We start from the raw sequence: 128044 nt of genomic DNA on the forward strand, positions 1-128044 counted from the left end.
TAAAATAATAATGGGGCCGGGAGGTGTTGGTACACACCTTTAATCTCAGCACTCAGGAGGCAGAAGCAGGCAGATGTCAGAGTTCAAGACACAGTGAAGCACTGTCTCAAAACACCAAACAATAAGAATAAGAATAAATTACCACTGTTTCCTTTTATTCCTGATCTCGGGAACATTATTTTTATTGTTACATATTTACCATTTATCGGACAGATAAAATGGCCATCCTTTGATAGTATGCACAAGTATGCTTCAGTGCAGCTCATGGGAAAGAAGCAAAAATCTCCTGCTTCAAGTAATCAAGTTAGCAAAGTGGGTTTTGTTTGTTTGTTTGTTTGTTGTTTTATGCCTTAAAGAGACTGACACATAAAAATTCCAGGGTGGCAGAAGTGTCTCAGTGAGTAGAGGGTGCTTGCTCACACAAACTAGTGACCTGAGTTTGATCCCTAGAGCTTGCACAAAGGTGGAAGGAGAGAACCAGTCCCACAAAGCTGTCCTCTGATCTTCATGCTGTGATACACCACGCACATATCACACACACATAACACAAAACAATAATAAACTTAAAACGTCTCCAGCCTACTGTCCTATGCAAATCTCTTAGTCTGTACAAAGAATGTTAGACTTCTGGGGTAGATTTTTCTGGTAATAAAGTTATTAGCAACTTCTTGTAGACAACTTTGAGTTTACTGAAGTGCTGGGAGACAAGTGAGCAGCGTGTCTTCCCAGCATTTCGGAAGCAGGGGTAGGAGGATCAGGTTCAAGGTTGAGGGCTAGCCTGGGCTTCATTAGACCCATAAATGTAAATCTTTCACACGAGGGCAACTACCTTTGCTCTTGTATACATTTCCAATCAACCCTTTTTCTGGACTTATGGATGTGTGCTATGTTTTACTTTGTTTTTAACTTCAAGCAGAGCCAATAAAAATTTTGGAAGAGCCGGGCAGTGATGGCCCACTCATTTAATCCCAGTACTTGGGAGACAGAGGCAAGCGGATCTCTGTGAGTTTGAGGACAGATTGATTTACAGAGCAAGTTTCAGGATAGCCAAAACTACACAGAGAAACTCTGCTCGAAAAAACAAAAGAAAATAAAAATAAAAGAATTTTGAAAGATAGAAAGTAAACACATCCCCCCGCCCCCGCAAAAAAAAAAAAAAAGACCGAAAGAAAGAAATTAAATTTGAGTATGGAGTCCAACTCAGTGCACAGTGTTTGTCAGTAAACTGGACATCAGTATCTTTCCATCTCCCTAGTAATGTGTGCAGTGACTTTGCACACATTGGACAAGCACTGTACCTCTTGAGCTCTACCAAGACCCTGGGCTATGTACCTCAGGCTGGCCTTGGACCAACTGTCATCCTGGGTCAGCCTCTCCAGGGCTAGGATTTCAGGCATGTGCACCCACACCCAGCCAGAAACTAACAATCATCTCCTGAAACTTAGAGAGCATTTTTTTCATTTTCATTGATAAATTTACTGCTGCTTAATTGAAAGTGTGTGGATAAATTGGAAAGCAAAAGCTTTCAGGGTCTATTTTAATAAATATTTCTAAATAAAATGAGTAAGATTTGGAATGAAGCCATCACCAAAATGTGGTTACCATGGTTACCTGGTGTTTTGCTTGTGTGTGTGTGTGTGTCTGTCTGTCTGTCTATTTTTATAACAAAACAAAAACCAAGAGATAAGACAAAATACTCCTCCTCCAGGGTAAGCCTTGGTCCTATTAATAAGATAATTTAAAAAATGAGTTCAGAAGGAAATTTAAGATAATTTACTGGAGTTCAAGAGAGAAAATAAGGGTAGGCAAGCTAGAGCTCTCATTAGTGTGTAGATAGGGTGGAAGGTAGAGGGGGTAAGAAAGTCACACTTTCACGGAGCTTTATGGATGAAAAGATACAGTGGAAAGCCAAGAAGGCACACTGGGAGAGGGGGTGGCAGGAGATGCTCTGGCCTTTGTTCCTGATAGCTTCTATTGGAAAGGCACCAAAACAGCCCTAGTGCACCATGGCTTTGGACAGGAAAGAAATTCTCTGGCCTTCTGAGCCCAAGCAATGAGAAAATGTTTTACCTTCATTTTCCTTGGTTTAACCTTGTGGCCACCTAAGAATTGTTCTGGGTGCCCTAGAATTCAGCACAGGCCTAACATAGGGAGTCTTGACCAACAGTGTCAGCAGGGCCTCTTTAGAGCTGGCGGCTAGTTACAAGTAGCTGGCTCTTTATCACTCCCTCGAAGGCTGGTGCTGTGTTTGGTTTTAACATTTTATGTGTATGGGTGTTTGGCCTACATGCCTGGTGCTGGAGGAGGCCAGAGGAGGGTACTGGATTCCCTAGAACTGGAGTTACAGAGGGTTGTATGGCTGTGCGTAGCCAACGCTCTTAACGGATGACCCATCTCTCCGGTGCTTCTGCTTTATTTTTAATTGAGCCACAGATGTTTTCTGTTGTTGTTTTGGTTTGGTTTTTCAAGACAGGGTTTCTCTGTAGCTTTGGAGCCTGTCCTGGAACTAGCTCTTGTAGACCAGGCTGGCCTCGAACTCACAGAGATCCGCCTGCCTCGGCCTCCTGAGTGCTGGGATTAAAGGCCTGTACCACTGGCTGCCATAGACGTACTTAAATTACAAGCAGCGTGGAGAATTTTTCATTGCAGTGCTTAAAATCTGCCTTAAATTAAAAAAAAAATCTACTATTGCTGCCACCGATCACACTAACTCTGTTAGGGGAAACTGACATATTGATATTCGTACGTGTAAAGTGTCTCAGCAGCAGCTGGCTGAGGAGGGCCCTTTTCTCCTTCCTCATCCTGCCTCGCATCCTCTGTCACGGTCTGAGACCGACAGCAGTCCCACTTATTCCCAACAGTGACACTGAGACTGAGATGGTGGGCGGAGGGGATACAGCTCGGCGACAGAGAAACTGCCCAGTATTTGTGAGCCTCTGGGTTCAATTCCAAGGACTGAAAAAAACAAACAAACAAACAAAAAAAACCTCAATTTAATTCTAAAGGAGCTTTAGTGATCTCTTAGCACCCAGATAACTAGTAGACAGAGTCAGAAGGTGACCCCAGAGCCTCTGACCACCATCATTTTTCAATTCCAGGATTCTTCCCCCTCCAGACCACAGGGATGGTGTGTTCACAGCACGCAAACTGTCCTTGGGCGTGCACCACTTCTCCACAGCTCACTCTGCTCCAGCTGTGTGGTCAGGTCTTTCAGCTGTAAACTGAAATAAGCTCACTTTTCTCAGGCTCTTAACATCTTATTCCACCCAAACTGCTATAAGGAGCTAGCATAGACAGAGGCAGGAGACAGCAAGCATTGCTTGCCCATCCGTATTCTGAAATCTGACATGAGGGCTCCAGGAAGGTTAGGCTCTGGTAAGGAGGCCTCTTCTGGGATGCAGACTGTGAGCTTGCTATATGTTTTCCTGAGGTAGAAAGATAACACGAGACCTTGATAGCTTCCACAAAGCCAACAAATGCCTGGGTCAGTGGTGAACACCCAGAATGAAGAAGGTTGAAGCAAAAAGAAGGCTACAAGTTCAAGACTAGCCTAGGCAGCATAGCGAGTTCCAGGCTCTCAAATAAATAAAGACACTAAACCCATTCATGAAGGTCTCTCATAATCTAATCACCTCCCATCGGTGCCACTCTCAAATTCCTTCACCCTGTAACAGGCCCCCAGACCTCAGCACAACTGACTCCATGATGGAAGTACCATTTAGGCCACAAAGCTCAGCACATAGACAGCCCCTGCCAAAACAAAAACAAAGACCTAATCCATCAAAGTCCGTAGTCCCTAAATTTGCTAACCCTGCTTTTGTCTTCTGTAGTTCCACTTCTGGCTCACTGTTCTTGTTAACGAAGTGTGTCAACCCAGGACGTAGTTTTATGCTGAAAAACTCACCCTGACAAAGGCCAGGGGTGACAAAGGCCTGGAGCTGCAGTGGGATCCTGAACACTTGTTTAGTTACAGCTATGTGTCACATAGTCAGACTCCAATGCTGGGGCTGTTGTGGGGTATTCACCAGAGAAGATCGCACGGACACGGGTGAAGAAAGTGACCACGAGGGACCACAGCTGATGGACTTCAGCTGATGGCTGAAGACTGTGCTCAGTGGTGGGAGGAGACACAGGCCTCCACAGATCGGGGAATGAATGCAACTCTCTCCTGTGAACCCATAGAAACGCTAACGTAAATTATAGCGTTGGGGAAAATAACTAGGTAAAAGTATTAATAGGAAGCAAATGTGGTATCAGAAGGAATACTTAGTCATTAGTATTAAAAGTGTACTAAGAAGTATTAACAATACTTGGAGTAACTGATCCACATTCATTATCTCTCTGCCGGCAGACGCTAGCCTGTGCTACAGACACCCACACGACATCCACAAGCAGTTTTGCTTTTGCAAGGCTTGTCACTCTTACATGGAATTATGAAGTGTGGATCAGTTTCGGCCTCATTGTCCCTCATCATGACCATGACCTAGGAAAATACAGTTGAAAACAAACTGCATTCTAGTGAAGGACCCTTGGCCCCCCAGAGAGACCCGGTCACCGTCAAACTTTCCATCCTGCCCTTAGCAGTGTTTGTGTATGCTTTCAGCTGACAGCCATGAGTCATCCTGAGTTTAAGCAATCCTAAAAAGTATAATGTCTAATGTACTGCGAATCTATAGATTTTAAAACAAAGCATTGCCTTTTAAAGTGATTCCATTAGAGAATAAATACATTATACGACACCTCCATAGCCCACTTAAAATAGATATAAACTTTAATATTGTGTGTGCATGATGTATCTGTATGTGCATGTACACGCGTGTGTATGTACATGTGTGTGTGTTGCTGTGGTGCCAGTGTCATAGCACGCCTGTGGAGGTCAGAGACAACACTGTGCAGTCTGTTACTTTTAGGTGAGCTCCAGGGATTGGAACCAGGTCACCAAACCTTTTAATCACTGAGCCATCTTTCCAGGCCCAACTCTGCTTTAAATTGGAAACATTGCAATGTTTCATTTCTTTTCTTTTTGAACATATGCTTTCATCTTCCTTCCTCCAACTTTATTGGACTGTGGTATGTTTTATGGCTGAAAAATCTACTACTTCACTTCCTATGACCTTAAGATCCGACGTATAGAAAAAGAAAACAACTATTTTGAACTAGCATTATTTGTGGCATATACCTGATTAAAACAACATGATACAGCCTGCAAGATGCCTCAGCTGGTAAGGCATCTGCTGCCAAGTCTGAGGAGCCGAGTTCAATCCCCAGTGCCCACAAAGTAGAAGCCAAGGACTCCTGCACATTGTTCTGATCTCTATGTGTGCATGTGTACAGACACACACACGGGGCATACAGATACACACAATAAATAAGTACAAATTTTGTTAAAAGGCAAGGTTTGACAAATTCAAAGCAAAATGTTAGGTACTGGTGCTAGGGCCTGTGAGTCTGGAGAATGGAAGAGGAAACAGTATTGAAATTTCATGGAGAAAAGTATGGCGGTGCTAACACCAGAATCCGAGCTTGACCATACCAGTGTTAGGGTTAGAACGGCTTGCTGCTATGCTCAGGGTTATAGGCTAGGTTAGGGTTAACTTTATTTCTAGGGTTAGGACTAGAGTTAGGGTTAGGGCTAGGTCAAAGGTTGCTCGATCTAGAACTCCAGTTGGGGTGAGGTCTAGGGTTAGGGATATGGCTAACACAGGAATCCGAGTTAAGGTTAGAGCTAGGGCTAGGCGTGGGGGAGGGGGAGGGTTAATGTTAAGTCCTAGATAACGTTTGGTGTTAGGGCTGAGGTCATGGAGGCGTTAGTGTTATCATTAAATCTTCAGGCTGGAGTTACATAATATTATTTACGTACGCATCCTCATAATTTACGATTTTCCTTTTATGTGTGTGTTTTGCCAGCATGCAAGGCAGTGTACCACATTGAGTTTTTTGGTGTCCTTGGAGGGCAGAAGGCCTGGGATGTCTGGGACTGGAGTTATAGATGGTTGTGAACCACCATGTTGGTGCCAGGAAATGAACTTTAGTCTCCTGCAGCAGCGGTTAGATGAGTCACCTATCTCCCAGCCTCATTTATTATCTTTAAAACAATCTCACACCGCTAGATTTTATGGGCCACTGAAAGGCAATCCAACAGCACTTTCTAATACGCTTTAGGCACCGAGAGGAAGGCAAAACTAGCAGAGTTTCCTGCAGACTTGCTCTTAGCGACTCAAGAACAATTAGCAAAGAACCTGCAATTGTTTTTTATTCTCTTAATAAGAGTTGCTAGGACACAGAGCACAGTCCAGCAGGTGGCCCTGGGGAGCATTGGTAGCAACCTGCCCTGGAGGCGCCAATCCTCGCCTAAGCAAGCACTCAAGTGCTGACTCCATCAAGGTTAGACAACCCTCAGTTGGATAGAGCGACAGTTGGCCTTTGATTTGAAGGGCTCTTCTAGGGATGTGGCTAGGTGGAGGCAGAAGCAGAAATGAGGCCAGGATACGCATGGTGGCATTCGTCTTTAATCCCAGCACTTGGAAGGCAAAGATAAATCTCTGAGCTCCAAGTCTGCCATGGGGTAAGGAAGAAAAAATAAGGCGTAAACATCCAGTAAGAAATAAATAGGAAATGAATGTAGGGTATGGGGTATAGTTGGGTTGTGGGTATGTGCTTGGCACACCCAAAGATAGGTTCAATCCCCAATATCAAAAACAACAACAAAAAACAGTTCAACGCCCCAACACACACACACACACACACACACACACACACACACACACACACACACACACACACACCCCTCATCCACTCTGCAGGCCGAGGTGGGGTTGTGGAGAGGTCTGAGTCAGCACAGTTCCCAAGGCCAGCTCTGTAAGACTTTTTAGTTACGTGAAACGTGAATCCTTTTCTCTCTGACAGGCAGAAACCAGTTCAGAATAGAGTTCTCCTGCTATCCGGAGTTATCACAAGGCTAATTACTCAAATAAAAGGAAATACGTGCATTTTTCTGCAGTCAGTACTGTAAGAATTTAAAGATTTTTTTAATATGAAGATCAAGATCGTTACATCACTACTGTAATGTAGGCCTACTTGTCTGGGAAAACCTAGCAATTCAAGCCAGTTAAATTATGCTTAGTGACCATTTCCTCTTTATTAGGTCCACAGGAAACTCCAATTCCCCAAAGGGCAACCAAATATCCAGAAATGAGCTCACCTGGACTACAGGAGGATTTCGGGCGGTTAGATAAAAGCCAGCCTTCCTCAGGAACTTGGGAGGCCAGTTCCCCTCTACCAAACGGAGCCATTTCCCTTACCTTTGGCCCCCAGGATTCCTCGGTACCACACTTCAAAGTCCACACCAGCAAGCCAGCCCTTCCCACCTTCTTCCCTGCCCTAAACTCCCTCAGATACAGGGCTCCCCTCCCAGCTACTCAGTCTCCTAACCTGCTCTTCTTGCCAGGCTATTCTCTGTACCCTGCGGGTCTCCCTCTGGCAGATATCCCTGGCTACAATTCAGTCTGCTTCTTTCCCTCTCTGCTCTGGCCTCTTCCAGATACCGCTGGCGGTTTTCCTATATCTACAGTAAAAACCTTCCCCTCAGTGATCCCATGGAGCAGTCATGGTGCCAGGTTAGACACTTTGAAAATGATCCATCCAAAAACATTTGTCAGATTTATCCAGAAAACTTAAAAATATTAACCCACAGGAAAAGATATGCGGCAGCCAAAAAAAATAACTGCGTTTTTTCTGAAGAAACAACTGTAACTTGAGGGGCCTGCTTGTTGGGGTTTCTGTCCCGCCCAGTACCCCAACAAGCCAGCAAGTCCCAAGGAAAATCACATGCAAGACTCCATAAGGTTATAAACTGATTGGCCCACCAGGTCAGGCTACTTATTAGTTCTTACAACTTTTGTTACCCCATTATCCTTATCTACGTTAGCCCATGACTCCGTACCTTTCTCAGCTGGGCAAGTTACATGCTGTCTCTTCGGTGGTCTGCACAGGAGTGGCTGAGGGAGCTTTCTCCTTCCTAGCCTTATCCTATTCTCATTGCCCCGCCTCTACTTCCTGTCTGGTTGACCCGCCTATACTTCCTGCCTGGCCAATCAGCGTTTTATTAAAATACATGATTGACAAAATACAGATAATTCTCCCGCACCAAACAACCTTTTCTTGTCATTCTGCTTATCTAGATTACCATTTTACCAAACTACTTATTAGGTGCTTCTGCAAAAGCACGCGTTTTTCCGTTTTTCTTCTGGGCCAAACCATGCGCTTGGATTACAACGCTGCTTAGTGTGTAGCTCAAAGACCAATTTGAACATTATCTTGAAGTTTATTAAGAGATGCAAATTAGCTGGGCAGTGGTGGCGCAGCCTTTAATCTCAGAATTTGGGAGGCAGAGGCAGTTGGATCTCTGAGATTGAAGTCAGCCTGGTCTACAAGTTCCAGGACAGCCAAGTTTACACAGAGAAACCCTGTCTTGAAAAACCAAAACCAAACCAAACAAAAAAGGGATTAGACATAAACATTATGGCCTTTTCCCCTGTGAGGTCTGTGGACCCTGGAACATAGCTCGCTCCAATACTGAGGGGACCTAAACGGTGAGTCAGCAGCCACGGGGCTGGAAAGCCTGACACCCCACTATCTGGGACCTCCCCAGTGAGACAAAACCCAGGGGCCCTCCCCAACTCCCTGGGCTTTTCTAGTCAGCCAGCAGGAAGTTTTCCTGCCCCTGGGCTATCCCCCCAACCCAACCTGCCCCCAAACCCACCTGTTGGCCTGCCAGCTCCATGGAACCCTACAACACAGCTTACTCCAATACTGGGGGACCTAACCAAGGGGAGACCAAGAAAAACTCCCAAGTACTCAAACAATCACATCAAGGATTGAACCAAGATGCCAAGACACTACAGGCCTCATCTGAAGAAAGAGATGGGTAGGCGCCTATGCAAGAATTCCTCCAACAGCCTAAAAAGTCAACATAGTAACACCGGAACCCAGCAGAACACAACGGGAAGACTTGACCATGCTAACTCAAGAGAATTAGAAGAAAATGACTTTAAATGTAACTTTATGAAAATGATGGAGACCTTTAAAGAGGAAGTAAAAAATTCCCTTAAAGAAATGGAAGAGAAGACAAACAAAAAGTTGGAAGAAATTAATAAATCCCTCAAAAATACTCAAGAAAACTAAGAAAAGGTAATCAAACAGGTGAAGGAAACAGTTCAAGACTTGAAGACTGAAATAGAAGCAATAAAGAAAACACAAACTGAGGGAACTCTGGATATGGAAAATCTGGGTAAATGAACAGGAACTATAGAGACAAGTATATAACCAACAGAATACAAGAGATAGAAGAAAGAATCTCAGGTACTGAAGATACTATAGAGGAAACAGACTCATTGGTCAAAGAAAAGATTAAATCCAACAAATTCTTAACACAAAACATTCGGGAAATCTGGGACACCATGAAAAGACCAAACCTGAGAATAACAGGGGTAGGAGAACTCAAGCTCAAAGCCACAGAAAATACATTCAACAAAATTAAACAAGAAAACTTTCCCAACCTAAAGAAAGATATCCCTATGAAGGTAAAAGAAGCTTACAGAACACCAAATAGACTGGATCCAAAAAAAAAAAAATCCCCTCACCATATAATAATCAAAACACAAAACACACAGAATAAACAAAGAATATTAAGAGCTGCAAAGGAAAAGGGTCAAGCAACATATAAAGAGAAATCTATCAAAATTATATCCTACTCCTCCACGGAAACCAAAAAAGCCAGAAAGTCCTGGATAGATGTGCTGCAGACACTAGAAGACCATGGATGCAAGTCCAGACTACTATACTCAGCAAAGCTTTCATTCACCATCGATGGAGAAAACAAAATATTCCATGACAAAAACAGATTAAAACAATACATATCCACAAATCCAGCCTTACAGAAAGTACTAGAAGGAAAACCTCAATCCAAGGAAGCTAACTACACCCATAATAACACAGACATCTGATAACCCCCCACCAGGATAACCCAAAGATGGGAAACACACAAACACTGCTACTGAAAAATAACTGGAGATAACAACCACTGGTCATTAATATTGCTTAATATCAATGGACTGCATTCACTTACACAGGCTAAGAGAATGGATACAAAATTCAGCCTTCTGCTGTTTATAAGAAACACACCTCAATCTCAACACAGAACATCAGAGTAAAGGGTTGAAAAAAGGTTTTCCAATCAAATGGACCTAAGAAACAAGCGGGTGTGGCTATCCTAATATCTAACAAAATTGATTTCAAACTAAAATCAATCAGAAGAGATGGGAAAGGACACCTTATACTCACAACAGAAACAATTCATCAAGATGAAGTCTCAATCCTGAATATCTATGACCCTAATACAAGAGCACCCACATATGTAAAAGAAACATTACTAAATCGCACGTCAAACCCCACACACTAATAATAGATTTCAACACTCCTCTCTCACCAATGGACAGGTCATACAGACAGAAACCTAACAGAGAAATTAAGAGAACAGATGTAATGAATCAAATGGACTTAACAGACATCTACAGAACATTTCCACCTGAACAGAAAAGAATACACCTTCTCAGCACCTCATGGAAAATTCTCTAAAATTGATCACATACTCATTAACAAAGCAAATCCCCACAGATACAAAAAAAATTGGAGTAACCCCCTGTGCCTTGTCGGATCACCACGGAGTAAAGTTAGAATTTAACAATACTACTCCCAGAAAGTCTACAAACTCATGGAAACTGAACAGTCAACTACTGAGCCACCCCGAGTCAAGGAAGAAATAAAGAAATTAAACACTTCCTAGAATTTAGTGAAATTGAAGGCACAACGTATCCAAACCTATGGGACACTATGAAAGCAGTGCTAAGAGGAAAGTTCATAGCACTACGTGCCAACATAAAGAAAATGGAGAAAGCTCACATCAGTGACTTAACAGCACACCTGAAAGCTCTAGAAAAAAAAAGAGCAGACTCACCCAAAAGAAGTAGAAGACAGGAAATAATCAACCCGAGAGCTGAAATCAACAAAATAAAAACACAGAAAGCAATACAAAGAATCAGTGAAACAAAGAGCTGGTTCTTTGAGAAAATCAACAAGATTGACAACCCCTTACCAAACTAATCAAAAGGCGAGGCAAGAACTCCAAACCAATAAAATTAGATATGAAAAGGCGGACATAACAACAGGCACAGAGGAAATTCAGAGAATCATTAGGTCTTACTACAAAAACCTATACTCCACAAAATTGGAAAATGTAGAAGAAATGGACAATTTTCTAGATAGATACCATATACCAAAATTAAATCAAGACCAGGTAAGCAATTTAAATAGACCTACAAGCTATGAGGAAATAGAAGTTGTCATCAAAAACTTCCCAATCAAAAAAAAAAAAAAAAACCACAGCTGGATGGTTTTAGTGCAGAATTCTACAAGAACTTTCAAGAAGAGCATAATGGAAACAGAAGGGTCATTGTCAAACTCTTTTTATAAACCACACAGACTCAACCAAGAAAGAGAATTACAAACCAATCTCACTCATAAACATCAATGTAAAAATTATCAACAAAATACTAGCAAACCGAATCCAAGAACGCATCCAAAAAAAAACCATTCATCGTGATCAAGTATGCCCTTGATCAGAGATGCAGGGCTGGTTCAACATACAAAAATCTATCAATGCAATCCACCATATAAATAAACTGAAAGAAAAAAAACCATATGATTATTTCATTAGATGCTGAAAAAGTATTTGACAAAATTCAACACCGCTTCATGATAAAGGTCTGGGAGAGATTAGGGACACAAGGATTATATCTAAATATAATAAAAGCAATATACAGCAAGTCGACAGCTAACATAAAATTAAACAGAAACTCAAAGCAATTCCACTAAAATCAGAATCAAGACAAGGCTGTCCACTCTCTCCATATCTCTTCAACACAGTTCTTTAAGTTTTAGCAATAGCAATAAGACAACATAAGGAGATCAAGGGGATTCAGACTGGAAAAGAAGTCAAACTTTCGTTATTTATAGATTATATGATACTGTACATAAATGACCCCAAAATCTCTACCAGAGAACTCTTACAGCTGATAAATACTGTCAGGGATGTGACAGGATACAAGATCAACTCAAAAAAATTAGTAGCCTTCCTATATACAAAGGATAAAGAAGTTGAGAGGGAAATCAGAGAATCATCACCACCAAAGTGAAAGATCTATTTGACAAGAACTTTAAGTCTTTGAAGAAATAAAATGAAGAAGATACTAGAAAATGAGAAGATCTCCCATGGTCTTGGACAGGAAGGATCAACATAGTAAAAATGGCAATTCTACCAAAAGCAATCTATAGATTCAATGCAATCCCTATCAAAATCCCAACACAATTTTTCACAGACCTTGAAAGAACAATAATCAACTTCATATGAAAAAACAGAAAACTCAGGATAGCCAAAACAATCCTATACAATAAAGGAACTTCCGGAGGCATTACCATCCCTGACATCAAACTTTATTACAAAGCTATAGTAATGAAAACAGTTTGGTATTGGCATAAAAACAGAGATATTGAAAATGGAATTGAAGACCCAGATATTAATTCACATACATTATAACACCTGATTTTTGATAAAGAAGCTAAAATTATACAATGGAAAAAAGAAAGCATCTTCAACAAATCGTGCTGGCATAACTGGATGTCAACCTGTAGAAGAATGAGAATAGATCCTTATCTATTGCCATGCACAAAAAATTCAAGTCCAAATGTATTAAAGACCTCAATATAAACCTGACCACACTGACCCTGACAGAAGAGAAAGTGGGAAGTAGTCTTCAATGCATGGGCACAGGAGACCACTTCATAAATATAACCCCAGTAGCACAAACAATAAGAGCAACAATAAATAAATGGGACCTCCTGAAACTGACAAGCTTCTATAAAGCCAATGACACAGTCAATAAGACCAAAAGGCAGCCTAATGAATGGGAAAGTATCTTCACCAACCCCACATCAGACAATGGACTGATCTCCAAAATATATAAAGAACTCAAGAAATTAGACATTAGAATTCTAAATAACCCAATGAAAAAAAAATGGTGTACTGAACTAAACAGAGAATTCTCAACAGAAGAATTTCAAATGGCCAAAAGATACTAAAGGAAATGTTCAACTTCCTTAGCTATCAGGGAAATGCAAATCAAAACAACTCTAAGATACCATCTTACACCTGTCAGAATGGCTAAGATCAAAAACACTAATGATAGTTTATGCTGGGGAGGATGTGGAGTAAGGGGAACACTCATCCATTGTTGGTGGGAATGCAAACTTGTGCAGTCACTTTGGAAATCAGCGGGGTGGTTTCTCAGAAAATTGGGAATCAACCTACCTCAGGATCCAGCAATACCATTTTTGGGAATATGTCCAAAAGATGCCCAATCATACTATAAATGCATTTATTTAACTATGTTCATAGCAGCATTATTTGTAATAGCCAGAACCTAGAAACAACCGAGATGCCCCTCAATGGAAGAATGGATAAAATGTGGCACATCTACACAGAATACACATTACTACTCAGTGGTAAAAAACAATGACATCTTGAATTTTTGCATGCAAATAGGTGGAGTTAGAAAACACTATCCTGAGTGATGTAACCTAGACCCAAAAAAATGAATATATGTTCTCACTCATAAGTGGATATTAGCCATAAACAAAGGACATTGAGCCTATAATTCATGATCCTAGAGAAGCTAAGTAATAAGGTGAACCCAAAGGAAAATATATATAGACCTGCCTGGAAATTGGAAAAAGACAAGATCGCCTGAAAAAATTTGGGAGCATGGGGGCGGGGAGTAGAAGGAGGGGGAGAAGGGGAGAGTTGAGAACTTGAGGGAATGGGATAGTTGAGATGGAGGAAGGACAGATATGAGAACAAGGAAAGAGATAAATTGATTGAGGGAGCCATTATGGGGTTGGCAAGAAACATGGCTCTGGAAAAATTCCCAGGAATCCACGAGGATGACCCCAGCTAAGACCCTAAGCAATAGAGGAGAGGGTGCCTGAACTGGCCTTGCCCTGTAGTCAGACTGATGATTATCTTAAATATCACCATAGAACCTTCATCCAACAATAGATAGAAACAGAGGCAGAGACCCACATTGGAACAAGCACTGGACTGAGCTCCCAAGGTCCAGTTGAAGAGTGGAAGGAGGAAGAGTATGAGCAAGGAAGTCAACACCATGAGGGGTTCATCCACTGAGACAGTTTGCCTGAGCTAATGGGAGCTCACCAACTCCAACAGGACTGGGAGTGAATGAGCATAGGATCAACCTAGTCTCTCTGAATGTGGTTGACAGTTGGGGCCGACTGAGGGGCCACTGATAGTGGCACTGGGATTTGTCTCACAGCATGTACTGGCTTTTTGGGATCCTATTCTTTTTGGATGTGTACCTTGCTCAACCTAGATGTAGCAGGGAGGGCCTTGGACTTTCAAAAGGGCAGGGTGCCTTGCCCTCTCTTACGATTGGAAGGAAGTAGGGTGGGAGGGTACATGGAGGGAGTGGGAATTTGGAATGGTATTTTTTTTTAATAACATAAAATAATAAAAAAGAAAAGAAATAAACATTAGATGACAACTTTTACAATGCATAATTCCCTAAATACGTTTACTATGTAAAATATGTTAGTGCAAAATTACTGACACAAAGCAGGGTTCCTTTCACATTGGCTTATTTATTTTCACAATGCCACAAAGAAGTTCCAAATCTTTACAATTCTTTACCTGCTTCTCATTTTTTTTAAAAAAAGAAAAGCCCTAGAATATCAAATCATGTTTAAAAAAACTTTAACTGAATTATTTTTTAAGTTATGACAATGATAGAATATGCCAGTCAATCAAAATTCCAAACTAATAGACCTCTAAAGTAAGACTGGGCATCACTGATCTCACCACTTTCCCAGCTGTGCAGGCTGAGCACCTGTCACTAATGCCAGCGCCATCACCAATGCCACTCACGCTCACAAGCGTGTGTTCCTGTACATCTTACACGCTGAGGTTCAAGTTTAAAACCAGGTTTCACCAGCTTTGTAGCAAACGCATAAACCATTCACAATGGCAAGTGTGCTGAAAACTCCAGTGCAACCCGCCAGCCCGGTGCCACGTCCACAGTCTTCCAGCTCTAGAGCACAGACATTCTGTATCACACGGCTGCACCAATTTTTAAGCAACTAATACATTTTGAATTGTTAGTAATATTATAATGTTATAAATAGTTTTCTTTCTCCTTTTCCTTATAATTTTTATATTCATGCATCTCATTTATTTGTTTAGTCGACTACTAAATTCTGGATGTAAGCATAAAATAAAACAGAGATGAGTGTGGATAAAACAGCTGAATTTTACTAGATGTCCAAGACAGTTAAAGCCATTACTAGGAGACAAATTCAATCTAAGGCAAACATGGAGAAAGTTGGATCTGACTTTAGGTTCTTCATAGTTTGACCTGTCAAGTACATGTGAACACCCATGGCCCAAATTCTGAATGTCTATGTGCCATAAAGCTAACTGTCATAAATGGAATGTCCATTACTTAAAGAAAGGCCCCTCTTATGCTAAACTTTACAAGATGTGTAGTCTGGAGTGATAGGCAATCATACTAACAAGGTTAAGACCTAGTCAAAAATATATATATTTACACATAAATAATAACCTCTAAGGAACTTGAGTTTAAATGACAACATCTATCACCAGAGGAACCTGGGCTAGCAGTGCTGCAACCCTAATCAAAGGGTAACACTGCATCAGTTTTCTTCAGTTCATCACTAGACTACCTGCCTGTTAGCTGAAGATCGCAGGAGATTCCACTCAGGCGTCACACAGAGGCCCTGCCCGAGCGCCCTCCAGGATGTCCAGTGGTCAAGCTGCTCGTCACACCCAGGAGTTAGGTGGCACCAACCCCCCCCCAAAATTAAGCTCTTTAATTTCCACTCACAAATCCAGGGCTCTTCCACTTCATCCCTGTCTGTTACCATGGCCGCAATGTAACTGCTATTCAGTTTCTATTTCTGCTAAATCATTCTTATTATCAACCCTAAGTTTCTTTTAAAACTCTGGAACAATATGAAAACATTAAAAATATTTTTAATTTTGTCTTTCAAATACAATAAAATTTTGATATATGATGTTAAGGTGATTCAATTACTAGACAAATGATCTCTGTTTACATAATACATACTTTGTAAAGAGGTTTCACTGAATTTTTCTTTAGTGAGGTGAGTTTCAACTGTCCTAAACAGTAAATTAGCTCATTACTTGTGTGTGAATCTGAAGTATGTCCTTTATGAGAATGTATGTAAGCCAAACACAAAACATTAGGCAGATGGTATTAAAAATAATGCTAACAGGTATACTGAGTAACAAACTTTTGTTTAATTTACATCTGCTCAGATTTTTAGTTTAGTATAAAGGCCCATTAATCAATTCATTAGATTGATCAAGGCAAGACATCTGAACTACACAATGGGATTTTAAAAGCAGTTGGTTTTGTTGTTCCTGATAATTATTCTCTCATACACACACACCACATCCCACACACAAACACTAGAGTGCACATGTGCGCATGCACACACACAGGTACACATACGGCAGAGCACTCTGGATATTGGATTTCCTCCCATCATCCTGTACAATTTACTGCTCACAATCTGCAGTGTTTTGAAAACTATATATTAAGCATGACCAAATTAGAGCTATCTGATAAACTTTTATAAATTAGTTGGGAACTTCAGATGTTTCCAAGAAAACTGACGTTAAAACTATAAAAAAAAGAAAATTCATATAAAAACACAACAAGTTTAACACACATCTTGAAAAAAACTCAAGTTGTAACTCAACTGTGTATTTTCTCAAACATGACCAAGAAAAGAGTTACAAGTAGTAATGCCACGTAAGAAGAACAAACAGTTAACGGTGGGCTCGGGAAAGCTACACAGCGTCATTGCACTCCACGGTGTGCACAATTCAACATGTGCCAGCAATGGAAAAACTGTCTTGCACTGAGGTTTTCCAAGAGGTACAACGAGCCTGCCAAGAAACATCTGGTCTGTACTAACAGCTTGCTGTCTTCAGTACAGGCCTTCATAATGTCAGTCACGCTGCTCTTGCAAATCCCTTAGTGTCTGAAACAAAGAGAAAAGAAGAAGATCACTGTATTTTATTGTCACTGTTGTACCAACTCCTGGGAAGCTAACCCGCCGAGGGGACAGAAAATGACACTACTTAGCAAGGGCTAACCAAGCCTCTTCACATTTACACATCTGCTCATAAATTTTCTATCTCAAGTATGTTAAAAATAATCTGCGTTTAGGAACTAATTATTTGAAAGTAAGAAGCTATGCATCTATAAACTATAATAAAACATCAATTCTGGCTACAAGGAGTTCAGAGTTTGAAAGACATGTACCTGTCTCACCGTCAGTGGGAAACTGAAGAGATAGTGTATGTGGCATCTACTAGCATTTGTGGTCAGAGTTAAAGGAAAGCTACAAATAGCTACTATATTTTAAAACTACTTACAAAATAGTTTTCAGTGCTGATAGGTAGGGCTATGATCGATGATGTGGTATTGAATCCATGTGCACATTGAGTTTCATTTCATTGTCAAGAATTTGGACAAGTTGTTGCATGGATGGAAGATGACCAGATTCCAGCTTAGACCATACCGGCACATCTACAAAACAAACAGCCAGCACCCCACCCCACAAACACATTAATGTAATCCCATGATAGACATCGACCCCACAAATACTTATTGACTTTCGTTCACAATTAGGGGCTACAAAAGCGCAATGCTTCTTCCCTTTCGGCGGCTTTCACGGCAGCAAAGGAACCACTGGGCATCCCAGACATCACCACAGAATCATACGCACGCTGGCTGACTGAAACCAGACGCTGCACTGCCATGAGGAGCGCAATCACCACCCTTTCCTGACTGCCAGGGAAGCACAGCAGGCAAAGTAGGCCTAAAAAGGTAACGCTAAGCCACTAAGGTAGAGTAAAGGCTCATGGCAGTAGAAGACTGCAGAGGTAAGAAGCAGTATGAAGGCTAAAAAGGAGAGCGGGCCCGCACAGGCCGCTGTCATAAGGAAGTATTGCAAGGGAAACGGAGAGGCAGAGAAATTTACATTGGGGAACAAACTGCAGTAAACTAGAGTTAAACATTTTGTCTAGGGAAGAGTATCTTATCTGTCACAGTCATTCAGCTCACACAGCAACTTGAAGCAAGAATGGGAACACACTTTAAAACTGGGCATAGCTGTGTTCAAAGGAAATCATCGGACAGGCAATAGGATATGAGACACAGGACCATAGTCGGCTGACCCCTAAATTAGATTTTATAGGACTTCTGCTCATACTGAATATACTGGCATTTATCTTGAAAAAGAACTTAAGGAGTTTTAGACACTTGGGGGACACAAGGAAATCTTCATTAAGAAAGTCACTGGAAAAAAAAAGCAAACAAAAGAACCCAAGCTGGACAGTGGTAGTATATGCCTTTAAACCAGCACTCAAGAGACTGAGGCAGGCAGATCTCTGTTGAGTTCGAGGTCAGCCTAAGCTAGAGAGCAAGTTCAGGACAGTCAGGACTGTTACATAGTTTGTATCTTAAAAAACAAAACAAAAAAAGAAAAGAAAAAATCATCGTTAAAGGTATATTCACCAACAGGGGAGTCTTGTAACAGACTAGGATGCTAGCAGGGAGAATTAGCAGATGTGGATTTGTAAGAAATGTGGGAGACAGAATTGAGAGGTCCTGGTGGAGGGAGTAATGGGAAGTTACCCTAGGTTTCCAGGCAAATTAGCAGAAAAAATGACGGAACAATTAAATGAACAAAAAATCCCAGAGGAGAACAGAAGCACACATAGGATCCAGAGGGGCAGCTAAGAGCTTATTTTGAAGCAGTTTATGTTAACGATTCCCAAGTAAAGCACTCAAAACAGATCGGCAGTGCCCTAAAACTATGCACTCAGGAACCACACCCATTTTATTTTAAAGCCTGGAGTAAACACATGGGAGTCAAATCATCTAGAATTTCTAGAACCTCAGGTAGCAACTAAGATTCTTCTAAAAAAAAAAAGTCTTCTGAATTTTCAGTCTCTATCATATAAACTCACTTATATGAACATTAAAAGCCTGTTTGTTATTAAGCACGTGCTCATCACAAATGCACACCACTCAGAACCTACCATTTAACGTGATCTCAAATGCACCTGTCGACATACACTGGTTCTCAATCATGTTGCTCAAGAAGAAAACCATCATACATGCATAAACCTAGAAGCCAAACAGCACAAAATGTAAGACACCTTCATTTGATAGAAAGTTTCAGTCTTAATTTGATAGCACTTTCTTTTAATATAACTTAAAAGTGTCCACACAAAATGTCATCTCACAAATCATCTACATACCAGGAAAAACTCACAACTCTTTACATGTTAAAGACCATACAGACAGCATTCATATTACAGAATTTCTAAAATGTCTCAATAACTGAATTTAAATAAAAAATACCAAATTTAGAATGGTTCATTTTACCAATTTTATGATGTAAAATGCCTCACAAGAGAATAGTGATGCAACCACCAGCAACTTTACATATATTACATACAACCTACTTAAATTTAAAAAAAAAAAAAACTTAAAATCATCTGTAGGCTTAGAATGCCCTAGCACACAGAATAAAATGTAATATGTCTCACTTCGTAAGAAAATAGTGATGCAATCATCAACAATTTTATATTACATACAACCTACTTAAGCTTAAAAAAAATTATTTTAAAACCATCTGTAGGTTTAGACTGCCTTAGCACATAGCAGTCCATGCATTCACCCTTCAAAGGCAAATCTGCCCTTTTCAAAAAGAGAGTAGAAGCGCTTTAACTTAGTAAAATTACTGGACGAAAAGCTGGGTATGGTGAAGACATAAACTCATAACACACTGTTTCAGAAAGTCAATGCCCATAAGGGCAAGAAAGTTTGCCTGCCTACTCTCTTTGAGCCAGGTGGTGTTTGACAGGTTTTATAGGAACACAGTAAGCGTTGTCACAAAATCTGTATCTTTATCTCTTGGCTTTTCCATGATCAACCATGAATAGCAACTATACCTTTGTGCTATCCATATGTGAACACAGCACAGAACACGTAAGACTGAACTGCAAACCCATGTCTAGTGAACAAGGGGACAGAGATGTATCTCTCCTAGAGACAGCTAAGGATGTTTATGTTAACAAATGCCTGTTCTAGAAGAACCAGCAAACAGGAGTCTGCTAAAGGTGCTGAGGCTAGAACTAAAGGGCAAAGCTAGATCACTCCCCAGAGAACTTCGCTTCATAAGGGAAGCAGCTAAAACAATCCCGTTAGAGAGAAATAGAATGAAATCCATTTCCAATGATGGTGGGTAACTCAGGAAAAAAAAAAGATTTTAAGTAAAAAGATTTAAAAATATGAGTAATTGGCAGAAAGTCACAGGGCGCAGCCATGCAGCAATAGCTTGCCCACTTGGCTGAATAACTAAGAAAAGCCCAACATTGAGAAAGACCAACTTCTCCTTTCTCTATCCTAAGCATGCTTCCCTAAACACTCTGGACTTCCCCCTGTGTCTGGGCTTCCTAGCTCTTTCTCTACAGTGACCCTCTGTACCATAAAGCTGCCCACCAACCATGGCTCTGACGCCACACCAGCTTAAATGTCATGGCTTTTCCTTCTCTCCTCCAGGCAGCTGCTAAGGTTTCACAGTGTCTTTCTCTTTTGAATGCTAATAAAATTGCCTCTGTTCTTTAAACACACACACACACACACACACACACACACACACACACACACGCACACACGCACGCACGCACACGCACACACTCACACACAGGGTCACCACAACCCAAAGGCCCAGCCACCAAAGCCACATACCTTATTTTCTTGGCCCCACTGCCAGATGCTAGGAGCTTGCATGCCGAAAAAAGCAAAAGGATCTTTGCCAACAATTATTAAGCCTATTAATACTAGTTTGAAGACTGACAGGAAAGATGCTATATGTCTATCAAAAGAAAAGAAAAAAGTTAATCAGAAACTACAATTTCTTTTATCTATTCTGGAATTTAATAATCAAACTTTATGTGAAGATATTTTCTGGATATAAAATCCAAGTTATTAATTGCATTAAATTTAGTATCATTGGTTTTCTAGGAAATCTGGGGGACCTGAGGTAGCTCAGAGGTAAAAAGCATACTCAGAAGGTGCTACAGCCTGAACTCAATCTCAGCCTAACTTTCCAATATGAACTATGCAAGGAGACACCTCTTTAAACGCCCTTATCCCATTGCTATTCACAAAACAGAGCTTTCTGTTTATTACTATAAGAAACGAAGAAGTTACACGACCCAGCGAGGCGAATGAGACATTTACAAACTGTGTAAGCTGAAGGGCTGTACTCAAGCCACTGAAATTCACTCACCTATAAATTGGTTGAGGGAGGTAATTCTCTCCTTCGATGCGGATGTCTGGGTACCGCTGGCTAATAACCCGCATGTATTCCTCAAACACCCGCCTGTACCCTCAGGATACACTGCCAAAAAAGAAATGTTTCCATTTAGTATTTTGAGTGCATCTAAAGTCAAAGAAAGTGTAAATATTATCAAATTAAATTTTTTTTAGAATCCATCACAATTAATGACTGACCCTGGACAATAAACACAGGGAAGTTTTTTCCATCTTATAAATCTTGTGTATTTCTGTTCCCAGCAGATTAACCAGCCAGTCATCACACTACAATAGTTTTGGGTTAGACAACAGCAAACACCAATCCACACATGTCTGCACATCACTCTCCCATCAACTGACCCTTTGTAGAGTATAAAATGTGTTGACGGAAATGCAAGTCGCGGAAACCCTTCCCACTGCTCACTGCCTGTGCAGAGCCCTGGAAGTGAGCACGTTTGAAAAGCTCTGAAACCAGGTCTGGGCCCAAGGACTACAGCAGGCCTGTAGGAGACCAAACAGGGAAACCGAGGACCCGAGAAGGCTTCCTTCACAGTTTTTCTGACTTACATCTGTATATCCCCCAATAAAATGTGCATATTTCTCTTCTCAGTCCTACTGAAAAATTTTAACTGTACTTCCCTCAAAGATTCTTGTATTAAAGGTTATTTAATAGAGAATAACTTTAAAAAACGTACATTTATTTCTAGACAAATTCCAAGCTATCTTATAGTAGGCGTTCATTTCTGGAACATGAGCAATGGTAGCCAGGGGTTGTGTCCTGTAAATAGAATCTGAACCCTCTGCCATTTGAACTATGAAAACAGGAATGGAGGGAGTAGAAGAAAAAAGGGTGGGGAGAAGTCAGTTTGGTTTTGTTTGTTTTTTGGGTTTTGTTTTTTTTTTTCCTTTTTGGCTTTTCTTGTAACTGCGAAGGCCTGAGACTTTGGTCATCCCCCTTCCCTTCCTTCTTTTTTATCCTCCCTGGGTGCTAGGATCAATCCTTGCTTCTGATAGGAAAGCACCCAAACTGAGCCATATCCTGTAGCCTGCCCAAGTTTTAATCTTAATTCAGAGGCAGTGAGAGGTTAAGCTACTTGAAAAGGTGTGACCTTACTGCAAATAGATATCTGGTTACAATTAGCAGATATAGCAGAGAAAAGAAAAGTGAAACCCAGTTGGGCAACTATGATAGTTTGCATGTAATTGGCTTCCATAAGCTCATAGGAAGAGGCACTATTAGGCTTTGTATTAAATAGGTATGGTCTTGTTGGAGAAAGTGTGTTACTTGGAGGCGGGCTTTGAGGTTTCCTATGCTCAAGATCCTGCCCAGTGTCTGAGACCAGTTCCAGTTGCCTTCTGATCAACATGTAGCCAGCACCATCACCATGTCTGCCTGCATGTCATCATGTTCCCTGCCAGGATGATAATGGACTGAACCTCTGAAACTAAGCAAGCCACCCCTATTAAATGTTTTCCTTATAATAGTTGCTGTGGTCATGATGTCTTCACAGCAACAGAAACCTGAACTAAGGCAGCAACTAAACTGGTAGAGTTGAAAAAGCGCTAAGCCTTTTTGACATAGCATGGGAAAGACTTTTCTAGAATTCCTAAGTTTCCAGTTCCATGGTGTGCATGAATTCTCCCCAAATATACTGTCACTGAAGACTAGAGCCATCCCTCACTGTTCTTTGCAGTGCCCGGAGCCTGGTGCACAATGAAGTAACATTTCATGAGTGTTAATATAGGTCTGACTTATCTAAAGAACCATGAAAGTGAGAATCAGTTTTAACATGCTTGTAGATAGAAGTATTTAGTCTATATATAACGAAAATGTTAGCGAAACCTTTCAAGTCTGCTTATTCTCCAACTGGATCCTTCTTAATCCTAAATTCTAGTCTGTCCTAAAGCGCTCTACAAACGCACGTTTGTCATTTCCGCCTGTTTTCAGGTAAGAAACCTTTAATTCGCTCAGCTGTGTTCCCCAGCCATCACCTACCACACACACAACCCTCTTCTCATACAAATCCGTGCTAGTCCAACCATCCCCAGCCAACTGTGAACTCTTCTGCTTACTCCATCTGGCTCGGGCTAAGTTCCCACAGGTGGCTGAACTGTGAAGACTGCGGTCTAATCTGAGCCTTCCGAGCACTGCCAGCGGGAGGCACAGCTCACCCGTGCTCCTTCTCACGCCTTCTCCTCCCATCCCACACACACGGCTCCTAGGAGTCTCCAGCACACAGACAGCTGACTCCAGTCATGTGTGCTTTGTACTGTTAGCAGTCTACTTTATACGGAGTATATAACAGTTCCCGTCAGCTCACTGTTTTCTACATAAATGAGTTTTCTGAATTGGATATTCCAAAGGGAAGTACAGGGCCTGTGGTGAATCAAGAAACAAAACGATCTGGTCAGGATGACTCAGCAAGCAAAGGTGCCCATGTGAGAGTGAACATGTGAACACACATACAATTTTTTAAAAATGTTTTAAGCTAAAACCACACTAGGGCAAATGCAGAATTGATCAAAAATAGCTTTTTAACCACAAGCAAGACAAGAAGATGGGCAAATACAGTTACCACTCTCAATCCTTATGCTCCTTGACTTCCCATGAAAACTGATTTAAGCAGGTCCACAGCCTGTTAAGTTTTTCCTCCCATTTTAGACCCGAGCCGACTCAGAAAAGGTGGGTTGACTTGCTCACAGTCCTAAGACTAATAGAGGACAGAACCAGATAGGAAACCAAATTATGTGGGCCATCAACAAACATATCTGACTCCACAGTCAATTTTATCGTCCTCAAAGGACAATAAAGTAAGGATTTTCAGATTAGAAAGACTGACAGACACAAAAAAATGTCCTAAGCTAGTGAGATGGCTCGGCAGGTACAAGTGGTTGCCACACAAGCCTGATGACCACGTTCAATCTCTGAACCCACACTGAAGATGAGCAACTCTAAGGTGGTCCTCATGACCGCCACATAAACGTGCATGCACACCAACTCTATAATAAATAAAAATCTTAAGAAGCACCGAGGGAAGGCTGCTAAATGCAGACCAGTGCATAGTTTTAGGAAATACGCTCTCCAACCACCAACAGTGCAGGTCCATTAACGTTCTCTGTCAGCATCCGCTCTGGTCTAATGAGAGCACCCGCACTAACTAGCCCACTACCCCTGTACGCAAAAAACCACCATGCAAAAGGGACACAGGATATGTAGAAAAATGATTATCACCATTACTACAAAAAAACAACAGTATTTTAGATGATTACATTCTTAGTCTCCTGAATCTTACAATCTCATTTGAGAGAGACAAATGCACAGCAGACACCGGGGAACAACTGCAGGAAACACAAGAGAGCCCACAGTGCAGTGCACAGATCAAACACGTGTATTAAAGTGAGAATGTAGCTGGAATTTCACTGCTATATATAATTTTCTACCCCCCTTTTCTCAGGCCATAACCTATCTGGATACAACCTTTATGAGAAAATAATCTCTACTCTCTCCTTATTAGCAAAATTGGCAATAATAAACATGGGCCCAGGTACTACCTCAACTGGACATTACGGCTGAACTGAGTGGTAGAGTCATAACAGGACTACACAACCACCTTCCAAATGAACTAGTCAAGGTGAGAGACTGTATGACACACACGGAAGAGAGCACCTGCCTGTGTGGCACAGGTGATAAGTTTAACAAAAGAAGTTCTGTGCCCTCTGAAAGAAAACACTGTGATTTCAGGACACAGAACAATGACAAAACAGTTTTCTCAAAATTCTACATCCACAACTTCAAAACTGGTAGCTAAGATGATCCAGCCTCACAGACTATCCAGCCAAGACTTCAGATAAACTTTACACTTTCCAATCACACAGAGACTAAACAAAAAATACAGCTACTTCTCCCAGGACTTGATAGTTATCCCAAGTTATCCCATTTTTCTCAGAGTCCCCCAAAGATTCTGTTGCCCATAAACAACATGGTGCCCACATTCCTAAGAGGTGTGTTTGGGGGGGTGACTTTTGGTCACTCAGTGGGTTATGGATATTTGCCATCACGGGGGGTGGCGGTTACAAGTTGTTATTGGAAGGAAAAAGGCTGAACAAAGGAAATTAGATTCAAGAATCTCTTCCTAAAAGAAAAGGGGAAAATATAGTATAGAAATGATGAGAGAGAAGGGTGGATGGTTGAGTCTACTTTTGAAAAACCACTAGTCTCAAATACTTTACATTACATTGGTATGGACTTTTGTACACTGACACAAATGTAAGGTTACTCAGTTACAATATGTATGTTTCGGCTCTTGTTTAAGGCATTGGACCTATGCAGCTCACTGAATACATTTCATACCTCACAGAAGTCTCTTAGACATACGCAGAGACCCTGCGTTTTTGTGCAAACTGCATGTTATTTAAATCACCACAATTAGAGATAATGCACTTTAGATGTTGTTTTTTTCAGTGATTATAACATTTCTATTCACAAAAGTAATTAAACAATTAAAGTTCCTAGTACTTTTGAACATACAGTATTGCATAAAACATTCTCCTCTATGAAGAGAGACTAAACAAAACTTTCATCTTTCTTCACAGCCAGGCTCACTCCCGCACACCATCCAAACAAGGAAATCACATTTTGTCAATCTTGCTCAGTTGCACATGTGAAATTTTAAACTTCCTCTTCATGGAATCATTCTCTTATCCAAAGACAACTGTTGCTTTGGTTTGTATATTGTTCAAAATTTATACAGGAAATGATCCAGCATAGGTTGAATCTTGAAAAGTCTTCCTGAGTGACTGTCCATTTGGGCGTTATCATTGACATGTCAGAATACATGTTCAAATCTGTGGTAGCTGCGGAAATATGGGGGTACATATCAAAGGATCTGCTGACCAATAGTCTCTATCAGCTTAACTAGGTTAGGGAATTCTTGATGTCCTTCGTGTAATCAGAGACCACTTTAGTGTTGTAGGTGGTGTTTTTCATTTCACTGAGGTTTGATCATGAGAGGTGGACAGCTTTTGGCACAACATCTTAATTCATCACTGAAAAAGAGACTGATCACAGAGAGTAGAGTCACACAGAAACAGAATGTAGTGACCCCAGCATAACCTTCAAACAAGTGTAAGATGGTGGTATCAACTTCAGACCAACAATCATCAGCAGTGTCAGAATCACTTGGAAGCACCGCCACTTTGAGTTTCCTTCCTTACAAGTCTTTATAATTCACTGTCAGTAGAACTGGTAGAATTGTCTCTGGAATCACCAAAATGGTCATCTGCATCTTTGATCTCACTAGGAGTATCTGATAAATTATTGTCAAATACTTCCAGAAGTGTATCGGTATAATTGGTTTCCCTCCTTTTTCTGAGTGAGGACATTTTTAAAAGCATCAGGAACTTGAAGACGAAGACTATTCAAATGACCAAAACACAATGTAACTGCAATGCTTTGTGAATTCGCACAATTATATAGTTTTTTGTAGATTAACCTGCACAGTTCCAGCAATGAAATTGCTTCATTCAATGGGGGCAAGACAGTGTGCAGACATCTGAGGTCCACAACAGATGGCACATGAAACATGAGGAAGCTTGTGAGCAATATGAAATGTGTTTAAAATGTAAAGTTATAGTCCCTAAAAGCTATTATTATAAACCATTTAGGATAATTAAGAAGTAACAAACTTGGGGACTGGAGAGATGGCTTGGTGGTCAAGAGCACTGGCTGCTCTTCCAGAGAACCCGAGTTCAATTCCCAGTACCCACATGGCAGCTCACAACTGTCTGTAATCCCAGTTTCAAGGGATCTGACACCTTTACACTAATGCACATAAAATAAGGTTATTTAAAAAAAATTCACACACAAAAAAAGTAACAAACTTGTAGACATGTTAGGTATGTTTCCAAGGTCATAAAGAAATTTATTTAAAGGCTTTTCATGACAGTAGGACACATCTGTTCCTAGCAGCATCAATTTATTTCAGATATTCTAGGCCTGTAAATTGAAGATGAATGGCCCCAACGTTAGAGAGAAAACTTGGGGTGACTCTTCAGGCAGCCAGATGTCACTCTGTTGTTTCTATAGTTTTGGAAGTTATTTGCTCTACACTTTTGTTACTCAGGCAGTATTAAATCCTTCTTGAGTTTCTGATGTAGCTGAAGATGTCATGTGGGATTCCCTTCTGTATGAATATGGTTAGTTACCATTAGTTAATAAAGAAGCTGGATTGATCAACAACCATGCAGAATAGAGTCTGGCAGAAAATCCAAGCAGCGCCACAGGGAGAAAGAAGGCAGAGTCTGGGAGACACCAGCTGCCACCAGAGGCATAAGATGCCAAAGCATTACCAGTAAACCATGGTGATAATACAGATTATGAGAAATGGGTTAATTTACATGTAGAGTTAGCCACTAAGAAGCCTGAGTCTTTGGCCAAACAGTCTGTACTTAATATTAAGCCTCAAAGTGGTTATTCGGGATCCCGCAGGCAAGAGAGAAACCTCTAGTTACAAAGATAAGATAGTTACAGTTTCCCTTGTTACCAAATTAAAAAAATAAACTCACAAAAGAAAGAGAAAGTATATAAGGTTGAAAAACAAAGACTTAAGTTGTTTAAGAAAAATGTTTTAAGGCTTAAAGATAGTTTTAGGATCATAATACAGGTTATGATAGAAAATGGTTTGGTATAAACCTTTAAATTCATCAAGGTAAGATAGATAATAGAGTATTTTCTCTTCATATGCTAAGTATAAATGGACTAGACACTGTGAATGTAAGTCTTACCTGATAATCGCTGTTATTGTATATTTTACTATATTAAAGTTAAAACCTGTTCTTTTTAATTAGCCAAAAAAGGTGGAAATGCTGTGGAATATTTGTTTACATTGTAAAGATGTGTCTTTGTCAAGGTGTCTCCTGATTGGTTTAATAAAGGACTGAATGGCCAGTAGCTAGGCAGCAGATACAAGTAGGACTTCTGGGCAGAGAAAGAGAAATCAAGGTGTGTAAGAGACACTGGGAAACTCAGAACAAGTTGGAGGTACAGAAAGAAAAAAAGGGAACAAGCCACGTGGTAGAATGTAGATTAAAGAATATGGGGTAATTTAAGACAAAAAAGCTAGTCAGGAACAAGCCTAAGCTATAGGCTGAGCTTCATAAATAATATGTCTCAGTATCATTATCTGGGAGCTGACTGGCAGGACCGAGAAAATCTTGCTACACTCAGAACCTCTGAAAGAGCAAGCCAGAGCTCTTAGCCACTGAACCATCTCTCCAGCCCCAGATGTCTAAAAAGAGAAACCCTGTGAGATTTAGGCAGTACAGGTTCATCAGGGTCTGAGGGTAGTAAGAATAATGGTAGTGGTAGAATGAAATCTGGAAGCTTGGTTCAGGGGCATGGAGGCCAAGAACATAGCATCCTCAAATACAGCCTCTGAGCTAAGCACAGACCAGCTGGATGACAACCTACCAGACTGGAGCCAGCATCTACATCCCAACAAAACGCTGGGAGGACAGGTGTCACAGGACCAGTTAAAGCAGAACAGAACAAGGTCTACCCATTTTAGTTTTTTAACGGACTAAAGCCTACCATTCACACACTAATGTTCTCTAATGAACAGGTCTTCATAGACAAGCCAGTCTCTCTTTAAAAACAAACAAACAATAAGACACAAAACAAAATAAAACTGGGTCTGTGCTTTGATTCCAGCACTCCAGAAACTGAGACAAGTGTGAGTTCAAGGCCAGCCTGGTCAACTTTTTGTTTTGTTTTGTTTTTTGTTTTTCGAGACAGGGTTTCTCTGTGACTTTTGGAGCCTATCCTGGAACTATCCTGGAACTAGCTCTTGTAGACTAGGCTGGCCTCGAACTCACAGAGATCCACTTGTCTCTGCCTCCCAAGTGCTGGGATTAAAGGCGTGCACCACCACCGCCCAACATCAGCCTGGTCAACTTAAAGAGTTCCCAGAAAACTAGTGATAGACTGGAAACCACTGTTTCAAACACACACAGACACACACAAGACAAAAAGAAAGAAAAGACCTCAGAAACTATGGGGGGGGGGGGTCAAAATAAAACAGCAGAAACAGTAACCAAAAGACTCAAAATAAGAGTCTACACTCTAGTGTGGGGCTGGAAAGACAGGCCAGAGAGCACACACGACTCATTCCGCAGCTCAGCATCTTGACAGCTCTCTCCACTCTATCCGTGGAGTCCACGGGGAGCTCAGTGGCAGGTGCTCATTTAGACCTAACAAAATGGCACAGCATTTGCATAGGCCCTGCAAACATCTTCCTGTATGCATGAATGCATCTAAATCTAAAGTAAAGTAGATTACTTTAGTGGTCAACGCAGTGGAATAGTTGTGTACTCTGTTGGAGAAGCCAGTACAGTGCAATCACCCTGCAGATACTTTCAATCTGAGACTGGCAAAAATCCATGGATGTGGATCTCACAGATACAGAGGGCCAAATAAAATCCACCACCTCAGCCTGCTAAATTACCTACCTTTAGAAAACCTCTCTAACCTCTTTGTATTTCCGAGTTCTATTACCTCTCAGCTGAACAACTATAAAAAGCCCTTTCCCTCATATATTCCCTTCCATTCTTGTACCCTGAAAAAAATTTCCACACTAAAACTAGTTGGCCTTTCTTAAGCTAGCTGGAACCTCAAGGATCTATGCTACACATTCATTGAAGTCAATAAAGGCCTTGGGCTTCTCGGGAAAGTGTATTTTCCTTCAATAAGGCCATGGCTTACTAAGCCCTACAGAAAAGATCTATCATTATATCTCTGTTCACGAGTGAGCAGATGACTAAATTTTGAAAGTACTTGCCAAGCAAGCATAGGGACCCGAGTTCAATCCTTAGCACTAAGAACAACAAAAAAAGGGGGCAGGAGAGATAGCTCGGTGGTTAAGAGCATTGCCTGCTCTTCCAAAGGTCCTGAGTTCAATTCCTGGAAACCATATGGTGGCTCACAACCATCTGTAATGAGGTCTGGTGCCCTCTTCTGGCCTGCAGACATACACACAGACAGAATATTGTATACATAATAAATAAATTTAAAAAAAAGAACAGCAAAAAAAAAAAGAAAGAAAAAGAAAAGAAAAAGGAAAAAAAAAGCAAGAAATGACAGTGTGTGCCAGGTCCCAAGACCTTGTCTCAAAAAACAAGATGGGGCTCCTGAGGGTCTGAGGAGGAATGACACAACCACCAAGTTCATTTCTTCAAAGATCTTCCTGATCCCAGACTGGCAGTCTCCTATCAACAAGACTTTCCCTGACAGCACTTAGCAGAATTGCAATTTTATGTGCTAGTTTGTTCTTGCCTGTGAAAATTACAAGAGAACGGAATTAAGTTCTGTGCACAACATAAAACACCTGCAGAGTAGGTAAAACAGTAGTTTGTTAAGTGTGCAAATATCGAGAGTCAATTAACCAATATGATCCACAATGTCTTCAATTCTGTATTTTACTAATCTTGATCAGTATCAACATATAAATCAGTTTTGGTCTTTTTCTGTGGAAAAGGCGAGTATGTAGCATGAATTTTAATTGGCATTAGTAACAAAAATTCATAGTCAGATATAGGGGTTAATGCTGAATATCAGAGAAGCAGAGCAGCCAGCTGCTAGAGGGTTCTTTTAACTCTACCAATGCTCAGACAGGAGCAATTCTGTCCTCAGACTGCATCTCCAGACTACTTCTGTCTCCACCAAACCTCAGACTGCACTTATATTCCTCTCTCTGCCCAGCCATATCACCCTGTCTCCACCTCCCTACTGCTGGGATCACCTTTGTGTTGAGTTGTTTCTCTTTTGAACAGATTCAATCTTGTGTAGCCCAGAGCGGTTCTGAACTAACAGAGAGATCCCTCTGCCTCTTTAATCCCGAGTCCTGGTGCCACCACTCTGTGGCCTCTAGTGGCTTAGCTCTGCGCTTTGATCTTCAGGCAAGCTTTATTTGTTAAAACACAAACACATCACCACAGTCTCAGGAAGGCAGAGGCATCAGACACCCCGGAGGTGGAGTGACTGGAAGTTGTAAAGTTACTGTCTTACACGGGAGCTGGGAACTTGGGGCTGCAAGCTCTTAACTGAGCTGAGCATCTCTCCAGCTCCCTCGATATCCGGCTGATATCTTTCTACTGTACTATGAAAGCAAGGCTGAGACAGCACACATTTAAATAAAAATCTAGTTTCATAACACCTGCCTCACTTACCTCATGAAATTGTAGGCAGGAGCTGGCTATCCTGGAATTATAGCAGTGAATAATTGAATGCTAATTTGAAAAATGTTCTGAAACCTTAATTTCATCTAATCTACTATTATCAGTAATTCAATTATCTAATGCTCAAAGAAAATAAAGACCCATCATGCCTATGGGCAGCTCCCAAAATACACTGACCCATTGAAGTCAGAGGAAAGACAGTGACAAGGTCTGACATTCGGTATTTAAACATCTAACAGTATGAAATCACTGACACCAAAAGTATCGATCTGCTGCTCATTCAACTAACACAACAGCCAGTGCAGAGACACCACAGAACTCAGATCACTAACACAACAGTCAGTGCAGAGATACCACAGAACTCAGATACAGAGAACAAAATGGGAACCACTTTTTGGAAGTTTTCCGGGTGGCCCTGTCTAATACACTGAAATCTTAAGCTAGGGTCACAGCAGGTACCGGATGGACAGTTGTGGGAAAGGCACAAGAACACAGAACCCGGTCAGAAGCGTCATCCTTTCTAATTCAGTTCCTTCCGCACTGTGTTGCAGGTCTGTTCTTCTAGCAACTGAAGAAGTGGGAGCACCAACAGGCAAGTATACTGAGCTACGACTGTTCATGAAAAGGTACTCACAACAAACATGAACACAAAAATCAAAAAACTTCTCTAAGACAGTTAAGTTGAAAAAAAAGTTTTATGGCACTGAAATTTCAAACAAAATTTAAGGTTTTTTTTATGTGTTTATGCTCAGTTGTATTAGTTTCTTCTTCACAAACCTGCAAGTAGATGTTTTAAAAGAGTCTGTCAAGACCAGAAGCCTAATAGTCATGCATATGAAAAGACGAATCTGTAGGGGAAGAGCAGAAAGCTAGTTTGACAACTTGGTAGGGTGTTATAACAAAACTATTTCTGATGTATATATTCTATAACAACAAAGGGCTTACGATGACTGCAAAACAAACGTATCTGTCATTTTAAGCAAGTCTGAACCTAAGTTACAAAAAAATACTAATTATCAAAAATTCAACTACAGTAATTATGATGTTTTGAAAAGCTCTAATGCCTGCTTGCCACTCCCCCCACTTGCTGTCGTTTTGTTGAGAAAGGGACTGGGGTAGCTCAGGTTGGTTTCTGACCTATGTAGCCAGGGTTGATCTGGAATACTTAATCCTTCTTGTTGAAGGAGGCCGTTAGTTCTCAGCCGCTTAGCCCCGAAATAATCACACAGAAACTGTAGTATTTAAATCACTGCTTGGCCCATTAGCTCTAGCTTCTTATTGGCTAAGTCTTACATCTTAATTTAACCCATCTCCATTAATCTGCGCACCACCACAAGGTCGTGGCCTACCAGCAAAGTTTCAGCTCCTCTGTGGGCTCCATGGCTTCTCCCTGACTCCGCCTCCTTTCTCCCAGCATCCAGTTTAGTCCCCCCCACCCCAGCTCTGTTCCCCTATAGCTCTGATACAGGCCCAAAGTAGTTCCTTTATTAACCAATGATATTCACAGCATATATACAGAGGGGAATCCCATATCATCTCCTAACTACTGAGATTACAGTCGTCACCAGGCTATGTGTACACTTTTAGAAATCTTAAGAGAAATGCACGAAGTAAAGATGTAACAAGAATCCAAGTACTGTGTCAGTGAGATTTGGAAACTGGATTGAATTCAATGCCCCTAGTCAACATGGTGGAAGGCGAGAACCAACTCCTGCAAGTAATCCTGTGATTTCTCCATGGACACTGTGACAAACAGACAAGTATTTACATACACACACACGCACACACACACACACACACACCCCAATATATATACATATATATTAAAGAATTCCAATGCAAGCAAAAGAACACACAAAAAAAGTACTTTGAAAAAGCAGGAGTTCAAATAAGGGGGCAGAAGATGCAGAAATATTACACTGGGTTGAAAACTTCAGTCTTTTAATCATTAGCCATCTTTGTAAGCTGGTACAACAGCTACCACCTTCTTAAAAAAGAAAAAAAAAAGCACCAGCCATGGGTGTAGGTCAGTGAAACAGCGGTCATCTGTGGCATGATGATAAATCTGGGCATACAGTAAAGTTCTCAGGGAATTTTGTCTGTAACCGGGAAGAAATCATCAAATTTTCACGCCAAACTCAAATCCCTGTCTTATTTTCTAATTTTGCGGTTTAAGTATCACAAATTGATCTTTCATTTTCAACTGTTGGCTTCGTCTTCAGTGATTATGCAAAACGATGAAATAAAAATTTAAATTTAAGATTAACTGGTACACGTTTTGGAAAAGTCGGTTTTAAATGAATTGTGGCCAATAACCGAACTGCAAAGTATCCATATTCTGAAAAGAATTGCTAATCTGACATCCCATCCTGAGAAATCCCCATCTTTTGAGGTTTCACTTTCTCCAGCCTTGTGATTTTTTTTTTTAAACGGCGCTTTCAAAGCTTCCCCAACCCTTGTCACCTTAGTAAAAAGGATCCCTTATTCTGCTTCTAACACGCAACTATCCTTCAACAACAAAGTCAATTACTAAGTGGCGTCGAAAACGGACGGGTTCCCTTCCTTTTAATTATTTATTTTTTTTCCCCATGAATGCACAAGACCTTTCAAAGTCTACGGACGCCCGGGAGACGAGCGGGAGCCGCGGAGCCGAGCCGCGGTTTCCAGGAGCGGCGGGCTCCACCTCGCGTCCTCCGAGCTCCGCCGCACAGCCCGGCCCGGCTCCGGGTGCGCAGCGATGCGGAGCCCCGCCGCCACGGCAAGGCCTGAGGCCCCAGCCCGGAACTCCGGAGGCTGCCGGGAACCACGGGCAGGGCCCCGAGGGCAGTGACTACCCGATGCGGCCGGGAGCCGGCGCCGCGCTCTGCCGCCAGGTACCGAGCAGCCGGCTAGGCCGCGAAGCCGGGGCCGGGCGGCCGGGGGTCGACGCACGTACTCACCAAATCTGGAACTTGAGCAGCGGCCCCGTGGCGTACTGCATCTTTAATCTCTTGCTGGGCACGCCGCCCAGGTTGGCAGAGGCCTCGCTGCGGACCACCGCCGACGCCGCCACCAGGAGAAGCAGCAGAAGCCTCATCTTCGGGGAGACAGGCGCTCAAGCCGGCCGCCTTCAGACCGAGACTGCAGCCAGCACCAAACCTAGCCACGAACCGCTCCCCACTGCGCAGGCGCGCTCCGCCAAGGTCGGCGAAGGAAGCCGGACTGCGCCTGCGCAGCCGGCGCCCGCGCCCATGGTGGGAAGGAGAGCTGTGACCTGTTTGGCTGCCTTGATCCACCACCATCTTGGATGTGTGCAAACGCTAAGAGTCCAAGGGAGAGAGAGAAATTTTGCTGGTGAGATATAAAGAGGGCTGGTAATTGTTTCACTTGGCAGGTATGAGTTCTACATTCTCCCCATTTTTTTAAAAAAGACATTCTCATACAGCCCAGACTTTGCTTCGATGTAGACAGCTAGAAGCCTTGGACACCTGACTCCTGAGTCTTTGGATTACAGGCCAGTTTATCATCATCATCGGCATTATTTGGGTTGAACGGTTATTTGAACATGCTAGGCATGGACTGTACTACTGAGCTACACCTCCCATGGGGCTCTTCTACTTCCAAGGGCACGCCCAAATGTTTTTTTTTGTTTTGTTTTGTTTTTTGGTTTTATTGAGACAGGGTTTCTCTGTAGCTTTGGAGCCTGTCCTTCAAGTAGCTTTTGCAAACCAGGCTGGTCTCAGACTCACAGAGATCGGCATGCCTCAGCCTCCCAAGTGCTGGGATTAAAGGCGTGTGCCACCACCACCCAGCTACACCCAAATGTTTAATGACTTTTCCTTTACTCTTACAATATTGAACTCTCCTAAAAGAATTGAAAACAAATCTTATTTTTCCGGTAAGATGATTATATTTGCTCCAAGATGCAGCTTGATCATCATAGATAATTAGCTTCACTTTGGGGTTATGGTGATGGTTTGTCCTACAAGGTTCCTGTCGTTTTTGATTTTGGGCCTTTATCATAAAGATGTTACTTGCTTAGTCGTGTCGCTCCTGGGCTCCAAGGTATCTGCAAGTTAGGACCATTTCTGGGGGCCTTCCTTTGCCTTTGTAGGAGGACATCTTAGATAAAATCGTACTATGAACAGTTCCTTTCGGCGTCTTTTCAGAGAAAGTACTATTCCTAAAGTGTCACCTTGCAGAATGTATGCTGTTAGGAAAGAAATTGTTGGGTATAAGATGCTCATTTGTAGTATGAAGCGGGGGCCCCTTTTTGTCCCGGCGCTGCCCCACTATTCATTACTGGTAGTATAACTGTGGACATTATCTTGATGGGGCATGGTGGCCCACGCTTTTCAACGCAACACTCAGGAGGCAGGTGGATCAGAATAGCCAGAGCTACAGAGAGAAACTTTATCTCAATAAACAACAGAACAAAAAATTGTGGACATTATCTGAAATTCATTGCTGGGCAACTGTTACCGAAACAATTATTAACCAATCCTTATGCTGGAATATACAATTTAGTTCCATAAGTCACAATCTCAAGGATATTTTAATAGTGGGGGAAATGCTTCTCGTATCATTTCAGTGGGAAATGGAGGATATAGAATTCTATTTAGGGTATCCCTTTATGTGTCTCAACCCCCATCAGCAAGCATGTCAGAGTTTTGAGTGTGACTACTTTGAGAGCAGTCAATGTTTGTATCTTCCTCCTTATTTTTTCTATGTCTCCTTCCCTCCCCCAAACAATGGATATATTACTTTTCTATTATCACAAATATATTCTCAATTATTTAAAATGAGGATGGGGTAGGGAACGCAAAAGCATCCTTAAGAATCTAATAAAAGCCTTCTTCCTAGTTTTCCTTTGATTTAAATGATTTGGTCTTTTTCAGATAGATTCTTACTATGAGGTATAGGTTGTCCTGAATCTATATCGCCCAGGCTGTCCCAAAACTCAAGACTCTCCTGCATCCGCTTCCCAAGTGATGGAATTATAGGTGTGTACCCCAGTATCCAAGTCTTTGTTTCTTTTCCTTTCTGGTTGAGATAAGGTCTGGTATAACCCAGGCTGGTTTCAAACGACCTATGTAGCTTAGCCTCGAACGGCTGGTCTTCTTGCCTTCATGTCCCAGTTCTGGGATTATGTGTGCACGGCAAGGTCAATGAGAAGAAAAGATAGACGAGAGAGTATGCTCGATGGTCGGTGAGCCCCAAGATTCATCTGCCTTTGCTTCCTTATGGCTGGGACTGTCTAAAATAATCACACCCAGGACTGGAGAGATGGCTCAGTGGTTACGAAGACTGACTGTCTTTCCGAAGGACCTGGTTTCTGTTCACAGCATCCACGTGGTGGCTACCAATTGTCTATAACTCCAGTTCCAGGGGATCCAACTCCCTCTTCAGGCTCACACATACTATTGTAAGTAAAACACCCATACACATAAAATAGAAATAATAAACCTCCAAAAATTAACCACATCTATTTATTTTTTTGAGACTGAGTCTATGTAGCTCTGTCTGTCTTGGAACTCACTATCTGGACCAGGGGCCCCCTAACTCACAGAGATTCACCTGTTTCTTCCTACTGAGTACTGCAGTTAAAGGTGAATTCCACTAGGCCTGGCTTTAATTTTTTCTTTTTACATTTATTTATGGTGTGTGTGTGTGTGTGTGTGTGTGTGTGTGTGTGTGTGTGTACTTGTGTGCACCATGCAAATGTGGAGGTCAGAGAACAACCTATGGGATTGGGTCTCTCCCTCCACATTGACTTCTGTGAATTAAACAGATTGTCAAGCTTAACCCCTGAGCCATTTCACCAGCACAAACAAGGACATTCTGGGACTGACCACTGTATCAACAAAGCCATCTCCCAGGTCACCACCTCCTTAGTGCTGGAATTAAAGGTGTGTGACTCCTGCACTAGATTAAAGGTGTGAGTCACCACCACCTGCTGTGTTTCTCTACAAGCCTGAAGAGGTGGTGGTGTGTAGCCCAGGGTGGCCTTGAACTCATAGAGGGTGGTCTCTCCCTCCTGAGTGCTGGGATTAACCACTGCCTAGTTTAGCTCTACACTCTGATCTTCAGGCAAGATTTATTTGTTAAAGCACAAACAAAATATCACTACAATCCCTCAATATCAATGGTCTCATTTCCCCAATAAAAAGACACAGATTAACACAATGGATTCAGGAAACAGGATCCTTCCTTCTGTCACAGTCAAAAAACACCTCAACATCAAGGAAAGACATCAAGGTAAAGGATTGAAAAAATATATTCCTAATAAATGGACCTAAGAAACAAGCTGGTAAGACCATTTGAATACATGACAAAATAGCCTTTAAAAAAAAAAAACTAATCTGAAAAAATAAGGAAGACGCCATAAAAGTCTCCTAACCAACCAAACAAACAAAAACTCAACCCCAGGACCAGATGGATTCAGCACAGAATTCTTCCAGACTTTCAAAGAAGTTTTAATGACAATACACCTCAAATTATTTCACAAAATAGAACCAGAAAGAACATTTCCCAACTCATTTTATAAGGTCACATATACCTTGATACCCAAACTACATAAACACCCAACAAATGAAGAGAATTACAGACCAATTTCCCTTATAAACATAGAAGCAAAAATATTCAATAAAATATTTGCAAATTGAATCCACGAACACATTCAAAAGATCATCCATCATGATCAAGTAGGCTTAATCCAAGAGATTCAGGTATGGCTCAAAATACATAAATCAATAAAAGTCATTCACCATAAAAACAAATTAAAAGGAAAAGAATCATATGATCACTTCATTATATGTAAAAGAAGGCTTTTGAAAAAATCCATGATAAAAGCCCTAGAGAGATTAGATATAGAAGGGAAGTACCTCAAAATAATAAAAGCACTTTACAGCAAGTCCATAACAAATATCAACTTAAATAGAGAGAAACCCAAAGCAATTCCACTAAAATCAGGAACAAGACTGTCTACTCTCTCCATAACTATTCAATATAAAACTTGAAGATAAAGCTAGAACAGTAAGACAACTGAAGGAGATCAAGGGGATACAAATCAGAAAAGAAGTAAAAGTATCTTTATTTGCAGATGATATGATAGCATGTGTGTGTGTGTGTGTGTGTCCCTAAAATTTCCACCAGGAAACTCTTACAGATAATAAATACTTTTAGCAAAGTAGCTGAATACAAAATTACCTCACAAAAATCGGTAGCCTTCCTATATACAAATGACAAACTGAGAACAAAATCACAGAAATAACACCTTTCACAATAGCATCAAATAATATAAAAATATCTCAGGGGTAATTCTAACCAAGCAAGTGAAAGATGTGTATGATAAGAACTTCAAGTCTTTGAAGGAAGAAATTAAAGAAGGTATCAGAAGATGGAAAGATCTCCCATGCTCATGGATCAGTAGGATTACCACAATAAAAATGGCCTTCCTACCAAAAGCAATCCACAAATTCAATGCAATCTCCTTCAAAATGCCAATCCTTCACAGATCTTGAAAGGACAATTCTCAGCTTCAAATGGAAACACAAAAAGAATCCAGGACAGCTAGAACAACCCAGAATAATTAAAAAAAAAAAAAACCAAACTGCTGGAGGTACACCATTTCTAATTTCAAGTTGTACTACAAAGGTATAGTAATAAAAACTGCATGGTTTTGGCAAAAAACAAGAACAAAACAAAAAACCAGAAACATTTATCAGTGGAATCAAATTGAAGACCCAGATATAAATCCACATACCTTGAACACCTGAAAGATACACTGGAAAAAAGACAGGATCTTTAATAAATGATGTTGGTTGTACTGGAGATCTGCATGTGGAAGAATGCAAACAGACACACACTTATCACCCTGGACAAAACTCAACTCCAAACGGATCAAAGACCTCAACATAAAACAGATACATTGAACCTGACAGAAGAGAAAGTGGGGAATAGTCTTGAACTCATTAGCACAGGAAAAAAAAAATTTGAACAGACACCATTAGCACAGGCACTAAGATCAACAATTAATAAATAGGACCTCATGAAATTGATAAGCTTCTGAAAGGCAAAGAACACAGTTATTAAAAGGGCATCGTAGAGAATGGAAAAATATTTTTATCAACTCCATATTCAATGAAGGACTAATATCTAAAATATATAAAGAACTCAAGAAGCTAGAAATCAAAAATAGTAATTGTAATACAAGCTGGTAGTAGTGTCGAAAGCCTTTAATTCCAGCACTAGGGAGGCAGAGGCAGGTGAATCATGGAGTTAGAGGCCAGCCTGGTCTGCGGAGTGAGTTACAAGACAGTCAGAGCTACACAGTAAGCATAGTGAAAACCTGTCTTGAGCCCCTCCCCCACAGGAAATAAAAAAAAAACCCACAGATCTAAACAGAGAAATCTCAATAGAGGAAAACTCAAATCTCTGAGAACAAGGTAAACAAATATTCAACATCCTTAGTCAGCAGAGAGATGCAAATCAAATCAAAGCCATTTTGAGGTTTCATCTTACACCTGTCAATGGCTACAATCAACAACACAAGTGACAGCTCGTGCTGGTGAGGATGTGGAGCAAGGGGAACCATCCATTGCTGGTGGGAAGTCCTTCTGCATATGTGCTGCTTTTATTGGTTAATGAATAAAGCTGCTTTCGGCCAATGGCTTAACAGAGTAAATCCAGGAGGGAAATCCAACAGAGATGTAGAGAGAGTAGGCAGAGTCAAGAAGATACCATGTAGCTGCAGGAGGAGACAGATGCCAGAACCTAACAGGTAAACCACAAGCCTCCTGGTAAAATACAAAATAATAGAGATGGGTTAGTTTAAGATATAAGAGCTAGCTGATAAGAAGCATGAGCTAATAGGCCAAGCAATGTTGTAATAATATAGTTTCTGTGTGATTATTTCAGGTCTGGGAAGCCGGGAAACAAACAAGTAGCCTCTGACTATAATACACCACTATGGAAATCAGTTTGGCACTTCCTCAGGAAGATCAGAATCCATCTACTTCAAAATCTAACTATAGAACTCTTGGGCATAAACCCAAAGGATGTTCCACCCTCTCACAGAGACTCTGGATCAACCATGTTCTTTGCTGCTCTATTCCTAAGAGCCAAAACTGGAAACAACCTAGATATCCCTTAACCAAAGAATGAATAAAGAAAATGTGGTACATTTAAACAATGAAGTATTACACAGTTGTTTTTTTAAAAAAAAAAAAAACATAAAATTTACAGGCAAATGGATGGGACTAGAAATCATCCCCTGTGATAGCCCAGACCCCTAAAAGACCAATATTTGATTTTATGTCGATATTAGCTGTTAAATCATTGGTAACCAAGCTATATTCCATGGAACCATAGAGTGTAGGTATACAGTGACTACAGGGAACAGGTAGCTCTTGTTAGGATGGGGAAATAGGATGGATAGATAGATAGATAGATAGATAGATAGATAGATAGATAGATAGATAGATAGATAGATAGATAGATAGATAGATATGGATGGGGTGATTGGAATGGGAGGATTTAGAAGGAAACAAGTAGGTAAAGAGGGTTGTAGGAAAGAATAAGGGGAGAGAAGCTAAAATTATGGGCTATTTGAGGGACAGTGTAGAAATCTAACACAGTAGAAACTTCCTAAAATATACAAATGCATTAATTCTTCTTGAATGAAATCTTCAAATACTGGCAGAGCCAGAGTACAACTGCCCAAACAAAGCTTCCAGTACCGGGATTGGGTTACATCTAATTGAGCTGTTGGCCAAAAAAATCCCCACAGGAATCCCCAAATATCCCGGAGTATTGCCAAGACTATGGGTTGCTCTCTACAAACTGACAGAAAGGCCCCAGAGCTGAAGACAACAGCTACACAACTCACTGACCATGGAGATGTCGAGCTGGTGCCCACATAGAACCTTCACCCCTACACTCTAGCGTCTTGGGTACAGTAAAGTACTCTGCAGGCTTCCAAAAGAGAAATAGAAACACAAAACTAGTCACAAACCTTTGATCTATAAAAGTATATGCTACCTGCAAGACATGCTAGAACAATGGTGGCACAAATTTGTGAGAGTAATCAACAGAAGATTGATTTGACTTAAGACCCAATCTACAAGATAGAACCCACACCCATCACTGCTTGGGTGACCAAGAATCTGACACTATATGGCCCAGGGACCTAGGGTAAAACCAAATACTGGTTGAAGGGGTAAAAAAAGACAAAAAAGTATATAGAGATAATGACTCCTAATGATATTCTGCTATACTCATAGATCAGTGTCTTGTTCAGCCATCATCAGAGAGAGATGCTTCCTCCTGCAGCAGATGGGAATACAGAGACACAGCCAGACATTACATAGTGAGTTAAGAGACCTTGAAACACCTAGACCTAAATGGGAGGTCTCCATCAAATCCCTCTCCTCAGAGCTCAGGGAACCCTGGGGAAGTTGAAGAAGAAAAGGTTTAAGAGCCAGAGAGGATGGAGGACACGAGAAAAGCAAGCCCTCTAAATCAACATGAGCGAAGCTCCTCTAACTCAGGACCGAAGCAGCATGTGCAGCCTGCACAGGGCTGCACCAGCCCCGTTTATATAGTGGATGGCTTCCACGTTAGTGTTTTTATGGGATTCTGGACTGGGTCTGATTCTTGTGCCTTTTCCTGCACTCTTCTCCTTCTATTGGTTTGTCTTGTCTAACTTTGATGTGATTAATTCTTGTTTTATCTTATTATTTAAGAAAATCAATAAATGGATGAAAACCTAGGCACTAGGATAAAGACTTAACAGCAGAAGTACCCCACCTGCTGGGAAAGGGAAAACACTGGGTGTTTCAACCATTCCAGCGCAGGCCTCGTGTTCAGTACCTGATCAACACCTACCTACTCCAGTTTCCTTGTGTACTTTTATTTGATTATAGTTTGGTGGGGGTTTTTGTTTTGTTTTGGTTGCTGTTTTATTTTCTTGGTTTTGGGTTTTTGGTTTTTTGAGAAATTAATTTAAAGTTGGGTGGGTAGGGAGGGGGAGAAGGGAAGAATGTGATCAAGATACACTTAAATTTTAAAATAGCTTTAAAAAATAAAAACATAATAAAGAAAAAATCTACCGGCACATAAATGCTTCTGCTTACAAATGACACCCTCAGTTCTAAGATTTCATTAGCTGAAGCAAATCACTTACACAGAATTGATAAAGTGTAACATGAGGTATAATTCTTTTGATATGCCTAGATGAAAACAAGAAATATCTGGAATGGGCAAGATAGCTCAGTGTGTATAGGTGCTGGCTGTCAAGTCTGATGACCCGAGTTTGATGCCCAGAAACCACATAGTGGAAGTAGAGAACCAACTCTCAAAATCTGTTCTGACTTCTGCACACATGCACACACTTAATTAAATAAGTATAATAAAAAACTAATAAAAGAACTTACTGATAGGATAGTAATACTCCATATGAATATTACTAAATATTGAATGCGTATAGCTGTTTACTGGCCACGTCTTTTCTATTCTAGGCTTGGGATTGTTTTATTCTCATAGAACAACTTGCAAATGTACAAATAAACAGACTATAAATAATGAATGTCCAAATAACACATGTATACCTTTGTAACCTACACTATATCTAATAAACACCTGAGGAACTGCTGCATAAAACCTAAAAAAAAAGTGGGAAGGTTATTGCTTATAGACCAGATTTGACTTTATGGTGTTGGTGGCTGAGTATGACAGAGAACAGGGCACCTAATACAGGCTTTCTCTACTCCTTCTCCCCTACAGGAGAAAACTCACCCAACAACTTTGTTAAAATTAGCATAGCATGTCACAATCATCCCTATCATTTTACCACTCACAAACTGTGTTGGTTTGGATGAGAAGGGCCCTCAAAGTCTCATATATTTGAATGTTTGCTTTCCAGCTGGAGGAATTGTTTGGGAAGGATTAAGAAGTGTGTCACTGTGAGTGGGCTCTGAGGTTTCAGAAGCCCACAGCAAGCCCAGTCTCTGTTTCTTGGCCTGTACCTTAGGATCAGATCTGTGCTGCTCTACAGGTGGGGCAGCCACACATGCCTGTCTGCTGCCACGCTCCCCACTAATGACAATGACATCCCCCTGAAACTGTAAGAAAGCCCTCAATAAATGCTTGCTTTCTCAGTTGCCTTGGTCATACGTTTCATCACAGCATTAATTAGATCATACAGAAGACTTACTAAGACACCAGCTTTGGATACTCATATAACAATATATTTATGTTAAACTGTTTAAATACCCCATTTGATAAAAACTTAGTAACCTTGTCCTTTCTAACTCAAAATCCACAGAGTGCAGAAATGACCATCAGGCATCAGGGAACAAAATCCTCAAATCCAAAGCAAACCCAATTTTAGTACAGAGATAAGCACCTCTACTTTGTTAGTACGCATGTGTGTACATGTGCCTGAGTTTCAATACCTAAATGTGCATCAATGTATATGTTTTCAGTTCCTACATTGCAGATGATAGATTATGATAATTATGGATGATGCAGAGTACTGGTATGGAATAAGCTCCATAATATTTTAAGACAAAAGGAGTACAAAGGGGACTTACTGACCTTTTCCTTTCTTTTTCATGGTTTTTGACCTCAAACTTGTGATACTCCTTCCTCACCCCCTACCTTACACCCCTGAGCTCTGGGATTACAGGTATATGACATTACACTTGGCACAGAACAACTTTTATATCCCATCATTTCTTTAAAATATACATGAACATATATATATATATATATATATATCTGAATGTACATACACTTTGTACCTTTACAATATAAGAAATTGATGAATGTTGCTACAGAATAGGGGCAAAAGACATGTTTTCATTTGATGCCTTTTTCCCCTTGACTCCCTAAAAATGTGTACATGTGTACTTCCTAAAGAAATAGAAAAATTAGCACTCTCATGACGATTCGGTGGGTAAAAGGTCTTGTTGCCAAGCCCGACAACCTGAGTTGCTGCTGAGAAGCCACATGGCAGAACTGACTTCTACAGATCATCTCCTGACCTCTACATGTGAGCCACGGCACATGCCACCCACCAACACACCCACCTAAACATCCAATAAACAAATGTTTAAAACAACAACAAAAACCTTCAGAAAGTCAAATAGAGAAATAATCAAAGGAAAAACAATTCACTAAAATATGAACTGACAAATTTGGCAAAAAACATACAAATGCATTCCTAATAAAAAACAGATGTACCCAATAACAAAAAAATCATTTTTAGTTTATTAATCTGGCAAAAATTCAAAGGTCTTTTTACACTCAATACCAATAAAGGTGAGTAACTTTACTGGTGGACGAATAAATATCAGTGTTTATAAAAGTAAGAGTGAGCAGTTTGGGACCAGGCAGTCACTGCCCTCAGGACACCAGCAGTGTTCTGTAGGAACCTAGCGCATGCGCTCTGGAGTCAGAGTGCTTTTGTTCAACTCCATTTCCCACACACTAGCAGGTTGCTTTCTTTTTTAAATATTTATTTTTATTTTAAGTGCATGGATGTTTCGCCTGCACGTATAACTGTACATGCCTGGTGCCTGTGGAGGTCAGAAGGAGGCGTCAGATCCCCTGGAACTGGAGTTACAGACATGGCTGCAGGTAGTGCTGGAACGCTAACTTGGATTCAGTGTCCTTATCCGAGCAGCCATCTCTCCAGCCCCTAAAGATTTCTTTTTTTCTGGACTTAAGTTTCTTCATTTATAAAATAGACATGATAGCAACATACATTTCATATTTTGTTGTAAGAATAATATATCCTGTAAATTTATAATAAAGAACTTCTTAACTTGAAGGCAAAAATAAATTTAAAATGTCTTTATTTATATAGGAAATTCTGTTACCTATTTTTAAAAAAAAATGTCTGTCAATTTGTCAAGCTTATCTGAAAGAAACCATCTCTTTTTATCACATACTGACATGATACAGGATGTAGATGTCAAAGTCAACTTAATAGACATCATTAAATAATCACACATATGCAGCCCTGGATAAACGGTTAACAATACAGGCTGATGTTAAGGTGGGCACGTAGAGAGTCCATGAACACCACGGGATTAACAAACGTGTTTCCTGCCAACAAATTGCTTTCTGTGAATCTTCACACTCCCAATTCCAAGTCTTCAAGCTCCTGGAGAAGGGCTGTCTCTTTTTGAATTTTCTCCAACTACAAACATTTCAAACAATAAAGTTATTAAATAGAAAATAATTATTGGATCTGCAACCTAACAGTATGAAGGACAAGATTTAGAGATGGAATACTCTTACACTCTATCAGACCCACTGGGAAGCCCAGGTGAAAAGCAATTCTAACTTGTTTGTGCTGTGACTCAGGGCACAGTGCATAGAGCTGTCATATGTCATTCCAGCTCCAGACTCCCTGCATCTACTTGGGCTGAAAAGTACCGAGAACAAGGGGAGGGAGACGGCAAGCAGGACAGCAACAGATGGGAGCCCACTGTTTACCTACAGCTGTCACTACTTTGTATCACAGAGACTCCCTAGGATACCCCTTAGGAACGCAACTCATTCACCCTGATCTAGGGCAGCTTCTCCTATCACAGACAAAACTTTAAGAGTAGCAGAAAGAAATTTAAAAAGTATTAAAAAGAATTTCACAAGCAGTTTCCCAGACAAGACTGAGTAATTGCTTACACTAATGGGGTGGGGTGGGGTGTGCTAATGAGTCACTGGCATGTGAAGCTTACCTGATTTTTCTCTAGCTGCTTCCCAGCAGCGGCCTGCTCTTTCAGCTGCTCTATTGCTTTCAGCTTCTGTGAGATCAAACACAGGGAAGGAGAAAGAAGAAGAGTTACTTTCTAAAGCAATTCTCCCCCACACTCCCACCCCCGGGTTTCTCTGTGTATTTTAGCCTATTCTGGAACTCACTCTGTAGAGCAGACTGGCTTCAGACTCACAGAGATTCACCTGGCTCTGCCTTTTGAGTGCTGGAATTAAAGGTGTGCACCACCATGCCCGGCTACTGCAAATTATTTTATCAACAACAATCGTACTACATTTCTTTCAGAAACAGTCTATTAAAAATGCTAGGACAAGCCAGGTGGTCATGGCACACACCTTTAATCCCAACACTTGGGAGGCAGAGGCAGGTGGATCTCTGTGAGTGTGAGGACAACCTAGTCTGCAGAGTGAGTTCCAGGACAGCCTGAGCTGTTATATAAAGAAATTCTGTCTCGAAAATCAAAAACAACAAGAAAAAAAAAGTTGAGATAAATTCTTTTTAAAAGTTAAATATAAAATTATGTTTAAAACATGGGATTAGGCAAACTAGGTTTTTGCAAGATTTGGGCTTTTTTTTGTTTTTTTTTTTACTTGTTCTGTGTGTAGATGTCTAAGCTGTGGTGTGTACATGAGGCAGAGGAACCCTGTAAGTCTGCTTTCCCTCTCCTGTCACCTCTCTGTGAGTGCTGGGATCAGACTAGACTGTGAGGTTTGCATAGTAAGTTTTGAAGCGATGTTGTGAGTGTACGGGTATAGCTTCACAAGTTTCAGCATCTAATTCAACACTGCACTGTGCCAGAACGACGTCTCTGGGCTTAAGAGAAGTCTTTCCCCCCTCCCCCCACCGTAAGTTCCCTTCTGTGTGTGTGTGTGTGTTCATGTTAAAAGCTGGAATAAAGTATTTGTTCCCATCTAACTCAAAGGGGGCCACTTAAAGCTGAGGACAGTATTCAGGGCTGGGGATGCAGCTGAGCAGAGCAGCACTTGCTTAGCATCTGTAAGCCCTGGGCTCACTCTCCAGCCCACAGCAATGACAATAAAACACCTTTACTACACAGACGTCTGTCATTCCTTATTACTTCAAAATTAACAGAATAAGCAGCTTCAGTCATCAAAGCATGTGCGACTGGAACTGACCTGAGGTTCGTGGAAACAAAGGAGCAATGAGAACCGTTACCGACTGTAACCCCTGTGGAGAGCCTGAGTCCCACTCCTGACCATGTTCTCCTCATGTACAAGCCTTCTGATGTACATACTTAGGTCTCATTTAGTCTCTCACCTTCTTTAGATTCTTAATTTTTTTGTCTACTTCAGGATCTCCCGAAGCAGACTGGGTGATAGTGTTCCGTGGTGCACTCTGAGGGACAGGAGCAGGAGCCACATCACTTCTTGCTTCCTAAGGGGAAACACATTTACACAGCTATTTTCTCTCAGTCTGTGTGAGACAGCCGAGTGGGTAAAGGTGCTTGGCAACAAGCCCGACAAGCAGAGTTCAATTCCTGGGACCCACAGCACACGTGTGGTCAGAGGACATGGAGACATTGGTTCTTTCAACTGTGTGCTCCCAAGGGTCCTGAATCTGATCAATTAAAACACGTTTCTAGAGGTGTAATATATATACAAATATATATGTATCATATATATTATACTAACTACATAATATATATAATATACTAAATGTGAAAAGGAGCAACTTCAAATTTTAGAAGATATAACGTGATTCTAACTTGGGTAAAGACTGTCCGGCCAGGCTAGAGAGAAGAGAGTGGAGCTGTCTGCTGGCTGTGCAGAGGGCACCAGGGTTGCAGCGTTTGTACAGATCACTTTTCTGTGCTGGGCTTTTCAGCAAGGAGCTAGTTGCCTTTTGAGACATCTCTGTTCCTTATAAGTAACTCCTTAACCACAGTCCTGTTAGCAGCCCCAGTAAAACTTACTGGTTCACCAAGTTGGACTTTGGTACAACCATTACTCTGGGTTGTTGTGGGTGAAGAGACGAGTGTGTTGCATCTCCCCAGGAAAAGTCTATTATGGAACACCCCTCCACATGTGTCTCCTGAGTGGGTGCATGCTCACTTGGACAAGTTCAAACTTCAGAACCCATTTAAAAAGTCAGATACAGAAGACAGAAGAAGCACACCTGGAGTTCACTCATGGGCCAGCTAACCTGGAGCACAACAGCGAAATACGGGGACCCTGGCCCAACAGGTTGGAAGGTGGCTCTTGACAGCTACACATATCTGCAATGTGATTAGGGCATGAGCGCTCCAACTTCATGCCTAGGATTAGTAAGTATTCTTAGGAGACTCTATGTCCTCCACTATGGAAGGATGCAAAAAGGAAGTCCTCCCCCAAGCAATGAGACCACCCCCACCTTGCTGAGACTCCAGCCACAAGAACTATGGCAATAAGCTTCTACTTGACTAGAAATTATCAACCTAAGGAAGGTATTTTTATCTAGTGCAAATAGACAAAAGTATCTGCTCTGCCTAAATCTCAAAAATGTGGTTATTCTGACTTCACCAACCAGATATTCCTAATGCAACTGAACACTCTATCATCATAAACCATTAACACCACAATTTATATCAATTATTACAAACACATGGTCTTTGCTTAAGTATATAAGCAAAAATTATTTTTAGTCAACTTCCATTTTGATTACTTAGCATTTCTAAGTTTTTCTTATTTCTGATTACTTAGACTTTCAATTAAATTAATTCTATGCAGCAATGTAATACTGAGTAACACATGCTTTAACGGTTAAGAAATTTTCAGGTTTTCAACCTTCTTTCTTTATTTTGGAGACAAAGCCTTATTCTGTAGCCCTCCCTGGCGTCATTATGTATCCTAGGCCAGACAGGCCTCCAACTCCAGATGGCCCTCGTCCTCAGCCTCCCAAGTGCTGGGATTGCAGGTATGACCTGCCACACCCCGCTTTCAGCCTCTTAATAAACACGTTTCTCCAGGAAAGCAAACCACACCACTTGCAATTCCATCAAGTGTCTGCGGTAAGAACGTGTGACACAGTCCCATCGCCAGCGTGAGTCTCAAGGTCAGGTCTAGGGTCTTCAGACTTTTTTCTTTTTATTATTTTAGATTTTAGATTCATATATTAATGGTTTGGTCCCCAAGGTAGTGCTACTAAGAGGAGGTGGGCCTACTGGAAGGTTTTTAGGTCACTCAGGGAATGCTCTTGGAGAGCACAGTGGAACTACAGCTGTATCTTGCTCCACAACAGGTTTCTGCCCTGATATGCTATACAAGCCCAAGGCAATAACGATCACTTGCCTACCATCTGCAAAGCCCTAGGTTCAGTCCCTAGCACCACTAAAAGCAGACCCAGTGGTATACACTTATCCTCCACAGTTAGGAGGAGGAGGAAGAAGGATCATGACTTGAATGTCAGCCACACACTACAAGACAAGAACCTGTTACAAAACCATGCAAACAAAATCCTGTGAGTCAAAATAAATCTTCTATCTTTAAAACTGTATTTTTAAAGGTATCCCACTGTAGTGAAAGAGTTTAGCAGTTACCTACTAAAGATATAGATACTAACAGATACCAATGCAGAGGCAGGCACAAGAGAAAGCTACCTGGCTATGGACATCTAATTCCAACTACATTTTCTTACATCACGATCACATCTTTAGGGGTGCAATTGTTAAACGTTGGGGGTGAAAGCGAGATCAGGTAGCTTTTGGCTTGGTTTTGAAGAGCTCATTACTCCAAATACCTGTTTTGCAGCTTTTTTAGCTTCATGCTTCCTTTGATTTTTAAGGGCTGTTTTTGATAATGGCTTGTCACTTCCTGGATGTGGTTTCATATTCTGGGGAGGTTCATCTTCATGCTATGGAAAATGTAAAACAAGCACTTCTGAAATGGAGTCCAAGGTTTGAAAAGCATACATAATAGCAAATTACCTTTACTAGTCTAGGACAATTTTATCAGAATTATTTAAGAAAACTGGCAGGGAGTGTTCCAAATCTCTTACTAGAACAGAGTTAAATAAGGGCCTCCCTATTAGCTGATATGTATCTTTTGGGTACAAAAGTCCAAGCAAAATTCACTTTTGGTTTACAGAAACAGTGAAATTTGTCTCAGGACTACTAGAGACATGTAGTTCTCATGAAACTGAGTAACAACAACTTCTCTGTGGGGTTTTGATGGGATTAGTATCATTGCAAAGCAACAACCTCATTAGTTTTCTTCACAACAAGAATCATGTTACAGCTCTTTACTGGGAAAGCTAAGTTGAAAGGTTAAGCATTGTTGAAACAGGCTATCTCAATGGGATTTGAGAGGCTTTAAGAATTTTTTAGTCAAGAAAGAAGGATGTAGTTTTCTTTTTGTGCAAGTCAGGAAAAGGGTAAGAAGTTTTATTCCTTGAACGTGTTATCGAATTCTCTGGGTACTAGTTTATTCAGCTCCTTTAAAAGGAACATTTAGCTAGGGTACGACTCCACTTCTCTAATAACCTCAAGAACATGGAGTTCATGCTCAGATATCCTTTATTAATATCAACACAGAAATTCAGACCACTGATCAATGTTCTCCTGAGTGCTAAAATACGGTTTGAAAATATATGTGAATCTAACCAAAATTCGGGAAACGTGAGGAACTAATGACCTGAGGACAATAAATGTGTTTTCACAAACCAACAGTGTGTGTGGTGGTTTGAAGAACAGCCCCACAGGCTCATGAAATGCTTAGTCATCAGGAGTGGCCTTGTTGAAGAAAATGTGTCACTGGGGGTGGGCTTTGAGATTTCAGAAGCCCAAGCCAGGCCAAGTCTCTCTCTTCTTGCTGCCTGTGGATCCAGATGGAGAACTTTTAGCTACTTCTCCAGCACCGTTTCTGCCTACATGTTGCCATGCTTCCTGCCAAGGCAATAATGGACTAAACTTCTGAAACTATAAGCAAGTCCCAATTAAATGCTTTCTTTTATAAGAGTTGTCATGGTCATGGTGTCTCTTCACAGCAAAAGAACACCATCTAAGACAGTATTTTAAGAACTGAGACAATTTCATTTGTGTGTGTGTGTGTGTGTGTGTGTGTGTGTGTATTCAGATCCATTTTGTCTTAAAAATCAGTAACTCTGGCAAACTGGACTCAAGATCACCTACAGAAAAATCAGCTGCAGCTGAACACCTAGCTGATCACCTTTCCTCCTGTTCACTATTGCCTCATGTCATCAACCTCACTTAGCATCTGAATTTAAGTCCTGCACCTAGAAAGCTAGTGTATCATGTTGCGTTCTTTCCCAGAAATTAAACTCTGAATCTAAAACAACAGACTATTGCTATTGCCCTAAGTCACCCATCATAATTACATGGCAGGACCTTACTGCCGAAGATACTGCATACTTTAGTTGCAGGACATAAGAGAAATCAATCTCCAACTGATGAGGAAGTTTCTTCCCTGCTGCCTGGCATTCATGGGGCCAGACACTGCTATGCAGACTGCTGGGGGAAGAAAAGACATCAGTGGGCTCACCTAGTATGGGATCCTGCATGGTACAAGATGTGCCTACTGTTATAACAGCTGCATGCCTGTCGCACAGTTACGGCTTTCTGACTGGATTTGAGGCTTATTCTACAGAAGAGGGCTTCATGCCTCCTATTCTATATCCTGGTCAATGGTCCTGATATTATTACTTTGCTAAATAGTCATGTTGTCAAATTGCCTTCTAAATATTTATATTTACACCTACAGCCCTGAGCTGCTTTCAACAATGGTCAGAGAAATTTCCTTTTTCAGTGGGTAGAAGTCAAGGCAGAGATTCATTACTGGTGGAAGTGCTATGAAAGTCCCCAGAGAAGGAGGTAACAACTCCCACCCTATCACCAAGGCTCAGGCAACATTACAGAAGAGGAGTTGAAAAGAACATAAGAGTGGAGGACAGGGAGGAGAGCTGTAAAATGCTGTCTTCTCGTTAGAAGTGGCTATCACATTTCACAGCAGTTGGGGTTAGCTGATATGATCAAGCCAGCCAAACTCTGACATAGATTTGTCTTATGTACTTTGACATACTAAGGCCACAGCCCTTACTGAAGAATTATTGGTAAGTGATAGTTTGGAGAAGCAGAATAATTGCTTAAGGATACGGCCATGGGTAAGACTCCCATTTGCCAAAACATGGCCCCTTACCCACAAACAAATGGACTTACAGGGAGGGTTGTTTAAAAAACAACAACATGAAATTGGAGGGGATTATGAGGACAGTTGGATGGGGAGATAGAGAGTAGATATCATATTTAATTGCATATATGTATGAAATTTAAGAATAAAAAATTGTTTTTAAACTGTAAACCCCCTTAAATTAACCTTTAAGCCAACTTAATATATGAGTTGATCAGCATCTTCATCTTCTGTGGGCCTTACAGAGTCTCTGGAGTATATTCTAAGTAGGTATTAAGCAACTCAAGCAATGAAGGAAAGGTCTGTAGAGTTTCACACAAAATCACTTTCTCTCTCTTACCAGTGCTCTCACTTACCAGTTTGGAATTGGTGACTGGTTTGTTTCTTAAGGCTGGAGGTCTATAAGCCGTTGTAACTTTAGGCTCCTCACTAGGTACTTCACTTGGCACTGCTTGGTACTTTATTGTTTTTGCTGGAAATACTCCATCCAAAAATGGCTGCCAAGACACCTGCCATAATTCTCCATTTGATGGCACATCATACTTATGCAAGACAGAGCCAGTATAATGCCAAATCTTAAACCCATTATTAACACGTAACCTGGGAGCACATGTAGCAGTTAAAATATGTTCACCATCTGGGCACCAGGCAAAATACGTAGAATCAGAAGCCACTGGTTTAGAAATCAGTTTGTAGTTTTTAACATCCCACACTTCCATTTGTCCCCGAAGATTTCCAAATCCAGCCAGTACTAATATATGTCCATGCGGGCTATAGTACGCCGCGTTGCGAGGACCAGTCCCAAAATCAAACACAGGATCACACTTCAGGTTGAAAACCGTCGCTTTTGCAGGCATAAAACCATAAACAGCACAAAACTCAGTAGAGCTGGAATTCCAAACAACATCATAAATTGGGCCATTTTTTGCTAGAAAAAAATATAAGATACAAATCAACACTAAAAAAAATTATATGAATACTAGTGCAATATACAAACAACATTCATACGCATGCCAAGCATTTTTTCAAACTTTAAAAATATTTTTTTCATGATATACTATAAGTATTAATACATAATCATACATCCAAGAACTTCCATAGAATTTTATTATCTTCTAAACACATTGGCAATATGCGCTCATGGAAGCCAATATAAACTTACTGTAATACTTTATTACTAGAAATAAAAAATATTTTTAAAAATGAGGTTTTGCTAGGATGTCCAGGCTAGTCAAATTCCTGAATTCAGATGATCATCCTAGCTCCAAAGGGCTGGGACACAGACTACCATGTCCAGCAATAGTTGGTTGTTTTTTTTTTTTGGAATGAATACTTGCACATTACTATACAAACACAAACTATATAAAATCAAATGCCATACAAAAGTGTCTATCAAGGCAATCCATTTCATTTCTTGAATATCCTTTTGAGTATTTTCTTGAAATAAAGTATCTTCTCTAAATACAAAAAAAAATTGACAAAGTTCTAGGCTTTCGTTAATACCATATTTTGCAGATTTTTCTACATGATCATGGTAAAAAACCTGCCTCAGCCTCTGCCTCTGTAATTCATTATAAACCTCCCTGATCATTTCTCCAGCGCAAGTGCAGACAAACATGAAGGCAGCTACGGACAGACAGTGGTGGGGCACACCTTTAATCCAGCACTTAGAGGGCAGAGGTAGGTGGATCTCTGAATTCAGGGCCAGACTGGTCTACAAAACCAGTAGTAGGACAGCCTGTGACACAGAGAAACACTGTCTCAGAAAACAGACAAACAAAAAGAATAGCTGGGAGGCTACAGACTTGGCAACGCCCTCCCAACGTTTCACAATGCTCTGGGGAGCAGCTGCACCGGTTTTCCATGCCCACTGATAGGTTCTAGGGCACGGGTCTCCTCACATTCACACTATAGTTTATTTCCATGTCCATCGATAGGTTCTAGGACAAGGGTCTCCTCGTGTTCACACTATACAGTTTATTTTTACTTATTAGTTTAAATTTATGACTTGATTTTGTTTAATTAGTGCTATCTTTTAATAATTAAAAGTAATTTCATTTGTTTTCTGGTAGACTAATTTTCCTATAATATTCCCATTTCTCTTCCCAATTATTGAGTAGGCATAGGCAACTTTCAAAATTAAGTTTACCCTTTCTTATACTCATACATCCCTTGTCTGCTTGTTGTCTCTTGTTATTTTCGTATATTTTTTCTGGGGTCTCTTATAATTCAAGTCAGCCTGGAACTCAATATGTAAATGAAAATGACCTTGAATCTCTGACCCTCCTCCATCTGCTAAATATTGGGATTAAAGGTATTTATTACTATGCTTAACCTTGTCAGCTTAAAAAAAAAAAATCTTTTTGCTTACCTAAGTTAATAGATTCTTCTAACAGAAACCTAAAATATTTTATATATTACAAATTTATCGTATTTTCCTTAGGATTTTTGTCTTGCTTAGAAAAATCTTTTTTTAATTCCAAGATTTTTTATAATTCCAAGTTTTCTCACATTTTTATAATAATGTTTATATTTATACTATTTAAATTTTATTTATATTTATTTATATTATGTTTATAATAATGTTTATTTTATAAAATAAGTGCTAATTTTATAACATACAAATGTCTACAAATATACAGATCTATTTCTATATATTTTATTTTATACGTACATTAATTTTTCATAAGCCAGATCCAAATGCTCTTAAACTGTTTTACATTTAATATCTTGTAATATCAGAATTTTTTATGGCCTCTTAATGGTTTTCAAAATATTCTTGTGTTAATCTTTTATTACCAAATTTCAGACCAGTTTATCTAGTTTTTTTAAAAAAAATCTGATTGGCATTAAAATGTTAAATTTTAGATTAACTAAGAGAGGAATGCCATCATTTATAAAAGTTTACTGATTAATATTTAGAGTTTATCTGAAGAGTTTTTATTCCATAGGCTCTTATAATACATGTTTCTTGGTATGTCTTACTTTATTTCAAAGGCTCTTATTTGACTGTGAATTCATTTATACAAAGACAAATTCAGTGTCGTCCTTCTTTAGATCTGTTGTAGTTACTTGATATGTCAGGTCTCTGTTTAACTTCTTATTTCAGTGGGAATGTAGGGCATTTTGGAGGGGAAACTTTGGAATATTTCTCTACTTACACATGTTCAATTCAAAGGGAAAAAATGAGAAAGCTGCTAGCATTTAAAAACTATCATTCTGGACTGGAGAGCTGACTCAGCAGCTAAGTGCCACTTGTTCTCCTGCAGAAAACCAGAGGTTCAACTCCCAGCAACCAATGGCAGCTCACGACCAATGTAATTCCAGCTCCAGTGCACTCTTGTGACCTTCTTGGGCAACAGGTGTGCGTGCACAAGCATACATGTAAGCAAAGCACTCAGACACATAAAGTAATAAAATATAAAGTCTAAATTTTTTTTTAAGTAAAGTAACTATTACTCTATAGTTAATTTAGTGTATTCAGGTAACATTGTTGGACTTTATTCTCATTTCTGCAGCAATTATTAAACTTACTATATCTGCCTGCTGCGTTAGTTCAGTGCTCAGAGAGCTGCTATGGAAGACCACATCACCCATTCTACTCCTACTCAAGAGCTGACATAAGGCTAACAAACTAACTGGAGTCTGTCAAAGTCAGGCTTGCTTGAGGATGACTTTAGGTTTGTCAATGAAGAGGAATTTTATTAGAAATGTTATCATGGTATTTGGGTTTAGTCGTTTGATTAAGAATTTAGACTGTTACAGGCATGGTGGCACACGTCTACAATCCCAGCACTCAGGAGGCAGAGGCAGGCGGATCTCTGCATATTCGAAGTTAGCCTGGTCTACAAAGCAAACTCAAGAACAGCCAGGCTATTATACAGAGAAACCCTGTCTCAAAAAACAAAAACAAAAACCAAACAATTTAGGTTGTATTACCTTCATAGCATTGTGTCTGTGTGTTTTCTTTTACTGTTATTGATTTTACCCAAAAGGAAACTGTTAAGGCGTACTCACGTAATTGTACTACAGCACTCTCTCCATTTGTGGCAATGTAGTGCAGAGTTTGTTCTCCATAGTAGGAAGCTCCTGTCTTGTCAACCTCTGTACTAGCTATTACCAGCACAGCAGTAGCTGTAACAATGAAGCAGTATCCAATTAGATTCAAAATACAAGTTAAAAACCACCTATACATTCCTTTCTTTATGTGTATGTGTATGCATGTTTGTGAGAGAGAGAATGTCAAAATTAACATCTAATAACAAAATTTAAAAACTATTTATCATACCTTTTTTATTCCACAGCATCGTAACCTTATCGGCTTTAAAGAAGCTTTTATTGGCCAGGGCTGCATGAGGTCCAGAAAAGTTGGGGTACTGATATAATCTAACAAATGAAGGTGCACCTTTACTTCCTGGGACATAGACTGCCACCTAAGACACACAGGCACAAATGTATATTTTAGAAGCATAAAATCTGAGATGGATGCCTTTAGAATTACTTTTAAAAAAGAGAAAAGAGTTAAGTTCTGTATAAGTAAATAAAAGCAGGAATTACCTTATAAGGTTGGCTTCCAGGTGATAAATTAAAGTCATTAACTTTCTGCAAATGTAATTTATTTGCAATTGTGTCTAAAATGAGAGGAAATGGATTACAGATTGATAATAAGTTAACAAAACACACCAAACTCAGAACTCATTATAAAGGCTCCTGTAACTACAAATTGTCCACTGCAGTTCCATGCAGATGAGGCAGAGCAAACCGACAGAAAAAGCATGGTGGGAGCCAGAAAGAACTAGGCTTCAATTCCAATAACCAACCCATTTACTAGATGTGTAAACTTGGGCAAACAATAAGATGATACTAACTATACCCCACTAACTTCTCAGGGACCGATAACAATGACAATGTCATGGTATGCTCCAATAAATGCCAATCTTTATAGTAAAGAATTCATAGAGCCCAGTAGATGGGAAAGACTGGCCTCAGCTTGCTAGGGTAAAATGTGTATACAGAAATTCTATTTGATAAATAAGATAGCTGATACTGATTACACTATCCTAAGCAATGAGAATCCATGTTAATCAGCAATAATGTTACCTTAGTTAATGGGATAAATACAACAATAATATTTAGGATGGCCCTAACCCTATAAGGCCGCCAAGGAAAGGAAAACTATGTATTTAGATTATGGCTAGCTTGTAGTTAAGCACTTGGCTAGTACTGTGAAGCCCTGGGGACAGATTCTTAGCACTGAAGACAAACAAACAAAAAACTTTGAAAACTGCATTTAAAGCAAATAATAAAGTTATTTAGGAAGTCTTTTCATACTAAAATTGTTGTTTTCAAAGAAGTGAATTTCATTGTTAACATTCCGCGCACAGATAACTTCATCATCTGACCAGGAAGGACACCTATGTCAAAAGAAAAAGAATGGGGAAAAAGTAAAACCATGTTAAAGCTATGATAAAACACTTATATTACACCTGCTATCAACAGTGCAATAGTATAATTAAATGGTATATCATTAAAAATATATTGTTTCTTTCTTTTTAAAAACTAAAAGGGATATTTTACTATAATATAGACCTATAGACTTAAAAACCCTTAAACATCAGGATTTTAAAATAATTTATTTTCTAAATAAATAAATAAGTCAATACAAATAGAAAAACAAATATATACAATGGCATTAGCAATATCATGAAAATATCACTTTCTGGACTGGAGAGATAACTTAACAGGCCAGAGAAACAGCTCAACATTTAAGACCACTTGTTCTTGCAGACAACCTGGGTTCATTTCGTAGCATCCATATTTTAGCTCACAATCATCTATAACACTAGTTCCAGAAGATCTGATGACTTCTGACCTCTAAGGTCACTAGGCTTACGTAAAGTAAACATATATACATGCAGGCAAAACATTCTTAAAATAAATCTAAATATTTTAAATAGCACTTTAAAACATTTATTTACCAGTTTTGCATTTTTTTCTGTATGAAAGATTTCAAACATGTTCCAGTTTTCATGTCATAAAGCTGTAGGTTGGGTACCCCAGCTGTGCCATCTTTAGAAGCTGTAATAAAAATTTTTATAGTGATTGTCTTCTAACACTTGTTAAGATTTCATGCTGATAAAAATCTTGAATAGTATTAAGAATATTAGATAAAAGAATTGCCTACAATCAACTTTTCCTCATCTTTAATTATTTAGTTAATCATTCATTGCTAAAACCATGACAACATGACAGTTGTTTGAGTTAAAGTCCATCTCTGAAATGATTATTTATAAGTTTTAAGAATACTTGAGGGATTTATTTATTAATTCTGACATTATTGTCAAAGGGATTAAGTCATGAAGGTTTGTACTAGTAATTTTTGATTTTCAAAGTCCCTTCAATTTACTTGGAAAAACAAGATTCATTAAGAGTCCAAGGCCCTGGAAAGAATAAAACCCTAAGGTTTATAACCAACAATGAACTATTATTTATTTATTTATTGCCATTGTTAGAGAATGTTTTACCCCATTCTTCCCATTCTTCCTTTATATATATTTTATATATATTTAAATATATATATATATATTTTCTTCATACACACACACACACACATAGTGAGACAGTCATATATATCTCACATTCCTGCTGAGAGTGGCGTTGAACTTCTGATTCTCTAAGTACTAGAATTACAAGTATGTGATACTTCAACCAGTTTATGTAGCGTGGCCTTATGAATGCTGGCAAGCACTCTACCAACTGAGCTGCATCCCAACCCTAATAAAATGTTCTTAACACAGCCTTTATACCACTTTCTTCTATCTGTATGGATAAAGCATGGCTATATGAAAGTTCCTATGTCATTACCATTATATGGCTTTAAATGTGTCAAACAGGACAGTTTCCTGTCCTTTCTGTTTTTGGAGACAAGGTCTCAATCTAGTTAGACTCTTCTCCACCTCACAGTCCTCTGCTTCAGCCTCCCAGCAGGACTGAACTCACATGCAGGTACACTCCACACTGTCATAACACACGCTTGTTTCATATTCTATCCACTGTACTGTCTTTTGCTTATAGTGATTAATAAAAATGTTGACTAAATTATTATTATTCCAGATTTTTAGATATCTTTTCTAGCCAGCAGTTTTTCTTCTCCTTTATCTCATAACTTACGTTTTCACTTTACTTCATGAGTTATGCTATTTGCAATCAAATATGGCCCCAAAATATTAAAAGTAAAATTCTAGAAATAACTCATTCATTTGAAATTGCCTATCTTAAGTGATGAAACTCGAGCCATCTCATTCTGTCACAAGCCTTTCTTTTTAATAAATCATCCTTTGAAAAAAATGATTTATTGCTTGCTTGCTTGTTTGTTTATTATTTATTTAGAGGCAAAGTCTCACTATGTATCTCTGGCTGTCCTAAAACTAAAACTCACTTTGTAGAGCAGGTTGGCCTTTAACTCAGAGATCCACCTGGCTCATTAATCACCTGTGGGTCCAGTATATCCATACTACATCCATATGCTTCTACCCACCCAATAGTCTTCTTGGTGATTGTATTTACTGGCAGAGGACACAGTGCTTTCACCAAGTAACCCTTATTTTACTTAATGAGAGGAACACAAAAGTAGTGATGCTAGCAATTTGCATAAGAGAAGCTACAGAGAGCTTCCTCAAGTAAAAAGGTAAAAGTTCTTGTTTAATATAAGAAAATGCTGCATCACTGCAGACGCTAAGGTTGGCAATGGGAATGAATCGTCGAGGCATGAAATTATGAACAAAATGTTGGTGTTACTTTTTCTGTGAAACCCTAACAGTTAAAAGTGACAGTCACAGTACTGCGAGTACTTGGTTAAGATGAAAGAGGCTGGGGCTGTGGGTGTGACTCAGCTGGTAGAGTGCTGTCTAGCATGCATGAAGCTCTGGGTCTGGTCTCAGTCACCACACAGATGGAGCAAGGTGCTATATACCTGAAATCTCAGCATCCAGCAGCAGTGGAGACAGTAGACCAGAAGTTCAAGATCATCCATGGCTACAGAGCGTGAGGACAACCAAGGCTACTTGATATGGAGCCTGCTTATAGGGGGTGGCTTACTTGCAATCTTAGTCATACACTGAGATCACATTCCCTGTAGACGGTGGGGGTTAGGGTGGGCAGTCTGCTTGACCTTAAATCAGCATCTTACAAAGTTATAAACTTAGCTTCCCCACCAAATGCCCCTGGTCCTGTTAGCATACTTTACTAGGGGACAATACTTACCAGTGTAAGGCTGCCACGCTGCCAGGACAGTGTTATTTGGCGAGAACTCAAGGCAAACTGCTTTGGGGAGGTCGAAGGAGTGCAGCAGTCCCTTGTTAGTGACGTTGATTATATTTACTCTGGTTCCAAAAGAAACTACTTCAGCAAAAATATCATTTTAAAACAGTCAGCACTAACTAAAACATTCATGCCCCTTTTCAAATACAGAACACTCCAAATCGTTCACTTTTCATAAAAACTACTTTTCAGGCAATTTCAAAAACCACCAAGGAAACACAATTTTAGTCAAAAAGTATTGAGAAATAGTACAGAATTAGCAGAAAGACCCAGAAGTGATATGGCTTCCAACTGAGTGAGCAGAGGGCTAGGCTGCAGGGAAGTTGAGGGTCAGCAAGCCAAAAGGAAGGCAGGCATAAGGCAGAATGGTGAATGAAGCACAGTTTACCTTTGAACAGAAACCGTAATAGTTGGGGAAATCAGTAAGCAAGTCTATTAAGATCTCAAAAGCTGTCTAATGCATAGGCCTATTAAGAATTGCTGTATAGTCATATAATAAAAGTAGTTCTATACTGCTCCATAATGGATGCTTCCTGCATAACCCCAAGCAGTGGCCTTACCACTTTCTGCAAACCTCTCATTTGAATCCTTCCAAGTGTCATCATCTCAATTTTATAAACAAACACATTTAGATTTGAAAAAAGTCAAATGAGTTGATCTGATCAGCATATTACTGATAAACATTAGTGCCAAGTTTTGGAAATCAGCTTGTCCGGACATACTTCCCTATGCTACACTGAAGTGTCAGGCTGGGGCTGCAGAGATGCTTCTTGTGGCTTCTATGGGTATCACACACAAGGTGCAGAAACACACATGCAGGTCAAACACCCATATAACCCACACACATGTAAATAAACAAACAAACAAATAAATAAATTTTAAAAAACAAATAAAAATTAAGCTTAGTGGCACATGCCTTTAGTCCCAGCTCTCAGAAGGCAGAGGCAAGCGGATTTCTATGAGTTCATGGCCAGGCTGTCTACATAATGAATTCCAGAACAGCCAGGGCCAATAGCCTAAAAAGCAAATTTAGCAGCCTTTAATAGTTAATTTTTTTTAAAAAAAAATCATGTTTTATCTGACTTTCAGAAAATTTTAGAATATATTACTACTATAAAGAACTTTTAAATTCATTTTTTTCAGACTAATGTCTGAATACGTTTTTTTTCTCTTTTGAAAAGCCTAACAGTATACATATGTTTGAAAGCAACAAAAGAAATACATGTAAGAGACATTTGGATATTATTTTCTTGATCTATAAAATATTGTAGTGACCAGAGAAAATTAAAAAAGACTGGTTTTAGAAAACTATGACCATTTAATAAAAATAATTGTTTTCTTATAACACCAGTTTTGTAATCTAATAGTTTACATAATGAGTTATATTAATCATTCTTTCTATACTTTTATACATAATAAAACTAAAAGTACCTAGTTACTGATTTAAATGCAAAAATACTAGATATTTAAGTATACAATAAACAAGCAAAAAATAATTATTTTCTAAATGAAAATAGTGAATCTAAGAAATGCTAACCAATAATTTAGAATACTATTTGAAATAATTTTTTGATTTCCTCAGTAATGTTATTTTCACAGTAATCTTAAATTGTGAGTCACTACATAACTCAGGTTATGGCGTATGTGTAAGAACATCTCTGAGAGTGTTCAAAGTACTCTCACTGCAAAAGATAGACTTTACCAATGATAACCGAATACGTTTTTCAAACCATGTCAGCCATGCAATATTCATGGTGCACATAAAATTTTCCATAAATGAGCACTCACTTTTCTCCATTGTTCCAGGCAAACAATGTCCCATCCTTACTAAAAGTGTAGACTTTGCAATTTTTTCCAGATTCCCTGAAAAAAGAAAAAGTTTAAATTAAAAAGCATTAATAATATTTTTCAAAAAAATCTGATTTAAAAGTCTACAATCAATTAATTCAATGATTTAATAACTTAGACAAATTTTAGAAACATTCTAAAATGTTTTTGTCTATTTAAATACTTAATCTCTTATAATGCAAATGTCAGCAACCATTGTAAAATATGCTGGAAACTTCTTGCAATCAGATAAACCTTCAGAAATAGATCATTTTTTGGTGTGGTGGTTTGAATGAGAATGGCCCACAGAGGTTCATGGATTTGAACATTCAGTCATCAGGGAGTGGCACTACTTGAGAAGGATTAGGGGGTATGGACTCCTTGGAGAAAGCGTGTCATGGGAAGTGGGCTTCGAGGTTTCCAATGTTCAAATCAGGACCAGTGGCACATTCCTCCTGCTGACTGTGGATCCAAATGTAGAACTCACTCTCAGCTACTCTCCAGCACCATGGCTGTCTACGCGCCACCATGTTCCCCACCATGATAACAATGGACTAAGGCTCTGAAAATGTAAGCAAGCCCCAATTAAATGCTTTCTTAGGTTGTCATGGCATGGTGTCTCTTCACAACAAAAGAACACCAACTAAGACAGTGGTCAAAGAAACCAAAACAATGAAAGTGAATGTGAAAGTTATCAGCTGTCACCTCTGAGCAAGCTGAGGGACTGCAGTGCAGAGGCTTTGTAGAGACTATCCCCACACTATCTGCATAACAAAACAGTAGTGGACAGTTACCTTCAAGGACTAAAGGGCCCTTGGATTTGAAAGATTAAGTTATTCCATCAATTTCCCCAGTGGAGACTTAATGTATAAAAGCAATACAAAGATCTTAGTAAATGGCGATGCAGGCTTCTGAATATCATCTGTAGAAATAGGACCAGCGTCAACATTCTAGCAAGAAATTAAAACTGTAAGTAGTACAACTCTCTACTGGAAATAGCCACTGTGAATATATCTAATAGCAATGAAGGCCTAGCCAAATGGAAATGTGTGTGAGTATAAATGTACATGTCTACTGGTGGAGTAACATTAAATGGGGGAACTCTGTGGCAAACAAATATTTCAGTTGCTAAGTAATAGCAAACGTACCAAGAACTGACCAACATGACCCTTAAACAACACCACCTCATTAATGTACCTTAAGATATTTTTTTGCTTCTGTTTTTATTAAGTAATGGTAACTGATACTCATTTTACAGAAAAAAACTTATAAAATACCTTTCCCACAAAAACAGCTATGAATAAGAAGTCTCCTGCCTTATTGTAGTATAACTCATTCTCAAATCTGAAGACAGAAAATTTCTATTCTTATTAATTCCTCCCAGGTTTTAGCTTATTCCAGCCTACTTATATTCACCTACTTCTTTTTGACTCCATAATCATACCCTTATCTCAATGGTTATAAATTGCATTTGTTTGTTTATGAGACAAGGTTTCTCTGTGTAGCCCTGGCTGTCCTGGAAGTTGCTCTATAGACCGGACTGACTTAGTTCTGAGAATCCACCTGTCTCTGCCTCCCAGATGCCAAATTAAAAGAGTACTTTAATAACTTGCATTAGAACTATATTTAGGACTGATGTCAATTTTACTACATTATAGAATACAGAGAACAATTTTTTCCTCTTTTGTTGAGATTTTATTTATTTTTTATGCGCACGAGTGTTTTATCTGCATGTATATCTGTGCACTACATGCATGCAGTGCCTGGGAAAGCCAGAAGAGGTCATCAGATCCCCCTGAGGCTGGAGTCCCAGCAGGTTGTGAGCTACTTTATGGGTTGTCAGTAGAACCACGGTCCTCTGGACGAGCAGTCAGAGCTCTTAACCACTGTTCCAAGTCTTCATCCATCAATTCTAATCTTAGCAAATGAGAAACGTTGGCTATTTTCCTTTCAAATATATAATAATAGATGTAATATATAAATTATATACATATATAATTTACTTACTTTTTGAGAGTCTCACTATGCAGCCCTGGCTGTCCGCAAACTCACTATGTAAACCGAGCTGGTTTTTAACTCAGAGATCTGCCTGCCTCTGACTCCTGAGTGTTTGGATGAAAAGGTGTGGGGCTGCCCAGTCAATGCCATTTTTTTAAATAAAAATCTTTAAGTAAATACAAAACGTAGGTACTCATTATCAACTTCAAATGTTAAATACTAAAATGAACAAAACACATCAGAGGCCGAAGAGGTAGCTCAGCAGTTAAGAGCATTGGCTGCTCTTTCAGAGGACCCTGGTTTGATTCCCAACATCCATGTGGAAAGTCACAGCTGTGTCTTAACTCTAGTCCTGGGGATCTAATGTCTTTTTCTGACCTCTACAGGTATGTGTACATGGGATACACACACATACACGCATGCAAAAGCCCCCAGACACATGTTTTAAAAATTCAATCAAAGGATGCAAATACTTCAGCATACATCTCTAATTGATGAGTTATTTTTGTTGTACTGTATACATGTTTATACAGTTCATTTAAAAATGTAATGTAAAATTAAGAAATGCAGGTTGGTAGTTTAGTCATCTATAATAATCAAACCTATAGTCGTGCTAGGTATGTCTTCAAGGTTAAACAGCTATATTTTAAGACTTACATAATATGGCATTTAAGATGTTTAATAGCCTGAGGCTTTTCCTGGCAGCACCAATTTACTTCAGAGAAGATGATGGGGAGCAAAGAAATTCTTCATAGAGTTTGCTTTCTTTGTGGAAAAAGCTAGCCATTTGGACAAGAAACTGCCTTTGTCTCACCTGCTGACAATACGCTGTCCAAACTGGACAAGCAGGACACAAAAGAAAGCGACTACTGAATTTTGCCAAAACAAAGCAAGTCCTTCAAGATTCTGCTTCACAGAAGTTTGTCAGATATTCTAGGCCTGTAGGCCAAAGATGGATGCCCCAACATTGCAGAGGAACCTTGGGTGACTGTCCAGGCAGCCAGAAGTCACTATCATTTCTTTTAGTTTTGGAAGTTGTTTGCTCTATACTTCCTGTTTACTCTGGTAATATTATATTCTTCTGGGATGTTTGATAGAGAAGTAGACTAGGTAGTTATAGTTGTAGTTTTTCTTAGTTATGATAGAAGGCAAATTAGGTACAGAGCTTTGGACTCACCAAGATAGATTAAATAATAGAGTGTTTTCTTTAAATATGCTAAATACAAATGGATTGGATATTGTAAAGGCAATTCTTGCCTGATAATTGTTCCTATTGTTTATAGCTTTATTATGTTCGAGTTAAAACTTTTCCTTTTTATTTAGACAAAAAGGGGAGGGGATGTTGCGGAACATTCCTTTACACTGTATTAAGTAAGATATGTCACTGTGTGTGACTGGTTTAATGAAAAGCTAAACAGCCAATACCTAGGCAGGATTTTTGAGGCAGAGAGAACACTGGGAAAAAGAAAGGCGGAGTCACCAGTGGACACAGAGGGGAAAGGCAGGAGGAGAGGTAAAAGCAAAAAATCACACGGCAACACAAATGGATAGAAATGGGTTGATTCAAGTTATAAGAACTTGGGAAAAGCCTAAGATATAGGCCAGGATTTCATAATTAATAATGAAACTCCATGTCTTTGTGAGTTGGCAACCCAAAGAAAATTCTGTGTACATGAGGGCTGTCATCTAGTAAACGGCTTAATCTAGCGATAGATTGAAAATGTGGCTAGATCACTGGAAGGTGAAGAGCCCCCTCAGTAACCGGCTACTGTCCTAAGTGCAAGAGACCAGTCATCCACTGACAAAAAGAGATGAGCTCCTTCCTCTGTTTACTCAGATATTTGGTCACATCAACATAAAGGGAGCAGGAGCTTGAAGTAACAATTTTTAGTCACAAAAATACTGCTGAATGTATTCAATAATTTTGTAGATATTCTAAGATTATACTACCATCCCAACCCCAACAAAGTTAAATTCACTTGTTTCATTTAGCCACTTTAATTATTCTATTCTTATCCATTTTATCATTTAAAAGCATTATATAGACCAATGTCAACACTCATTCACAGATGTCTCCTTGGTGCGGGAGAATTATCTGTATTCTGTCAATCATATTTTAATAAAACGCTGATTGGCCAGGCAGGCAGTATAGGCGGGAAAGCCAGACAGGAAGTAGAGGTGATGCAATGAGAACAGGAGAATTCTGGGAAGCAGAGAGGTTCCTCTGCCACTCCTGCGCAGATCACTGAAGAGGCAACATGTAAGCTGTCACACTGAGAAAGGTACTGAGCCCATGTGGCTAACATAGATAAGGATAATGGGGTAATATATGTTATAAGAGTTAACAAGAAGCCTGACCTAATGGGCCAATCAGTTTATAACCTGATGTAGACTCCGTGTGATTTTCCTTGGGACTTGCTGGCTTGTTGGGGTACTGGGCGGGACAGAAACCCCAACAAGCTGGCCCTCATGTTACATCTCCTATCATGTTGTCACCTTCTACAGCTTATCATTTTTATTCAGTTTTCTTTTAGGCTTTCATGGTTTCTTTCTGGAGAAAAAAATATATATCTATTCAGATACATATATGCACATACATTTTGCTATCTTCCTTTTTTATGCCATTTTCATCTCCTGGCAGCACAGTAATTACTAATAGTGACTTAACAATTGTATTTGTAAATTTTTCTTATTCTAAAAGATTAAAATTAAATTACACTAACATCTATACTTTTACTTGTTGAGCTGTTATTTTTTCTCTTCTTTCTTTTCTATTTTCTTTTTTAAAGATTTTTATTGGTGGGGCTGGAGAGATGGCTCAGAGGTTAAGAGCATTGCCTGCTCTTCCAAAGGTCCCAAGTTCAATTCCCAGCAACCACATGGTGGCTCACAACCATCTGTAATGAGGCCTGGCGCCCTCTTCTGGCCTGCATGCATACACACAGACAGAATATTGTATACATAATAAATAGGTAAATAAAAAAAAGATTTTTATTGGTGTGTACATGCAGCATATACCTGTGGGAGCCAGAAGAGGGTGTTTCATCCACTGGAATTAGAATTACAGGTAGTTGTGAGCCACCTGATATGGGAGCTGGGACCCTGACTTAGATCCTCTGGAAGAGCAATATGTGCCCTTAACTACTAAGCCATCTCTCTAGGTCCTAAGTCATTGATTTTCAAATATGAAGATTATTTTTCTTGGCAAATAGTAAGTATTCTTTCCATCTTATTAATAAGACATCCCAAGAAACTAGCTTATTTATTATTTTCCTTTTTGGTCAATGAGCTGAGAGATGGTTCCACAATTAAGAGCATTCACTGCTCCTCCACAAGACCTTGGCAGCTCACAACTGCCTGTAACTCCAGCTCCAGGGAATACAACTCCCTCCTCTGATTCCATGGCATCACACACACAAGAGTTGCACAGACACACACATAGGGAAAATAACCACACACAGAAAAACTTAAACATTTTAAGAAATATCAACAAAAATCTTTTAGAGTGCACTGTATGTTTCTTATTTATCATTTGACAGAGCTATACCTTGGAAGCACTGTGCTTTCTGTAAAGTGTGGTGGTCCATTCACCATGTACAGTCCTTCTGATCCGCGGACTAAAGAAACAACGGAAAGAAGCTTGGTTACGATGCTAAGAAATACCCAGAGATATAATTGAATGTTACTGAAAAGCAAAGGGCTTTTACAATACGTAAAATCATGAAACATTTCTTCATACTACAGAATGCTAACATTTCAAGCCCACTTTCCTGCCTTCCACATAAAAGGAATATAGCTGAATAGAAATAAATATGCAACTAGAAAACTTCAAACAATGTAACCATCCAAACAAAAGGCTGTGTCATAGTAGAAAGGGCACAAACTTAGCTGGATACAGTTAAACAACTAGAACAGTAACAAATTCAAACAATCCTGAGAAAAGCTAAGAAAGGGCATCAATAAACAGAAAGAAGCTAGAAAGAAGAAAACGACTAAAAGAAGCTGGAAAAAGAAAACAGGCCTCAGACCTAGAAGAAAATGGATGTTGAAGTTACGTAATATATCTTAAAAATAAAATCTCAAGAGCTTCAGGCTGATTTCTAAAACCAGATTTGCATTTTGAAAAGATCAGTTTGATACAAAGCAGAAAATGAACTGGCTAGAGAAAGTCTGGAGTAGTGTCACAGAAGGCTGTGGAAATTTGATTTAGGGTGGAGCAGCAGGGGTGAAAAGCAGGAAATGAGGATGGGATAGGTAGGAATGTAACAGGCTTAGTGATGGGCTGCTACCTCAAAAGCACTGTAAGTGCCCAAGGGAAGAAGGTTTAACTCTTGTCCATGGTTTCCATTTCTCCTACTAAGACTCCTCCACCCTTCTCTTAGCTGCTAGGAAAGCAATGAAGCTAATAGATGGAGTGGGGTTTAGCTCCAATCTTAATTTTTCATTCCTTTCTTTTCCCAAGAAGTGTTAAGAGACAGTTATTAGAAAAATACTTTGCCTAAGAATTAGTTAGCTCAATTTTAGGTATCAGGCAGTCCAAAATAATTTTAGTTATTAAATAATTAATATATTATTTAGTTATTAAATAATTAAATATATTAAATAATTTTAGTTAGAAGAAAATAAAGGAACCATATATGAACAAAATGATAGCTACATCTTTATGAAGTTGTCAATTTAGCAAACAGAAAACAATTAAGTAAACACATAAAAACTCTAAGTTTGTTAGACATACGTAAGCAAACAGCCCCCAACAGCACCCTACAACCGAATGGAGCTTATCAAGCCGCTGTGTTCATTTCAAAACTGAAATTGTACACAGTGCCTTACAGACTATCTGATGTGCTTCTGTGTGCCTCCACTATGTGTTAAGTGTTACCACTGTCTTCAGAATGATTTCTAGCTGGGTGTGTTGGCACTCCTGTCATTCTAATACTCCGGTGGCTGAGGCAGGAACACAGAGTTTGCCAGTTTGATCTACTGCTATAATTTGGATCAAATGCTGAAGATACTCATTTTAAAAAGTTATACTGAAATTTGCAAAATGTCCCATGCCAAAATATGTCCTAGATTTTAACACTGTGAAGGTTTGTGAATCTTTTTTTTCCTTTTCTTTTTTTTTTTCCTGGTTTTTTGTTTGTTTGCTTGCTTTTGAGACAGGGTTTCTGTGTAGCTTTGGAGCCCATCTTGGAAATAGCTCTTGTAGACCAGGCTGGCCTCAAACTCAGAGAGATCCACCCGCCTGCCTCTGCCTCCCGAGTGCTGGGATTAAAGGCGTGCACCATCACTGCCCAGCTGAACCTTTTCTTTGTTTCTTTTATTTTGAGACAAGGCCTCATGATGTAGCCCCAGCTGGCCTAGTTAGAACTCTCTTTGTAGACCAGGTTGGCCTGGAATTCACAGAGATCAGCCTCCAATGAGGTACCATGCCCAGGGGAAGTAATACATTATAAACCCATTATCACTATTATTATTTACTTTGTGTGTTGATCAATCTTACATACATTCAGATAAATGTATCTACCACTGAGCTACCTCTATAGCCCTGAAGTTTTATTCTTTACAGCATTAAAATCCTGCTACTACACAGGGAAGGCAGCAGTATTACTCAGCCCTAAACCTGCTGCAATGTATATAAGATACATTAGGATTTAGAATAGGCTATATTTTCTTAATACTGTAATTATTTTTTTTAAGAGTCAGTATCTTATTATGTAGCTGTGGCTGGCCTGGAACTTTCTTAAGTAGACCAGACAGGCCTTGAATTTACAGAAATCTGACCAGCTCTGCCCCCTAGCACTGGGATTAAAGGCATGTGCTACCACATCCAGCATAATTCACATGGTAACAAACATTATAGGGACAAAACAAATAAAAATTTCAAGCGAGGGCATTTACTAAGGCCATACCTTAGTTGTACACCATGTAGAAATTTAGCCAGTGTAAGGTCACTCTCACTTGGGTGTAGTAGAATCTAATCCACTAGGAGCTTTTCCAGAATTTACATACAGATCTAGACTAGAATGGCAAACTGTCAGGAGTCCTAAGAAGGCTGCAATGTAACTATAAAATGTGAATGTGGTCCAAGTGTCCTGTCACTCTCGCTGCTTGCCCAAGTGCCAGACAACAAAGAACAGGAAGCTTTCTTTACCTCCCCTCAGCTACCCACGCTCCAGAGCAGGACCTCTTTCCCCAGCTCCAGCGGCACTGTCGTTGGGAGCACTGACACCTATACTCTCCATCTCTGGTAACAGTCTAGGGACTCAGGATATTTAGACAACCAGAAGGACTTTTCTAAAATTTGTATTTAAGATTTATACTTCATACCAGGGCAGATGGTTAACCCTAAAATAGTAGCAGTGAGGAAGAGACAACAAAAAGAAAGCAAAATCCATGTCAACCATACTCTTACACAGAATTGAAGCCAGTGTGAAAACTGCCATGTTTTTGTGGCTCAAGAAGCATTCAGTGTCTCATGTGATCTATTCTCGGCATCTGCCTTCTTTAGGGAGAAGTGAAATCTCAGGCCAAACTAAACAAGTGCTTCTCAACACGCACATGCTCATGTTCTTATTTACTTGATTTGATTTTATTTTATTGATATATTTACTTTTGAGACAGAGTCTCACATTGTACTTCAGGCTGTCCTGGAACTCACAGGAATCTTCCTGATCAAGCCTTCTTTGTGTAAGGATTAAAGGTCTGAGCTCCCCACACCCAGCTGATCAGGTTTACATTCTAAAAAAGGAAACTTAAAAAAAAAAAAATACCCAGGGCTGGAGAGATGACTCAGAGGTTAAGAGCACTAATGGTTCTTCCAGAGGTTCTGAGTTCAATTAGTTCAATTCCCAGCAACCATATGGTGGCTCACAACCATCTGTAATAAAATCTGGTGCCCTCTTCTGGCCTGCAGGCATACACGCAGGCAGAATACTGTAAACAAAATAAATAAATAAATCTTTAAAAAAAAAATACCCAAAGCTACCTTTTTGATTATTTCATTTATGCAATACTTTTGAGATGACAAATTGTGATACCAAACAAAACAGTAGTTGTCAAGGATTAGAACCATAAGAATTGTACTGTAAAAGGGAAACACAAGCATTTCTTGTGCTATATTCTAATAGTGGTTTCATGAATGTGTATACTGAATGAAAATGAGGACATAACCTCTCCAAGGTGTGGATGAGGAGATTTTATTGAAGATATGAGGGAGAGTACAGCCAGCCAGAGGCATCTGAAGTGTACAAACTGAACAAGGCCATGAGAGGAGAGTGAGGGGGAGAGAAAGAGGAAGAGAGAGGGAGGGAGCCAAGAGAGCAAAGAGACATAACCAAGAGATAGCATGGACGAAAGGGCAGATTTTTATAGGACTCGGGAGCTGTGGGAGGGGAGGGAAGTGAAGCACCTGGGTTAGGGGTTTAGGGTACAGAGTACGGGGGAAGAGCTGAGAGCACACAGGCTCTGCAACAGGTACCTGCTATGTTGTGAGAGCCCAGGGGCCAGTACGTGCTTAGCATGCCCACGGGCACCACAGCCAGTCGTCTGCCCTGAGTTTCTTTGACATGCATGTACTAGAGTCTCCAGTCACTCACACACACACACACACACACACACACACACACACACACACAAATAAACCAAAAGACCCTAAGTAAAAATTGCAGTTTGGTGGATACTACTGTGTGACTACTATGTACTAGTTTTGACAATATTCAATGTTTATGTTATATCATCAGTGGGGAAGGCTAAGTACTTTTTGTCTTAGTGTTCTGCAACTTCCATGAGTCTTAAATGATATCCAAATAAAGATTTTTTTTAAAAAAATTATTTTTAGTAATACTTTGATGACAAGATAGCAGAAATTAAGCAAACAGACTTCAACATTTACCAAAAATGGTTTTACTTTTAGACAAAAATCTGTAGACTCAAAGTTTTTAAACAAATGCAAAATATTTCTCTCTATATAACATCCTGATAAAGCATTCTGTATAATTACAAATGTTTGAAAGTGAAAGTGAACAGAATGCAAAGTTTGCTAAAAGAGTGCATGCACACTCAGTGTGAAGTGTTTTTGAGACTAGGAGCTGGTACAATGGATGCCAGTTTTACAGACCTCACGTTGAGTCACTCTAGGAAACACTAATGTCCTCTAGGAATACCAAAGGTGAGACTACATTTGGTCTGGATCTCCTGCCTGATAAAAGGATAAGAGTGAAGGCAAGGACAGCCAGCCTTGAGATTTCTGTTGGGAATGCTGGCCAAACAACGGAACACTCTTTCCTTTAGTGTTACTAAACGGGCTGAATATCTGCCCAGCGTAAATTCTTCTCCTTTAATGAAAGAAAAGCAAGAACAGGGAATGCAGAAAACGGATTTTTGGAGTCTTATGTCTACTTGAATTCACTGACACTAAAAGAAGTGCTTAAAAGCTCACTTTTCACATGGTTTTTCACAGGGTCTTTTCTCATTTTTGACTAAGAATCACAACAATAAAATTCACTGTTAAGCTCCAAATTATTCACAGATCTAAAAATTTAAGTATGTTAAACAGTATTTGGAAATTTGAAAACTAAAAACTAAGAATGTCTAAAAGATTAAGCAGCGTTTTTCACTGGTAGGAAACAGTGTGGAAATATCTGAGTATTACCCTGGAGCTGCAATTTCATAGCGTAAATCTGGTTGCATAATCTTTGGGCATCTAAGAATTCTGAGACTACAAGAAAATGTCAGAACAAAGACTTTAACTTTGAGCACTGTAAGAAAAAAAATTGTCATTCTTTGTTATCTGATTATACACATTTATTTTCCCTTTGTTTAGTATCTATTATTTCCTGGGTGGAAAAGGTACCCCTAACACCAAGAAGTTTACAGTCTAACAGGGAAAGAGAATATCTGAACAGAGAATTTCCTTTGCAAAGCTAAAAAAACAAAAATTCTTCCCCTAGTATATAAGAGGTATAAAAATAGCTCAGAAAGTAGCCAGAAAGCATGGGAAATTGCTTGGAAGAAGCTTGCCAAATCAACAGAAATAGGATAACCCCAAAGAGTAGTTTAAGGGACTTTATGAAACAACTCAGTACTCATGGGATACAAAATAAGATGGGATGGAAAAACAATAATGTGAAGAGCTAGTTCAAGATTATAAGTGGTCCATATGATGGGCTAAACAGGAATGACTTCACACTGCCTCGAAATGGGCAGAACACAATAGATTTTTTAATGTACTCATTTTTAAATAGAATTCAAATACTCATTTAATATTAAAACTTCTAAGTAACAAAGTCATCTTTATGATGCTAGAAAAACTACTTATTTAATTACATAATTATTCTATTTAAACAGTCTCAGAGGGCTGAGAGATGGCTTAAACATTCAGAGTACTTGCTGCTCTTCACAAGACCCCAGTTCAGTATTCAACACTTAGTGGGGGGTTAACAACTGTAACTCCAGCTCCAGAGAAGCCTAACACCCTCTTCTGGGCCTCTTAAGGATGCCCCCACAGACACATACATTAAACAAATAAATCTAAACAAAACAAAAATCATATCAGCCTGGCATAACGTTTAGCAGATTATAGTCATTATTTTACAAATACTTGATGATAAATTATTGTAGTCTAAATGAATAGGAGTAAGCACAGACTTTAAAATGTACTCCTAGAATGGCAAGAAGTATAAAAGCTTCGCCATGCCTCGGAGGGACATAACTCCCAATTTTCAAAAGCAGACGTTTTTTCTAACGATCTCATCTTTCCCTGATGTTATCGAAGAGTTGTGTCAGCTTCAAATTCCCAAGTCTTCTAATGCTCTACCTCTAAAAATGCTCCCAACTGCTTCAACCAAAAACGTTAAACTATCACGCTACGGCTCACTGCCGCCACCCTAAGCCACATCGTCACCACGAAAGCCAACCTGCATGAGCATTTTCTCGCTCCCTGTTCAGTCCTGCAAAAACCTCATAAAAATAGGGAGTGCATAAGTTATAACTAAGTTCTGGTGAATTTGATGTGTGCAGTCGCGTTTCTTCTGTTATACGGAGGCAGGTGGTTTGAGAAGGGATCCGAGCAACACTAGCACTGCAGACCAGAGGTCACACGACCAGCACTTTCTTGTTGTCTGTCTAATCCTGTGGACGATGAAGAATGATGGACGGATACCCGGGAGGAGGGAACACCAGAGACGGAAGCTTCGCTTCCCATCGCCACGCTACCATGGACTAAACCGCAAGCCAGCCTGGCTCTTCCGCGAGCCACGAGAAAAGGCAAGTCGGACTCCGAGGCTGGCCAGGTAATCCTCCAGCGCAAAGACACGCAGAGCAACCACTCCGAAGACAGGGTCTCCCGCTCTTTGGGAACTCACCTGTCAACAGCGGTGTGGACGGCGCCATCTTATCCCGGAAAGAGAAACCCATGCGCCGGGGTGAGAGTTCACCGAAGGCCGAACCCGGCCTCTACACGTCTCCCCAAGCTCCGAGAAGCGAGCCGGGGTTTCCGGCGCCGAGAACGTCGGGGCCAAGCCACTTCCGGTCTCGGAGCGCGCACGCGCAGCTCGGGGACCGCGCTTTCCGGAGCGTGGAAGGGCCGGCCTGAGGCCGCGGCCGGCCCTCGCCCTCCCTCTCCGTAGCGGGCGGAGTCGGCACTTCCGCGGGGCGGGGTCTGCCCAGTGCTGACGTTGGCAGCCGAACCCGACCGGAGTAGTTCGAGGCTGCCGGCTGCGCTCTCCGGTTGTTATACTCTTGCTTCTTGTCCTCGCCCCCGGCGCGCCCCCCACCCACCCACCGTCGGCTGCTCGGACCGCTGTGGTTGGCGGCTTCCCGGCGCTCCGGTGCTCCCAACGCTCGGGCATCCCAAGCCCGGTGACCTTAGGTGGCGTAAAGCGCCGCGAACCGAGCCTCCCGGCAGCCCGGGAGCGGCAAACGAGTGAGTCCGAGGGGTTCCTGGGGCAGGTGGCGCCGCGAAGATGGTCGCCAAGCAGAGGATCCGGATGGCCAACGAGAAGCACAGCAAGAACATCACTCAGCGCGGCAACGTCGCCAAGACCTCGGTAAGGAAGAGCGGGCACCCTTCTCCATGCTGACGCCGGGACTGGGGGGCCAAGGCCCGCGCCGGGGCCGCGGCGAGTTCTCTTCCAGACCCGCCTGACTCTGGACTCCAGCTGCGGTGGAATCTGGGGCGGGAGGAGAGATCGGTGAGGTGCCGGTCGGCCACCTGGTCCTGGGGTGCAGGCCGCAGGAACCCGGGATCCCAGTGGTTTCTCTGCGTTTGAAACTGGATTTTCCTTTTTGCAGAGAAATGCCCCCGAAGAGAAAGCGTCGGTAGGACCCTGGTTATTGGCCCTCTTCATTTTTGTTGTTTGTGGCTCTGGTAAGTGTTTGGGGGGGAGGTGGGCTCTCTTGGTTTGGAATGACGTGGTGAACGATCAGTGGGTGAGTCCTACACGCGTTGTTCTCTACTCACCTGCTGAGAGTTTCACGGAATTGTTTTTTGTGAACCAAGTTACTTGTACCACAAACGGTGGTGCCCCAGAAATTTCTCCCACCTTGATTTGTGCTCAGGAAAGATTTTAAAAAGACAGAGAGAGATGAGATCTTCCTAATGATCCGTTGAAAGAAATTACAGGCCAAACAATTCTTGGAGTAAGAATGATTTGTAACCCCTTTATCAATTGTATTGCAAAAATCTTAAGAACATCGCTAACATCTGGATACTAGATTGAATTGTGCCGGCTTCTGAGGTCTCTATGTCAAAAACTAACTAAATCAAGTAAGATAGTCCAAAGAATCGATTGTCTGTGGAGGAAACATACCTCTTTGGCAATTTAATGTGGGAGACCAATGTTTTCAGATTTATGAAACGTATGTTGAGAAAACTTAGCTGCTAAAGCAACCTGCTTTTAGGGTGGTAGACCCTTGCCTCTGCAGATGCGCTGCAGAATGTCTTTCTGCCCCGCGTTGCTTTAATACGGAAGCTGTTAGTATTGAGACAGATGCTTTTGTTTTCCCGCATTCTACAGTTCCTGGGGTTTCCATTTCACTTTGCCGTTTTCCTAAACTTAACAACTTGAAGCCTTCTTGATAGATGGCCAAGAGCCAACCGGTTTATATAACCCAGAGATTACTGAGCTTCAGCTTTGTGGGAATAAGAAATGTGCATATGTTAGAACCAGGCTCGGAAGGGTGCGGAAGAGATGACCTGAAATAAGTCTCTGCTAGAAAAATGTGTGTGTTTTGGTGCTTTGGGTTTACTTCTAAAACAAGTTCGTGTCTGGAAGCTCTCTTGGACACCTTACAGGTAAAATTCAAGAAACCTTCAATTGAAGAAATAATTTGAGTTGGAGATGTAGCTCAGTGGCAGAGTACTTACCTAGTGTGCATGGGGCCCTGGGTAACATCCCCAGCACCACAAGATGGTAGTAATGTAAAGGCATTAATTGTTTAACTGTGATACACCTGCCTTCGCCTCCTATTACAATAAAATTAGGTTAGCGTTTGTAATGGCTTTCTGGAGTTTGCAGCTGCCATAGTAGGTTAATTTTCAGTTGACAGGCCTGTTTTCGTTGGCTTGTTTTAATATTTTCTCTCTCTCTTTCCAGCAATTTTCCAGATTATTCAGAGTATCAGGATGGGCATGTGAAGTGACTGACCTTAAGACGTTGCCATTCTCCTGTGAATTTTAGCTTGAACTCATTCCTGATGTTCGCTGCCCTGGTTACAAACAATTCAGTAAATCATCCTGCCTCAGAATGACGTTTTCATATCATTCTTCATGTGGCATTCCAAGGTTTCTTCAAGAGTCATTCCAGGTTTTCTAGTCCATACCACAGTGCCTTTCAAAAGCACCACACGAATAAAGCAATAAAATTTGATTATTAAGCTCCAGTAGTAGACTGTACTTATTCAGTACAGAATGAGTTTTATGTGGTTATTAAAACTTACGGCTAATTAGATTAAATCTGTGTAGCCAGGGTATAGATTTTGTTAACCCTAATGTGTAAATGGAATTAGCTTAACTTAAATTTTGGAATCTTAAGGTTTTCTATAGCTAGGCTTTATTACTCTCTTGAATTGAAAGCACACTCCATTATAGGGTCATCGTGTAACTATCCTATAATAAGGTGCTTAAACGTGGACAACTACACAGCCTAGTTTTACCACAATCATTGTCACCTAAAATGTTTGAAAAGCTTCAAGGGCATACTATAACTAGAAATTCTTACGGCTGCATCTGTGTTACCGACAATGTTTCTGTTACAAAGCCTTGAATTTTGCATGAGTAAGTATAGTCACCTACGATCAATCGCGTTTGGAACTCGGTGGAGCATTTTGTAACGTAATCAGTGATTGCAGTTTCACTAAAAGCTGTCATGTGGAATGAAATTAGGGAAGGTTTGCCTGTGTCGTACTGATTTCACCAGAATGAACTTAACAAGGGGTTTTCTGTGCTTGACAAGACTTCAGGGGGAAAGACTGTAGGAAGTGAATGCCTCCTCAAGACATGTTGAGTCCAGTGTGCCATAAGATATCTTAGCGTGTTGATTGCACTTTTAATACCAAAAAGGCACATCAGCTAAAAAATTATGATTGACATGCCCTTAGGGTACGAGGTCTGTCGCTCTAAAGTAGCATTTGAAATGAAATGAACTCACTGATAAGGATCAGTCTCGTCTTCCTTTGTCTGACTTGATAGGTTGTGATTGATCAAATCTTCTTTTTACTGATAGGGTGAGAGTGATGAGGCAGGGTTGTGGTTTCCTGGCGCTGTCAAAACTGCAAGTCCTGACTATTTATGGACTTAGCCAGAACTTGGTGCAGAAGCCAAGCAACGTCTGTGTTTGTGAATTGGAAGAAGCCTGCTTATGTTTGCTTTGTTAATTGCCTCGCTCCTGAGGCAGTTTCTTGAAATAAACTGTTTTCAAAGGAACAGAAGGGAACTTTACTACCTGTTCTGTAAGCAGTGTAAGCCTCAGGGGGCTTTGTTTCCCCTTGGATGTGGAGGAGAGTGAAGGAAAGGGGTGGTGAGGATGGAGAGGAACTTGTCTATGGACAGGAAAGAAAGCTGGCTGTGAGGCTGCGGGTCACTGATGCTTACCTGCCTCTTCACCCGTAAGTGAATCCCTACACTTGATTCCCTCTGAAGCAAGTCTTGGTTAACTAATTCTATTTTATTATAACTTTAAAAGTGAAAGATAGTTCTCTAAATTTATAGCAGGTGCCTTATTTTCTTTGAAGCAAATCATTCCATACCAGAATTTCCCTTGGTTTACTACAGGTAATTGGCTTTAGGGTATTTTTATTTTTAAACATACAATGTTTTAATTGATTTGTTAAATTGCTATAGCAATCATTTCACATTTGTAAAATTACATTCCCTTTGTATCTCATGTAATTTACCTATCGAGTGCATTTTATATTCAGGTTGGATTATGCATGTTTGGGTCAATGAAAGCTATGTTTGTTTGATTTATGATTTAAAAATAAAGTTCCCTGGATATTTGATGCTTTTGTTGTAAAAGAAAATGATTTTGTAGAGTTGTTATTTGAGTACTTTTCATAGTTCATAGAAAAGTATTTTAATGAATGCCTGTATTTAGCCAGATTGGTGGTGACACATCCCTTTAATCCCAGTACTCAGGAGTCAGAGACAGGCAATTCTCTGAGCACTAGGTCAGCCTGGTCTACAGGGTGAGTTCTACAACAACCAGGGTTACACAGAGAAACCCTGTCTCAAAAAACTTACTAAGAAAGAAAGGAAAGGAAGAAAGAGAATGTCTACTTAATTAAAGACTAATTAAGTTAGGGTTACTACTGTTGCTGTTATGAAGCATCATGACCGAAAAGCAAGTTGGGGGAGTAAAGGGTTTATTTGGCTTACATTTCCATATTGCCTTTAGTTGAAGGAAGTCAGGGCAGGAACTTAAGTAGTTCAGGAACCTAAAGGCAGGAGCTGATGCAGAGGCCATAGGGTTGCTGCTAGTACTGGCATGCACCTCATGGCTTGCTCAGTCTGCTTTCTTACAGATCCCAGGACCAGCAGGCCAGTGATGGTACCACCTACATCACTGTGGTGGTGTGGACTGGGCCCTCGCAGGCATTTTCTCAACTCAGGTTCTCTCCTTGTAGATAACTCTAGTTTGTATGTCAACACAGTAAAGAGAAGTACACATAAGGTCTGTAAGTGGACATAATAGCAAGGAAAATGGATAAAAGGCAAGAAAATTCAACACTCGTCTACTTAGCATGTAGTAGTTATTACCCAAGGTTGATTCAAGGAAAAACCACATTTCTTTGATCCCACTTTTCTACTCAGATTTTATATTATCTTGTAATGTTTAGCACAGCATGAAAATAAGTTTACTCATAATGATCTAGCTCTAACAGAACAAGGAGTTACCATTATGTAATGTGTATACTTAAATATTCAAATGCAAGACCAACGTGCATTCCCCAAGAGGCTTGTGATCTGGGGCACACGGCACTGCCATACAAAACTGTTTTAGAACTTGGTACTGGGTCTGTCAGTAAAGCCATGGTGCTTGGCATCTAGAAAACTTACAACATCTTGAAAGTCTCAGTTTAAACTTATACGTAAGTTTGATTTGCTTTCCACCTCCCGTGGCAGAAGGTAGGCGTTGACTTTAGTAGCAATTCCGTCCCTCTGTGCCCCAGTTTCTTTCAGATTGATGTGATAAATAAAGTACTCTTGACAAAGCAATGTAGGGGAGACAGTGATCTAGGGCTCCCTTTGGCTAATAGTTCCTTGTTATAGTCCCTCACAGTAGGGAAGTCACAGCAGCAGTGGGAACTTGAGGAAGTCGTTTTTATCACATCTGTAATAAGGAACTGCGCCATCCATACGCATATTGCCGGTACTCAGTTTGCTTCCTCTGCTCCTGTGAAGTCCAGGCTCCCCTGCCTAGGAAATGGTACCACTCATAGAGAATTGGTCTTCCCACCTCAGTCTAGAAGCCCCCACAGACATGAGCAGAGGCCATCTCCCCATGAGTCTAGATAACAGTAACCACCACACTCCTTTCGAGCTTTTCCTACCCAGCTCCATTGTACCGACTAGGCTCCAAATTGGGTCGGGATAGCATGACCTTATTCAGAAAAAAAAGTATTAATGAGCAATGAAATACTAGAAACTAAAGAGAACATAAAAGCTGGTCTTTTGTGACTCAAATCCCTGCGTGTTGCAGAAACAAGCTGGAACTGTGGGAAGATGGAAAACAATGCACATCTACCCGGTAACACACAGACGGAGCTATGGATGGGCTTTGACAGGCAACGACCCAAGGCATGGCCATGGCTGCCTCAGTAGCTCAGGGGAAACATAAATGCGGTGAGGTAGCGCTGTCGCTGGGGAACTGAAAGCCAAGGTTCTCTGACTCATTCTGCTCCTCAGAAACCACAGACCCGATCACAGATGTATGTGCATTTCACATGTACTTTGAGAAAAGCTTTTCATTTTTTTTCAGTCCTAATTCAAAGGGAAAAAAAAATCATCCTTTTATACGTGCAGTTTCTTTTGAAAGTTAGTTCAATGGGCATTTGCTATTGGTTTTTTCCTATAATAGAAAAACGGAAAATTGTGTTACCAGCACAACATACTTACTGGTAAAGTTCGCTATAATTTCATTGTATTTTATTAAAATGTTCTCATCTGTGGTGCTGAGAAATAACTCCAAAATAAAACTATTTTTAAAATAATTATTAGGAGCTGATGGGGTATGTCTATAATCCCAGCTCTTGGGAGACTGATGTAGGAAAATTTCCCAGAGCTCCAGGCCTGCAAAGTGAGACTAAGAAAGAAGGAAGGTCTCCTTTTGTCTTTAAAGATATGAATCCCATGATTTTTCCAGAGGTAAAATTTAAAGGTGCACTGCTGTTTTGGGAGTTTTCACTTCCACTGGGATGGAACAACTGTAGTCTTTGTTCTCAAGGGCACATCACATGGCTCCATTTGCCTTAGCCTTGTCCTTCACAGCTTCCCTCCATAGAATTGTTCTAGTCCTCGTTTGCCAGACTTCCTGTACTTTTCGGCGCGCGCGCGCGCACACGCGCGCACACACACACACACACACAGACACACACACACACTGCATCACTGCCCGTCTTCTCAGATTAGTTTTCATTGCAGGTCTAAATACTGAACCTGTTAGAACTTAGTATACTTCCGTGCTTATTAGTTCCGAGCCTTACTTTCTTATATCAAGTGTGGGCTCCCTAAGGACGAGAGCTCTATCTTTTGCTCTCCTGCTTCCACCACTCCGAGACCTCTATACAGTGGGACTCAGCGTATTAACCAAGAGACAAAAGCAATGGACGCCTGATGGTGGGTGATAACACCTCATCAGCAAGAATCTTGTCTTCCTGCTGGGCATGGTGGTGCACGCTTGTAATCCCTGCATTCTTAGGGCAGAGGCAGGAAAATAAAAGGTTAGATGTCAACCTAGACTGTAATTTGACCCTTATACTCCCACCCCAAATGCACAACATGTTGTACCACAATCCCAGCCACTGTGCTACAATGAGAGTTCAAGGCTAGTCTGGACAGTCGAGAAATAAGCTTCAAAAAAAAAATTAAGTGGAAAAAAGCATACCTCAGTGTTACATGGCTTGCCTAGCATGCATGAAGCCTTGGGCTTAACCCCTAGTGCCATCAAAGCAATATTTAAAAAATCCCAAACACACCATAACAGATCGTGTGTGCCCCTGTGAAATCCTCTAACACTGTAGTAACAGCAACAGCCACATACCACTTAAGCCCTCGTGACCTAGTTAAGAACTGTGCTCAGCACCAAAATGTAGTTTCTTGGAACAAACTCACCCAGGATAGACGTATAGGCTTGACATTTGGAAATACACCAAGAGCATGATATTTGTCCTTTAGTCATATTTGTAAAGGTCACATTAAGTGTTGAGAAAAAGCAAAGAGCATTTTATCAAAGAAAGGTAATACCTTACCACACCAGTTAGTCTGGTTATAAGGGTGAGACACCTGCCATTTCGAGCCTGTGCCTGGGGGCTTCAAATTGCTCGGCTCCACTTCCATCTTCGGTTCAAGGAGGGTCAAGAATGCCCACGTAAGACCCCTGCAAGTCTCCTGAGTGGACCCCACACCAGTTCTAGCCCTTGGGAACAGGTAGCCCCTCCTCACAAAGCAGCCACAGCACAGTGACGAACATTTAGGACGTGGTGTGCTTACCAAACCGGATCTCATATGCTGAATAAAAGACTTTCTGGGTCCTTTTAGAAATTGCCTTGTGTACAGTGCTCCTGACTCCATGTACATAGCCCCAGGCGCCCTGGAGTGTTGGAGACTCTAGGGAGGCAAGTTTGGTTTTCTGTCAATAAGAACATAGCTGCAAGTTCCAGGGCACTCGTACATCAGGAACTGAGTTGATAATTTCTGATAAAGGTTAATCATAAAGGTAAATAGCTATCCAGCGTATCAAAGCATGCTAGCTCCAGCCCGGACCACAAGAGGACAATTGTTGAGATACTCCCACAGGATTATGTGGAGACAGAAGCTTCCCGGAGGATGAAAGCCGTTGCCAAAGCTTGAAGTCACTTATTCTTGCTTGAGAACAGTATTAAAACGTTGTCTGATGCAAGAATCTTTTCTTGTGTTAAGGAGAACATGAAACTCCACCCACATTGCCTAGTGCTCGCAGGGAAAAGCCAGGCCCCACCTCGTCGAATTGCCTGTCACTCAGAACAGGGTCCTGCGGTCATGGGTAACTTGGAAGTCTGTTGAAAATAGCGTCCCACCCTGGTCAAGGCCCTCTGAATTAGAGCTTCAGTTTCCTCAGGATCTCCCATGTGTTCTGTCTGCAAACTGACATTGGGAAATGCTGAAAAAAGACTAGACTTCCTTTTTTATAAAAAGTATCTTTTAAAAATTATTTCAATGTATGGCTGTTTTGTTTGTTTCTATGTATGTTCACCACATGGGTACAGTGCCCATGGAGGTGAGGAAAGGGTGTCAGATCCCCTGAAACTGGAGTTCCAGACAGTTGTGAGCTGCCAGCTGCCATGCGACTGCTGGGAATTGAACCCAGATCCTCCGGAAGAGCAGCCAGTGCTCTTCGCTGCTGAGCCATCTCTCCAGCCTCCCACAGGACTCGATTTCCAATTCTAGCTGTGGTACTAAACGGCCTCATGGCCTAAAATCTCACAACCTTCTTTCTTTGCCTGACCGAGGGAAAGGAAATCCGTCTGCCTCAAACAGCTGTTACGATAAAAGCACTTTGCATAGTTAAAAATATTCAGTGCAAATAAGACACCGCTGACTAGGAGAATTTCAAAAACAGGAGACATCTGATAGGGTGCGGGACTTTCCTCACTGAAGGCAGAAGAAACGGCAGCCCTCACACTAGCTTGGCAAAAACCCAGCCTCCGATAGCTTGCTCTTCATAGATTTTTCCGATGTAATTTTACTTTGCCTTTAGAATAACTACCGAAAACTTGCAGGACTGTGATTCATATTTGGCTGTGTAACCCACAACATGAAATGCATTCTGTATGTACTTGGTCCTCAAAGATCTGCACTGGGAAAGAAAGAAAGAAAAAAGAAAGAAAGGAAGGAAGGAAGGAAGGAAGGAAGGAAGGAAGGAAGGAAGGAAGAGGCAAGGGGGGATCTTGGTTTCAAAGTTTGTTCATTCAGAGGTCCTTATGACATCTCTATCTCTGTATAAGAGACTTTCCCTCTGCATATGAAAAAGATAGTATGCAAATATACAGAAGCAAACACCTGTCCTTGGAAATGCTTCACTTCTCATGAAAAGAAAGCAAAGCTATTTAGAAACAATGGGCTAGATTTGATACTGTAATCATTCTAAAAATAACCTTAGGCTTACAGAAAATTTTGGCGCAGACAGGACAGAAGGTCTTGTGTAGCTTTGATTCAGCTTCCTTTTAAGAGTAACATCTTATAAACAGTATGGTGCATTTTTCAAATCAAGAAACTAGCGATAGTTTGGCATGGCTGCAAATGCCTGTAATCCCAGCGCTGTTCCAGGAAGGCTGAAGCCGAGGCTCAAATCTGAAGCCTGAGCACAAACGGTTAAAACTCCCATCTCAAACCAAACAAATCAAGTTAGCTGGGGAACAGTGCTTTAATTCCGTTTGGATTTTACAGATGTTGATGCTCTTTTCTTTGTTTTAGAACCCAGTGTCACTAAATTGCAATTTAGCCTTCACTCAATTTTTTTTTTTAAATAAAATAAATTGCTCCTAAGACTATTGTGTCATTTGTCTGGGGGCCAGCTTGTTATGTGATCTGTTTTATGTGTCTGCCTGATGTTTTGTCTTTAAAAAGCTGCTCTAAGTAATAAGATTTGTGGTTACTTCTAAACTCATAAAAGGTTTATGCCGAATTTTAACGTGTAAATGTGGCACATGCCTTTAATCCCATTACTTGGGAGGTAGAGGCAGGCACATATCTGTGAGTTTGAGGCCAGGCTGGTCTACATAAGAGTTCCAGGTCAGCAAAGGCTACATAATGAGACCCTGTCTTGCCCCCCAGTCCCTGAAAAAAAAAAAAAAGATGTAGAGATATGTGCAAATGTGCATGTGGTTTTTTTCTTTAAGACGTTATCATAAATACAGTTTCTCTTTGACTATACATTTTAATTACTTTAGAGATGACTCTACATTCTCTGTGTTTCAAAGTCAATTTCTTAAGTTTTCATTTAAAATAAAATTATTTTATCCAAAAGACGAGGTGTTTTACGAATTTAAAAATGAAGAAATGGATTAGAAAACAGTATAATTATATAAATATAAAACATATTTTTCATAGAATAGGTTAAAAGAGAATGATTTTAGATGATACACGGTGTTTTGTTTTGTTTTATTTTTTGAGACAAAGTTTCTCTATTTATCTCTGGCTGTCCTGGAATGCACTCACAAAGATCCACCTGCCTCTACCTCCCTGAATGAAGGGATTAAAGGCGTGCGCCACCACCACCCATCGATGACACAGGATTTTATATGGGGAACTTACAATTAGGGGTTCCTGGGAAACACAGACAATCACATGATTTTGCTAATTAAAAATGACTCCAGAGCTGGAAAGCTAACTTAAGAGCACTGTTGCAGAATAATCTTTTTGTACGCTGTGACTATGTGTCTTTGCCAAGGCACCTTCCGATTGGCTTAATCAAAAGCTAACTGACCAATAGGCAGGCAGTATAGGTGGGATTTCCAGGCACAGAGAGAACTCTGGAAAGAGAAAAGCCAGAGAGGCTGTGGAGATGCGGAATGAATCAGACATGCAGAATGGAAGAAAGGTAAATGCCGTGTGGTAGACCATAGATTAAGAAAAAATGTGGGTTAATTTAAGATATAGGAGCTAGTAGGATGTCTCAGCTAAGGCTGAGTTTTCATAATAAACGATAAGAAGACAGACACACATACATGAACTCGCAGAGACCTTCACAGGTCTGCATCGCATGAGCTCTAGACCTGAAAGGAGACACATGCCCCCATCCCTAACCCAGAAGCAGTCTCCAAGGGACAGATAACCCCTTGCAAATGAAAATTTAGTTTTCCTCAAGGGGGTCTCACTGGGGAAATAAATTATACGTAAGAGTAGACCGCATGCCCAGAGTAGATGGTCAACAGAAAGCAAACTCAACAGCATCTCTGGAGGTTTGCTGTCTCATAATGTGCTGTCAGGGTTTTTTAAATAAATAAAAAAAGATCAATAGACATACATGCTAGCAAAACATATACATAAATGAATCAGAACAAAGGTTTCTAGAACTATTTTTCCCTGAGATGTTACAATTACTCTGTTTTAAACTGTCTCTTCCAACATAAGTCAAAGCCTTGCTTCCTCCATCTGCTTCTACAGGCTTGATTATTTTAATTTGAGAGATACTATTTCTATGATGTCACCAGGAATGTCTGCCTTAGTGCATTGGGCAATCCCTTCTGTCCTGAAGGTGTGCTATCCTGACTACTTTGGCACACAGTGTGAGCTCATGTGTGTGCCCGCACACACACACAAACACGCACATACCCGAGCAAAATATTCATGCATGTAAAATAATAAACTTTAAAAATGTTTTTAATTTAAAAAGAAAAAATATTAATCACAACTCTGCTAAAACCTAACTGTGCTCTCCGATGCCTTCCCCTGTCTCCCCTACCCCCCTCAAATAATAACAATGTTCCATAAGATAGCCAGTGCTCCTGGCTCGTGGGCAGTCCCCCTTGATGGTGCCTATGCTGTCCTCAGCTCTTCCCTTTACCCTGGACTCCCTCTTCCCAACAAACTTTGAAATTCTTCATAGACCTCTCAACATACCTGTGATTACTCCTTTAATAGCTGTGTTGATTCTAGCATTATAATACCTCTCTAATTTGCCTTGTGGCTGAATATATCCAGACTACTGTTCAACATGCTACACAGATTCTTATGGACCACGTCCTCCTGATACATAAATCTGGATACCCTAAACCAACAGTTGACAATGAACAAGATGAGGAGACCACACCCCAACCCTATTCCCTGATAACAAGGACAAACAAATAAAAAGCCAGCAATTCAAATCCCATTCCTGTCACCCCATGAGCCTCCTCCTCTACTACCTACCCTTTCCATAAAATTCATCCTCTGTTTCTTCTATATAAACAAAAAGGCTGGGATGTTAAATTACAGATCCCAAATTGCTTTTCTCTCCCTCCTGAGTGCCAGACCACACCCTCATGTAGTCTGTCCCTTAGGCTAAGGAACTGAAAAATATGCAATGTACTGTGACTCAGGCCTTGCCCTGGTTGGTTTTTGTTAGCTTGAAACTAGCTAGAGTTATCTGAGAAGAACGAAACTTAATTGAGAGATTACCTCTATAAGACTGGCCTGTAAGGCAAATCTCTGGGGTACTGTCACTGTGGGTAATGCTAACCCTGGGCAGGTGGTCCCGGGATGGACAGGAAAGAAGGCTAGTCAGTGTGGTGGGACATGCCTCTAATACCAGCATTCAGAAGGCAGGCAGGCAGATAGATCCCTGAGTTTGAGGCCAGTTTGGTTTAACAGAGTGAATTCCAGGACAGCCAGAGCTACACAGAGAAACCCTATCTTAAAACACCAAAGGGAAGGAAGAAAAGAAGGAAGGAAGGAAGAGAAGGAGAGGAAAGGAGGGAGGGAGAGAGGGAGAGAGGGAAAGAGGGAGGTGGGCAGAAAGAAAGCAGACTAAGGAGGCCAGTAAGCAGCCCGCCTCCATGGCTTCTGCATCAGCCTCCACCTCCAGGTTCCTGCCTTGACTTCCGCCCTGTCCTTCCTCCATGACAGAGAGTGAACTTAGAGTTTGTGAGAAACGATAAACCCTTTGCTCTCTGAGTTTACCACAGCAGGAGAAACCCAGCTGAGCCAGCCTTGATGGGAAAAGCAAGCCCACGTTTCCACCCCATTGCCCAACAGCAGGGCAGCTTTGAACTACTGTCCAATCTAGTACCTCCCACATAGACTAGGTTACAGAACCTGTCCACTGTCCTCCTTTAAACCTGTAAGAATCTGAAACCCCTTTGTTCCGGGGGTTGAACGCTCTTTCCTTTAGGACTCCTATCACGCTATATATAGCAGTTACGCCTTCGAAGAGCAGCACCTCCGGGGGGATTTGGAGGAGCCCCAGGGTCTGAAGGGGAGGCGCTCTCTCTTCAAAGCTCCTCATGTTGCTTGTGGTATGGGCGCTTTTCCTCTTCAAACCCTAATCAGGGTCCCAGAGCTGGGCATCTCCAGTCAGCTCCTTTCCCTGAACTCCTTGGTTTCTGCTTCATTTTATTTGTAACATTGTTCTAACAACTGGTTAGATACATCTCCAGGAGCTGGAGAGATAGATGCCTCAGTAGTTAGAAGCGATTGGCGCTCTTGCAGAGGATCCAGCTTTGGTCCCCAGCACCGCTACTGTAGTGTGTAATTCCAATTCCAGGAGATCTGATGCCCTCTGATTTCTACAGTCACCAGGCCTGTCCATGGTACAAATACATACACCAGCAAAACATTCATACGCATAAAAACATCTAAAATATTTAAATATGTGTAGAACAATGGACTGTCAGTATGCTACAACCACATTTGTTAAAATGTTGCCATGTTTGCTTTAAAGGTTTCCTTTTCCAGGTGAAAATAAGGGTAGGGTGATAGTCCAGAGCTTCTGTTTGTGTTTAGCGTTCACACGGCTCTGGGTTTAGCTTTTAACATCATCAGAGTAGCTGGATAAATACATGAGTGCCGCATAAATAGATACATGATAGACAGATATGGGATGGACAAATTAGGATGCAGACACCCCCTTCTTTGTCTTCTGAAGTCAGTGTGGGATCCTCCCACATTTTGTACTTTCACCCCCTGTATAACAATAAATATGGGTAGCATACTCTTGTACATTTTCAAAGATCAAATAGCTGCTATCAAATGTATATTTTTATATGTGGCTTTATAGTCAACATTTCATTTTGGTACTGATGCATGACATACACCCTGGGATTACCAGTATATGCCACAGCAGTCCAGCTTTACCTGCACTTTTGGAGTCATATGAAAAATGCATTGCCAAATTTTTAGAACATGGTGATATACCCGTTCTGTAAGTTTTATGATTTGGGCTCTCATATTTAAATATAGATATATCTTGAGTACTTTGGTGTATGGTAGCAGGTAAAAAATTACTTTTATTCTTCTGGGTGTCAGGATCTAATTTACATAGTGCAATTTGCTTAATGATATTTTGCAATGCTGAATTGTCTGGCAATCGTGCCGAAAACCAATTGATCATTTATACACTGGTTCCTTCCTGGACTTAACATTTCTAACCATTGATCTGTATGTATGGGCTTATTTTAGCCCACCGTATGTATGGGCTTATTTTAGTCCACCATGTCCCTGTCGCTTTGTTTTGTGGTGGGTTTTGAAATCAGGAAGTGTAAATCATCTAACTTTGTTCTTCTTTTTCAAGGTCGTTTATAGCTATTTTGGGTCTCTCGAGTTTCCCTATGAATTTTCAGAACAGTTTGCCAGCTTCTAGCAGGAAGCCAGCAAACATTGACACTCTGTGACTGCTGCACAACAGTCTGGGCTGTGTTGCAGGCTTTACAATATTGTTTCCCAATCCCCAAACAAGGCATTTCTTTTCACTTATTGGGGTATTCTTTCAGCAATGCAGTTTTCAAAGAGTATTCTTTACACTTTGATGACATTTGTTTCTAAGCACTTTATTTCCTTGAGCTTCTTTGTAAGTAGTTCTCCTGATCTTATTTTTGTCTGCTCTGTACTAAGGTACAGATAGATACAATGTGTCCTGCACTGGTCTGCTGGGTACTAGTGTGTAGATAAATACAATTTGTTGTGTGTTAACTGGAATGTGTCCTGCAGCCTCACTGCTTTTATTTGTTGCTTTTAATGGATTCTTTTTCACATATAGGATTTTGTTAGCTACAAACAGTCATAACTTGACTTCTTTCCCTTCCACTCTGAGTAGTTTTAATTTCGTTTTCCTGGGTACTCACTGAGTTGTGCACTGTCCCACACAGACCGCAGCACCGGGCATCTGTACCCAGTTCCTGGTCTTTTACAACAGTAAAGAGATCTGTTAGCTGCTTCTCCACAGCCACACCACCCTTCCCTAAGTCCCTACCAACCATTGTTCTACTTTTTCTTTTGCCCATTTTGCACCTTTCATAGAAGCAGTGTGATACCATTGTATATCCTTTTTTGCCCGACTATTTTACTTGGAAGAATTATTTCAAGGTTCATTTATTTTACAGTGAGACTCAATTCTGCTTCTTGTTATTTTTCTACCATCTGCTGATGGACAGTTGGATTGTTCCTACTTCAGGCTGTCATGAATAGCGTTGCTAAGAGGATTCAAGTACAAGTTTATGTATTGAGCATTTGTGTTTTCATCTCCTGGGTGTGCACCTTTCAGAAGAGTCGATGAGTTTTAGAGAAATTTCAGAATGAGTTTGTCTTTTGTTCGCTCGATGTGAGATCGATTGGGAGACAGATAGCGATGGGCGTGGATACATGACTACTCATTTTAAAGACAAATGGTAGCATTACACAGATACTTTTTCTCATTACTTTTCCACCTAAAGTATATCCAGATAAGGAAACAAAAGTAAAGCTTGCGTCCCCTGGCAGCAGCCCATGTTGCCCACACCAATGGAGGATGACAGATCATCCTCTGGTGGTTTTGTAGCTACATGATCAGGATGTTCCATGGTTTACTCAACTAGCCATCTGTTCATGGGTATTTCGGCAGTTTTTAGAGTCATATGTATTACTAGTAAAACTGAAAAAGTCATCTGCATATTGTAGTTACATATACATATGTGTGTGTGTGTGTGTGTGTGTGTGTGTGTGTGTAGAGGTGGGTCTCACTGAATGACCTGGTACTTGATATGTAGGCCAGGTTGATTCACAGAGATCCTCTTGTCTCTGCCTCCAGAGTGCTGGGATTAAAAGTGTGCACAACCATGTTTCTGTATAAATTTCTGCTTTAATTTCAAATGTTTTCCATTTCTTTTGGGTGTACCCAAGTTCCTGTTTATCTTTCTGTCAGCTCCAAAGGAAATTCTATTTCCCCAGTGTCACCCGACAACATCTGGAATTAACTAAAATTCTCAAAAATGGAGGGGCACACCTATGAAGGATGTTTGCTTAATTTGAAGTGGGAAGATCTACTTCTAATCCAGATCTTTGAGGTAGAAAGACACACCTTTAATTCGAATCTTTTGAGCTAAGAAAACCCACCTCTGATCTGGGCCAATCCTTCTGCTGGAATCTACATAAGGATTTGAAAGAAGGAAGCTTTTGCTCTTTACCTGCTTGCTCTTGCCTGGTTAGCATGTTCATCCCTTCACTGGTACTACAGCCTACTTCTTCAGGATCCCAGTGTATACTGGAGACCAGATGAGACACCCAGTCTTGTGAACTGAGCAATACCTGAATTCTTGGAACTTCCATTCATAGGCAGCCATTATTGGATTTGTTGGACCACAGACTGTAAGTCATTTTAATAAATCATATATATATATATATATATATATATATATAATCACCCATCAAAAAATACTCCTGTAGTAGAATATGTGTGACTTTATTTGAAAAATGGTACAGAAAAATGAGGGAGGACAGATCAAGGCATGTTGCTCCTCTTGGTGTTTTTTTTTTGTGTGTGTGTGTGTGTGTATTTTATAAATTTGAAACTGTTTTCAAATAAAAAGTTTTTAAAAAGTTTTGTATCACCAGATTAAAAAGATAATCATGCCAGGTGGTGGTAGCAAATGCCTTAGTCCCAGTACTTGAGAGGCAGAGGCAGGTGGATCTCTATGAGTTCGAGGCCAGCCTGGACTACAGAGCAAGTTTCAGGACATCAGGACATCCAAGGCTACACGAAAGAAACCCTGTCTTGTAAAACCAAAGTCGAAAACAAAAACAAACAAACAAAACACAAAGCCAATATTTTAGCTGGGCCCTGGAGCACATAGCTACAATCCCAGCACACGGGAGCAGAACCTAGATTGCAAATGCTAGACCTGCCTGGTCTACATAGTAAATTTCAGTCCCACCAGGGTTATACAGGGAGACCTTGTCTCAAACAAAACAAAAAGATAATCTCTTGCTTTCTTAATTTTCCATTCATGCTGCTTTTTAAAAAAAGAATAACTACATTAATATTTTTCATAATGCTATGATGTCACCCTGGGTTCAATTTCTGCAGCTGTTACCCTTACGGAGCCACCTGTTAACTGCATCTGGAGACGGCAGCAACAGAAAGGAGACTCGGCTGAGAGCATCCTGAGAGCGCCCACCCTTTGGACCTGCTCTCAGGGACACCCACAGAAACCAATTTCAGGATCAGCCGGAGTGAGGCAAAATCAAGGAGCTTATTAAGAAAAGATCAGGGACAGGGCGTGCTCCAGACTCAAGCACAGAAACACACAGGCTGGGGAACCACTGGGTGACTCAAGAAAAGGGCAACCACCCAAGGCTGGTGCAGAAGTCTCCAGAAAAATCTCTAACTACATTCCTCCAAGGAGGTAATTTCCAACAATGTTTAAAGATGAAGCAAAGTACAAGTAAAATTTGAAATTAAGCAAAAATGTAAGAGTTCATTAAGTTATTTCTCGTATCTTAAAGAACATCTTTTTGTAAATGAACTTGTAAGGTGGTTTTGGTTTTGGTTAAATCACAGGGCCTGTAACTGCCTTTCTCTCAAGCCCCCAAATGAGGCCGCACCCCTACAGCTCTCTCCCTCTTCCTGTCCTCCTCTCTCCCCATCTCTTTCTTTTCTTCCCTCTGTTCCCTTTCATCCTTCCCTCCACATTCTCTTCCTCCCTGCCTCTCTACCCTCAGCATTGATAATAAAACTTGCAGCTTAGTGGCCTTGCAGCCAGGCCAGGCTGATTCTCCCTCCTGAAGACTTAGAAAAGTCAAAAGTGTCCTTCCTTCCCTGGATTTTAAGGGACGGCTCTGTCCTTTCAAAACCCACCAGGCTACCTTCAGTATAAGAACCTATTGTTTCTGTCTCTCTAACCTATCCCTCCCTTCAAGGCCTGAGGTCTGGAGACTCTCTGAATGGAGCGTCTTCTGAAGGGGAATCCCTAGTCTGTTCTTTTTCACGAGTCTACTGTGTCTGCTCTTTCTTTTAAGTTGGGCATTTTATGAAGTGCACTGTTTTCATTTAAGGATGAGGGGGAAGCACCGATACATCAACTCAAGACCACAAGCATTCTGGCCCTAAAAAGGCAGCGTTTATATGTTGTTTGAGCTTTATGAAGGAAAACAAAGATTATCTCTTAAACAGCTTTGGGTTTTATTAGTTTTGTTAGTTCATGTCTTTCAGCAATAGGAAATACAGATGCGGGGAGGGCTGTCTTTTGTTTTCCACATCCCGTTTAAATTTTTCCTGCCTCTCCATGCTGCCTCAGAAATGTCTTTGTGTTGCTTTTTTTTTTTTTTTTTTTTGGATTGACAGTATGAGAAAAAAAGGCATATGATGTTAAAATTAGTTAAAAATAACCACAAAGCACTACATGCTGAAAGTGGACCCGCACACTGCAGTGTAAAATGCATTTCCACCTCCCTTCAATGTCATCATAATTCAGTGGGGTGTGGGAACAGCTGGAGCACAAAGAAAACGCTGTTGTCAGTGTCCAGAGAAGTCAGACTTCTAGTTACGAAGCATGGAATTTAGTTAAAACATGCGTTCACTGAAAATGAAGTGATCACTGCAAGAATGTTGCAATATATCATTTTCTCTCTAAAACGATCAGGTGTGTGTGTATGTGTCTGTGTGTGTCTGTGTGTAGGGGGTGTCTGTGTGTGTGTGTGTGTATGTGTCTCTGTGTGTGTGGGGGTGTCTGTGTGTGTGTGTATGTGTCTCTGTGTGTGGGGGGCTGTCTGTATGTGTGTGTATGTGTCTCTGTGGGGGGGTCTGTGTGTCTGTGTGTCTGTGTGTGTGTGGGGGTGTCTGTGTGTGTGTATGTGTCTGTGGGTGTGTGTGTGTGTGTCTCTGTGTGTGGGGGGGGTGTCTGTGTGTATGTATGTGTGTGTCTGTGTGTGTGTGTATGTGTCTCTGTGGGGGGGTCTGTGTGTGGGGGGGTGTCTGTGTGTGTATGTGTCTGTGGGTGTGTGTGTGTGTGTCTCTGTGTGTGTGTGGGGTGTCTGTGTGTATGTATGTGTGTGTCTCTGTGTGTGTGTATGTGTCTCTATGTGTGTGTATGTGTCTCTATGTGTGAGGGGTGTCTGTGTGTGTGTGTCTGTGTGTGTGTGTGTGGGGGGGTGTCTGTGTGTATGTGTCTGTGTGTGTGTATGTGTCTGTGTGTGTGTGTGTCTCTATGTGTGGGGGGTGTCTGTGTGTGTGTGTGTGTGTGTGTGTGTGTATTTAATCCAGTAAACTCCATGATGACAAAAGTACAAAGTTTGGCTCAACATTTGACTGAATAACTCATCATCAACACTTTTAAAAGACATAATAATTTGAAATAATTGTCTTAAACCAATCTCTCTGCATATTTCACTTGTTCTGATGATTTTGTATTGCTCTCACAGAGTGTAGACATGACCCAAATTGTGTAACAATCCTCTGTTGTAGAATGAAAATGGTTAAGTTCAATGCTGACTTCCTCAGTCATCTCTAACCCAGTCAGATCTGGGGTTTGGAGTCACCTCCAGGAACAAATACAGCCTGGCTTTGACTGTCCAGATCTTTGGTATTGACCTTCAAGAGGAAAACTTTATGAACAGTATAATATGCTATAAAATTAAATGAGTGTTATTTACTAGTCATCTCAAGTCTTAAACTAAATCCATTTCCTGTTTGTTTTGAATAACTCAAAATGTTGTCACTTCTAGTTTTCCATTTCCCAATATTAAGATCACCTGGGGTAGTGACTGATGCTCACACACTGAGAGTGGGAGACTTCTGTACTCGACTCTCGTCAATAGACAGATCATTCAGACGAAAACTCAACAGAGAAACACTGGTGATAACGGATGGTTGGACCAAACAGACCTAGCAGATATTCACAGAACCTCTCATCCAAACACAAAAGGACATACCTTCTTTATACACCTCATGAAATTTTTCCAAAATTGGCCACGTACTGCTCCACACAGCAAATCTCGATAGACATAAGAAATTGAAATAACACTCTATATCCTGTCAGATGACCACAAGATAAAGCTGGACATCAACAACAGAAATAACAGAAAACTTACAACTTCCTGGAAACTGAACAACTTTCTACTGAATGAAAATAGGGCAAGATAGAAATTAAGGGGACAAAAAAGGACTTTGTAGAACTGAATGAAAATACATACACAACATTCGAAAACATAAGGACACAATGAAAGCAGCCCTAAGAGGCAAGTTCATAGCATTAAATGATAGCATAAAAAGCTAGAGAGATGTAATACCAGCCATTTAACAACACACCTGAAAACTCTAGAACAAAAAGATAAAAACACACCCAAAAGGAGTAGGCCTCAAGAAATAATCAAATTCAGGGATGAAATCAATAAAACAGAAGCAAATAAACAACAAAAAATAAGAATAAATAAAATAAAGAGTTGGTTCTTTGAGAAAATCAATAAGATTGACAAACCCTTATCCAAATTAACTAAAAGGCAGAGAAAGAGTAAACAATTTAAAAAATTAGTAATGAAAAGGAGACATAACCACAAACATTGAAGAAATCCAGAGAATCATAAGAACATACTTTAAAAACCTTTGTACTCCACCAAACTGGAAAATCTAAGAGAAATGAATCAGTTTCTAGATAGGTACCACTTACCAAACCTAAATCAAATCATACAAGCATTTAAAAAAGACTCATAATGCCTAGTGAAACAGAACAGCCATGAAAAAGTCTTCCAAACAAACAAACAAACAAGCAAGCCCAGGACCAGGAACTGGAGAGATGGCTCAATAATAAGAGCACTGGCTGTTTTTTCATTTGTTCAGAGTTCTGGGGTTCAATTCTTAACACCCACATGGTGGCTCACAACTGTCTGTAACTCCAATTCCAAGGGATCTGACATATTCTTCGGACCTCCTCAGGCAACAAGCCAGGCACACAAACAGGCATGCACAGAAAATAAATATTAAACAATAATTTTTTTAAAAGCCCATGGCCACATAGTTTTAACACAGAATTCTACCAGACTTTCAAAGAAGAATTAATGCTAATATTCTTCAAATTATTCCACAAAATAGAAGCAGAAGGAACATTGGCTAATTTATTTTGTGAGGCTACACTTACCCTGATATCCAAACTTCAAAAAGACTCAACAAAGAAAAATAATTACAGACCAGTTTCCCTTATGAACATAGATGCAAAAATATTCAATAGAATTCTTGCAAAACAAATCCAAGAACACATCAAAATGATCATCCACCTTGATCAAGTAGACTTCATCTAAGAGATGCGGAGATGGCTCAATACGTGAAAACCCACCATCTAAACAGGCTTAAAGACAAAAATGATATGATCACCTCAGTAGATGCAGAAAAGGCCTTTGACAAAATCAACCCCCATTCATGATAAAAGTTCTGGAGAGTTTAGATATACAAGGGACATACCACAACACAACAAAGGCAGTTTATAGCAAGCCCATAGCAAGTATCAACTTAAATGAAGAGAAATTCAAAGCAATTCTACTAAAATCAGGAACAAGACAAGGTTATTTACTCAATATCTTCAACATAGTGCTTAAAGTTCTAGCTAGAGCAATAAGACAACTGAAGGAGATCAAGGGGATATGGATTGGAAAGTAGGAAGTTAAAACATCTTTATTTGATGATGATATGATAGTATATATAAGTGACCTTAAAAATTCCATAAGGTAATTCCACCAGCTGATAAGCACTTTCAGCAAAGTAGTTGACACAAAATTAACTCAAAAAATCAGTAGCTCTCCTAATATACAAATGGCAAACAAACCGAGAAAGAAATCAGGGAAACAACACCTTTCACAATATAATCAAATGATATACAATATCTTGGCAGTAACTCTAACCAAGCAAGTGATAGACTTGTATGATTAAAAACTTCAAGCCTTAAAGAAAGAAATTACAGAAGATATCAAAAGATGGAAAGATCCCTCATGCTCTTGGATCAGTAGGATTAATATAGTAATATAGTAATGTAGGTGAAGTTTCTCTGTTTCTCAGCAGCTGCTTCCAAAATAGCCACTGGTAGGCTTAATATTAATAACAAATTCTCAGGTGATAGCTCAGACTTATTACTAACCATCTCTTACAACTTAAATTAATCCATATTTCTTATCTAAATTTTACCATGTGGCTTAGGTCTTGTTACCTCAATTTGTACACATCCTGCTTCTTCTGTTCCTGACTGGTAACCCCAAGGATCCACCTTTCTTCCCAGCATCCTCCTAACCTGGCTCTCTCTCCCATCTCTTCCTACCCACTCTAGGCCAATCAGCTCTTTATTTACCAGTGAGAGTAATACATACTTAAGAGTGTGCAAAGATTGTTCTAAAACATGTCCATCCTACTAAAATAATGTGATCCCCATCAGAACTCCAACACAATTCTTCACAGATCTTGAAAGGACAATTCTCAATTTCACATGGGAACACACACACATCCACACACACACACAAACAAACAAACAAAAAGCAAGAACAAAACAAAACAAAAAAACCACCTCACACTGCTTGGGTGATAGTCCAGAGACCCAGAGACCCAGAGACTTAAGATAACTTAAGATAGTCCAGACACTTCAGATATTCCAGAGACTTAAAGTAACATCAAATATTACTGACCTTTAAAAAAAGTTGCGATAAAATTACTCTTAATTGTATTCTGTCATACTCATAGATCAATGCCTTATTCAGTCATCATCAGAGAAGTTTTCTCCTGCTGCATGGGATCAGATGCAAAGACTCACAGCCAGACATTACACATACACACACACACACACACACACACAGAGAGAGAGAGAGAGAGAGAGAGAGAGAGAGAGAGAGAGAGAGAAGGGGAAGAGGGGAGAGAGGGAGGGAGGAGGGAGGAGGGAGGAGGAAGGGAGGGGTTTCTATCAAATCCCTTCCCTCAGAGCTCAGGGAACTCCACGGAAGAGGAAGCAGAAAGAGTGTAGGAGCCAAGGGGATGGAGGACATCATGAGGAGAACAAGTCCCTTCATCAGCTGAGCAAAGCTCATACGAACTCACAGAGACTTACAGCTCAAAGTTCAGAACTCAAAACTCAAACAGCTTTCAATTTAGTGTTTTTCTGGAACTCCTGAGTGTGTGACCAAGTGGGTCTTTGATTTTGTGCTTTCTCTTGGGCTCTTTCCTTCTGTTTGTTTTGTCCAATTTTGATGTGTTAGATTTTGCTATATTGTATTCTCCCACAGAAGCCTGTTTGTTTTCTAATGTGAGACAGAAAGGGAGTGGAGAGCAAGTGAATGGAAGGGAGGTAGGGAGTAACTGGACAGGGCAGAGGGAGAGGAGGTTATAATCAGGGTATCAGGATACACTGCATCAGAAAAGAATCTATTTTCAACAAAGGGGGGGTGCACAGATTTTTTTTAAAGAATAAAATTTAATTGAGATCCTAAAAATAAACAATATGTTTATTTATTTGTATTGTATGTGTATCTGTGAACACTTAGTGTCTGCGAGGTGGCATTGGATCCCCCAGAACTGGAGTTACAGATGTCTGTGAGCCTCCATGTAGGTTTTGGGACTTGAACATAGGTCTTCTGCAAGAACGGCAAACGCTCTTAACTACTGAGTCACACCTTCTTCTTATTCAACGTGCCATACCCAGAGAAGGGCGTTACCCATAGTCAGGGTTGGCCTTTCTACCTTGATTTACCCAGTCTAGAATCTCTCCTCCAGACATGTCTAGAAACTTGTCTCTAGGTGATGGCAGATCCTATCATGCTGACAGTCACCTGTAACTAACACAAGCCCTAAGCAGGCTTTCCATCCTGACTCAGTTCACCCAAGGGAGCTGTGCTCCTAAGGACCTGCAAAAGCTATGATTCAAATAACCTGCTTTAGACAGCTTAGAAAGGAACCCCAGGGAATCCTTGGGCAATTGGCATTGTTCGTAGGTCATATCTCAGTTGGTTTCCTGTCTTGACTCTTCCGCCTCACAGAAGTTTCTGAACTGGGCCCTCTGCCTTCCTGCTGTCCTCTCTAATGGGGAAGACTTTTCTTCATGTCAGACCTGCTACCTTCCCTTACAGCTCAAAGTGCAGAACTCAAAAATCAAACAGTCCAAGAGCTTTTGGAAATGTAAGAAGAGTTGACAGTTGTTTCTGCTTCAAAACTCCAAGGCCCTAGGTTTGCTATTTATTTTAGGTTGTTTTCATTTTTGGGTTTTTGAGACAGGCCTCATGCATGCTTGGCTGGCCTTGAACTTGTTATTTGATCAAGGGAGGCTAAAAGCTCTTGATTCTCTTCTTTCAACCTTCCAAATGACGGGGTTTCAGATTTGAGCATCTGGTAACAGGCAGAATTCTAGAACAACTGTCTCTTTACGGTTGTTCTGGGAAGGCTGCCTCCGCCTCTGTTTACCTCTTGCGTTTGTTTTCTACATTTTTAACCCAGTTGCCAACTTTGTTTCTTCATGGCTCAATGGTTCTATCTCGTTTGATGTTTCAACAAGACTTTTAACCCTGTGACTATCAGAAGCCCCACTTCTCAAACCCCGTGGACCAGGCAATAGCAGGGCATTTCCCCAAACCATCCTTAAGTGTAACTCTCTTTTCATGGAAATCCGTGGAACCTATTCTACGTAACACCCGAAGCCAGCATGTCCTTCCTGTTCAGCTCAGAGGAGCTCCCGGAGAAGAAACCTCTAGCCTATCTTCCACGATTGGATTCTTACTCTCCACAGGAAACGTGCAGGAAGATTACGGTTCAGAGGCCAGAAAGGAAGCAGGTCCCAAATGCAGGTCTAGTGCAGAAGCATCCCCAAACAGCAAACAATCAAACAAAAATGTCTGTTTCTCCAGAGTGTGAACCAGCACAACAACAGGAATAGCCACGACCTGACATCAAACAGAGTTGCCTATATTCACATGGTGTGCATTGCATGCTGGGAAATCGTGCACAAAGCAGTTCACTCTAACCAAACAAGCTTCTTCCAAAGCACAGACCTCCTACAGCCCATCGCCACACACAAGTGGGTCGCCCATAATTTTCACACCTGCTGTGTTTCTTGCAGCGTACTCAACAGACTTGTCTTCTTTCTGCTCTGGTCTAAAGGGTGAATCTGTCACTGACCTCAGTCCTTTCACCCTAACACCAAGTCCCCAAGCTCCGGCCCATCCTTCAAATGGTCTCGGCTTCTCGCTATATTTTTATGCCTCAACTTCCTCCTCTTAAAAAAAATGACTAACTGTAAAAACAAAACAACAACCCTATCAGCCTAGATACCATCATCCTCCTTAGCTCCATAGGTCCTCTCTTGCTGTGTTCAACCAGCGCCTCTCACTGTCTGCCAGCTAATAAACCAACACCTATGCCATTTGCCTATACTGCTCCCAGTGTTCAAGTTGCCCCTGACAACCAACCCCTCCCCCATACTGCTCTGAGTGGGTAGACGTTATGATGGACATGGACACCAGATAAGTGGACTGAGACTGGCTACCTTTGCTTACTAGAATGCCACCGTCCTGACACAGCATAAGGTGAATGGGCTTTCATGTGGGCTCATCTCCTGGCCAATGACTGACAGGTCCAGCTCCCTTAACTCTCAAGGGAGGAGACAACAGCCTGTAATGTTCTCATCTTTGGAACGGATAAGGGTCAGAGGTAGAATCCAGGTTCCATTCTTTTGTTTGTGAGGGTGCAGCTTTCCCTTAATGAACCCCAGCAAAGTCCTGCTATCTCCATTCTCTCACGCAGTATCTGAAATCCTCAGAAAGGGCATTTGTCAAGCCTCTCTTTCCAGTGTCACCAGGAAAACAGGATGGTGCCTTAGAGTTATTTCACTGAAGGCTCATGATAGGGCTGGAAAGATGGCTCAAGGGTTAAGAACCTAGTCTGCTCTTGTAGACGACCAGATTTCTATCCTTATGGGCCTGTCAACTTATCAGAAGTCACATCCTTAAAGAAAATTAACACCCCTCACCACCACTACCACAGAAGCCATCAACTGTCCACAGCATCTCAGTTAAGTGGTTCTGTGGACTACTATGAACACAGGAAACATTGAAATAATTCATTCGTCTAACAGCAGACATCTCCGGGAAGAAGCGTCTTCCTGCAAGCAAAAATTCTAGGAGGAGTAGCCTCCTGCCTGCCGACACAAATGAGATCCTCGGGGCCCACAAGGTGGCAGGAGAGAACTGACACAGAGCTGTCCTCTGACCTCCACGTGTGCAGGCTGCACTGCACGTGAGTGCCCCGCCTCACAGACAAAATCTTCATAGGGAAAGATCCAGGAATTCTGAGATCGGTGTCGAAACACATAGCTAAACCTATGTCATTGTATTAGCGTGTATTATCTCGTTCTATATATCAGTTGTGTATCAAACTATGGAGCTCCAGAGAGCAGGAAGCTTGACAAAGAATGCCAGGAAGCTGAAGGAAAGAAATTCCTCCTGGGAGAACGCAGGACTGAGGAGGAAAGCCCACACATGTGGGAAACACGCTTACATCCTTTCCTGGTATCCTAAATTACCACATGGCAGAGGTGACCGTCTGATGTTTGCAGTATTATTGAACACTCACACAACTTCTCCCTCTGTGGATCTAAAGCTGGAAGAAGTGTTTTAAATGAAAAACAAGTTTATAATGCAAAAGTAATGTCAGAATTTAAAAATCAACGTGATCACACACATTTGTAAAAAATAAATGGTTGTACCTTCATTTTTTTAAGGAGAAAAAAATCAACAGAGGTAAAAGCAAATACAATGAATGATTTTTGAAACAAGTAAATCAAGGCTGTATGAAAACCATAAAGTCTCTGTGCTCTTTTCATATTCTTTTGTCTTGTGCTACCATGTTCTTATATTCATGTATATATGGAATTTTTGTCTAAAGTACACACACACACACGCACACACACACACACACACACACACACACACACAGCAGTTTATAATGGATCTGATGCTTTAACATTTATTTAAAATTTAAGAAATTTCCCCCCCAAAGCAAGAGAGCAGTCATGAGGTGATGTGATGACATGACCACAGAACATTGTTTTTCTGAGTTTGCTTTTATGCCACACTGATATTTTATGTGAATTAATGTACTCTGTGCTTAGCGAGACAGCGATGATTCAATAGCGTTCATTCTTACCTGTCATTTCATTCCTGTTATAAAGATTCTAAACAAGCCAAAGAGCTCAAAGTTGATTCTGTTGGCAGAAGGTAATGGCCTGAAGGACATTCAAGAGAAGTGGTGTGACATCATTTGGTTCCATAAAATAATACCTTTATCAAAATGTAAAAAAAAAAAAAAAGAAAAACTGAGAAGACTGGTATAATTTTAACACAGTTTTGGAATGGACTCAAGGAAAATAAAGATGGAAAGACACAGTGTAAATATTAATAAGTGGCAAAGACCTGTCTTCTAACTTGAATACTCCGTGAAGTGCTCCTGCTGAGAACACAGAATTGAAATTGCACTTGAAACACAATAATATACATCTTAACAAAAATCAAGACTTTCAAGTACGAGTTAAATCTGTACATCTTCTTATAGTAGCAATTCCTTCTGCTACCATTTCTTAGTTGTCTCCTTTAATCAAGCGTATGTTGCCTACCTTAAGGATGGATGCTCAATCAAAACACATCTTAATTTTAGATGTGCCCAAATACATTTTGGAAACTTGAAGTTAAATATTTAAAATCTGATAGCCATTCAGAAGAATTTACGAGATATATAATAACATGAAGATGGTTTGATGCTCCTATTGTATTGAAGAATTATGGAATAACACCTATGATATTTTCATAAGCGGGCAAAGGGCTGGAAAAGGCATTTCCCCGGAGAAGATATACAGATGGCTGATGGGTGTGTGAAAAGATGCATAGCTCTGTTAAGCTAAATTAAGCATTGGTCCCTAATTTTCCTATGCTGCGACCCTTTAACACAGTTCTTCATGACCCCAACCATAAAAATATTTCATTTTTACCTCATAATGATAATTTTGCTAGTGGTATGAACTATAATCTAAATAGCTGAGATGCAGTCCTCAGAGGGATTGAAACCCGCAGGCTGAGAACCACTGTATTAGAGGAATGAAAAATCAAGCCAAAAAGAAGCAAAACATATAAAATGGAAAAATGAAAGCATATTCAACAAATGGTGCTGGCATAACTTGATATCAGCATGTAGAAGAATGAAAAGAGATTCATATCTATCACCATGCACAAAACTCAAGTCCAAAGGGATCAAAGACCTCAACATAAAGTCAACCACATTGAACCTTAGAAGAGAAAATGGGAATGTGTTGGCACAGGAGATCACTTCCTAAATATAACCCCAGTAGCACAGACACTGAGAGAAACAACTGATAAATGAGACCTCCTGAAACTGAGAAGCAATGGACATGGTCAACGAAACAAAACGGCAGCCTACAGAATGGGAAAAGATCTTCACCAATCCCACATCAGACAGAGGGCTGATCTCCAAAATATACAAAGAACTCAAGAAATTGGTCATCAAAAGAACAAATAATCCAATAAAAAATGGGGTACAGACCTAAACAAAGAACTCTCAACAGAGGACTCTGAAATGGCTGAAAGACACTTAAGGAAATGTTCAACATCCTTAGCCATCAGATAAATACAAATAAAAACAACTCTGAGATTCCATCTTTCACCTGTAAGAATGGCCAAGATCAGAAACACTGATGACAACTTCTGCTGGAGAGGATGTGGTATAAAGGGAACACTTCTGCATTGCTGGTGGAGTGCAAACTGGTATGGCCCCTTTGGATATCAGTATGGCAATTTCTCAGAAAATTAGGAAACAATCCACCTCAAGATCCAGCAATATCACTTTTGGTCATATACCCAAAGGATGCTAAATCGTATCACAAGGACATATGCTCAACTATGTTCATAGCAGCATTGTTTGTCATAGTCAGAATCTGGAAGCAATCTCAATGCCCCTTGACCGAAGAATGGATAAGGAAAATGTGGTACATTTACACAATGGAATACTACACAGCAGGAAAAAAAAATTATATGTACTCAGTCTTAAGTGGCTTTTAGACATAAAGCAAAACAAACAAACAAACAAACAAACACCAGCCTACAATTCACAATCCCAGAGAACCTAGACAACAATGAGGCCTCTAAGAGAGACGTATGTGAATCTAATCTACGTTGGGAAGTAGAAAACGGAATGGGGGGGGGGGAGTGGAGAAAAATATATAACTCAATAAAATCAATTTTTAAAACAGAAAAAAGATTGCAAAGGTTGTGCAACAAAAAAAGAGAAAAATTTAAGTCAAAATGGTATACACATAATTCAAAGTAAAATTAATATTTTTAAGGCAATACATATTGGCAAGTCTTTGGGAAAGTAAGGCCATTACACACTACTGAGACTACAGACTGATATAACCTTCGTGAAAAAGCAAAAAAGGCAATTCCTCAAAAATTAAAAATAGAATGACTCATGAATGCTAAGCCTTACTACCATGTGTAGTTCCTAAAGAACTGAAACCAAGATCTCACAGAGACGTCAGGATTTCCATCTTTACAGCAATATTATGCTCATATCTTACAATATGAAAACAACCAAAATATTCACCAGCAATCAGTAAATAAATGAGCGAAATCAATGTGGCATAGACATAGAGCAGAACTCCATTCAACCTTAAACAAAAACTGTCTCCTGCCGCATGTGGCACCTGCGGGAGATCGTGCTGAGAAGGCAGCCAGTCACAGGAGAAAATGTCTCATGATTCCACTTAACTGAAGCATCTAAAGGAAGTTTAAGTCCAAAGCAGAAGAAAGTAGAAGGGCAGTTGTCAGCCGCTAGGGCAAATAGGAAAGAGAGAAAGAGAGAGAGAGAGAGAGAGAGAGAGAGAGAGAGAGAGAGAGAGAGAGAGAGAGAGAGAGAGAGAGAAAGTTCTAGAAGTTTGCCAACAGTGAGTGCTACTCTCGTGGTTCACAGCACCGCACGCACATGTCACTCATCACGAGTAAAGTATTAGCCAGGCATGGTGGCCCACGCCTTTAACCCCAGCACTCAGAATGCAGAGGAGGCGGTTCACTGTGAATTTGAGGCTAGCCTGGTCTACAGAGGGAGTTCCAGGACAGCCAAAGAGACACAGAGAAACTGTCTCGAAAAACCAAAACAGTCAGTACCTTTTCGCCGCCCTTGAAGAAAGATCTGTTTTAGGAGCTGGAAAAGTGGCTGGAGGGCCGAGAGAGCACCTGCTGCATTTCCAGAGGACCCCGGTTCGGTTCCCCGCATTTGAGATGGAAAATGTAAATAAGGTTTCTGGTATTTCTTCTAGCTCTCTGATGAATCTCCGTACACATCCACTCAGGGATGGATGCTCGTCTTTGAGACACAGACAGATTGAGTAAGAGGCCCACGGTTGTACAGACGGCTGCTGCCAAGATAGTTTATTTTAATGCTCTTAAAAAGGAAGTAGGTTTCAAAGGAAGGTCTTCGAGGCAAGGAAGTGCTCATCAGGGCTGAGTCCTTCAGGGATCCCCCTGAGAAGACCACATGCAAAGTCCTGGCAGTGAAGGCCATTGGAGATACTAGGAATGTGGAAATCTGCCAAGGGAAGCTACAGTGAGCGGAGCCAGAACAACAGGAAGCCATGGTGTTGGCTTCTACCAAAAAGTCCTCAAGAATGGGGCTTCCCCCCCAAAAAAAGTAAGTAGGTACTTGGGCTGCAGAGGCAGGAGGATCTCTGTGAGTTTAAGGCTAGCCTGGTCTACAGAGCTTGTTCCAGGACAACCAGGACTATTACATAAAGAAATCCTATCTCAAGACAGAAAGCAAAACAAAACAAAAAACCAAAAAAAAAAAAAAAAAAACAAAAACAGTAAGTAGGTAAGTAGCTCTTTTCTTGTTATTTTTCCACTTTTTAAACTCGTGATTTTTATCACGGCTTCCAGCTTTCACATGGCACAAGTTCACCTCAATTATGGAAAATGGCAGCAACTCACAATTCGTATAAGATGGGCTTTCCTCCAGGTTCCTCCCGGAACATCAGTTACTCCCACTGAACAATGATGTGAAGGAAACATCGAAACAATGGGAGATTCAGGAGAAGTTTGTCTCTGTCCGGAGATCCAGCTGCTAATTCCATTGTATCCAGTTCCCAGTAGATAAGGAGAAGTGAGCTCCTCCGCAGATTTCCCTCCTTTTGATAAGCCAACAGGACTGGAAGTTTTGGACCTCTTAGGAAGCAAAGAACACAGTCTACTGTTACTGGGTAATCCCCACCAGGGCAATTCTGCCTTTGTTCTGTGGAGAGACGTGGTCTGTAGAACATCTCCACAAGGCTCTCTAGACACACAGGCTCATGACTCATGCGAAGGCACACTCACGTGAACAATAAACTTAACTGATAATAATGTTAGGGTGATTATATGGCCGTTCGATTATTATAACCTCCACCTATTGTGTAAGAAGAAACCCCTACCTGAAAAAACTATCAAGTAAAGTAACCTGTGACTAGTGAGTAATCTCACCTCCAGAGACTGCCAGGCAAAAGTTACAAAACGTTTACAGAAAAGTACAAAGAATTGAAAATCTTTCAATTTCGGTGGAAAGAGAAGCTCCCCTGCTTCCTGTCCTCTTTTCTCTCCCACTTCCCTTTCTTCTTTCTTTTCCCTCCTCTTCCCCCTCCACCACCTCTTTCTTCCTCTTCTTCCAACTGTTGCTGCTCTTGTCTACTTCGTTTTACACATACTCCAAGTGACTGTAATGTAACCAGGAAATATTCCTACTCTGTTAGGTTCATTCTAAGTATACATGTATCTCGATTTTAACTTTTACACTTTTGGTTTTGTCTGGTTTGGTTTTGTGTATTTGTTGTTTTTTTTTTTTTAAAAAAAAAAACAGAATTTTGCTGTCATCCCACGTGGCCCTGGACTTGCTTTGGGTCAAGCCTCGTCAATGTTCCTGCCTCAGGTTTCCAAGCACTGGCATTACAGGCATGTGCTACCATGGCCAGCTCAATTTTGGTTTTAAAGATCATTGACTTGAACATATTATGAGTCTCTTTAAAAAAAAAAGTTGTGTCTAGACGCCTTGGATTTGTAGTCGGTCTGAACTGTATGACGTTTTTATGCTGGTCGGTCACCGGTATACTTAGAAATCCATATGTAGACAGACTTGTTCTACTTCAGCACAACACACCACACACAGGAAACACTTTTCTTTGGTGTCATCTCCACCTGGTGGCTAGAAATCAAAACACAAGCCTCCTTTCAGTTCCTCTTGAGATCAAACTTTAGGGGCGGCAAGCCGACCTTTGTCTGTAGGCTTGCTAGCTTGAGACTCACTTGTGTGATCCAGGCTAGCCTCCCAGGCCCTCGGTAATCCCCATGCTGGGTTGGAAATGACCCAAGTGCCCGGATTTAAGTCAGAACTAGAGAAACATAACTATTCTGAGCAGGAAGGGAGTACCTGAGACCTTCCTTCTATCCTTTGGCCCTTGTACAGAAGCTAATAATGAAAAAGACGTCTTCACTTTCACATTTAGGTCTGAGACGTCTTTCTACTGTGGTGTGAAACTCTCCAACCCTATCATCATTTTGCACTTTGGAAAGTCTTTCCAGAAGTGCTCATAGCTTTTAATATACGTTCACAATTTGAAGCAGAAAAACATGCACTATTGAACATCCTATTGGTATTTAAGATGCATATAAATGACAAAATATCCCCAGAGCCGCATGGAAGGCCACTATACTTTGCCTTACAGTGCATAATGAAATTCAATACTAAGCCAAAGATATACAGAGGAAGCCAGACACAGAGAAATCAAGATGAAAATGCCTCACTGATAAAAGGTACCAAGTCATGTGACTCACATAAACAAGAATTATGGGCTAATTTAAGATGTAAGAGTTAGTTAATAAGAAGCCTGAGCTCCTAGACCAACCAGTTTATAACTAATGTAGATCTCTGTGTGTTTCTTTGGGGCTGAATGACTGCGGGACCAGGTGGGACAGAAACCTGTCAACAGATCAGCACCATTTTTTTTTCTGACATGCTGTCTTCTTTTCCCAGTGTTTATTTTTGGCTTCTTTATGAAAATCAGGTGTCCATAGGTGTGAGGATTTGTGTCTGGGTGTTTCCATTGATCGGTTTATCTGTTTTTATGGCAATATCATGCTGTTTTTATTACTATAGTTTTGTAGTACAACTTGAAATTGGAAAGATACCTCCAGTAGTTCTTTTATTGTTCGGGATTATTTCAACTATCCTGTGGGTTCTGTTTGCTTTTGTTTTGTTTTGCTGTGTGTGTGTGTGTGTGTGTGTGTGTGTGTGTGTGTTTCCATGTGAAGCTTAGAATTGTCCTTTCAAGATCTGTGAATTGTATTGGAATTTTGATGGGGATTGCACTGAATCTGTAGATTGCTTTTGGTAAGATGGCCATTTTTACAAAGCTAATCTTATCAATCAGTGAACAAGGGCATTCTTTCCATCTTCTGATATCTTCTGTAATTTCTTTCTTCAAAGGCTTGAAGTTTTTAACATACAAGTCCTTCACTTTCTTAGTCAGAGTTACCCGATGACATTTATATTATTTGATGCTACTGTCAAAGGTGTTGTTTCTTTCTCAGTTCATTTGTCATTTGTATATAAAAGAACTGGTGATTTTTGTGAGTTAATTTTGAATCCTTCTATTTTGCTGAAAGTGTTTTTCAGCTGTGGGAGTTCCCTCATGGAATTTTTAGGGTCACTTATATATATTTTTATGTCATCAGCAAATAAAGATACTTTGACTTCTTTCTTTCTGATTTGTATCACCTTGATTTCCTTCAGTGGTCTTATTTCTCTAGCAATAAACCTATTTTAAAAAAGCTATAATCAACCTTTGTTATATTGAGGTATGTCCATTGTATCCCTAATTTCTCCAGAACTTTTATCATGAAGGCATGTTGAATTTTGCCAAAGGCCTTTTCTGCATCTACTGAGATGATCATGTCATTTTTGTCTTCAAGTCTGTTTAGATGGTGGATTTTCATGTATTGAGCCATCTCTGCACCTCTTAGATGAAATTTACTTGATCATGGTGGATGATCATTTTGATGTGTTCTTGGATTTGGTTTGCAAGAATTCTATTGAATATTTTTGCATCTATATTCATAAGGAAAATTGATCTGTAATTATTTTTCTTTGTTGGGTCTTTTTGAAGTTTGGGTATCAGGGTAAGTGTAGCCTCACAAAATAAATTAGGCAATGTTCCTTCTGTTTCTATTTTGTGGAACAATTTGAGGAATATTAGCATTAATTCTTCTTTGAAAGTCTGATAGAATTCTGTGCTAAAATCGTGTGGCCTTGGGTTTGGCTTTTGAATTTATTTTTTATTTTCTGTATATGCGTGCTTAAGTGTCTAACTTAGTGCCTAAGAAGGCTAGAAGAACATGTCAGATTCCCTGGAACTGGAGTTACAGATAGTTGTGAGCTGCCATGTGCGTGTTGGGAATTGAATACCAGACCTCTGGAAGTACAGCCTGTGTTCTTAATTCTGAGCCATCTCTTCAGCTCCCGACTCTGGACTTTTCTTTCCTTTTTTTGTTTGGGAGACTTTTAATGACTTGTCGCAGCCGCCTTGACCAGCAAGGAAGACGCAACACAGACTCTTCTTTGTGCGGTTTATTCAGTAACCTTGAGCAATCTTCTGACCCCAGGGAAAGCCAACCCACAACTTAAATAGCCTCTGGGTAGCCAACCCCAGGATGCCACGTGGGAAAAGCAGATAGGTCCAGGTACAAGGAAGCAAGCCAGATCCTGCGCCTTGGCCATGTAAGGAGTTGTTTACAACTGAGAGCACTCACCATCGTGGAGGTGGAAGGCGGAAGCCAGTGCCATCTTTAAGGCATGGCACTATGCAGCTCTCTACAATGACTGTTCTATTTCACGAGGTATTATGGCTCTCCTTAAAGTGCTTATCTGATCTTGATTTAGGTTTGGTAAGTGGTACCTATCTAGAAATTGATCCATTTCTTTTAGATTTTCCATTTTGGTGGAGTACAGTTTTTGAAAGTATATCCTTATGATTCCTTGGATTTTCTCAGTGTCTGTTATTATGTCTCCTTTTAATTTCTAATTTTGTTAATTTGGATATTTTCTTTTTCTCTGACCTTTAGTTAATTTGGATAAGGGTTTGTCATTCCTATTGATTTTCTCAAAGAACCAACTCTTTGTTTCATTGATTCTTTGTATTGTTTTTGCTTGTTTCTATTTTATTGATTTCAGGCCCAAACTTGATTATTTTTTGCCATCTACTCCCTTTGGCTATGATTTCTTCTTTTTGTTCTAGAGCTTTCAGGTGTGCTGCCAATTTGCTAGTCCTTGAGATCATTCCAGTTTTTTATGTAGGCACTTACTGCTATGAACTTGCTTCTTGGAACAACTTTCTTTGTGTCCCATAAGTTTGGATATGTTGTGTATTTATTTTCATTCAACTCTAGAAAGTCTAATTTTTTTCTTAATTTCTGTATTGACCTATTTTTCATTCATGTTCAGTTTCCATGAGTCTGTAAGCTTTCTTTGTTTCCATTGTTGTTGATATCCAGCTTTAAATCATGATGGTCTGATAGGACACAGTATGCTATCTTAATTTTCTTGTACCTATTGAGATTTGCTTTGTGATCGAGTATGTGGCCAATATTGGAGAAAGTAGTACCATGAGATATAGAGAAGAAGGTATAGCCCTTTTTGCCTGAGAAAACATTCTGTAAATATCTGTTAGGTCTATTGGGTTTTTGGTATTTGTTAGTACCTGTGTATCTCTGTGTAGTTTTTGTCTGGATGATCTGTGTATTGGTGAGAGTGAGGTATTGAAGTCTCTGTCATCAGTGTATAAGGATCAGTATGTGAATTCAACTCCTAGTAGCATTTCATTTACAAATTTGGTTGCCCTTGAGCTTAGGAAATAGATGTTGAGAATAGAAATGTGACCTTGGTGAATTTTTTTTTAAATTTATTTATTTATTTATTTATTATGTATACAATATTCTGTCTGTGTGTATGCCTGCAGGCCAGAAGAGGGCACCAGACCTCATTACAGATGGTTGTGAGCCACCATGTGGTTGCTGGGAATTGAACTCAGGACCTTTGGAAGAGCAGGCAATGCTCTTAACCTCTGAGCCATCTCTCCAGCCCCCTTGGTGAATTTTTTTATTTGAAGAGTCTATACTGTTCTTGCCTATGTCTTCTGCTTAGTGTGAGTTTGAAGTCTCTTTTGTTAGATATTAAAATGGCTACACCAGGTAAAATTTTATGTCCATTTGCTTGTAATGTCCTTTTCCAACTCTTAACTCTGAGATAATGTCTATACTTGATGTTGAGGTTTGTTTCTTCGATACACCAGAAGGATGGATGCTATTTTGCATCCATTCTATTAGTCAGTGCCATTTTTATTAGGGTATTGAGATCATTGATATTGAGAATTATCAATGACCAGCAATCATTGATTTCTGTTATTTTGTAGTTATTGTTATTATTATTGTTGTGGTGGTGGTAGTGTGTGTGTGTGTGTGTTCTTGTTCTTCCCTGCTCTTAACTTTGCTGGTCTGAGATTATTTATTCCTTGTGTTTTCTCAGATGCAGTTTACCTCTTTAGGTTGGAGTTTGACCTTCAAGCATCTGTATGACTGGATTTGTAGACAGACATTGCTTAAATTTAGTTTTACCATGGAATGCCTTATTCTCTCCATCCCCCCCGGTGCGGGAGAATTATCTGTATTCTGTCAATCATGTATTTTAATAAAATGCTGATTGGCCAGGCAGGAAGTATAGGCGGGTCAACCAGACAGGAAGTAGAGGCGGAGTAATGAGAATAGGATAAGGCTAGGGAGGAGAGAAGTTCCTCAGCCATTCCTGGGCAGACCACCGAAGAGGCAACATGTAAGCTGTCACACTGAGAAAGGTACTGAGCCCATGTGGCTAACATAGATAAGGATAATGGGGTAACATAAGTTATAAGAGTTAACAAGAAGCCTGACCTAATGCGCCAATCAGTTTATAATCTTACAGAGTCCTGTGTGTGATTTTTCTTTGTTGCTTGCCGGCTGTTGGGGTACTGGGAGGGACAGAAACCCCAACAAGCCGGCCCTCATGTTACATATGGCGCCCAACGTGGATAACTGAATCCACAGAAAGCCTGAGAAAGCTTGGGAAAGAATAGAGTAAAGCATGTTTTGTTGGTGGCAGCAATTTCTCAGGTCTACTTTGCTTGCTAGAGGCAAGCAAGCGCTCTCATCTGAGAGAGGCTTCCTGACTCAGCTTTAGCTGCAAAACCTTGCAGCTCTTTAAAGAGGTCCTGCCACAAAACACTTAAATGTTGTTGATGACAAGCTGAACGCATTCTTTTCAGTTTTCAGCTGTAGCAGGAGAAAAGCTGTGCTGTTTTAAAATGCCGGCTATCTGGGCTGTCCTGCCAGAGCAAACTCTGACTCTTTCAGGCAGGCAGTCCGACTGAGTGTGGTCTGTGAGCAGAATGCTGCAGCTTGCTTGCTGGCAAGGACCTTGAAACGCCATAGAGTTGTGGCAGTGAACACAGCTTTGGCTGGTACCTCAGCCTTGAGGCTGAAAAGCTAAGGAATGAGCTGGATCTAGCCGTCAAAGCCACAGCTCTCCATATTGCTTAGTAAATTAAAGACTCATATGGTCAGAAAAAGAAAAATATACAGTAAAGAGAGATTCAAAGAGGAAGAAAACCTCTAAATGGTTTACAGTGTGTATATGCAGGCTAAATGTTAAAGTTCTTAAAGTTAAAAGGAAAGAAAGAGAGTAGTTGGGTGTGGTGGTACACACCTTTAATCCCAATGCCTGGGAGGCAGAGGCATATTGACCTCTGTGACTTCAAGGGACAGAGATAGAGATTGACCTCTGTGACTTCAAGATGTGGTAGCACACGCCTTTAATCCCAATACCTGGGAGGCAGAGACAGACAGATCTCTGTGAGTTCAAAGTGTGGTAGCACACACCTTTAATCCCAGCACTGGGGAGGTAGAGACAGGCAGATCTCTGTGAGTTCAAGAACAGCCTGGTCTACAGAGTTATTCCAGGACAAAGATATACAGAGAACCTGTCTCAAAAAGTAAAAGTAAAAATAAAAGAAATAGAGGTTAAAATAAAGATGGAAAATGCACAGAGAATCTTGATACTGTATGCTGTTATGCTCTCTTTAAATTGTTTGAATGCTGAGGAAAGAGCAACAGCTGCTAAAAGACTTTTGTTTATAAATGCTGCTGAACTAACCCAAGATAGGTATTTTGAAAATACCTTGGCTTCAAAACTGAAGTCAAAAGGTATGTTACTTTGGAGAAGAGATTTTGCTTTTGTTTCCACAGAAAACGAGAGTCTCTGGATTTATTCAGAGTTAAGAATAATCACCTTTGACCAAGGGAGGCCACCTGAAAAATCTCCGATAGGAACAGATGGCCCAGATGACAGAGGTCTACATCCAGAACTGATCCAAGACTGCTGCCTGAGATGTTCGAGACTCACAGGATACTCCAGTCATGACTTGATTATAACTCTAAATTTTCTTTAGGTACCCATAAGATCATCAGCGCCCCCAACCAGCAGGAAGTAGCCTGAAATACTACGCCCACATTCCCAAACAATGGACTATGGGTATTTTCCTTTGTTTAAAAAAAAAAAGAGAGGGAAATGGTGCGGGAGAATTATCTGTATTCTGTCAATCATGTATTTTAATAAAATGCTGATTGGCCAGGCAGGAAGTATAGGCGGGTCAACCAGACAGGAAGTAGAGGCGGAGTAATGAGAATAGGATAAGGCTAGGGAGGAGAGAAGTTCCTCAGCCATTCCTGGGCAGACCACCGAAGAGGCAACATGTAAGCTGTCACACTGAGAAAGGTACTGAGCCCATGTGGCTAACATAGATAAGGATAATGGGGTAACATAAGTTATAAGAGTTAACAAGAAGCCTGACCTAATGCGCCATTCAGTTTATAACCTTTTGGAGTCCTGTGTGTAATTTCTCTTTGGGATTTGCCGGCTGTTGGGGTACCGGGTGGGACGGAAACCCCAACAAGCCGGCCCTCATGTTACACCCCCCACTCAGCCTCTCTCCTTGTCCCCCTTCTTCCTCCTTTTGCCCCTCCCCCTTTTCCTTCCATAGCCCACTAAATAAATATCCAACCTTGCTCTGCATGGCATGCTTATTTGTTTCAGTCTCTCACCAGCCAAGCAGTTCCCTGCCTAGGACTAGCTGCCTTCATGGCCTGCTGTGGTCCCATGCCTGTTGTGTCATTTTATCTAAACCATAGCACCAGGTACGATGTGTTTCTGGGTACCGGGAGCTGACACTTAGGGATGGGATAAGCTGTGGGTCTGATGGGGTTCACAGGAGGAAGAAAAGCGGGGTGCTTCACCAGGATCTGCTTATTTAGTCTTGCAATCAGGGCAGAGAGTGAAGAGAAGTCACCCCAAAGGGCTGCTATAGAGCGGGGATGAGCCTGGGAGATTGGACCTGGGGAAGTGGAGGTGAAGATCTCTGATCGGATAGGGTGAAGACCTCTGATCAGTCTATCCGCTTCCCGGGCAGGAGTGGCACATGAGCTGGCAGGAGTTGGGGGCCGGATAGAATAATGAGTGGGGTGAAGGAGGTAGGAGAAGAAGGTCTGCTGGGTCTATAGGAGATGTGGACAGTGGAGAGAGGAAGCCTGTAGCAGGTGTTCTGCTGCAGAACTGGGGAGGAGACTGGGGTTGGATTTGGAGGAGAGGAGGGAGTGGTGAAGGCCCTCAGTTAGATGACCTGTTTTCCTGGCCAGCTTAGCTGGAGTGTTCCCAGGGAATGCCTGCTGGAGTGGGAGGGGCTGGGATAATGGGATGAGTTGGGGGAAGGAAGGTGGAGGAGAAGGTCGTTGTGATTCTTTGATTATGGGGTCAGGGAGGAAAGGGAGACCACAGCAGGTGCTCTACTAGAGAGCTGGTGGGGTGGGGTGGGGTATGGATATGAGTCTGGGGGATCAGATCTTTTAGGAGCAAGACTCTCTGGAGTCAGCATACCTGAATGTTGGCAGGAATCAAGATATCTTTTAAAAAATAGACTCATCTTTGGTTTTTGTGTTTTCCATGAATATGCTTTAAGAGTTAATTTTATAATATTTATGGTATTCAAAGGGAGCCAAGCAAGACTCCTCTAACACAAACAGCCTTTGGGTCTTCCTGACACACATCTGCATCAGAATGCTGCCTTCCTCCCGCCCCACCCCCCAATCCTGATCTTTCTGTGCAACCTTGCCCCAGGAATAAAAATGCCTAGGGCTCAAGCAAGCATGTGCAGGGTTTAAAATATCAGTTTAGGTTAACTGTGTCGATATCAAATCCTTTTCCTAGGGAGAATCTCTGACCTCCCGGCAGCAGCAACAGCAAGCTCTACCCCATGTCCACACAAAATAAAACCCCACCCCGTGTCCACACAAAATAAAACCCCACCCCGTGTCCACACAAAATAAATAAAAGGTAAAAAAAAAAAAGAAACTGGACTTAAGAAGGGATTAAGTCATTTATTTGAAAGGTAGGCCTTATCAGATGTGGTTAAACAACATTCCAACATTCTGATATTGTGTCTACAGCTGTGAGGTAGAACCAGGCTCCAGGCACCATGTTGGTGTCTTCTGGCTAAAAAGGTGGGGTTAGAATTTAAGGAAGTCTCTAGAAGTAAAGGGCATGGAGTGGGAGAAGAAAAGTTTAGGGAAACTGGCACTTTTTTCTTTTCTGTTTCTCTCTCTCTCTTTTATGACAGGGTTTCTCTGTAGCTTCGGAACCTATCCTGGAAACTCACTCTCTAGACCAGGCTGTCCTTGAACTCACAGAGATCCGTCAGCCTCTGCCTCCTGAGTGCTGGGATTAAAGGCATGCACCACCACCTCCTGGCCAAAGTGGAACTTCTCTAACCCTAGCACTTGGGAGGCAGAGGCAGGATGGCTATGGGAAGTCTAAAGGCTGTCTGGGTTCAAGACTTTAGATAACAACCAACCAAACAAATAAATTAAACAGCCCATGGAGGGAGGAAGAGAGGGTTAGGGGAGAAGAGCAGTTGAGTTGGGAAGCTGGAATCTACTTGACAATAATTCGGCAAATAATAAAGTAAAATGAAGGCTCCTTAGTTTCTACGGATTACCCTGTTTTAGTCCTAAGAGTCAAAGTCAAGGTTTTTTTCAGTAGAGCTGTGTCTCCTCTAAGTCTTGAGGCAACATTAAATTCCTGCTTCTTTTAAAGGGATTTACTTACCTGTGATAGAGGGTTCCTTAGTAGAAGCCCACAGCTAACAATGTGCTTAATGGCTGGAGGCTAAAAAAGACACCGAGGTTCACTCTTTCTCTTTTAAACGTCAATATTCTACTAAGGTTTTCAGCAGTGTAATAAAGGAAATGCATTGATTAGTTAGCTAAATACTGCTAGATAAGAAGGGAAGGTAATTGGCAGGAGATGTCTTCTTCCTAATTTCTGAATGTAGAAATCCCTATGGAACACCCTTCCCCATATTAGACACATGAGAACCATCAGAATAATGTATGGGCACAGGCTCTACCCAGCCCTCACCATTCTGTGTGTGTGTGTGTGTGTGTGTGTGTGTGTGTGTGTGTGTGTGTGTGTGGTGAGATCTTGTCCAGCAGTTGCTTTAGGCCAAAAAGCAGCCATTAAGGAGCCATCTGTGGCAGTGGAGGGGGAGGCAAGCCAGTCTGGGGCTGAGGTGGGACAGAATCACCTACAGAGGGAGAGTGCAAGGGACAGGGAGTAGGGTGCAACTGTGGCCCTGTGAGCCTTAGCAGTAGCTCTGAAGTGGAAAAGGAGACCCAGGAGAGGGTGGTTGCCTTACAGACATGCCTCTGCAGAATAAGAAGGAAGAGCTGGTTGACCTCTTGTTTCTGCGTGTGTGACATCTGGGTAGAAGTCCACAGCATAACTAGAAGAGGGCTGTTTGGTGGATTAGTACTATAGATGTTGTCATGGAGCTTAAAGTGTGTGTGTGTGTGTGTGTGTGTGTGTGTGTGTGTGTGTGTGATCCCAGGGGCTCACTCATGCTAGGCTATATAACTGAGGTATATCCCAAGACCTCTTTTTACTCTTTTATCTTGACGTAGGGTCTATGGCTAAGATGTCGAGGTTGGCTTTGAACTCTCTCTGTAACCCAAGCAAGCCTCGTTGCTATGGTTTTCCTGTCCTAGCCTCTTTGGTACTGAATGACAGACCTATGCCACCAGACCCGTCTTTGCGTGCCCTTACGAAAGCCATGGGGATTATTTTTGTACGTTACAGAGGGTCCCTTCACCTTTGTTGAGTAGCAAATCTACTTTTTTTGCGCAGACTTGGTCTTATCCAAAGATCTCATCTATTTGTTCTTAGCAGTTTAATGAGTTTATCTTGTCTATTTTGCTGTCTGTTAGCTCAGCAACATGAACCAATTTTCTTTCTTAGATCTAGTATAAAAGCCTACACAATTCTTGAAAGAAGAAAGATTAAGTAAAAATTTCCCTTCATATGTTTTTTAAAGTCGGGTGCTTTGTCTATGAAAAAGGAATAAATTGTTATTTGCAACGTGTTTAAAACGGCTACCAGCCTTGCAATGGCCAATTCACAAGTCCTGTGTGGACAACTTCATTTATCCTAACCCAAATCACTGACTGGTAAGGCCCGAGAGCCTACTCTGTGGGATTTGCTGTACTTATGAGTCTTCACAAGTAAAGAAATTGTCATATAAAAAAACCAAAAATTAAATAAATACAAAGAGTACATGCTATTTTTTTTTTTTAAATCTTAAAAGTCTTTTCTTTTAGAGGCAGGAGCTCATTATATAACCCAGGCAGGCATAGACTTACTATTGTTCTTTTTTAAAAATAATGATGGTGGGATGGCCCCAGGCGGCTCACGGAGTCCGGCAAGGATGGCCGTGAGTCCCTGTAGCGCCATGCGGCCGGGGGAATCAGGCGGGCGGTTACGGCAGATAAAAGGCTCATAGGACATAGTATTATTTAAAGAAGAGGGAGACATTTATTGCTTAAAGAAGAGAAAAACAGAGAGAGAACAAAGACACACGTACACACGAGACGAGACAAACACACACACACGCGCACACACACATCCACACACACAGACCAGAGAGAGAGAAGATGGCTGGCGAGGGGGGGGGGTGGGGGGGGTGGGGAGTGGGGTGGGGGTGGGGGGTGGGGTGGGGGTGGGGGTGGGTCAAAAGTGGCTGGGATGGGCGTGGTTAGTTCTTAAAGTGTCCCAAGGGAATAACACTTACTAGATAGACCAGCCTGGCCTCAGCTTGCTATCTTGCCTCAGCGTCCCCAGGGCTGAGATTATAGGTGTGAGTTACCACACTCTTGACAAACAAGCAATCAGCACTGACTTCAGAGAAGTGATTTAATTCTGCTTGGGCGGAGGCTGTGTTGTCAGGTGTTCTGTCTGCTCATCTTGGATGGCCGGTCTTTAAATACGGACCCTGAGCAGGAACCAGGCACAGCCTCAGCATGCTTGTTTCAGAAAGGATGCCTTCCTTCAGTTCTGAAGGCACAGTGGGGAGAGACACGGCCTATCAGGTCCCTTAGAATCTAGCTTTGCCACTGGTCAAATCTGAGATCTTCGGCAGATGGCAAGCTTGCTAGACTCCTTGAACTTGTCTCCACATGTCGTAGGAGGCTGCTTGTTCGTTTCCCGGCCGTCCAGACTCCCGAAATAACCACACCGAAACTGTATTAATTAAATCACTATTTGGTCAATCACTATAGAATAGTCCTAGCAAGCTCTTACATATTAAATTAACCCATTTCTATTTATATTTTACCATGAGGCTCGTGGCCTACCAGCAATGTTCCAGATGGCAGCTTGTCTTTCCCCTCTGACGGCTACATGGTATCTCACTGACTCCACCTTCTTTCTCCCAGCATTCAGTTTACTTTTCCCCACTTTGCTCTATTCTGCTAAGCCACTGGCCAAAACAGCTTCTTTATTCATTCACCAATAAAAGCATATAGACAGAAGGACTTCCCACACCATCCACACTTGTCAAATGAGCAAATTTTCGCTGTCCCAAGCCTTGGGGAAGTGGTGAGGCTCTAGAGGGGAAGAGGGAAAGACTTTGTCCAAAGGGTTGTGAATTGTCAAGTCTTTCTCAGAGCCTGTGGTCAGAAAATGACAGGAGAAAGATTCTGACTTTAACTAGGTGCCCAGAAAGAGCTAAACTGAAAAGCAAGAGCGGACATGAGGGACCATGTGCCAGTTAAGTGATTTATAATATTTTACATCTAGTCCCTACAGCAAGGCTGTGAGTTAGTTATTACCCCTCTACTTAATGATCAGAAAACTTAAGGATAAAAAAAGTATACAGTTCATGTGAATCTTCACTTATTAATATGAGCACTCAGTGCCAGGATAAACAACTATAAATCTGAAAGTAGGACCCTAGATAATGCATTCTGAGGCCAGTGTGCTATTGAGGGCTATGAAGAGGCAAAGGGGACTTCTAGTTAGCCTCATACCGCTAAGCTTCTGCCTTTACACATTGATGCTCTCCTGCCTAAAGATCCCTAAGCTGCTGTTTTTAAATATCTGTAGGTTTCACACATGACGCCAAGTCTCCTGTGCCCATGCCCTCTGGGCTGGCTGTCAGGAACCAAGTGGCAGAAGCTTGTTTGAAGGTGTGATTATCCGAGACAAGGATGCCCAGGAAGCCTCATTTCTAGACGAGTCAGCTGCCACCATAGCCATTACTGACTGAACGGGGGTAGGTTCTGGAAGCTAGGTCACTAGTGAAAAAGCCAAGACTCACAGGTTTGGAACGCCGCGTGTTCACTCTCTCTAGAGAATAAGACAGAGCCGTCTTGAAGATGTCCATCTGAAAATGGACTCCTTTTCAGGTTTTCTCAGTGACTGTTTTAGTGATAGCTGGCTATGGGGAGGAGCAGGATGGAAGAGTTGGGAAAAAGGGAGCCAATGGCAGCGAGGAAAAGTGGATGAGAGGAGGAAGACCACACAGACCTAGGTTCGTGTATAATCTACATTATTAAGCTAATGCCTCAACACTGAGTCTTTTCCTTGTGTCTGGGGAAAATTCAAAGAGCTGAAAACTTGGTCTTCGTGGAGCCCTGCTTCACTAAGGCCACAGAGCCCAAAGGTACCCTCGTTGCCTTGGTTAGAAATACTTTGCAGACGTTGAAGGTCGTTTGCCCCTTTCTTATCAAGCTTCGTGGTTCAGTCACCACACGGGAGCAGATAAACATGTAAAGTAGGCTGCTGGTCTGTGCAGTGACCCCCCCAGCTTCTTGGACAGCGCCCCCTGCCTTGTGTCTAGCTATTGCTGTTTCTTTCAAAGCAGTGCCTGCTGTGCCCAGATGTGAGCTTCCCATCATGTCTTAGCTACTTCTCTATTGTGGCAAAACACCATGAGCAAGGCAACTCAGAAGGAAGAACTGGTTTCCTTTGGGATTAGGGTTCCAGAGGGATGAGTCCATCACCGTGACAACATGGGATGGTGGCAGGAACAGCTGAGAGCTCGTATCTCAGAACCACAAGCAGCAAGCTAAGAGAAACCCAGTTGGGAACAGTTCCTGGCTTTTGAAACCTCAAAGCTGCTCTTAGTGATGTACTTCCTTCAGCAAGGCCATGTCCTAAGCCTTCCCAAATAGTGCCATCAACTAGGGACCAAGGATTCAAATGTCAGAGACTATGGGGGACGTCTCATCCAAACCATCACACACCCCTACTTTTCTTTTTGAGATAGGGCCTCATTCTGTAATCTGGGCTGACCTTCAACCCACGGCAATCCTCCTGCTTCAGTCCTACTGACTCAGAAGTTACTCAGTCCCTGACTCGGCAGTGCATAGACCAGTGTTTTTTATCACCAACTTTTCTTTAGTTATTGCCTGGCTTCTCTCTAAAAATCACCTGAGATTTGGCATGCCAAATGAACTCATTTTATCTTCCAACAGAGCAAGGTACCAGTTCTTTGCATATTTATTTTTATCCATTTGCAGGAACTCAATATATTATTTTGAACCTGGAAGTAAAAGGAAGGAATAAAGTCCCCGCCTTTCTCTGATGACTATATACCAGGGTGACTGTGACTATATACCAGGGTGATTATATACCAGGGTGACTGTATACCAGGGTGACGACTGTATACCAGGGTGACGACTGTATACCAGGGTGACGACTGTATACCAGGGTGACGACTGTATACCAGGGTGACGACTGTATACCAGGGTGATGACTGTATACTAGGGTGACTGTATACCAGGGTGAGTGGCCAGTTGATAAGGATAAGTTTCTCTTGACAGGAGTGTCCCACTAGCGTGAGAGAAAGTATAACAGAACTCACAGGCACAGGGACTCTCAGCGATGCCAATAGCACAGAGTAGAGGCAATCAGGCATAAGCATACAACAAGCATTACATTTGAACCAATTCTGACAAAATATGAATGTGAATGTCTAGACTCTAAGATCTGATTTAGAAATACAGGGGACAGAGGACTACAAAATGCTGCCGGGGAAAGTTGGGCTCCAGGGACAGCTGCGGGAAAACAACACAGAGTATTAGAGAATTTCGGAGGGTGGGCGCACAAACTTGGATTCTCCTGAGGAAGGAATTTAGAGGCGTGCCAACCACTTATAACATGCAGTCACTCCTTCCTTTGATCCAGATTTTAAAAAAAAACTACAAAAGAAAATATGACAAGCAGGGAAATGTGAACACGGAGGAGATTTTCTGTGAGACAAATGGATTGCTTGTTTTGAGGTGGTGCAATGTTATGGTTACAAAAAGAATCTCTATCTGAAGTAAATGTGGAGCCTAGGGCATCTTAGACTCTCTTCAAAATAATCCCGAGGATCATAGAAGAAGCAGCTAGAAACATTGGTAGATCTAAGATTGGTCATGAGCAGAAATAGTTTAAACTGGGTGGGGACTACATGGGTATTTGCTAGACTATTTCTTCTGCATATAGTTAGGGATCTCCACAAATCAGTGATGAAGAAAACGGTAAAATGACCATTAGGGTGGTGAGCATGGGGTGTAGAACTTTCCAGCAACAAAAAGGGTAAGCAATTAATAAAAATTATCAGTTGAATAGGCTAAGAGAGGAGAAAATGAGGAAGGTCTCCAAGTGTTACATAGAGAAAACGTGAAATTAGATGGGCAAAATACTCCAGACATGCCAGCAATGATGATACATGGAGATGGATTAAATTTACTTGTTAAAAGACAGATTGAGTTAAGACCATCAAAAAAAACCAAACAAACAAAAACCAGCTATCAGATTTAAAATAGACACTCCTAAAAATAAAGAGGACTTAACAAGTGAGGAAAATTCCAAGTGAAAGACAGAAAATGATATCCCGTTATCAATTAAACGGTAAACAGCAGATAGGCAGAGCTCTCCATTAGGAACACTGGAGTTGACTTAGCATCACAGGGGCTCTGGTGGCCTGGACAAGCACAGCTCCAGTGTGCGGAGGAGCCAAGGCCAGATAGCACTGCCATGACAGTTCAGGAGGGCAGGGAAGGCGAAGGAGGCAGCTTGGGGGAGAAGGGAGAAGAACAGATTATGTTAGGGGAGCAGTTACTTATTATTTATCATTTACTATATATTTCCATGAGTAATCCAGAGGAGAGGATGCTATACAAGCATTGGGTGTGGGTTGGGTGGGGGTGGGGTTGGGTGTGGCTGAGGTGGTGGTGGAAACCGAACCTGGGTCGGCAGTTAAGCAGGAAGACTGAAGCTGAGAGCCAGGACATTGTGGGAGCTATTACTAGTAGAGAAGAAGAAAACACTTTCTATTTCATTTTATTTCTAATTTATTAAGTTGTCATTACACAAACAGTACATGAATGCAGATTCGAAAACATCAAATATTACAGCTTAAGCTAACGCACACCACCAGACTACTGTAAACAGCTTCGTTAGTACCCTTCCAAACCTTCTCTTTATTTCTATTGTACACAGAAAGGTATTTGCAGAAGTACACTATACAGTATTGTGTATGGCATGTTTTTTTTAAAAAAAACATCAACAGTATCATGTGTATTACATGTATTCCCCCCCAACTTTTAACAAATTTAATATTGCATCCTAGAGATCTACTGTCAGCACATGTTGCTATTTCTTCACTCTTTGTCACTGATATCTAGTATTTTATAGCATCGAGCATATTCCATTATGTTGGTGGATTTTGATTTTTCCAATTGTATGCTCTAACAAGCTGCCTGGTGAACGCAGGTGTGTTTTGTAGGGCAGATATTAAAAAAAAAAATTGGAACCATTCAGTCACAGGGCATTTAAAACTTCAATCACCCAGCTGCCTTTAGAAGCGGCTGCGCAAATTTGTATGATGCCAGATTCCCGTTTTTCCTCACATGTCAGCTCTTAGCCCTTAGGTGTCGAATGTTCACCAAAAGGATCTGAGATAGTGTGTTTCATGTGCACTTTGCTTTGCCAAGGCTGAACAGCTCTACGTGACTTATTTGGAAAACTTTTTGCTTTCATGCATTAGCAAGTCTTTGAGTTTCACAAAGCAGAAGACTCACTTCTAATGTAGCTGGCATTTTTAATTTATGTGAGAGAGCTAAGCTAACTTTCTTTCTCAAAGGTTACAGTCTCAATACTACCTATCCGCGGAGCCATCCTTGGCCCCCCCCATCTGAAATGTGAGGCTTACCATTTACCTAACATACAGCCTTGTATTTAATCTCTGAATTCTCTGTTCTATTAGAGATTTATTTTTGGTATCGGGTACCTGAGTTATTAACTTCATTCATTGAATGACAGCTGGTTAAGACAGCCAAAAAAATGCATGTTATTTATGAGACAAGAGACAATATAACTCATGACATGTAAATTCTAGCCATTAGGTTAAATTAGACCCATCATCTGCAAACCGAGAGCATTAAAAACATGTAAACTTCTCTCTCAGATGAATTCCTTTTTAGGGGTGGCTCCCAGGCTCAGTATAGGTGTGGAAAGTCTTTTGCTGGTCTCCTCTTCCAGGATTATTTTTTGCTAAAGCTTTTTGGTGGTTTAGGATCTCCTGGCAATGGCAAAGGGTTTCACATGACACAGCAAATTACTGATTTACAGAGCCTTTCTGTAACAAAGGATACGAGGTCTATAAACTGTATTTATTCTGGAAAAGCAACATGGTACCTCAGCTTCTACTTTTTCATTGGATAATGAGTTTTGGGGGGGGGGCACAGATCATCCCCTAAACAGCTTTCTGTTCTCCAACATTCATGTAGGTTTAAGCACCTAAGTTGAGATAGAATCGAATTGCTTGCCAACGTTTCTATGAAATAAAAGTGAAAATAAAGCCCACATTATTTCCCAAAACTTCGGCATGTATATTTGTTTATGTAAGACTACTATCTTATCAAGAGATTTGCAAATTTTATTTCTCAGTGAGCTAGGACTAGACGCTGGCCTAGTATCACATATGCCATGTGTGAGAGATGATCCCTTGTCTGCTGTCTTCTTCAGGGTTATCTAGCTATAGATGCACGGATTGCTAACGAAACGAGAGTAGAAACTGATCTGGAAGACGTTTCGGATTGTGGTGGGCAAGAGCACTTTACAGTTGTTTTAGGGAAATAATGAAAGCATGTGAACAGTCAGAACTACAAGTGACCTCAACTTTCATTATGGAGAAGCTGAAGGGTGTTATTTGGCTTGTCTTAAACTTCAATCATTTTTCTAAAGTCAGCACATCTCCTTTCCTTCCTTCTATCAGAGGAACATTATGGCTTCTGTGGGCAGGTCCTGGTCAGTAAACACAGGGATCCAGGACACTAGGTGGTCAGAAAATACTCCAAACTGCCTACTTTATCAGTTCCCCTGAGAAGAAAAAAAAAAAAAAACTAAAGCTCACTCACTATCCAATCATGTTGGACAGATTCAGTGTCCAAGTGGACGGTGCCAGTGCCAAGTAACAGCTATTTAGCCATCACCAATCGCCAATTCTAAAAGACAGCCGATTTTTTCTTTTTTTTGACAAATCCATTAAAACATAGAGGAAAGAAAAAGTACAGGTCTGTGAACTTTACATTGCTTTCTATAGTACTTTTTAAAAGCAATTTCTACATTTGAACTTGGCAGACCAATGATAGCCCACTAAGGGCACACTTGCATTATCCTTCACTTAACCAGAGAAGATGTGCATTGGAAGAGATTTAGATGGAGAAATTCGTAACCTGATATGGAAATATGAGACAGAGATGTACCTTGGAATGTCAGCTTGTCAACGGGTGCAAGTAAACACCAGAGGTGATTAGCATTAGAAAACAGAAACACGAATTACTTAGGGGGCTGACAGCAGGGGGCAGGAAAACCCGAGTGTGGGTGAGAAGGCTGTGGGTCTGACCTATGTAGAGAATGAAAGGCAAAGCTAAGTAAAACCTATCCTTACAAGTCTGTACCTGCACCAGAGTCAGAACTCAGACTACCTCTTCAGGGAGCAAGAGGCTGTAGAATTATGGTGATCCCACTCACCGGAGTATTTAATTGTTTACCACTGCGCTGAATTTACAGAGGCACAGAGTGACCAAATTCCTGTCTGCCTCATTTTCCTGTTAAATTCTCGCAATTCCTTCAACGGGAAGCAAAGACATTGTTAGTGTTGCAGAGATGCAGGGCTCCTGGACGTAAGACTGACAAACTTTCAAGTATTGGCTGAGGTGTTGCTTCCTCAAAGAAACAAAAGAGAACAAAGTGCCGATACTGAGAGTGGAATATTCATAGAAAAGGGGTAGAGGAATTTTCAACTTCAATAAACGTCGGGTAATTTGCCCACGGAATGCTCTCATTTTCTCGATTATTTTTTCTAAATTGTCTCCAGTTCCCGTCAGCCACTCTACCATTGGACTGAACTGAGCACATCCCACTGGCCATCATCAAAGCAGTCATTCTTGTCAACACTTTCAAACTACCAACATGGATGGGGCAATTACTTCTGGTCTCTCCCATAAATCCTGTGCTTTTTAGGAGCCCTGTTTATGTCCTTGGAGCTTTCAGCAGGCTTTTCTTGGGTTTGGAATGCCCTTCTTCCTCTTGTCTCTTGGGACCTTCAAGACTCAGGCGCCACATTTCAGGAAAGCCCTGGGCAAAACAATCCATCCTTGACTGTATTTCTCGGATCATTGTATTGGTTGGTTTGTGTAGTCTCAGTTGTGAATTCCGAGGATAGGGTTTTCTCCTTTAACAGAATTCTCTGAAGAGAATTTAAACGTATCTATCATATGGGACTTGTCACCAGGGCCAAACAGTTTCATCTAACAGTTAGTTCTCCAACTCTTCACACAGTTTTGTTTGATTGGATGCATTTCAAGATTATATTAGAACTACTTAAAAATTAATTTTCTTTGTGCAAAGTTAGGTTCCAATTGTACATGCACGGTCGTATCAGAAAACTAAGCCAACACAGTTTCTGTAGTAGCACCTGTTCTGTAGGCTGAGACTGAGAAAACCAAAGGTGGATGATATTCCTTTAAGACTTGCCCCTACACTGGAATTTCAACTAGCTGATATTCTATGTATTTGGAGACTCTAACCCCAACAGAGATCTAAATGAAGATCCCAAACAAACCAATTAGGGAGAAATTAAAATTCGATTATTTCCTAACAAAAGCACAAATACCCTGCCCACATTTGTTCCTGACTCTGCAGTGCAATGTGCCTCATGGAAATGGGATCGGATTTAGATGTAAACTTCACTGACAATCTTAAGGGGCAGAGTAGGTGATCAATAAAACTTCTGAGTTCTAAGGGAAGGAGTGAACACACAGGACAGGCACACACTTGCGTTTTTTAAACACTGCACCTCGAGTTAAGCATCATGCTACTGAGCTAGCTTATTCATATTAAAGCTCCTAATAGACATTGCCAAATTTCATCCTGGAGAACATAGGAAAGCCCATCTTACGAACTACACTAACTCCTGCTATTTAAAAGATGACATAACTGATTACATTTCTTAGTATACTAGAGATTAAGCCTTTTGGAACCAATTTTATTTGTTTTTAACTATTTTCTAAGACTCCCCCTTTTAAAGAATAGAAGTAGTGGCAACTGTTGTTACCATTTTAAACCATAAAATATTAATCATTTCCTTGGTGACTACTATTACATTTTGTTTATAAAATGCTTTTCTATCTCTAGAATAAAAACTCACTTCTTAGCTTCACAAAAATCACACTAAATTTTTCTTTTTTCCCGTGCCAGGCATCAAAGAGATCTTGTGCATTCTTAGGCAGCAGTCTGCCATTTATCTGTGTTCTCCTGCAACCCTTTTCTAGCTCTTCACTGTGTGAGGTCCCTCACTGTTAGCATTGGAAGGGCACCAAGGTAATCTTAGGGCTCACATTCCAACAGCAGGTTCACATCCTCCTGTGCCCATGGTGGCTCTACTAGAATCTCACTCTGCAGCCTTAAGAGTTCTTACTTACTCAAGTCTACATACTTATCTAGCTCTTTCTCTTAAGTATTTCTAATGTTACTAATCAACATGAAAAATTTGCT

General features: G+C 40.8%; 3 protein-coding genes across 3 annotated transcripts; 1 reads left to right on the forward strand and 2 right to left on the reverse strand.

The window, feature by feature from the left end:
- Positions 1 to 14749: 14749 nt before the first annotated feature.
- Positions 14750 to 34962, reverse strand: Selenot (selenoprotein T). Its single transcript, XM_048424490.3, has 6 exons — positions 34739 to 34962; positions 21544 to 21654; positions 21000 to 21126; positions 19283 to 19370; positions 17612 to 17765; positions 14750 to 17214 (listed from the first exon to the last, which is right to left on the reverse strand). Exons 1-5 carry the CDS (start codon positions 34873 to 34875, stop codon positions 17641 to 17643), a joined length of 588 nt encoding a protein of 195 aa, XP_048280447.3. The 5' UTR covers positions 34876 to 34962; the 3' UTR covers positions 14750 to 17214; positions 17612 to 17640.
- Positions 34963 to 45620: 10658 nt separating this feature from the next.
- On the reverse strand, positions 45621 to 75350 carry Eif2a (eukaryotic translation initiation factor 2A). Its single transcript, XM_048424491.3, has 14 exons — positions 75206 to 75350; positions 68392 to 68461; positions 62808 to 62882; positions 60963 to 61081; positions 58679 to 58778; positions 58032 to 58114; positions 57258 to 57331; positions 56989 to 57133; positions 56718 to 56834; positions 53057 to 53628; positions 50296 to 50409; positions 47839 to 47955; positions 46526 to 46591; positions 45621 to 45984 (listed from the first exon to the last, which is right to left on the reverse strand). Exons 1-14 carry the CDS (start codon positions 75255 to 75257, stop codon positions 45919 to 45921), a joined length of 1770 nt encoding a protein of 589 aa, XP_048280448.1. The 5' UTR covers positions 75258 to 75350; the 3' UTR covers positions 45621 to 45918.
- Positions 75351 to 75511: 161 nt separating this feature from the next.
- On the forward strand, positions 75512 to 79340 carry Serp1 (stress associated endoplasmic reticulum protein 1). The gene is made up of 3 exons (XM_048424493.3): positions 75512 to 75889; positions 76134 to 76209; positions 77438 to 79340. Exons 1-3 carry the CDS (start codon positions 75806 to 75808, stop codon positions 77476 to 77478), a joined length of 201 nt encoding a protein of 66 aa, XP_048280450.1. The 5' UTR covers positions 75512 to 75805; the 3' UTR covers positions 77479 to 79340.
- The last annotated feature ends 48704 nt before the right edge of the window (positions 79341 to 128044 follow it).

This window comes from Myodes glareolus, chromosome 20 (assembly GCF_982192425.1).
Source record: "Myodes glareolus chromosome 20, mMyoGla1.1, whole genome shotgun sequence".
Classification (NCBI taxonomy): domain Eukaryota; kingdom Metazoa; phylum Chordata; class Mammalia; order Rodentia; family Cricetidae; genus Myodes; species Myodes glareolus.

What these genes read in the sequence shown, in the direction of transcription:
- Serp1 (XM_048424493.3), top strand. Translation starts at nt 75,806, where the DNA reads ATGGTCGCCAAGCAGAGGATCCGGATGGCCAACGAGAAGCACAGCAAG. An exon ending in GCAACGTCGCCAAGACCTCG is followed by an intron (nt 75,890 to 76,133) that starts GTAAGGAAGAGC and finishes TCCTTTTTGCAG; the next exon opens with AGAAATGCCCCCGAAGAGAA. An exon ending in TTTTGTTGTTTGTGGCTCTG is followed by an intron (nt 76,210 to 77,437) that starts GTAAGTGTTTGG and finishes CTCTCTTTCCAG; the next exon opens with CAATTTTCCAGATTATTCAG.
- Eif2a (XM_048424491.3), bottom strand. Translation starts at nt 75,257, where the DNA reads ATGGGTTTCTCTTTCCGGGATAAGATGGCGCCGTCCACACCGCTGTTG. An exon ending in GAAAGCACAGTGCTTCCAAG is followed by an intron (nt 62,883 to 68,391) that starts GTATAGCTCTGT and finishes TTCTTTTTTCAG; the next exon opens with GGAATCTGGAAAAAATTGCA. An exon ending in CAGAAAAAAATGCAAAACTG is followed by an intron (nt 58,115 to 58,678) that starts GTAAATAAATGT and finishes CTTTTGACATAG; the next exon opens with GTGTCCTTCCTGGTCAGATG.